This window comes from Bufo gargarizans, chromosome 7 (genome assembly GCF_014858855.1).
Source record: "Bufo gargarizans isolate SCDJY-AF-19 chromosome 7, ASM1485885v1, whole genome shotgun sequence".
Lineage (NCBI taxonomy): Eukaryota > Metazoa > Chordata > Amphibia > Anura > Bufonidae > Bufo > Bufo gargarizans.
This window is the reverse complement of record NC_058086.1, coordinates 16122234-16266412: the sequence shown is the minus strand read 5'-3', so window position 1 is coordinate 16266412 and position 144179 is coordinate 16122234. Positions and strand designations below refer to the sequence as shown.

At 42.4% G+C, this 144179-nt stretch overlaps 1 protein-coding gene across 2 annotated transcripts; it reads left to right on the top strand.

Moving 5' to 3' along the window:
• The first annotated feature begins 35384 nt into the window (after positions 1-35384).
• CYTH4 (cytohesin 4) lies at positions 35385-126624 on the top strand. Of its 2 annotated transcripts, XM_044300685.1 has the most exons (13): positions 35385-36025; positions 64024-64097; positions 65748-65812; positions 69583-69649; positions 72217-72335; positions 77196-77276; positions 79276-79388; positions 96587-96735; positions 103384-103498; positions 121454-121530; positions 121617-121688; positions 125180-125325; positions 125755-126624. In XM_044300685.1, exons 1-13 carry the CDS (start codon positions 35929-35931, stop codon positions 125831-125833), a joined length of 1254 nt encoding a protein of 417 aa, XP_044156620.1. In that variant the 5' UTR covers positions 35385-35928; the 3' UTR covers positions 125834-126624. The 2 variants fall into 2 exon arrangements, with proteins under 2 accessions (XP_044156620.1, XP_044156622.1); XM_044300687.1 differs by lacking the exon at positions 64024-64097.
• Positions 126625-144179: the final 17555 nt, after the last annotated feature.

Below are 144179 nucleotides of genomic sequence, written 5' to 3'. Positions count from 1 at the left end.
TATTTTTTCCTTTTTTTTCCTTATTTCTACACCACAAAAAAGAAATATATCAATCACAATTCACCGCAGAACTGGTGATGGGACGTACATATATTTTCTTTTTCTACATCACGTAAATGACTGTAGTACAATGTAACTTCACTGCTGAATGACACTTATGACATATTTTTTTCTTTTTTTTTTCTATTATTACATCCCCCCCAAAAAGTTAAACAATGTAAAATAGGACGTACTAATCTATCATATTAATACACCCCGTAAATGGCTGTAGTACAATGTAACTTCACCGCTTAACAGCAATTCTGACATATATTTTTCCCTTTTTATTCCCTAATAATAACCCTCCCCCCCAAAAAAGTAAAACAATTTAAAATCAATGCAGAAAGGCTAATAAGATGTACGTATCTTCCCTATAAATACATTCTGTAAATGGCTGTATCACAGAACTTGCACCCCAATCACAAGCAAGGTTTGCTGGAATTAGTGATGTATCATATAGTGCAAACAACCTAAAAGCAATTTGGATCCCCATTAACTGCAGCAAGGTGTAATAGAATCGCTCCTATTGCACCCTGTTCTCCTTTTATAGCATACATAATGCCTCCCTATCCTTTCCCTACACCGTGACTAATCTTTCCTTGCACTTGTAAATAATTTTTTTAACACAATGAAGTCTTTTCTAGCACTGTCCCTAGTGCCTGCTGACATCTCTCCCACACTGGAAAATTACAGAATTCAAAATGGCTGAGGCTTTTTATAGGGCTGTGACATCACATTGGCTGGCTGGCTGCTGATTGGCTGCATGCATGGCATTGTGGGTGATCCCTTGTTCCCAGAGTTCTTTGCTCCATGTCCTAACACATGCTGCAGTTATTTTAGGAAAAAAAGAGATTTGTTACCACAAAGCGTGAGGAAATTTGGATTCGGTGTGAATCAAATTTTTCCTGAAATTCGGATCAAATTCAATTGTCAACTTCGATTTGCTTATCTCTAATTGAGATACTCCAGGATAGCATTTCTTAGAAAACCCTCAAACAGTTTACATGCAAAAGATGTTAGACATATAGTTTCTGGGCTCTTTTAAAATATTGACACCACATTAGCTAAGCACTAGTCCTGTGGAACACCCCGTCAATATAGAGTTCTTAAATATCAGAAATAAGGGTCTGGCTATGACATTACTTAATTCTCTTACAAAACGGGGGTGTATGTGATTTGGTCCCAACGATTCGTCTATTTTATTATTTTTAAGATGCCGCTGCACTTTTTCCTGGGTTAGTAGAAAGAAATCTGTTGAGAAAGGCTACTGAGCCGAAACGCGTCCTATTTATGGACATATTGCTACTTGCAAAATAAACTTCATTAGCATTGAAGACACGTCTGCTGGGATTTTCTTTCTACTACACGTGGTAATTATCCTATCCCGTGCGGCGTGCAACCCTGCGTGTGCCGGCCAAACTTCCTTCCACATTTTTCCTGGGTTAGACAGGGCACTTTTAATGGGGAGTTTACCTTTCGTCTGACAGTTCATTTTCCTCAGTGATCCGCTTTCTCCTCATCGCTCTCTACAACTTCTCCCTCATCACTCTGTAAAAGGACCAACACTATCAGGTTTAAACATTTTACCATTTATATGAAGAACATTTTAAGGTTAGTTTTACTCTCTTTGGCAATAAATCTCCTGCTTTGCTACTTTTATCTATCTTTTACATATTCCATTTTTTCCTTCTAGTTTTTCAATGCTTTCTCACTACTATCCTGTTTTAGGGAATTAAAGTCTTTCTTTTTGTCATGCATTGCTCCCTTTACAATTGTTTTTTTCTTCTTCCTTGCTCTTTTATTTCCAATTAGAGTTTAGGATGCCTTTAAAAATATCCCATTTTGTGACAACATTCCTATTCCTGAGGATGTTGTCCCAGTTAGTGAGGTTAATGGCCTCTCTCAGCTGGTCAAATTCTGCTTTTTGGAAGTTTGATGTTTTTGCGCCTCCCTGAATAAACACTCTTTTGAATGTCAGTTGGAAGGGTATTATGTTTGTGGTCACTATTTCCCAGGTATCAACCAACCTCCATGTCTGTTGATTTGTCAGGTCTATTAGTTAGTACTAAGTCCAGTATGACCGACCCTCTAAGAACCTGTTTCCTTTATGAGATCTGCAGCCTTCAGTTTCCCAGTCTATATCTGGGTAGTTGATGTCCCCCATAATAATAATTTCATTATGATTTGCTGCCTCATCTATTTCCCTTGGTAGTAGGTTATATTAGGTGGTGTTTGACAAACCTCTATCAGTATTTTATTATTGTTTTTGCCTCCATGTATTTCTACCCACAGTGACTCCACATGTTGATTTTCCTCACTCATATCTTCCCGTAGTGTGGGCTTTAGACAGGACTTTACATAAAGGCAGACCCCTCCTCCTCTCTGGATTTTAAGATCCCTTCTAAACAGACTGTAAGCCAGTACAGTAACCGCCCAATCATAGCTATCATTCTGCCATTTCTCAGTTATTCCCATTATGTCATAGTCCTCCTTACATCACTAAATCTAGTTCACCAGTTTTATTAGTCAGGCTTCTAGCCATCTTTTCCCCCCAAAAGAGCTGCACCATTTCCATTGAGGTATAGCTCATCCCTATCATAGAGCCTGTAGTCAACAGAGAAGAAGTCAGCCCGTGATCGGGGATGACGTGATGACGTAGTGGACGTCGCGCTCCCGGCTTTCCCCGCTGCTCAGCTACCCCGCTGCCGCTTCGATTATGCTGGCGTCTTTCTGCCGAATCCTCCATCTACCCTCTCTGCGACCGGGACCGTGTGATCAGCGCTGTTGAACCGTGGCGCTGTTGCCTTTTGCCCAAGCCTGCCACGCTGCTGCTATCGGCTGTCGGGTTCGGATGTGGGGGCTGCCTCCGGCTCTTTGTCGATTCTGCCGTTCCTGATTTTGCCGCTCCTGCGGCTCCTGCCTCCTTTCTTGCCCTCCATGTCGCTGTGAACAGTTTGCTGTCTGGAGGTTTTTTTTCCTTTACCCCCGTGGAACGTGCCTCCGGTTCCTGCCTGATCTGCTACCTCCCTTTCTGGTGTCAGTGAGTAACCTCTGTGTTCCCCCTACCTGTGTTCCCCATACCTGTGTTCCCCTTATCTGATGGTTTGTTGGAGAAGACGATAAGCTTCTCTCCTCTAGTGACTAACCTCCTCATGACTGCTGACTCCAACTAACCTTGAACGGAGTTTGACTAAGTTGCATATGATTACAAGAAAGTGAACTTTAAAGTTTAAAGTATAAGGTGGAGGGGAAAAAAAAAAAATAAGAGGAGAAAGAGTATAAAGAAGAGTGGACACAAAAAAAAAAAAAAAAAGGGGGGGAGCGAAAAAAAAAAAAAAAAAAAAAGAGGAAAAAAAAAGAAAAAAAAAAAAAAGGAGAAGAAAAACAGAACTAAAAAAAAAAGGGAAGGGGGATAAGGAAAAAGGAAAAAAGAAAAAGAAAAAGAATAAAAAAAAAAAAAAAAAAAAAAAAAAAGAGAAAGAAGGAGAGCAAAGAAGAAAAGATATATATTTAAAGGAGAGAAGGAGGCGGAATAAGGGGAAAAAAAACCAAATAAATATTCCAAAAAAAAAAAAAATATTAAAAAAAATAATAATAAAGAGGAATAAGATATGGGCCCAAAAGCCTTTAGGCGTTCGACTGATCTATCAGGTCAGAAACATGGGTCCAGAACTGCTGAACCAACAAAACTGGACCAGTTTCTGAAATCCCCAAGGGTCAATACGAGGGGCGGACAAAAGGAATTTTTTGAAAAAAAAAATTATGAATCAGAGGTAACTGAGCGAGAAATACAAAAAGGCGCTAGATACCCTGAAGAGGAAGATGGAATAATGGGGGAAGCTATCCCTAATGACAACTCTTCCCCGCTGGAAGAAATACTCCTAGCGGTTAAACAGAACGGGGATTTAATACAGGTGGTTACAACCCAACTTGGATCTATTCAAGTTGATGTGGGACTAATAAAAGATGAATTGTCCAAAATGCGAGACAGAGTCAACACCCTTGAAAGTTCCGTCACCCTTATACAGAAGGAATCCAAAAAAATAAATACGGAAGTTTCTATACTTAAAGTGGAAAATAATCTCCTGAAGAAAAAGGTAGTGGACCTGGAGGATAGGTCACGAAGATACAACGTGAGAATAATAGGGATTCCAGAGGGTGAGGAAGGAAAAAATCCAACTGAATTTGTACAGAAATTAATTCTTGAGAACTTTGGTAAAGAGTCATTTTCTCCTCTTTTATGATTGAAAGAGCTCATCGGGTCCCAGGAGGAAAACCAATTCCAGGGAGACAACCTCGGACAATCCTTGCTAAGTCATTGACTACAGGGGACAGAGATGTCCTCCTGAGAAGGGCGAGGGAATCCTCACCGGTTGTGTATAACGGGATTAGACTGGCCTTTTTTCCTGATTTTTCGAAAGAAATACAAGAAAAGAGACGCACATTCATGACTGTTAAAAAGAAGCTGAGAGAAAGGGATATTAAATATTCTCTTATATTCCCGGCCAAATTGCGGATTATTTTTGAAGATAAAACCCTTTTTTTTGATACCTCAGAAGAAGCCGCGGATTGGATTGAGCGAAACAAGAGATGACCCAATTGGGTTACGATCTGGCGGGAATAATTAGTATTATAAGGGGCTCATACCCCTAAATGTAGTTTTCTTTGCTTCATAATGGCGGTGTGGGGGTGGTTGAGTGGGGGGAGGGTCGAGGGTTGGTCATAGGAAAGAAATCTACTACAATATGTGGTGGATTGCCTGTGGGAGGGGGGTGAGGGGGGGGGTTGGGTTGTGGTGCGTCAAAGTGGGTGTGGTTCCCCTTTTTTCAGTTTATTATTTTCTTTTTTTTTCCTCTTGTTTTCTCCTTTTTCCCTCTCTCCTGATCTTCCATTTAACCATTGTTGATGACGATGATTAGAATTTTTTCTTGGAATGTACGTGGTTTGGGGGAGAGAGGTAAGAGACAAGCGGTTTTTGACTTGACTCAGGCCCATCTACCAGCAATAGTATGCCTGCTAGAGACCCATCTTACTGAGGAGACCACTAGAGTGGTCGACAGGGGATGGGCTGCGCACACGTATCATTCTACCCTCTCCAACTACTCGAGAGGTGTTACGGTGTTGATACATAGACTTATTGACTTCGTTTGTGAGGCATCCTCTGTCGACCAACAGGGGAGATTTATTTTTCTATATTGCAGGTTAGGGGGAGAGTTATGTATTTTGGCCTTTGTCTATATCCCTCCGCCATTTTCTCTTCTGGTTCTTAATTCTCTTCTATTATTCATGGATAAATGGCCAGAATGTCCAACATTGATTATTGGTGATTTTAACTGTGTCATCGATCCTCTATGTGACAGGGTCTCTATGAGTGCTAGGAGTGACAGCCCGGTCCAGGGGTCTCCCCTCGCACGGTTTTGTCTGGAGGCTGGATTTGAAGATGCTTGGGAGTCTCTGGGACAGGGGAAAAGGGTTTTTTCATGCTTTAGTAAAGCAGGCAAATCATTGTCCAGAATAGACCTAGTACTGATAAATAGCAAATATGTGAAACTGATAAAACAAATGAAATATGAAACAAGGTCAATATCTGATCACTCCCCGTTAGTACTTGAATTATGCTTCTCTCAGGAAAGATATACACCAAAACCTCCCTTTAGACTAAACCCTTACTGGTTATCAGTTATAAAGACACATGAAATAATTCGAAATGAAATAGGCCGATTCTGGGATATTAACTACGGCTCAGCAAAAATTCAAGTGGTATGGGATACCTTTAAGGCGTACATGAGGGGATTGATGGTTAGTAATATCACGAATCTTAGAAGGGAATATGGAAAAAAACAGAGAAATCTAGAAAAACATGTAATCTCAGCGACAGAATCCTTCCATATAAATAAGACGGAGAATAATAGGGAAAATATGCAAAAAGCCACACAAATATACAGTCATGTGAAAAAATTAGGACACCCTTTGAAAGCATGTGGTTTTTTGTAACATTTTTAATAAAAGGTTATTTCATCTCCGTTTCAACAATACAGAGAGATTAAAGTAATCCGACTAAACAAAGAAAACTGAAGAAAAGTCTTTTCAAGATCTTCTGTAAATGTCATTCTACAAAAATGCCTATTCTAACTGAGGAAAAAGATAGGACACCCTTGCCCCTAATAGCGAGTGTTACCTCCTTTGGCTGAAATAACTGCAGTGAGACGGTTCTTGTAGCCATCTACCAGTCTTCGACATCGGTCTGAGGAAATTTTACCCCACTCCTCAATGCAGAACTTTTTCAGCTGTGAGATGTTTGAGGGGTTTCTTGCATGTACAGCCCTTTTCAAGTCACCCCACAGCATCTCAATGGGATTCAAATCTGGACTTTGACTTGGCCATTCCAGGACTCTCCATTTCTTCTTTTTCAGCCAATCTTTGGTTGATTTACTAGTATGTTTTGGGTCATTGTCATGTTGCATGGTCCAGTTCCGCTTCAGCTTTAATTTTCTAACTGATGGTCTCACATGTTCTTCAAGCACCTTCTGATACACAGTAGAATTCATCGTGGATTCTATGATGGTGAGCTGACCAGGTCCTGCTGCAGCAAAGCAGCCCCAAACCATGACACTTCCACCTCCATGCTTCACAGTTGGTATGAGGTTCTTTTCTTGGAATGCTGTGTTTGGTTTACGCCAAACATGTCCTCTGCTGTTGTGTCCAAATAATTCAATTTTGGACTCATCTGTCCAAAGAACATTATTCCAGAAGTCCTGGTCTTTGTCAACTTTATCTCTGGCAAATGTCAGTCTGGCCTCGATGTTTCTCTTGGAAAGCAAAGGTTTCCTCCTTGCACACCTCCCATGCAAGTTAAACTTGTACAGTCTCTTTCTGATTGTAGAGGCATGTACTTCTACATCAACAGTAGCCAGAGCCTGCTGTAGTTCTCGAGATGACACTTTAGGGTTTTTGGAGACCTCTTTTAGCATCTTGCGGTCTGCTCTTGGGGTGAACTTGCTGGGGCGACCAGTCCTGGGCATGTTGGCAGTTGTTTTGAAAGCCCTCCACTTGTAGACTATCTTCCGGACAGTGGAATGGCTGATTTCAAAATCTTTTGAGATCTTTTTAAATCCCTTCCCAGACTCATAGGCTGCTACAATCTTTTTTCTGAAGTCCTCTGACAGCTCTTTTGCTCTCACCATGGTGCTCACTCTCACTTCAACAGTCAGGAGCACACCAAACTAAATGTCTGAGGTTTAAATAGGGCAAGCCTCATTCAACATGCAGAGTAACGATCTACTAATTATGTGCACCTGGTGTGATATACCTGTGTGAGATCTGAGCCAATTTAAGAGGGAATACATGTGAGGGTGTCCTATCTTTTTCCTCAGTTAGAATAGGCATTTTTGTAGAATGACATTTACAGAAGATCTTGAAAAGACTTTTCTTCAGTTTTCTTTGTTTAGTTGGATTACTTTAATCTCTCTGTATTGTTGAAACGGAGATGAAATAACCTTTTATTAAAAATGTTACAAAAAACCACATGCTTTCAAAGGGTGTCCTAATTTTTTCACATGACTGTATGCTAATTTTTTACTGGATAAAGCTCAACAGAATCTCTTCTTTAAAGGGCAAAAATATTTTACAGAGTCTGGGCGACCCGGTAAGCTCCTCTCCAGAGTAATCTCCAATCAACAACCTAAAAAACATATAGACAAGGTTCGAGTGAGGGATGGTAGAATAGTTACTGGACAGGGTCCGGTGGAGAAGGCCTTTTTTGATTATTTTCTTGATCTGTACAAGGCTGATTCTAATATTACAGATGATAAGATAGATTTCTATCTAGATAGGATCAACTTTTCAACTATCACTGAGATTCAAAAGAAAGCATTAGAATTGGAGGTCTCAATTCAGGAACTTGAGGGAGCTATTAAATTAGGTTCAGCTAATTCTACTCCTGGTTCAGACGGGCTTCCATATGAATTTTATAGTAAATATGGGGACTGTATTTTTCCTAGATTATTGGAGGTCTTTGCTGAATCAATGGAGGATGGGAGGTTGCCAGATTCAATGATGGAGGCTACAGTGATACTAATTCCAAAAAAAGGCAAGGACCCTCTAGATCTAGAATCTTATAGACCAATTTCACTGCTTAATGCAGATGTAAAGCTTTTGGCGAGGGTCCTTGCTACAAGGCTCTCTGGGGTTATCTCCTCCATAGTCCATCCGGATCAGAGCGGTTTTATTAAAAATAAGGGTACACATCATAATTTACACCGGCTCTTTTCTAATATCCAGGCCCCTGGGGGGACCGCCCGCTCCATCCTGTCATTGGATGCCTCTAAGGCCTTTGACAGGGTGGAGTGGCGTTTCCTCTGGAAGGTTCTTGTTAGGATGGGCTTTGGAGAGAGGTTTATACGTACTCTTAGGTTATTGTATGGATCTCCAAGGGCTAAATTGAGTCTTAATGGAATTTTGAGTAGTAGTATCGAGTTAAACAGAGGCACCCGTCAGGGTTGCCCATTATCTCCCTTATTATTTGATATATATATCGAACCCCTTGCGATGGCCATCAGGCAGGACGATCAGGTCAAAGGATTTGGTACGCTAGGAATACAAGATCGCATCTCATTATATGCAGATGATGTTCTGTTTTTTATAGATCACACGGAAACCACTCTCCCTAGGATCATTCAAATGGTTAAATTATTTGGTGAGGTGTCTGGTCTTCTTATAAACTGGGCCAAGACCAGTCTGCTCCCAATAGACCCCCTGCCACAGAAAGAGGCTCCTGTTACACAGTTGGATATTGTTGATACTTTTCAATATTTGGGTTTGACTATATCGTCTCGGGTCGAAAACTTTGTAGAACTTAATTTGATCCCCATAATGGTAAAGATCAGAGCTAAAATAGGAATCTGGCTGAAACTTCCCTTATCTAGAGCTGATCGAGTTTCACTAGTTAAAATGGTGATACTACCACAATTTCTTTATGTGCTCAGGAATACACCTATTTGGATACAAGACAAACATTTTAAACTTATGGAGAGACTAATTAATGATTTAATATGGGGAAGAAAGCGAGTTCGAATTAAGTTGGAGTATTTGTATAAATCAGTGGAGTGCGGGGGTTTAAATCTCCCCTACTTTAAGGGGTACTTTATTGCAGCCCAGCTATTGAGATGCTATGAATCAGAGCATAGCGCACTACTGGGGAAGTTGGTAACTAGTCACGCCCACAATAATATTTTTTCCTTGTTGGAATCTGGCCTATTGAAGAGTTATGAGCAAGGCTATAGAGAGACTATAAAACTACTCCTTAAGGTGTGGGCTATAACTAGGACATGGTTGAAGGTTAAGGGTTCACTCACATTTACGCCTCTTTGGCATAATTTGCATTTACAAAGGCTGGATGAAATTGCAGCTGACACATTTTGGCAGAAGAATAAAATTTTATATATTTCACAGGTAGTTAAAGATAGAGAAATTAAACCCTATATAGAAATGACACAAAATATAAAAAATCTTTCATGGTTTAGGTATTTCCAATTGCGTTCTGTATTATCTAGTTTGGATGATAAGCGGATGTTGGATATAGATAATTTATCCTTTCTGAATGATTGGGTAGGGGGTACACTTTCTAGAATAAAAATTTCAAATATATATAAGTTATTACTTAAGGTACGGTTTAGTGACATACACTCACCAGGACAAAAAGCGTGGGAGGTGGATTGTCCGAATGTACAAATAGAAGGGTGGGAGAATATTTTTGGGAATCTATCGTCACTATCCCAGAACTTTAACCATGTCCTGATACAATTTTATATCTGCCACAGATTATATATTACTCCATTGTGGATGAATAAATGCGGGCTAAGAGACACGTCCAACTGTCCCAAATGTGATACTGTAGGAGCAGACTTTCTCCATATGATATGGACCTGTCCAGAACTTATAAACTACTGGAATGGTATCAATAACTGTATTATGTGTACACTAAAAATTCGAATTCCTTTTGAACCACAAGTATTTGTTCTCAATGATCTCTCCAAATTAAAAAATCATAAGCATCAAAAGATTCTCCTGAGTAGAGTACTGATGTTGGCTAGAGTTTTGATCAGCCGCACCTGGTTTGCCCGATCCACTCCAGACATAAACACATGGATAAATTTAATTGATAAGGTAAAGAACTACGAAAATTTTTTATATAGACGGAGGGAAAATGAATACCAATGGAGTAGGATATGGGGTGGTTGGAGGTCTGGTTAGTTGAGATCAAGTTGTTTCATATATAGGGGTCCTACTTTGACGCACCACAAACTGGGAGGGAGGGAGGGGAGGGTTTTCTAAATACTATGAAAAGATGAGTGGAATATATTTATATATAATTACTCGGGTCACTAAGAATTGAGAGATTGTAAAAACTTTTTTATTGCAAATGTTTTGTAGTTTTCCCAATAAATAAAAAAAAAAAAAAAAAAAAAAAACAGAGAAGTCAGCCCAGTTCTCCATGAACTCAAATTCCTCCTTCCTACACTATTCAGCTACTTATTTACCTCCCTAATGTGGCTCGTGGTACTGGATGTTTTTCAGAAAATACCACCTTTGTGGTCCTTGCCCTAGGCTTGTGATCTGAGTCCACAAAATAATTTTTCAGGATGCTCCACCTATCTCTAACTTTGCCTTTGGTTCCAATGTGGAACATGACCACTGGGTCTTATCGAGCCTCTCACAGTAATCTATCAACCCAATCCACGATATGTCCCCTGGGTGTGTCAGGTCATGGCTAGACTCCCTGGCACTCTTCCATCTACTCTGCTTTCTGTTATCCAGCTACCTACCTCACTTTCCTGATCCTCCATGTTACGACCCTTTCCTGTATCTACTCCAACAGAGTGTCTGATCAGTGAGCAGCAAACTCTTCCATATTGCCAAGGTATCTCAGTGTTGAAATTTACTCATTTAGATACGGGATCTCAGATTACAAACATGCAATTTGCACACATTTTGAACAAAAAAATGCACTCTCTAATAGCTGTGTATAGCTAAGGCTACTTTCACACTTGCGTTCAGAGCAGATCCGTCTGAGACGGAGCCGCTCATATAATGCAGACGGTGGCTCCATTCAGAACGCATCCGTCTGCATTATATTGTTAAAAAAGCAGCGTTCAGGTGTCCGCCTGCTGAGCGGAGCGGAGGCTAAACGCTGCCAGACTGATGCATTCTGAGCGGATCCGCGTCCACTCAGAATGCATTAGTGCTGGACGGATGCGTTCGGGGCCGCTTGTGAGCCCCTTCAAACGGAGCTCACAAGCGGACACCCGAACGCTAGTGTGAAAGTAGCCTTATGCATACATTTCAGTCCTGGAACAGCTATTAGTGACTGCATATTTTTGGACTGCATTGTCAATTATGGAACACATACTTACTAATGGGGATTACACAAGAGACAAAAAACAAAATACAATGTGATGAAATGGTATACAACTGACTCAATGTAGTCTCCTCCTAAAGTCCCTGAATCAAAAAGGCACTTAATATTAAATCACACACTTAATACAAACACACACTTTTGATCAAACACGTGAACTCTCACAAACTCGTTTTTTTGGTCTGCCTATATAGCAGCTGCTCCCAGACAACTTCAAAGGAGACTGCAGATTTTTTTTTACCCTCTGGATTCATATATGATCATCATATTGCATAAGTTATTATGATTACAAGGATATCAAATAGTGTTTGTGGTATTTAATGTTACAAAAATGCATTTATTGTAATGTTTTTGTGCTCTATTATTATTATTATTATTAATATTATTATTAATTTCCGTTTTTGTAACATTAACTTTGCAGAAAAAGATAACTTTAGTTTTTCTTTTGCCATAAAGGAAAAGCTGGAAAGTACCAAAAAGCTATTAAACAGTAATGCTATTTAATATTATGCCTGTGAAGATAACAGTATTACTGTTTATTATCTTTTTATGCACAGAAAATCCGACCCTCAACAATGTGGTTTTATGGTGTAGAGGTAAACTTGTTGCCTGCGTTGCAGCAGGTCTGGTATTCTATTCCTGACAGAGACTTGTAAAATAATTACTTTACTAAAGGTTATGGCAGAGAAATTAAACTTTTGGGGGCGTGGCTGTGCTCCATCTAAGATGGCCGCAGAGTGAAGGAGCTCCTCACCTCACCACAACAGCGACCAGATTATAGCAACCCCAGGTCTCCACTTTCCCCCAAGAATACCTCAGCACTGCGACAGCAACCCAGGCCATCCGACATGGTAAAAAGCAGAAGGAGCAGAGAGCTTTGCTGACTTCTTCCTGGCGGCGGAGAGTGGCGACCTGGCGGGAAGGAGAGGACAGCGCAACAGACATCGTGCACCTCCAGCAGATGGATGCAGCTCCTCGTTGGCAGAGGACATAGAAGGACAGAAGAAACTGTCTCAAACACCAAAAAACTGTAAATCAGCAGCCTGATCAGGAGCCACTGAAGCCCATGAGAATAATAAAAGCACAAGATCAAGCCAAGCAGGCCCTGGATATTATAAGCATATACAGGAAAGTCTGGAGGAAGAAAATGCTGCAATATACTCAGACTCCTAGAAAAGGAGTCTAGCAAAGAAAAAAATAAAGATGGACAATAGACATACTTCTCCATATGAGGTAGGAAAATCTGTCTCTATGTCCCCCCACACTATGGGGGTGTTTACTCAAATACCCACATCTAATGAAGTTATCACTGTCGATTTATTGAAAGAAATGCTTACGGCCTTAAAAGGTTTAATTAAAGCTGATATCATGCAGATGTGTAATGCCCTCTCTACTAATATAGAAGAATTAGGAGACAGAGTAAGCCACATTGAAAACAAAATGGCCGAATATTCAAGTGCATACAGGTCCTTCTAAAAAAATTTGCATATTGTGATAAAGTTCATTATTTTCTGTAATGTACTGATAAACATTAGACTTTCATATATTTTAGATTCATTACACACCAACTGAAGTAGTTCAAGCCTTTTATTGTTTTAATATTGATGATTTTGGCATACAGCTCATGAAAACCCAAATTTCCTATCTCAAAAAAATAGCATATTTCATCCGACCAATAAAAGAAAAGTGTTTTTAATACAAAAAAAGTGAATGACTGCATCAATGCGGCGTGGCATGGAGGCAATCAGCCTGTGGCACTGCTGAGGTGTTATGGAGGCCCAGGATGCTTCGATAGCGGCCTTAAGCTCATCCAGAGTGTTGGGTCTTGCGTCTCTCAACTTTATCTTCCCAATATCCCACAGATTCTCTATGGGGTTCAGGTCAGGAGAGTTGGCAGGCCAATTGAGCACAGTAATACCATGGCCAGTAACCATTTACCAGTGGTTTTGGCACTGTGAGCAGGTTTTCAGCAGATGGAAGCATGAAGTGCTCCAAAATCTCCTGATAGCTAGCTGCATTGACCCTGCCCTTGATAAAACACAGTGGACCAACACCAGCAGCTGACATGGCACCCCAGACCATCACTGACTGTGGGTACTTGACACTGGACTTCAGGCATTTTGGCATTTCCCTCTCCCCAGTCTTCCTCCAGACTCTGGCACCTTGATTTCCGAATGACATGCAAAATTTGCTTTTATCCGAAAAAAGCACTTTGGACCACTGAGCAACAGTCCAGTGCTGCTTCTCTGTAGCCCAGGTCAGGCGCTTCTGCTGCTGTTTCTGGTTCAAAAGTGGCTTGACCTGGGGAATGCGGCACCTGTAGCCCATTTCCTGCACACGCCTGTACACGGTGGCTTCCGCAGGTCCCCCAAGGTCTGGAATCGGTCTTTCTCCACAATCTTCCTCAGGGTCCGGTCACCTCTTCTCGTTGTGAAGCGTTTTCTGCCACACTTTTTCCTTCCCACAGACTTCCCACTGAGGTGCCTTGATACAGCACTCTGGGAACAGCCTATTCGTTCAGAAATTTCTTTCTGTGTCTTACCCTCTTGCTTGAGGGTGTCAATGATGGCCTTCTGGACAGCAGTCAGGTCGGCAGTCTTACCCATGATTGCGGTTTTGAGTAATGAACCAGGCTGGGAGTTTTTAAAAGCCTCAGGAATCTTTTGCAGGTGTTTAGAGTTAATTAGTTGATTCAGATGATTAGGTTAATAGCTTGTTTAGAGAACCTTTTCATGATATGCTAATTTTTTGAGATAGGAATTTGGGGTTTTCATGAGCTGTATGCCAAAATCATCAATATTAAAACAATAAAAGGCTTGAACTACTTCAGTTGGTGTGTAATGAATCTAAAATATATGAAAGTCTAATGTTTATCAGTACATTACAGAAAATAATGAACTTTATCACAATATGCTAATTTTTTTAGAAGGACCTGTATAACTCACTGGTAGATGTACACAACTCTCAGGAAAATGACATCTTAGCCATTAAAGCAAAAATAGCAGACATGGAAGATCGTTCCAGACGGAACAGTGTTAAATTTAGGGGAATCCCCGAATCAGTGCTCCCAGGAGAACTATTCAAATACATACAGAATCTAATGCAATCTGTGCTGCCTGAAGCATCTCCTATAGATCTATATTTCAGAAAACAAACCAAGAGATGTACTTGCTCATACTCATTTCTATCACATCATAGAAATAGTTATGTCTGCGGCAAGAAATCTTCATTCACTACCTGACCCATATGCAGGTCTTATTCACTGATCTTTCACAAGCAACTATACAAGAAAGAAAGAAATTCCAAACAATTACATCCTGTCTAAGAGGAAACAAGATACCCTACAGGTGGGGGTTCCCTACTAAACTAATAATACACATAGAAGGAGCGACTTACATTATACAAACCACAGACCAAGGCCAGAAATGACTCAAGCAATGGACATAGATGATCCAGATACCACAAAGAAAAAGAAAAGTATGCCAACAATACAAGAAGAATGGATCCCGTCTACGCAGGAGACCTGAATCAAAACAGAATTGGAGGTGAAAATAGTCCACAATGACTGTCCCCACACTCATACAGATGGATCTCTGTTTCCCTACAATAAGTAGGGTTTATTTACCCGTTCTACCTTTCGTTGTTGTTCTCTTTTTTGTTATTTTTCTTTTAAGTCCACTCAGGTCCAAGCTCCAGCATATCCACACTACAAACGAGAAGACCCCATCACCCCCCAAATCTCTACGGAAATGTCCAAAACTGGTCGGTCACAGACGCCTAGAATCCACCATATGCCTTCATCTGAAATACCAGAGGAAAGAAAGCTACCGTAAGCTCCACCTAAACACACACGTCATGACTAGAATTGAGCGGACACCTAGATGTTCGGGTTCGAGAAGTTCGGCCGAACTTCCCGGAAATGTTCGGGTTCGGGATCCGAACCCGATCCGAACTTCGTCCTGAGCCCGAACCCCATTGAAGTCAATGAGGACCCGAACTTTTCGCCACTAAAAAGGCTGTAAAACAGCCCAGGAAAGAGCTAGAAGGCTGCAAAAGGCAGCAACATGTAGGTAAATCCCCTGCAAACAAATGTGGATAGGGAAATGAATAAAAATAAAATAAATAAAAATTAACCAATATCAATTGGAGAGAGGTCCCATAGCAGAGAATCAGCCTTCACGTCAGCCACCACTGCAACAGTCCATTGGCATATATTTAGGCCCAGGCACCCAGGCAGAGGAGAGAGGTCCCGTAACAGAGAATCTGGCTTCATGTCAGCAGAGAATCAGTCTTTATATCATAGCAGAGAATCAGGCTTCACGTCAGCCACCACTGCAACAGTCCATTGGCATATATTTAGGCCCAGGCACCCAGGCCGAGGAGAGAGGTCCCGTAACAGAGAATCTGGCTTCATGTCAGCAGAGAATCAGTCTTTATATCATAGCAGAGAATCAGGCTTCACGTCAGCCACCACTGTAACAGTCCATTGTCATATATTTAGGCCCAGCACCCAGGCAGAGGAGAGAGGTCCCGTAACAGAGAATCTGGCTTCATGTCAGCAGAGAATCAGTCTTTATATCATAGCAGAGAATCAGGCTTCACGTCAGCCACCACTGTAACAGTCCATTGTCATATATTTAGGCCCAGCACCCAGGCAGAGGAGAGAGGTCCCGTAACAGAGAATCTGGCTTCATGTCAGCAGAGAATCAGTCTTTATATCATAGCAGAGAATCAGGCTTCACGTCAGCCACCACTGCAACAGTCCATTGGCATATATTTAGGCCCAGGCACCCAGGCCGAGGAGAGAGGTCCCGTAACAGAGAATCTGGCTTCATGTCAGCAGAGAATCAGTCTTTATATCATAGCAGAGAATCAGGCTTCACGTCAGCCACCACTGTAACAGTCCATTGTCATATATTTAGGCCCAGCACCCAGGCAGAGGAGAGAGGTCCCGTAACAGAGAATCTGGCTTCATGTCAGCAGAGAATCAGTCTGCATGTCATAGCAGAGAATCAGGCTTCACGTCAGCCACCACTGTAACAGTCCATTGTCATATATTTAGGCCCAGCACCCAGGCAGAGGAGAGAGGTCCCGTAACAGAGAATCTGGCTTCATGTCAGCAGAGAATCAGTCAGCATGTCATAGCAGAGAATCAGGCTTCACGTCAGCCACCACTGTAATAGTCCATTGTCATATATTTAGGCCCAGCACCCAGGCAGAGGAGAGAGGTCCCGTAACAGAGAATCTGGCTTCATGTCAGCAGAGAATCAGTCTGCATGTCATATCAGAGAATCAGGCTTCACGTCAGCCACCACTGCAACAGTCCATTGTCATATATTTAGGCCCAGCACCCAGGCAGAGGAGAGAGGTCCCGTAACAGAGAATCTGGCTTCATGTCAGCAGAGAATCAGTCTGCATGTCATAGAAGAGAATCAGGCTTCACGTCAGCCACCACTGCAACAGTCCATTGTCATATATTTAGGCCCCGGCACCCAGGCAGAGGAGATGTTCATTCAACTTTGGGTAGCCCCGCAATATAATGGTAAAATGAAAATAAAAAGAGGATTGAATGAGGAAGTGCCCTGGAGTACAATAATATATGGTTAAGGGGAGGTAGTTAATGTCTAATCTGCACAAGGGATGGACAGGTCCTGTGAAATCCATGCCTGGTTCATTTTTATGAACGTCAGCTTGTCCAAATTGGCTGTAGACAGGCGGCTGCGTTTGTCTGTAATGACGCCTCCTGCCGTGCTGAATACACGTTCAGACAAAACGCTGGCCGCCGGGCAGGCCAGCACCTCCAAGGCATAAAAGGCTAGCTCTGGCCACGTGGACAATTTAGAGACCCAGAAGTTGAATGGGGCCGAACCATCAGTCAGTACGTGGAGGGGTGTGCCCACGTACTGTTCCACCATGTTAGTGAAATGTTGCCTCCTGCTAACACGTTGCGTATCAGGTGGTGGTGCAGTTAGCTGTGGCGTGTTGACAAAACTTTTCCACATCTCTGTCATGCTAACCCTGCCCTCAGAGGAGCTGGCCGTGACACAGCTGCCTTGGCGACATCTTGCTCCTCCTCTGCCTTGACCTTGGGATTCCACTTGTTCCCCTGTGACATTTGGGAATGCTCTCAGTAGCGCGTCTACCAACGTGCGCTTGTACTCGCGCATCTTCCTATCACGCTCCAGCGCAGGAAGTAAGGTGGGCACATTGTCTTTGTAGCGTGGATCCAGCAGGGTGGCAACCCAGTAGTCCGCACACGTTAAAATGTGGGCAACTCTGCTGTCGTTGCGCAGGCACTGCAGCATGTAGTCGCTCATGTGTGCCAGGCTGCCCAGAGGTAAGGACAAGCTGTCCTCTGTGGGAGGCGTATCGTCATCGTCCTGCCTTTCCCCCCAGCCACGCACCAGTGATGGGCCCGAGCTGCGTTGGGTGCCACCCCACTGTGACCATGCTTTATCCTCATTCTCCTCCACCTCCTCCTCATCCTCGTCCTCCTCGTCCTCCAGTAGTGGGCCCTGGCTGGCCACATTTGTACCTGGCCTCTGCTGTTGCAAAAAAACTCCCTCTTAGTCACTTCGAAGAGACTGGCTTGAAAGTGCTAAAAATGACCCCTCTTCCTCCTCCTCCTCCTCCTCCTGGGCCCCCTCCTCTTCCGTCATCGCCCTAAGTGTTTTCTCAAGGAGACATAGAAGTGGTATTGTAACGCTGATAACGGCGTCATCGCCACTGGCCATGTTGGTGGAGTACTCGAAACAGCGCAACAGGGCACACAGGTCTCGCATGGAGGCCCAGTCATTGGTGGTGAAGTGGTGCTGTTCCGTAGTACGACTGACCCGTGCGTGCTGCAGCTGAAACTCCACTATGGCCTGCGGCTGCTCGCACAGTCTGTCCAGCATGTGCAAAGTGGAGTACCACCTGGTGGGCACGTCGCATATGAGGCGGTGAGCGGGAAGGCCGAAGTTACGCTGTAGCGCAGACAGGCGAGCAGCGGTAGGATGTGAACGCCGGAAGCGCGAACAGACGGCCCGCACTTTATGCAGCAGCTCTGACATTTTGGGTTAGTTGTGAATGAACTTCTGCACTACCAAATTCAGCACATGCGCCAAGCAAGGAATGTGCGTCAAACCGGCTAGTCCCAGAGCTGCAACAAGATTTCGCCCATTATCACACACCACCAGGCCGGACTTGAGGCTCACCGGCTGCAACCACTCGTCGGTCTGTTGTTCTATACCCCGCCACAACTCCTGTGCGGTGTGGGGCCTGTCCCCCAAACATATGAGTTTCAGAATGGCCTGCTGACGTTTACCCCGGGCTGTGCTGAAGTTGGCGGTGAAGGTGTGTGGCTGACTGGATGAGCAGGTGGAAGAAGAGGAGGAGGAAGACGAGTAGGAGGAGGAGGCAACAGGAGGCAAAGAATGTTGCCCTGCGATCCTTGGCGGCGGAAGGACGTGCGCCAAACAGCTCTCCGCTTGGGGCCCAGCTGCCACTACATTTACCCAGTGTGCAATTAGGGAGATATAGCGTCCCTGGCCGTGCTTACTGGTCCACGTATCTGTGGTTAGGTGGACCTTGCCACAGATGGCGTTGCGCAGTGCACACTTGATTTTATCGGATACTTGGTTGTGCAGGGAAGGCACGGCTCTCTTGGAGAAGTAGTGCCGGCTGGGAACAACATACTGTGGGACAGCAAGCGACATGAGCTGTTTGAAGCTGTCTGTGTCCACCAGCCTAAAGTACAGCATTTCATAGGCCAGTAGTTTAGAAATGCTGGCATTCAGGGCCAGGGATCGAGGATGGCTAGGTGGGAATTTACGCTTTCTCTCAAATGTTTGTCAGATGGAGAGCTGAACGCTGCCGTGTGACATGGTTGAGATGCTTGGTGACGGAGGTGGTGGTGTTGGTGGTACATCCCCTGTTTGCAGGGCGGCAGGTGCCAACGTTCCTTCAGAGGCGGAGGAAGAGGCCGAGGCGGCAGCAGCAGAAGAGGCCGAGGTGGCGGCAGCAGCAGAAGAGGCCGAGGCGGCAGCAGCAGAAGAGGTAGCAGGGGGAGCCTGAGTGACTTCCTTGTTTTTAAGGTGTTTACTCCACTGCAGTTCATGCATTGCATGCAGGTGCCTGGTCATGCAGGTTGTGCTAAGGTTCAGAACGTTAATGCCTCGCTTCAGGCTCTGATGGCACAGCGTGCAAACCACTCGGGTCTTGTCGTCAGCACATTGTTTAAAGAAGTGCCATGCCAGGGAACTCCTTGAAGCTGCCTTTGAGGTGCTCGGTCCCATATGGCAGCGGTCAGTAGCAGGCAGAGTCTCTTGGCGGCGGGTGTTCTGCTTTTGCCCACTGCTCCCTCTTTTGCTACGCTGTTGGCTCGGTCTCACCACTGACTCTTCCACCGAACTGTGAAAGTCAGTGGCACGACCTTCATTCCATGTGGGGTCTAGGACAGTGATGGCGAACCTATTGCACGGTGCCAGAGGCGGCACTCCGAGCCCTCTCTGTGGGCACCTGCACCCTTGAAAAAGTCTATGGTGTGGTGTACCAATATGCCTTTTCCTGCCAATCAGCAGCACAGGGCGCACTATGAACAGCACTGGCAGCGCACTGAATGTAGGCAGGATATTATAGCTAAATGATAAAGTACATGGAAGATATACTACACTAGACTGTAGGATTCAGGTTAAATTGCCGTGTTGGCACTACACGATAACTAAGTGGGTTTTGGGTTACTCGGTCTCTAAAAGGTTCGTCATCACTGATCTAGGACCTCATCGTCCCCTGCATCGTCTTCCACCCAGTCTTGATCCCTGACCTCCTGTTCAGTCTGCACACTGCAGAAAGACGCAGCAGTTGGCACCTGTGTTTCGTCAACATCAGAGACATGCTGAGGTGGTATTCCCATGTCCTCATCATCAGGAAACATAAGTGGTTGTGCGTCGGTGCATTCTATGTCTTCCACCGCTGGGGAAGGGCTAGGTGGATGCCCTTGGGAATCCCTGCCAGCGGAGTCTTCAAACAGCATAAGAGACTGCTGCATAACTTGCGGCTCAGACAGTTTCCCTGGTATGCATGGGGGTGATGTGACAGACTGATGGGGTTGGTTTTCAGGCGCCATCTGTGCGCTTTCTGCAGAAGACTGGGTGGGAGATAATGTGAACGTGCTGGATCCACTGTCGGCCACCCAATTGACTAATGCCTGTACCTGCTCAGGCCTTACCATCCTTAGAACGGCATTGGGCCCCACCAAATATCGCTGTAAATTATGGCGGCTACTGGACCTGAGGTAGTTGGTACACTAGGACGTGTGGCTGTGGCAGAACGGCCACGTCCTCTCCCAGCACCAGAGGGTCCACTAACACCACCACGACCATGTCCGCGTCCGCGTCCTTTACTAGATGTTTTCCTCATTGTTATCGTTCACCACAACAACAAAAATATTATTTGGCCCAATGTATTGAATTCAAATTCAGGCCTTTTTTTTAAAGACACCTAACACTATCTGGCTATCTATTTAGGTACCGTATTACACTAATACAGGCACAGCAGTAACCACAGATTTAGCTGACTATAAATTTTAGGCCTAGTATTTAGGCGCTGGGGACAGGTATAGGTTTACTGACAGAATTAGACTTGGAAATGCACAGTAGCGTGTGTGTGAAGTTATTCAGAATGACCCTATGTGCACCTTGAATCTGATATACCCTTTTATGGATAGATTTAAAATAGCTCTGATACAGCAGAAACCACTAAATTAGGAAATTGCTAAATTGGGAATTGTATTTCAACCCAGAACAAAAACTGTGCTTTGACGGACACTAAATAACTTGACCAGCCACACCAGTAACGACAGATTTAGCTGTATATAAATTTGAGGCCTAGTATTTAGGCGCTGGGTGACAGATATAGGTTTACTGACAGAATTAGACTTGGAAATGCACAGTAGCGTGTGTGTGAAGTTATTCAGAATGACCCTATGTGCACCTTGAATCTGATATACCCTTTTAGGGATAGATTTAAAATAGCTTTGATACAGCAGAAACAACTAAATTAGGAAATTGCTAAATTGGGAATTGTATTTCAACCCAGAACAAAAACTGTGCTTTGACGGACACTAAATAACTTGACCAGCCACACCAGTAACGACAGATTTAGCTGGATATAAATTTGAGGCCTAGTATTTAGGCGCTGGGTGACAGGTATAGGTTTACTGACAGAATTAGACTTGGAAATGCACAGTAGTGTGTGTGTGAAGTTATTCAGAATGACCCTATGTGCACCTTGAATCTGATATACCCTTTTAGGGATAGATTTAAAATAGCTCTGATACAGCAGAAACCACTAAATTAAGAAATTGCTAAATTGGGAATTGTATTTCAAACCAGAACAAAAAATGTGCTTTGACGGACACTAAATAACTTGACCAGCCACAGCAGTAACGACAGATTTAGCTGGATATAAATTTGAGGCCTAGTATTTAGGCGCTGGGTGACAGGTATAGGTTTACTGACAGAAATAGACTTGGAAATGCACAGTAGCGTGTGTGTGAAGTTATTCAGAATGACCCTATGTGCACCCTGAATCTGATATACCCTTTTAGGGATAGATTTAAAATAGCTCTGATACAGCAGAAACCACTAAATTAGGAAATTGCTAAATTCGGAATTGTATTTCAACCCAGAACAAAAAATGTGCTTTGACGGACTCTAAATAACTTGACCAGCCACAGCAGTAACGACAGATTTAGCTGGATATAAATTTGAGGCCTAGTATTTAGGCGCTGGGTGACAGGTATAGGTTTACTGACAGAATTAGACGTGGAAATGCACAGTAGCGTGTGTGTGAAGTTTTTCAGAATGACCCTATTTGCACCTTGAATCTGATATACACTTTTAGGGATAGATTTAAAATAGCTCTGATACAGCAGAAACCACTAAATTAGAAAATTGCTAAATTGGGAATTGTATTTCAACCCAGAACAAAAAATGTGCTTTGACAGACACTAAATAACTTGACCAGCCACAGCAGTAACGACAGATTTAGCTGGATATAAATTTGAGGCCTATTATTTAGGCGCTGGGTGACAGGTATACGTTTACTGACAGAATTAGACTGGGATATGGCCAAAAAATAACCACACTATTGATGGTTAAATGCACTTGGTGTGACAGCTTGACCAACCACACTATTGAGGGTTTAATGCACTTGGTGACAGCTTGCCCCTGATGTAGTATATGGCCAAAAAATAACCAGACTATTGATGGTTAAATGCACTTGGTGTGACAGCTTGACCCTGATGTAGGATTTAGCCAAAAAACAACCACACCATTTAGGGTTAAATGCACTTGGTGACAGGCTCAGCTTGCCCCTGATGTAGTATATGGCCCAAAAATAACCACACTATTGCTGGTTAAATGCACTTGGTGTGACAGCTTGACCCTCATGTAGGATTTAGCCAAAAAATAACCACACCATTGAGGGTTAAATGCACTTGGTGGCAGCTTGTGCTGGCGCACCACAAGACACAAAATGGCCGCTGATCACCCCAGAAAAAAGTGACTGAAAAACGCTCTGGGCAGCCTAAAAACAGTGAGCAATTCAATAGCAGCAGTTCAATCATCCACAGCTGCAGATCGATCTCTGAATGAAGTCTTTTGGAGGAGTTAATCACTGCCTAATCTCGCCCTAACGTCGCGGCTGCAACCTCTCCTTATGCTGATCAGAGCAGAGTGACGTGCGGCGCTACGTGACTCCAGCTTAAATAGAGGCTGGGTCACATGGTGCTCTGGCCAATCACAGCCATGCCAATAGTAGGCATGGCTGTGACGGCCTCTTGGGGCAAGTAGTATGACGCTTGTTGATTGGCTGCTTTGCAGCCTTTCAAAAAGCGCCAAGAAAGCGACGAACACCGAACCCGGACTTTTACGAAAATGTCCGGGTTCGGGTCCGTGTCACGGACACCCCAAAATTCGGTACGAACCCGAACTATACAGTTCGGGTTCGCTCATCCCTACTCTTAGACTATGGAGATACTAAAATGTTTATTTTTTTTATAAAAAGATAATATAGTGTAAAACATAAAAAAAAATATTTTAAAAAGTAGACATGTTAGGTATCGCCGTGTCGTAAGAATCTGCTCTATAAAAATACCCCCCCTAACCCCTTCAGATGAACACGGTAAAAAAATAAAAAATAAATTTAAAAAATGCCAAAAAAGCAATTATTTGGCAAATTTTCCATTTTAATCAGTTTTTTTCCAATAACAAAGTAAAGGTTAACAGCCAAACAAAACGTAATATTTATTACAATCATACTGCAGTTTACAGAAACACCCCGTATGTGGTCGTAAACTGCTGTATGACCAAACGGCAGGGCGCAGAAGGAAAGGAACGCCGTATGGTTTCTGGAAGGCAGATTTTGAGGGCCTTTTTTTTGGGCACCATGTTCCATTTGAAGCACCCCTTATGCACCACTAGAGTACAAACTCCATAAAACCGACCCTATCTAAGAAACCACACCCCCTCATGGTATCCAAAACAGATTTTACAAACGTCGTTAACCCTTTAGGTGTTCCACAAGAGTTATTGGCAAATGGAGATGAAATTTCTGAATTTCTATTTCTGGTAACCTTGCCTCACAAAAATGTAATATAGATAAACCAAAAATCATATGTACCCTAAAAATAGTCCCAACAAAACTGCCACCTTATCCCGTAGTTTCCAAAATGGGGCCACTTTTATGGAGTTTCCACTCTAGGGGTGCATCGGGGGACTTCAAATGGGACATGGTGTAAATAAACCAGTCCCGCAAAATCTGCCTTCCAAAAACCACACGGCGCACCTTTCCCTCTACGCCCTACTGTGTGCCTGTACAGTAGTTTACGGCCACATATGGGGTGTTTCTGCAAATTACAGAATCGGGGCAATAAATATAGCATTTTGTTTGGCTGTTAACCCTTGCTTTGTTACTGGAAAAAATGGATTAAAATTAAATTTGAGAATTTAAATTTTTGGGCAACTTTTCCATCTCCATTTGCCAATAACTCTTGTGCAACACCTAAAGGGTTAACAGAGTTTTTAAAATCCGTTTTGAATACCTTGAGGAGTGTAGTTTCTTAGATTAGGTCACTTTTATGAAGTTTCTACTCTAGGGGTGCTTCAGGGGGAACACCTGAAGGGTTAACAACGTTTGTAAAATCAGTTTTGAATACCTTGAGGGGTGTAGTTTCTAGAATGGGGTCATTTTGGGGTGGTTTCCATTATATAAGCCTCACAAAGTAACTACAGACCTGAACTTGTCCCTAAAAATTGGGTTTTTAAACATTTCTGAAAAATTTCAAGATTTGCTTCTAAACTTCTAAGCCTTGTAACATCCCCAAAAAATAAAATATCATTCCCAAAATGATCCAAACATGAAGTAGAAATATGGGGAATGTAAAGTAATAACTATTTTTGTAGGTATTACTATGTATTATAGATGTAGAGAAATTGAAACTTCGAAATTTGCAAATTTTTATAAATTTTTGGTCAATTTTGTATTTTTTTAATAAATCATTTTTATTTATTTTTTACTTCATTTTACCAGTGTCATGAAGTACAATATGTGATGAAAAAACAGTCTCAGAATGGCCTTTTAGTATCACAACTTAAAGTGACACTGGTCAGATTTGCAAAAAATTTCCTGGTCATTAAGGTGAAATAAGGCTGTGTCCTTAAGGAGTTAAGGTGACCAATTGATAATCGAACTGTTGTAAAAATTACATAGATGTAAAGAGTCCTCTGTATTTATTTTCAATGGTAAGGTGTATAACCGCTTATTTGTTTGATATAGTCACCATATCAATGGCATTTCAGTAAAAGAACGAAAGTCGTATAGCAGGCAAGCATATGAAAAAGAGCAGTCTCTTTACCGTGTCTTCACCACCTGCAGGCGGTTGTTCGGTTGAAAAGACTGCATGCCGAGTCAGCGTAGATTTTCCTTGCCGTGTGAGCACCGATGGTCCAGTGTGGGCTCACTCTCTGTTGGCGTATTGCACTGGGTCGGAGAACTTCCGGGTGTAGGTCACGTGTTCGATGGCATCTCACGTGGCGTCCCACGTGGATTGGTATGTCACCTATTTGAAATTGCAGCGCGCTGTTTCTTCAGTGTTTGGATTGCCCTGAGGAGCTGTGTTCATGGTAGTAGTAGTGGCACATGTAGCTATGGTGGTGGAAGTAGGGGCAGTGGCAGCTACAGTTGCACTTTTAGGAAATACTGAGATAATCAAGAGGATGATTAAAGAGCCCATCATGAGATATCACAGTCTGATAATAGTGGTCGGGAGGGTGTGGACTCCGATGATGATTGTGTGTTGGACAGGACCTTGTAGCCGGATAGTGGTTCTAAGGGGAAGGGGGGGGGGAGACATCAGAGGAGAAGGGTGGTGGCCATGGTGGCAATGAAGATTTGAGGCAACATAAGGCCAAATCCTTTAAAAAGAATGGGCAGGGCCAGATCTGCTGCTATTTTGATCAACTCGAGAACTGGTGATTTTGCTAATACTGTGGGTGCAGGCTAAAAGCATCCCAGACCTAGGCCAAGATCGGCTGCCTGTAGCTCTGTGCGAGCAACTCCTATATGACAGTGTTTCTTCACAAGTCCAGCACACAAAACCACAGCCGTGTGCAAGATCTGCAGGATTAAGATAAGCCATGGATGTTCAAACAAAAACATAAGTACTAGGGCTTTATTGCAGCATGTGAGGTGTCATCATCCGATCTGTGAGAAAAAAGAAGTGGCCAGCATTCAGATTCAGAATAAGTCTGTCCTCCATTTCCTGGTCTTTTTTGGGGCAGCCACCCCAGCCGTCCCCAAACAGTACAGACTCCTTGTCATCATCAGCAGCTGCTTTTACTCATGCTCGGATTCCTCCTCCTTCTTGTCCTTTGTTTCATCGTGGGACATCCGACTCTCGTTGTTTTGCAAATGTGAGCCTTTGCCTAAATTACATTTTTTGGAAGCTCTGACCCAGGCAAGAAAATTACTCTTGTCACCTGCAAATGTGGTGCATTTCCACACCTTCACCCAACTTTTAGTCACTTTTATCTAGCTGTCTCTGCTACAACAAGTAGCAGAAGCTGCAGCAGCCAACTCAGATTGCTAGTTGTTACACAATGGAACTGCCACATCACCAGCCAAAACTTGTTCAATCAATGTGGAAATGTGCCGTATTTACACGCCTTCACCAAAATGTTACTCTGCTGTATCTGTATATTTGTACTTCTGGCCAGCTGTCCATTTTATTTATCAAACAAATTGTTTTGAATTGTCTTGTTCTCTAAATGACTGTAGCCTTTCCCTGGCACATACCATGTTCCCTGACCCCATGGACTTGTGGGCAGGCAGTCTGGGACAGTGGCCTGAACTGGCCCAGTATGCTCTATGTTCTCTTTTGCCCAGCCTCCAGTGTCATCTCAGAGAGGGTTTTTAGTGCCACACCGGGAGTGGTGACACTCAAACGAACCAAGTTGTCCTCCAACAATGTCCAAAACAACACTTTTGTCAAATTGAATGGGCATGGATCCAGGAGGATGTTCACACTCCTCAGGCTGAGGTAGATGAATAGATCTGGCCTAGCAACATCTTGCCACTTGCTGTCTGTCTGTCTGCTTACCATCATGTTGCCTGCCTACCATCATGTTCTGTACTGTATAGCTACTGCTGCTGCCATCATGTCACTACTGCTGTCTGCCTTCCTACCATCATGTTCCATATCATATGGCTAGTTCTGCCACTGCTGCCATCATGCCAATGCCGCTGACTGCCAACATGTTCCATACCATATGGCTGCTGCTGCTACCAGTGACGTATTTGCTGCTACTTGCTGCTAATCCCCTACTGCCACCACTATTTACCCTACATAGCTTTCACTACTACTATCTCTAAACAGCCAATCTACCGCCTTGTATGTTTCATGCTACCAGGTTCGAACTGGCCCAGCGGGGAGCTGGAAAAATCCTTGGTGGGCCCCTGCCTAGTTGAAGCCCTGCCCCTCTCCCAAGAAGCCCCGGCCTTCACGGGCATCTCTCTCACCAGGAGTAGCTCCAGAGACTGGACTAAACACTACTTTGTGGTTACAGGACCCGTGGTGATGTCACAGTCATGTGATCAGCCATGTGTGTGGAAGGAGTTAGGTGAACATATGCTCCATGTAGGACTGTGCTGGTGGAGAATGCAGAGGTACTTTATGTATGGAAGGTGGGTATATAGCATGGCTATGTCAGTGTAACCAGTCTATTCTACAGTTTTCTGTGTGTAATGTACACACTGTAGTTCTATCTGTGTAATGGACATGTAGCAGAGCTGTGTGTGCAATGTGTATATAGTAAACTATCTGTGTAATGGGCATGTGGTAGAGCTGTGTATGTAATATGTATATAATAGTGTCAGGTGGGCACTGTATGGCAGCGTCAGGCGGGCACTGTGTATGGCAGCATCAGGCGGGCACTGTGTATGGCAGCATCATGTGGGCGCTGTGTATGGCAGCACTGGTCTTATGTTTAGTGTATGATGTTGGATAAATGTAAAATTGTAAAATGAAGAAGAATAAAGCTGCACCAATGCGTCAAGGATCACGACGTTGTGCTTACAGTCAAATAGAATCACCCCGTCTACATAAATAAGTTATCTGAAAGCAGAACTGGGCACTCACTGACTATGGAGAGAAATTGAGAGCAATTGTTTTAACACCAAACAAATAACATAAAATACTAATCAAATAGGGTACAATAGATAGCAGCAGTCTTAGATGTCTCAGAAGAGGATCTCTAAAGTGCAAAGATCACTAGCAGCATGCAATACTCCCATAGACCGATGAAATAAATATTCAATACTGAATAAAAAGATCACTACTAAAAACTGTTCGAAAGTCTGTGCAACTTGAAACAGAGGCTTATTGGGGACCGAAGGTTAATTGGATCAGAGACCTGTGTCTCGGTGCATACGAATATTCTGAGTATTCGAATCCTTTTGAACGTTCATAAAAGAATCTCTTCAACGTTCAATAATATTCGTAGGAATAAAAATTTTGTATAGTTGATAAAAGTTTGCACGAGTCAGCGGCGTTCCGCTACTCCTAACATACAAATGGCGACTTGATCTTCAAATACATCTTATTTAAATAAATTCCTTTTGCTGGTTACCCTCTCATATAATATCGAATGGCCAAGAGAGGAGAGAAGGCGCTCATAGGTGAGGGTAAAGCAAATTGATGTCTCTTCCCCCTACCCAGGAGGAGTGAAGTACTCACCTGGTTTGGTTTGCACTGATTGTGGTGCAACCTTAGTGGAGGGAGGTTCGAATGGTGGAGGTTGTCTGGGTTGGTGCTGCCAGTAGGTGTCCGAGACGACCCTGGGTGGGGGGCAAACCGCCGCTTGGGTAGATATGTGGATATATAAAAAAGGTCTCGTCTGCACTGGATTTGTGCGGTGAGCCGATGGACTTAAGGCGCAAATCACAACCCGAGCTTGGATACGAGATTTTTTATTTTGAAAAGACGACGCGTTTCAGGGTACTCAGGACCCCTTTATCAAGTCTGAAAAAACATATAGTTATTACAGTAGTCTGGGCAGTGTAAGTGATCAAAAGTTCGTAGTAGTTGGAAGACAGTAGTTAAAATAGTGTGTATACATATGTGCATACATGTACACATACACACAAGCACGCATTTATATTTCTAAAAGCATGAACATAATGTATATCCATAAGTAGTTGGTTGGTAGCTTTAATATTTTAGCTGGAGGATTGGTTAGACAAATATTTAAATAGAGGGTAAAGTAAAAAAGAGAGATAAAAATGGCTGAAGGATGTAGATAAAAGTTAGTTATATATCTAAAATGGTAAAAACTAAGAGACAACTAAAAAGCCCTGTTGGGCATGTATATAATCGCATCAAACGGTTTCATGATTGTATACAGGTGTGAATGTACAGGTAGGTAAGAGTACGTGGTCTCGGGTGCAAAAAGGGAGTCCCTTATAATACTAATTGTTCTCCCTCATAACGGAACGATTGTTTGAGAAATTATACCCAAAGGGAATGCTACCAATTGGACAGGAGTGCTAGACCTTGCTATTTTTTGGGGTTTTAAAATCTGGAAGTTGTACTATGCATAGTTGTTTTGTATTGAGAGAGTAAGCTTGCAGTACCTGTATTCTCGGCACCGTGAGCCCGCTGGTACACTCTCCTGGAGGGTCCCTTTCAGTAGGAATGCTAGTCAGCGCTGGTGTGGTCAATGAACGGAGTGGCGGGGATAATGATAAGGATTTTTGGTGAGGTTTCGGTTGGTAGAATGAGATAAATGTTTTGGGTCGTGTGTTTTGTTCTGTGTTGTGTGTTTTTGTTGTCTGTTTGTTGGCTGGTGTGTTGAGGGGTGTATGTCTCACGTTATTGGGCAATCAGTCAATACCAGCAGCCTCAACAACGCAAGGTCCCCTGCCACAAACACTACCCAGATGGCCCATTACCACCTTAACTATATTATTCATCATTACAATCGAACCCCAATATACTGCTGACCACCATATATACCTGCAAAGAAGAACACTTCATGTCAACAGGCCAATAATGACGCCATCACAATAGAACATACTGAGACCATTATATGCTATTAAGCGCATATATATATATATTATATACATATATATACTTTTGACTGATTGCCCAATAACGTGAGACATACACCCCTCAACACACCAGCCAACAGACAACAAAAACACGCAACACAGAACAAAACACACGACCCAAAACATTTATCTCATTCTACCAACCGAAACCTCACCAAAAATCCTTATCATTATCCCCGCCACTCCGTTCATTGACCACACCAGCGCTGACTAGCATTCCTACTGAAAGGGACCCTCCAGGAGAGTGTACCAGCGGGCTCACGGTGCCGAGGATACAGGTACTGCAAGCTTACTCTCTCACTACAAAACAACTATGCATAGTACAACTTCCAGATTTTAAAACCCCAAAAAATAGCAAGGTCTAGCACTCCTGTCCAATTGATAGCATTCCCTTTGGGTATAATTTCTCAAACAATCGTTCCGTTATGAGGGAGAACAATTAGTATTATAAGGGACTCCCTTTTTGCACCTACTTTGGCTACTACGGCCCCGCTGCCTACTCACCTCCTTATTGCCTAAACCTTTTATAATAATAACTTTAATTGAAGTTCCGATCCCCAGACCCATCTGTACTACTTACTAAATGTCCTGTAGCAAGCAGAGTAGGGTGGGCAGCCGGCCGTAACTCACTGACGTCACGTGCCTGTGCCGCCTACTTCATTCATAAAGTAGGAGGCGCAGGCACGTGACGTCAGTGAGTTACGGCCGGCCGCCCGCCCTACTCTGCCTGCTACAGGACATTTAGTAAGTACTACAGATGGGGCTGGGGATCGGAACTTCAATTAAAGTTATTATTATAAAATGTTTAGGCAATAAAGCAGTGAGTGAGCGGCGCGGCTGGAGTACAGCGACCGCACCGGCCCCACCGCATTTGCATGTCACCGGCGCCTCCCACAGGTTTAGCTCCGGTATATTAGGGCATCTGTGGATGCCACTATTATGGGGTGGGGGATATGTGGATGGCACTGTTATCGGATGGGGAATCTGTGGGTGACACATATATAGCAGTGCCATTCACAGATCTCCCCCCATAACAGTGCCATCCACAGATCACCCCCCCATAACAGTGCCACCAACAGATCCCCCATAACAGTGCCACACTCAGATCCCCCCATAACAGTGCCACATACAGATCCCCCCATAGCAGTGCCATCCACAGACCCCCCCCCCATAGTAGTGTCATGCACAGACCACCATTAGTTCAAAACCCACCAAAAGCACACCTTTTGGTTACATTTTTTTTCTTATTTTCCTCCTCAAAAACCTGGGTGCATCTTATGGGCCGATGCATCTTATAGGGCGAAAAATACGGTAATGTAATATCCCCATATGTAATTACTTTTATAGTTTATATTTTTAGAAATATGATTACTCCTTTTTATTGAAAGCCTGGCAATGTGTAACTATAAAATATTTTGCATATTTTATTATGAAGAACTTATTATGTATTGTGAAAAACTTATTTTTATTGAAAGAAAGGGTCCGAGGAACCTAATTTTTGAGTTTCTGCAAAAAACGCATCAAAAACGCACAGGAACCGCATGTGGGGTTTGATGTATTTTTTTGCACATTTGGAAACTACATCCTGCATTGTATAGCTGTTTGTACTCCTAATCAATTTGAACATTGCTTTAATATTTTTTGAGGGACTACTGTTGATAAATCAAATCCACACCATGTTTTGAGGATCACTGTATCCCCTATAAATAAGGCATCATGGGTAGGAAATTAACACTGAGGAAGGGACCGTAGTCCCAAACGCGTTTGGTGCATCCCTCATGAAAGACTAAAGAAAATCCACTCTTGAAATAATGCTGGGATCTCTCATCAAGGACTCTTTGCGATTTTAAACCATTGAAAAGAAACCTCACTACTTCTAGGACAAAGATCTACCCGAGTGCAATAAAGCTTTGGTTCTAAGTGAACCGGCACCGGAACAAGAACCAAGGTCAGAGTGCGGTGCTAGCTAAGCGTGGGAAAAGAAGTAGCGAGGACGCCAGATCGTGAGTTTAACAAAGTGCACTTTAACATTTCTCACGAACGTAATATATATCGCATACCACATCATCTAAAAGTGTCTTCGATATTATATGAGAGGGTAACCAGCAAAAGGATTTTTTTTTAAAAAGGATGTATTTGAAGATCAAGTCGCCATTTATATGTTGAGTAGCGGAACGCCGGTGACTCATGCAAACTTTTATCAACTATACGAAATTATTTATTCCTACGAATATTTTTGAACGTTGAAGAGATTCTTTTATGAACTTTCGAAAGGATTCGAATACTCAGAATATTCGTATGCACCGAGACACAGGTCTCTGATGCAATTAACCTTCGGTCCCCAATAAGCCTCTGTTGTTTTAATTTGCACAGACTTTCGAACTGTTTTTAGTAGCGATCTTTTTATTCAGTATCTATCGAATATTTATTTCAGTATTGCATGCTGCTAGTGATCTTTGAACTTTAGAGATCCTCTTCTGAGACATCTAAGACTGCTGCTATCTATTGTACCCTATTTTATATGTATTTTATGTTATTTGTTTGGTGTTAAAAAATTGCTCTCAATTTCTCTCCATAGTCAGTGAGTGCCCAGTTTTGCTTTCAGATTAATGTAAAATTGTCTACATTTATTTCTGCATGGGAAACTAGCAATGGTTTCCTGCAGAAATATAAGCCTCATAACGTTATGTGGGCCGATGCATTACACATGTGAATTACCGCAAAATTTGTACTCCTCCTTGGCTAAAAATACTCCTCAAAGTTGTTGGAAAGAAAAAACTTTTCTGGAAAAAATTGAGTGCAACCTCTGATCTACATATTAATCAGCAGGCAGACCCAGCTTTCTGCTGGCAAGCGAAGCTTCCTGCCCCTTCAATAGGAAAAGCAGAGCTACACAGACATACAGAAGGTGGCGAGATGATCTTAATCATCTCGCCACTTAACTTGCCCTGCAGTGATGCTGGCGGCTGGCACTGCCATCTTTCAGTGGACGGCAGGACCCGCCTCTTGATACATGTGGTGCGGTGCCTGCACTTCCTTCTCACTCCCTGTGCTGCACACACGCTGGGTCCTCACAGAACCCTGCCGCCTGCCCATATCCTAGAGCAGGGATGCCCAACCTGCGGCCCTCCAGCTGTTGCCAAACTACAACTCCCAGAATGCCTGGAAAGCCTACAGCTATTAGGGCATGCTGGGAGTTGTAGTTTTGCAACAGCTGGAGGGCCGCAGATTGAGCATCCCTGTCCTAGAGTCTACAGAGCGCGGCGGCAGGCTTTTACTTTGCTCCTGAGTGTGCAGATGTGCTTGTGGTGCTGCTGTGACATGAAGACATCTCACATCTCACAGGGAATGCTAGGAGTTGTAATTTACAGAGAGGAATGCAGTAAAATGAGAAATTATATTTTTATTAAACTATAGATTTAACTATATTATACTGTCTTGTGTCACAGGCAGCTTTATTTTTGATGGCTCTGTAGAGCACCCGAGCATCGGGAAGTGTTCTACTGGAGCACCAGAGCACACAAGCACTTTGGTGTTCGACCAACATTTCTAGTCAATATGGGGAAGAACATTTACTGTAGACACCACTGCCCCCCATACAATGGAGATCACTGCATGTAAATACAGCATTCTCCTCAATTAAAGAGCAGGCAATTGCTGGGGAGGAACGATTCCTTCCCAACAATCTCCTGCTCTGTTGCCCTGTGTAAAGGGACCTTAACAGATTAGGTTACCAACTACAATGAGCTGCTTAATGAGAAACAATTTGATATAGAGCAGTGCACAATACCATTCTGTTTTGCACAATGTATTGTGTGCTAAACTGCAAATATTCATGTGCATGAGCCCAAAAAATGAACAAGTAATATTTCTTTTTGGTAGCTGTAGGGTGGGCCCCTAGAATGATTTCCACTGGTGTGCCCTAGGCACCCCAGTCAGAGACTCCATGCTACACTGCTACTGCTGCTGCTACTATTGTGGCGACATGGCACAATTACCCTTTCCACATCAACACTGTACTTCTGCTGCTCCCAATTTCAAATAGAAAAAAATACTAGTATTTTTTATATTGTGAATGGGTTGGGGACCTGTCTCCTAGCATCAGAAAGTAGAGTGCCACGAAGTAATTGCGAACATTAAGCTCCCAATTAAAAGGGAGAATTTTTCTAGGCTTGTTCAAAACTAGCCACTCTTGTTTCTAACCATTATCACTTGTGTATGCATTAATATTGGCAAACACCACCTTCCCCCCGATAAAGGACAATTTTTGAAAGCTTTGGAACATGCTGTTTGTTAACACCGCCAATTATGCATTTTCTCATAGCTATTGTAAGGGATCGCTTTCTCACAGGGGGTCACAATCACAGACTTCTCATCTGACAACGGGGTTCAAGTCCAAATGGTGCTTTATTTTGGCACTTAAGCACCAGCACAAACATAAACCAAATAAATACCTGCCCGTCTGGGCTCGACCTAATACATATGTTGTCTGTACCTCACCTATAGAACGTAGTTCGCAAACAGGGTATCAGGTTGCAACACTCGGCAGGTCAGCTCGCCAGGCAAAGTCACACACAGGGGAGAGATCCGGCTTCACAACGCCACGTGGCCCCTCAGCCCTCCTGGCTGAGACCACACAGAGGCGTTCCCCTCTCTAGGGTCACTTCTTCTCCGCTGGACTCCTACACTGAGGCTTGGTTAATCCCTTAGTGATTACAGCCAGCTGGCCTCACCTGTGTTGGAATAGGGGTGTGGACTGCAATATCCACCCCCTCTACACCTCTATCATCTATGAGGCCTGTCACTGCTTCACACTATCAGAAAAGACAGAAAGTCATAAAAATATAACAAACAAAGAGATACCATATTTTCCTAAAAATGCAGAGTCCTAGGAGACCAGAGTGAATTATCTATCAAATTTCAGGGCAATTGGAGGGCTTTGGTTTGGGTAGAATTGATTTGGGTCCGAACCAAACATTTTGAAAAAGTTGACAAACCTGAAATGAACCGAATCTCAAAAGGTTTGCTCATATCTAGCTGACACATTTCTAGCCTCTACCTTCTTCTCACGTTATAGAAGTAACTAGCATACAAAAAGATCTTGCAGGAAGCATAATTAATATACAAAAAGATCTGCTTTTAGAGAACTTGTGGTTGCAGATAGAGGAACTTGCATAGAGGGGTGGGCTTGAAACAGACAAAGAGATAGGTAAGGGTTAAAGGGAGAGGTGGGCAGATTTGGACACAGAAAAGGTATCTTTGCAACATCTCAGAAAGAGAAACAATAGTAAGCTAGTAAGCACCAACTGGACCGGTGTGCAACATATTACTAGTTTGTGAATGAACAATCTGTGTATGTAGCTTAGGTGATGGTGAGGCAGGGTTAGGAAGTGTGACTTCATCAAGCACAGCACTAACCACAACGTGCCTGTCCTCTTCCTGTTATCAGGATCTTACTTTGTCACCAGTTTATGTGTGCATAGACGTTGTGACGAGATTACATTTAAAGTCACTTTAGTATGTTGCAGTGCAGGACATAGGACGAGTGGTGACTTATTGGTACATTGTGCAAGCAGATTACAGAAGGAGTGGAAAGTAAAGGATGCAAGCAATCTTGTAAGCAATGAGATACACAGGAAACATGGATCAGTCGGTATAATGAACAGAAAAGCCATTTAATTATGAAAAGAAAAGATACAGACATACTGGATCAAGAGATCAAAAGAGAAAAAACACAACCGTAGGCAAGACCGAATGGAGAATTAGCAGTAACCAGCAACTCAGAGTCTTGGTACGAAGTGTAAAACAAGTGAAAAACATTATATTAAATGGAGAGCAGAGACACAGCAAGATATGTAATGCTATCATCAGGGTCGCCAACTAAAGAAAGAGGGGTCCAACTTTTAATGGAGGACCATGAAAATGGTAAGTACCTACTTATTTACTACTACGGGTAAGAAGAACATTTTGTTGTTGTTGCTGTGTACTACTTTATAATCTCATATTAGTGTCACAAATGGAACCTTATCCTAACAATGGTCATACCATCTCTCAAATGAGCATCCTTGGAAATTCTAATATTAAGGGTTAGGCACCATATAACATAAAACTCATGGAATAATGCGTAAAGTAAAAAAAAAAAAAAAAACACAAAGTAGAAATCACAGTAAATCTCAAAGCAAGGAACTTGCAACATTTTAGGGTTGGTGATGTGGGTAAAAGCTAAAAGAGAAAATCCACATTGGAGCCATTTTTCAGAATATACCAGATTACTGCTCAGAAAACAATTCCATAAATATAAATCTATTAAAAGCAATGATACAGTCACTGTATATATCTGTGGCAAAAACCCAGTGCCTCACTGGTTATACCCTGGCAGGGTATAAATTATGTTCTGCCTAAAGTCTTCCTCTTATCTCATATGTCAGCTTATAGTCTGTTCATATTGAATCCATGTGGAATTTGACATTTCTATTTTATTCGTCACAATATATTAATGGGTGTGTCATCCCAGACTTTGATATCTTTTCAGTAGGATATGCCATCAAAGTCAGATAGATGAGAGTCCCACCTTTGAGACTCGCACCTATATCCAGAATGGGCCACCAAAAGTGAAGGAGAGTGCACAACACATGCGCGGCATGCTCTCCATTAATTTCTATGGGAATTTTGAAAATAGCTGAGCGAGAGCACTCTGCTATTTTCTGAAGTCCCATGGAAATGATAGAGAGCACATATCACAAGTGTGGCCTTTCACTTATATGGGACTATTGGAGACAGCCGAGACAGCTCTCGGCTATTCTCAGCAGTTCCGCAGAAATAAATGAGGGTGGCTGCGTATCCGTGTTTTCCTTTCACTTTGAGGGGGTCTCGTTGTTCAGATAGATGTAGGTCCCAGATGTGAAACCAGCACCTATCTGACATTGGTGCCATATCCTAGCAATATGCCACCAATGTCTGAGATGAGACAACCCCTTTAAAGGTTCATGTACATAGCCATTACCATTTTGAGGTCCCAAACCATGGATCCACAAATTATGGATACTTTATTAGCCGTGTGCATCCCGCACTTTCAGAGTATAATAGGACCTATTGTATAAATAGGACCTGTTCTATCATTTGTGGAACGGCCCCATAGAAATGATGGTGCTGATGAGTAGGCAAGATAACTTATCTTGGCATACAATGCACAAACATACAGACCTGATGTAGATCAGCTCACTACAGTATATATATAAAGTATATATCAGTAAGCATCTGGTATGGCCAAGATGCTCCAGTAACTGATACACTGGTTTCTGATGGAATGCAAATGTGTTTAACTTCACAGCCAACTTCTAAGTTGCGCCAATGCATTTAAAATGGAAAAAGGGAGCAACTTTAGTGGTATTATTGACTAAAAATATTATGCATACCGCCACAGTGCAGACCTATGTGTCTATATGGTAACAGTCTAGACTACAAAAGAATCACCTACCTGTTGCTATAGATGCACTCTTAAAGGGGAACTTACTTTAGACAGTGCATAATGCCTCTTTTTTGTTTAAAAAAATTGGTATTTAATTGATCCCTTGGGTGTTCACTATACGCACGTTTCTAAATTAACCCATTTCCTTGCATGATTTCCTCCTCTGTGATTTCCTTTGCTTCCGTACAATGCAATACATTGTATACTGCGTGAGGCCAGTGCTTTGTAATTCCCTCTACTCTTTGCAATTCCTTGTAGCTTTTTTAAGATGTCCTGTCATAGATTTTTGTATCTATACTTCCATTTTAATAACATGCTTATGTCATTGCTACTGTCTGCTTTAAAGGGAGTCCGTCAGCAGTTTTGACCACGCTAATGTGCTCACACCACTCAGTAAGTTTCAGGGAGAGTAGGACAAACTTACCATTTGCAAAGCTTTTAATATCAGCAGTAGTGTGAGTATGAACATTTATTCTGCCAGATTCTGCTCCTGCAAGTGCACTAGGGGCAATGCTTCACTGTGAACTGCAATTACACTTTGCATTGAGCTGTTTCACATCCCCTTCCCTCTACACACCTCAAGACCACTACATCTGTTCCTCAGAGCAGAAGGAGGACTGCGAAGCGGCTGAATGCAGACAGCTCTTTACACTAACGTTCTACCTCCAGTGCACTTGCAGGAACAGAATCTGGGAAGTTCATATACACACTACTTCTGATGATAAAAGCTCCATAAAAGTTATGTTTTTACTGCTCTCCTCAAACCCCTACCTAGTGCTGTCAGAAGTTTTACAAAAAAGCTGTCAGACTCCCTTTGATTGCATCAGTGTTGATAAAAAGCACAAAAGCCAGAAAGAAACTTATTCTCTGCAAGCTTTGAACTGACAGTCTGCTACTAGGCCATGAGTAAAATAAAAAAAATAAAAAAAGGCTGCCAAATACAGCATTCTAGTAGTGTATGATTAACTTGCATGTAGAAGCAGTGAATTAATTTTAGACCTTCTCCATATGGTGGAATTGTTGTTCGCTGTTGATCAGTATTGTCCTTGCCATTGTTCTCTGCATGGTTACAAGTCACTTGGGACACATAAAAATGTGGAATGCTTTTAATAGAAAACGGGCCCAGACACTTCCTTATTTTGTAATAAATATCTCAATGCACCACGCATACAACTGAATTTGTACTTTAGATGGTTTTTGTAATAGCATTGCTTGGCCCTGAACAAGGTTCTGAAATCTGCTGTCACCAGCAGTAATATAACGAAATGAAAATAGACTCTCACAGGGAAGCGTGTGCGAGTCTGCTAAGATCGTTTAATTGAAATTAAAGGCAATGGAAACGTTTGGGGCAATTTTCTTTATGATTGCATTTTACTCATTTTTAAGTTGCATACTTTTTTTTAAAGTTGGTTCAGCCATTTTTGAGATACAAGGGTTAAAAAAATCACTTCTCGGTTCTGTCAGCTGACGGCTCATGTTAAGTCTTATCTTTGATCTCCTGACCTCATAAACATTCATTATAATTCAAACTGATAACAAAATAGCTTACATGACTGTTTATGAAGTCAGGAGATCAGAAATGAGGCTTCCCATGAGCTGTCAGCTGACAGGATTTTTTTTAACCCTTGTATATAAAAAGCATTTTTAATAAAGACCAATAGAAAGCATGATATTTAGGGCCGAAATGAGTAAAATGCAATCATAAAAAAACCACAAAGGTATCCATATCCTTTAAGACCTTGGAGTGTACACGTTTTACATGGTTTACTTTAGGCCAAGCTTACATTTTGTGGTGCAGTGTATGATTCTGCACAATATAGTTCCATTCCTTCTGACCTGAACTACAAAGTTTCAGCCAGTTTTTTCAATTAAAAGGGTTGTCCTATCATACGATTTCCATGGTGAGATGGGAGCAAGCGTTGGCCTCACAGGTGTTCGGAATTAAAAAAATGGCTGAGTGGCCCACGGTCTGCTGTTTCCTTCACTCCCGAGTTATGGAAGCAGTGTAGCCTGCCGTGCTAAACTGTTTATGTAGCTCCCATGCACTCCAAGTTATGGAAAGAATTGACAGTGTTATGCCTTTGAACCCTTTTTTGACCTTACACCAGTTTGGGCTACAATACTATAATACAGTAACTTACAATGTCTCTGTAATTTTGTTACTAGAAATACCAGGCATTAGTGTACCTATTAAGTTCTTGGCATCCTCACAAGGTCGGAAATGGGAGACCTCCAGGATACAGTATGTTGCGATACGATGTATGGATGTTATAAAAAAATATATAATACTAGCCCGTGCTGCATTTTGGTTGGAGCTTCTGTCACTGATACTACGAAGGTGCTTAACAAATCACTCTCACACTAGTAATAAGATGCTACTGATTGCTAAAATTTTGTAGCTTCACCTTCCTTCTCCTTATCTTTAAGGGCTGTATTGCACTAGTTGATAAATCAGATGATTGTTAAGAAGGAGACATTCGTTCCCAGCAATCGCCTGCTAGTCACTGGAGGATACTGCTGCTATTAAATACAGATCTCCTCCATAGTATGGGGAGGAGCGATCACTAATGCCATCACTTGTCCCCATACAGAATGATTAGTTGCCAGCAGCAAACTGTGATTAGATGGCACAATCTGCCGTCGGCAAGGAATTTTTTTAAAACTTGCTAAAAGATTGTTATTGCCCGAAGAACAAGCATTTGCTCGTTCACCAGGTAATCTGCGGCAGTATTATACAGGCAGATCATTGATAATGAGCGTTTATATGAATGCTTGTCAGTGATGATTTGCCTGACAATTAGCTGGTGTACTGCAGCCTTAAGCCAGCATACAATTTAACCTGGTGTGTTTATCACCTTAAATCTGTTGTTGGAGCCAGGGCTGATACCAGCCTTTCTGCTGCCTGAAATTGAAATGATAGTATATATATATATACAGTATATATATAATGCCTTCCTCCCTGTAGTCTGCCTGTAGTACAATGCCCCAATATATATTGCTCTCCCCCATGTAGCATAATGGCCTCTTATATGTAATGCTCCCCCAGCCCCTCTAATGTACCCAGTAGTGTCAACATATACATTAAAACGAAATAAATAGATCTCACCTGTGTCCTGTTCTCCGATGCTGTCTGTGATGCCCCATAGGTTTCTACACGCTTGCGCCCTTAGTTGCCGCGTCCAGAGGGCCCGGTCACTGGTGGCCCAATAATTTGTTCAGGAAGGCCTGCTTCAGGATGCAAGTTTTCAAGACCATGTCATTGTGCTGCCTGAGACAAGGCACAGGGGGTTGAGGTGATGTCATCACAATCTCCTACACTATTCTACAGCCTTATAGGCTTCAGGCCTAGGACCGTTCGGCTTATTAAGTTAAATGGTGGAAATGGTAGCCAGGAGATTCTGTACTCCGCCATAAACCACCACACCCCTCAGAGGTAGGTTGGCTGCTGCGTGAGGCAAGATGCTCATCTTGCCTCATGGCAGAAGCGAGCCAAGCTGGAGCTATCTTACAACAGGAGACTGATTTAAGATAATGGAGACCACAGCATCAGCAAGTGTGACATTTCAAGGGGTTGTCCAGCATTTACTAAACAATGAGTTATCCTTAGGATCAGCTGTTTGGTGTTTCTCTGTCACAGGAAGTCTCCGCCAGCACCACAGAGCTCCATCAAACTTGTAGTGAAGGGAACATCTTACTACAGCGCTACTCCTTCTCTCTCTGATCACTCTTCCTGCTCATCCTCCTCCATCCTTTTTTCTCCACCTCCACACAGACTGAAGTAAGAGCTGCAATTACAGTGAATGGAGCTTTCACTTCAATGTCACAACCAGACATCTGAGAAGCTCTGACAGATGCCTTTCAGAACCTCCTCCTTGAGCTATTCTTTGTTTTGGTTTTCAGTTCTTCATCTCGTTAGCCTCTCTCAGCTGTCATGTAGTTGGACTGATTGCATCCCTTTAAATTCCTCCCCATAATGCATTAGTGTGCGGCTTATACAACTTCCTGGAGTGTGTGTGCATGCTGATCCTATTTCCCAGTCTTCTACAAGATAAGTGTTACATTCTTTTGTGATTTCCTGTTTGCTGGATCCCAGGTGACCCTGACTCCCTCCGTGTCTAGTGTAGGGAGCCGGTGGTCGTGTCCCCTCACTATTGTAGGGTGTTCAGGTGTTATACAGTCGAGGTACGAGGATATGCGATCATCTACCATTGGGATTTTCGCATAGGCTGAGCAGTCAGGGAGAGTGCCAAGTCTTATGCAGGGGTCTCCCTTTTGTTCCTTAGTTTTGGATCCAGTGAGTCATACATTCATTTAGCATTGTCTTGTTACCTGTACACCTTCCGTGACATTATAAGCCGCCTAAACCGTCTCAAGCATGGATCCGGTTTCACTTTTGACTGAACGCTTTCAGGGTCTTTCATTGGAGGTAGCTGATCTCCGTAAGACTCTTTCTCAGTTTCTAGTGACCGGTTCAGCTTGCGTTCATGGAGTTTGTTCTGAGCCTAAGATCTCGCTCCCGGATACGTTCTCCGGGGGTAGTGAGAATTTTGTGCGTTTCAGAGAGGCTTGCAAACTCCATTTTCGCCTTCTTCCCCATTCCTCTGGTGATGAGGAACGGAGGGTGGGGATCATTATATGGCTGCTCAGGGGTAACGCTCAGTCGTGGGCCTTTTTGCTGCCGGTGGGGGCACGGCCCCTCCATTCAGTGGATGAATTCTTTTTAGCCCTGGGTCAGATATATGATGATCCGGATCGTGTTGCTTTGGCTGAGTCTAGACTACGTCTGTTATATCAGGGTAAACAATCCGCAGAGATATATTGCCCAGAATTTCGGAGATGGGCAGCTGATACTGGTTGGAATGATGCTGCACTCCGAAGTCAATTTTGCCATGAGAGGTCTATCTCCTTGGACTCTGCTATGTCTCAGGCCGTTCGTATTGACAGGCGTCTTAGAGAGAGAGGAGAGATCTCTCCTTCCTGTCATACTCAGTCCTAGGACAGTGCAGCGGTCTTATTCTGTGCGCAGGGGTCTCAGTCGCTGTCAGCCCCTTCTGAGCAGGAGCCCATGCAGCTGGGGTTGATTGCCTCTGACAATAGAAGATTCAGCCCGCATGGGAAGGTTTGTTTTTGTTGTGGAGGTATAAATCATTTGGGAAATGTTTGTCCCTCTAGGAGATTCAGGCAGTTTTCTGGGAGTAATAAAGAAACAAAAAGGGAAAAATCTTTTAAAAATGTTCCATCTGTTACTATTGGCAGGGTTGAGGCGGAAATTGAAGGTTTTCCGTTTGCTTGTAGTTCCCGTTTTGTCCTGCCTGCCAGGGTGGCGCTAGAGAGCAAGAACATTTTTTGTGAGATTTTTGTAGATAGTGGAGCAGCTGTCAATCTCATTGATAATCAATTTGCGATAACTCATGGTTTCCAGGTATGCACTTTGGGAAAGGATATTCCTGTTTTTGCTATTGATTCCGCTCCACTTTCTCAGAAATCATTAAAGGGCATAGTTCACAATATTCATTTAATTGTGAGTGATGCTCATGTTGAGGATGTGTCATGTTTCGTCCTTAGCGGATTACCTACTCCTCTTGTGTTGGGGCTACCCTGGCTCACTAAACATAACCCCACCATTGATTGGCAAGCGAGGCAAATAAATGGTTGGAGTGACTTTTGCAGAGAGAATTGCCTCACGACATCTGTTTCTGAGGTTTCTACTAAGACTGTACCACCTTTTCTCTCTGAATTTTCGGATGTCTTCTCAGAGTGGAGTTCAGGATTTGCCCCCGCACAGGGAGTACGATTGCCCTATTAATCTCATCCCAGGCGCCAAGCTGCCTAAATCTCGTTTATACAATCTTTCCCAACCTGAAAGGCTCGCTATGCGTGCTTATATCTCTGAGAGTCTGAGAAAAGGACACATACGACCCTCGAAGTCACCTGTTGCCGCTGTTTTTTTCTTTGTTAAGAAAAAAGATGGTTCTTTAAGACCTTGTCTGGATTTCAGGGAGCTGAACAGTATCACAATTCGTGACCCTTATCCGCTTCCTCTGATCCCGGACCTGTTTAACCAGATTGTTGGGGCTAAAGTCTTTTCCAAATTAGATCTAAGAGGGGAATACAACCTGGTCAGGGTCAGAGAAGGAGACGAATGGAAGACGGCCTTCAATACACCTGAGGGCCATTTCGAGAATTTGGTTATGCCTTTTGGTTTGATGAACGCCCCAGCCGTTTTTCAGCATTTCGTGAACAGCATTTTTTATCATTTAATGGGAAAATTTGTATTAGTGTATTTGGATGACATTTTGATTTTTTCTCCTGATTTCAAAACTCATAAGGAACATTTACGTCAGGTCTTGCTCATCCTGCGGGAGAATAAATGGAAAAATGTGTGTTTGCGGTTCCAGAAATTCAATTTCTGGGGTTTCTTCTCTCCGCTTCTGGTTTTCGCATGGACCCCGAGAAGGTCCGCGCTGTGCTTGAGTGGGAGCTTCCTGAGAATCAGAAAGCGCTGATGTGTTTTTTGGGCTTTGCCAATTATTACAGGAAGTTTATTTTGAATTATTCCTCTGTTGTTAAACCACTCACTGATATGACCAGAAAGGGGGTAGATTTTTCTTCCTGGTCGGTAGAGGCGCGTAATGCCTTTTCTAATATCAAGGAGAGTTTTGCTTCCGCTCCCATCTTGGTACAACCTGATATTTCTCTACCCTTCATAGTTGAGGTTGATGCTTCTAAGGTGGGGGTGGGTGCGGTCTTGTCTCAGGGTTCCTCTCCTGCCAAATGGCGACCGTGTGCCTTTTTCTCTAAGAAACTCTCCTCCGCAGAGAGAAATTACGATGTGGGAGATAGGGAGTTGTTGGCCATCAAGTTGGCTTTTGAGGAATAGCGCCATTGGCTAGAGGGAGCCAGACACCCTATTACCGTGTTTAGTAACATAGTAAAATAGTACATAAGGCCGAAAAAAGACATTTGTCCATCCAGTTCGGCCTGTTATCCCGCAAGTTGATCCAGAGGAAGACTCCTCTCTAGTAGCTATAGCCTGTAATATTATTACACTCCAGAAATACGTCCAGGGCCCTCTTGAATTCCTTTATTGTACTCACCATCACCACCTCCTCAGGCAGAGAGTTCCATAGTCTCACTGCTCTTACCGTAAAGAATCCTTTTCTATGTTTGTGTACAAACCTTCTTTCCTCCAGACGCAGAGGATGTCCCCTCGTCACAGTCACAGTCCTGGGGATAAATAGCTGATGGGAGAGATCTCTGTACTGACCCCTGATATATTTATACATATTAATTAGATCTCCCCTCAGTCGTCTTTTTTCTAAAGTGAATAACCCTAATTTTGATAATCTTTCAGGGTACTGTAGTTGCCCCATTCCAGTTATTACTTTAGATGCCCTCCTCTGGACCTTCTCCAGCTCTGCTATGTCTGCCTTGTTTACAGGAGCCCAGAACTGTACACAGTACTCCATGTGCGGTCTGACTAGCGATTTGTAAAGTGGTAGGACTATGTTCTTATCACGGGAATCTATGCCCCTTCTGATGCAACCCATTATCTTGTTGGCCTTGGCAGCAGCTGCCTGACACTGGTTTTTGCAGCTTAGTTTGCTGTTTATTAAAATTCCTAGATCCTTTTCCATGTCAGTGTTACCGAGTGTTTTACCATTTAGTATGTACGGTTGACTTGCATTTTTCCTTCCCATGTGCATAACTTTACATTTATCAGTGTTAAACCCCATCTGCCACTTATCTGCCCAAGCCTCCAGTCTATCCAGATCCCTCTGTAGTAGTATACTGTCCTCATCAGTGTAAATTACTTTACACAGTTTAGTGTCATCTGCGAAAATTGATACTTTACTATGCAAGCCTTCTACAAGATCATTAATAAATATATTGAAGAGAATAGGGCCCAATACTGACCCCTGAGGTACCCCACTAGTGACAGTGACCCAATCTGAGTGTGTACCGTTAATAACCACCCTCTGTTTTCTATCACTGAGCCAGTTACTTACCCACATACAGATGTTTTCTCCCAGTCCGAGCATTCTCATTTTATATACTAACCTTTTATGTGGTACAGTGTCAAATGCTTTGGAGAAGTCCAGATATACGACATCCATTGATTCGCCGCTGTCAAGTCTAGAACTTACTTCCTCATAGAAACTGATTAAATTAGTCTGACATGACCGATCCCTCACGAAGCCATGCTGATATGGCGTTATTTGCTTATTTCTGTTGAGATGCTCTAATATAGCATCTCTCAGAAAACCTTCAAACAGTTTACCCACAACAGATGTTAAACTTACCGGCCTATAGTTTCCAGGCTCTGTTTTTGGCCCCTTTTTGAATATTGGCACCACATATGCCATGCGCCAATCCTGTGGGACATTCCCTGTCAGTATAGAGTCTGCAAATATCAGAAATAAGGGTCTGGCTATGACATTACTTAATTCCTTTAGGGGGTGTATGTCATCCGGTCCTGGCGATTTGTCTATTTTAATCTTTTTAAGTCGCTGATGTACTTCTTCCTGGGTCAGACAGGACACTTTTAATGGGGAATTTATTTTTGCATTCTGCAAGTCATCTGACAATTTATTTTCCTCAGTGAATACATTGGAGAAAAAAATATTTAACAGCTTTGCTTTCTCCTCATCGCTCTCTGCGACTTCCCCCTCATTACTCTTTAGAGGGCCGACACCTTCAGATTTATACTTTTTAAGGCCCCATGCACACTGCCGTGTTTCACAGCCGTGTGCGGGCCGTGGAACCGCGGCCTGGATCCCTCCTGAGAGCAGGAGCGCACGGCGTCACTGGTTGCTATGACGCCGTGCGCTCCCTGCTGCCGTCACAGTACAGTAATACACTGGTATAGATCATACCAGTGTATTACTGTATTGCGGCGGCAGCAGGGAGCGCACGGCGTCATAGCAACCAGTGACGCCGTGCGCTCCTGCTCTCAGGAGGGATCCAGGCCGCGGTTCCACGGCCCGCACACGGCTGTGAAACACGGCAGTGTGCATGGGGCCTAACATTTATATAATTAAAGAACATTTTAGGGTTAGTTTTACTCTCTTTGGCAATTAATCTCTCGGTCTCTAGTTTGGCCGCTTTTATTTGTTTTTTACATGTTCTATTTTTTTCCTTATAGTTTTTCAGTGCTTCCGTGCTCCCCTCCTGTTTCAGTGAATGATATGCTTTCTTTTTGTCATTTATTGCTTTCTTTACAGTTCTATTTATCCACATTGGTTTCTTTTTGTTCCTTAACCTTTTATTACCATACGGTATGTACCTCTCACAATGAGATTTTAGGATGTTTTTAAAGATATCCCATTTTGTGGCTGTATTTTTATTTTTGAGGACTTTGTCCCAGTTAGTTTGGCCTATGGCCTCTCCTAGTTGGCTAAATTTAGCTTTTTTGAAGTTTGGTATTTTTGTTCCTCCCTGTAGAAACGCTCTTTTGAATGATAATTGGAAGGTTATTACTTTGTGGTCACTATTTCCCAGGTGTCCCCCAACCTGCACGTCTGTTGTTCTGTCCGGCCTATTGGTTAATACTAAGTCCAGTATGGCCGTCCCTCTAGTCGGGTCCTGAACCAGTTGGGAGAGGTAATTGTCTTTGGTTATTGCCAAGAACCTGTTTCCTTTATGAGATATACAAGTTTCAGTTTCCCAGTCTATATCTGGGTAGTTGAAGTCCCCCATAATAACCACCTCATTATGATTTGCCGCCTCGTCTATCTCGTTTAGTAATAGATTTTCTGTGGACTCTGGTATATTAGGTGGTTTATAGTAAACTCCTATTAGTAATTTATTGTTGTTTTTAGCTCCATGTATCTCTACCCACACTGACTCCACATGTTCATGTCCCTCACTTATATCTTCGCGGAGTGTGGGCTTTAGACCGGACTTTACATAAAGGCAGACCCCTCCCCTTCTCCGGTTTTGACGATCCTTTCTAAACAGACTGTAACCTTATACATTAACCGCCCAGTCATAGCTATCATCCAGCCATGTCTCAGTTATTCCCACTATGTCATAGTTCTCCTCACACATCACTAATTCCAGTTCACCAGTTTTATTAGTCAGACTTCTGGCATTAGTATACATACATTTGAGAGGTTTATGTATATTTTTTACCCTACACCTTTCCTTCTGAACTGTTCTAGTCCCTCCTTCCATTCCTCCCCCAGTCCCATTACCTTGCCCCCGGTCTCTATCTGCGCTATCTTCCCGTCCTATAACGTAATTACCCTCCCCCCAGTCCCTAGTTTAAACACTCCTCCAACCTTCTAGCCATCTTTCTCCCCAGCACAGCTGCCCCTTCCCCATTGAGGTGCAGCCCGTCCCTACGATAGAGCCTGTAGCCGATAGAAAAATCGGCCCAGTTCTCCAGGAACCCAAACCCCTCCTTCCTACACCAGTTCTTGAGCCACTTGTTAATCTCCATAATCTCCCGTTGCCTTTCTTGTGTGGCTCGTGGTACAGGCAGTATTTCGGAAAATACTACCTTTGAGGTCCTTGCCCTCAGCTTTTGACCTAAATCCCTGAAATCATTTTTAAGGACTCTCCACCTACCTCTAACTTTGTCATTGGTTCCGATATGGACCATGACCGCTGGATCTTCTCCAGCCCCTCCCAGTAATCTGTCAACCCGATCCGCGATGTGTCGAACTCTAGCGCCAGGAAGACAGCACACTGTTCGGCGATCACGGTCTTTGTGACAGATTTCCCTATCTGTTCCCCTAATAATGGAGTCGCCCACTACCAGCACCTGTCTGGCCTGCCCTGCTCTCCTGGTTCCCTGCTTACTGGAGCTGACATTCCCCTGACTGGCAGAGGAAGTGTCCGGCTGCAGCAGTGCCGTCCCCGGACTGACATCCCCCTCATCTGCCAAACGTGCAAACTTGTTGGGGTGTGTCAGATCAGGGCTAGCCTCCCTGGCACTCTTCCCTCTACCCCGCTTTCTAACTGTTACCCAGCTAGCTACCTCACTTTCCTCAGCCTCCTCTCTGTCACCCTCCCCCTCATCTACCCCAAAGAGTGCTTGCTCGGTGAGAAGCAAACTCTTTTGCAAATTATCAATGCCTCTCAGTGTTGCAACTTGCCCGTTCTGAGACTCGATTTGCGATTCCAAACGGGTTATTTGCTCACATCTAGAACAAAGATATGCACCCTTGAACTCCTGTTCCAGGACTGCATACATCATGCAAGATGTGCACTGGACTGCGTTGTAAATTGTGCAACACATACTAAATGGGGATTACAACAGTAAAAAAGTAAAACAGTATATAAGATTCAGACCTAGACCCTGTCTGCTGTAGCCGAAGGGCTACGCAAAACCAAGCCAACAACACACAAGGAAATTATATCCAACCTTAGTTTCCAAACTCCTTTTCTTAAACTCCTTGTTTTTTTTAACTCCACTTAATAAGAAGCCCACTTAGTAGAGCAAGCCCCAGGAAGAGCAGGCTCTAGAGAGTTTTAGTGGGTCAATTTATAGCACCTGGTTGCCCAGGGCACTCCCCTTAATTAAGCAGAGAAAAAAAAAAAAAAAAAGGTTTAAATGGCAGTACTAGAATACAAACACTTAACTTTCAATGATCTCTGCTGCAATCCACACTCAGCCACCTGCAATCACTTCCACAAAACCACACACAGCACTAGAACTCCTTGTTTTTTTAACTCCACTTAATAAGAAGCCCACTTAGTAGAGCAAGCCCCAGGAAGAGCAGGCTCTAGAGAGTTTTAGTGGGTTAATTTATAGCACCTGGTTGCCCAGGGCACTCCCCTTAATTAAGCAGAGAAAAAAAAAAAAAAAAAGGTTTAAATGGCAGTACTAGAATACAAACACTTAACTTTCAATGATCTCTGCTGCAATCCACACTCAGCCACCTGCAATCACTTCCACAAAACCACACACAGCACTAGAACTCCTTGTTTTTTTAACTCCACTTAATAAGAAGCCCACTTAGTAGAGCAAGCCCCAGGAAGAGCAGGCTCTAGAGAGTTTTAGTGGGTCAATTTATAGCACCTGGTTGCCCAGGGCACTCCCCTTAATTAAGCAGAGAAAAAAAAAAAAAAAAAGGTTTAAATGGCAGTACTAGAATACAAACACTTAACTTTCAATGATCTCTGCTGCAATCCACACTCAGCCACCTGCAATCACTCCACATAAACCACACACAGCACTAGAACTCCTTGTTTTTTTAACTCCACTTAATAAGAAGCCCACTTAGTAGAGCAAGCCCCAGGAAGAGCAGGCTCTAGAGAGTTTTAGTGGGTCAATTTATAGCACCTGGTTGCCCAGGGCACTCCCCTTAATTAAGCAGAGAAAAAAAAAAAAAAAGGTTTAAATGGCAGTACTAGAATACAAACACTTAACTTTCAATGATCTCTGCTGCAATCCACACTCAGCCACCTGCAATCACTTCCACAAAACCACACACAGCACTAGAACTCCTTGTTTTTTTAACTCCACTTAATAAGAAGCCCACTTAGTAGAGCAAGCCCCAGGAAGAGCAGGCTCTAGAGAGTTTTAGTGGGTCAATTTATAGCACCTGGTTGCCCAGGGCACTCCCCTTAATTAAGCAGAGAAAAAAAAAAAAAAAAAGGTTTAAATGGCAGTACTAGAATACAAACACTTAACTTTCAATGATCTCTGCTGCAATCCACACTCAGCCACCTGCAATCACTCCCACAAAACCACACACAGCACTAGAACTCCTTGTTTTTTTAACTCCACTTAATAAGAAGCCCACTTAGTAGAGCAAGCCCCAGGAAGAGCAGGCTCTAGAGAGTTTTAGTGGGTCAATTTATAGCACCTGGTTGCCCAGGGCACTCCCCTTAATTAAGCAGAGAAAAAAAAAAAAAAAAAAAAGGTTTAAATGGCAGTACTAGAATACAAACACTTAACTTTCAATGATCTCTGCTGCAATCCACACTCAGCCACCTGCAATCACTTCCACAAAACCACACACAGCACTAGAACTCCTTGTTTTTTTAACTCCACTTAATAAGAAGCCCACTTAGTAGAGCAAGCCCCAGGAAGAGCAGGCTCTAGAGAGTTTTAGTGGGTCAATTTATAGCACCTGGTTGCCCAGGGCACTCCCCTTAATTAAGCAGAGAAAAAAAAAAAAAAAAAAGTTTAAATGGCAGTACTAGAATACAAACACTTAACTTTCAATGATCTCTGCTGCAATCCACACTCAGCCACCTGCAATCACTTCCACAAAACCACACACAGCACTAGAACTCCTTGTTTTTTTAACTCCACTTAATAAGAAGCCCACTTAGTAGAGCAAGCCCCAGGAAGAGCAGGCTCTAGAGAGTTTTAGTGGGTCAATTTATAGCACCTGGTTGCCCAGGGCACTCCCCTTAATTAAGCAGAGAAAAAAAAAAAAAAAAAAGGTTTAAATGGCAGTACTAGAATACAAACACTTAACTTTCAATGATCTCTGCTGCAATCCACACTCAGCCACCTGCAATCACTTCCCACAAAACCACACACAGCACTAGAACTCCTTGTTTTTTAACTCCACTTAATAAGAAGCCCACTTAGTAGAGCAAGCCCCAGGAAGAGCAGGCTCTAGAGAGTTTTAGTGGGTCAATTTATAGCACCTGGTTGCCCAGGGCACTCCCCTTAATTAAGCAGAGAAAAAAATAAAAATAAAAAAGGTTTAAATGGCAGTACTAGAATACAAACACTTAACTTTCAATGATCTCTGCTGCAATCCACACTCAGCCACCTGCAATCACTTCCACAAAACCACACACAGCACTAGAACTCCTTGTTTTTTTAACTCCACTTAATAAGAAGCCCACTTAGTAGAGCAAGCCCCAGGAAGAACAGGCTCTAGAGAGTTTTAGTGGGTCAATTTATAGCACCTGGTTGCCCAGGGCACTCCCCTTAATTAAGCAGAGAAAAAAAAAAAAAAAAGGTTTAAATGGCAGTACTAGAATACAAACACTTAACTTTCAATGATCTCTGCTGCAATCCACACTCAGCCACCTGCAATCACTTCCACAAAACCACACACAGCACTAGAACTCCTTGTTTTTTTAACTCCACTTAATAAGAAGCCCACTTAGTAGAGCAAGCCCCAGGAAGTTTACTGACCATATAAATCTGGCCTACTTGGAGTCAGCCAAGCGTCTGAACCCGAGACAGGCCAGATGGTCTTTGTTCTTTTCAAGGTTTAATTTTGTTGTCACGTTCCGCCCTGGGGTTAAGAATGTGAAGGCAGATGCCCTGTCACGTTGTTTTCCGGGAGGTGGGAATTTTGAAGACCCGGGTCCCATTTTGGCTGAAGGTGTGGTGGTCTCTGCTCTTTTTCCTGAATTGGAGGCAGAGGTGCAGGCAGCCCAGTCAGAGGCTCCTGATCTTTGTCCTCCTGGGAGGTTGTTTGTGCCTCTCGCTTTAAGACACAAGATTTTTAAGGAACACCACGATACGGTCCTTGCTGGGCACCCGGGGGCAAGAGCCACAGTGGATCTCATCACTCGGAGATTATGGTGGCCTGCGCTTCGTAAGTCGGTTGAGGGTTTTGTGGCAGCCTGCGAGACTTGCGCTCGTGCCAAAGTCCCTCATTCACGGACATCAGGTCCTCTCCTTCCCTTACCCATTCCTTCCCGTCCTTGGACACATCTGTCCATGGACTTCATAACGGACCTGCCTCGTTCCTCGGGGAAGACTGTGATTCTGGTGGTGGTGGACCGTTTTAGCAAAATGGTGCATTTCATCCCTTTTCCTGGTTTGCCCAATGCTAAGACGCTGGCGCAGGCATTTATTGATCACATTGTCAAATTGCATGGTATTCCTTCAGACATAGTCTCTGATAGGGGCACGCAGTTTGTTTCCAGATTCTGGAAGGCTTTCTGTTCTCGCTTGGGGGCTCGGTTGTCTTTCTCTTCTGCTTTCCACCCGCAGTCGAATGGCCAGACAGAGCGCGTCAATCAGAATCTGGAGACATATCTGCGCTGTTTTGTGGCGGAGAATCAGGAGCATTGGTGTTCTTTTTTGTCTCTTGCTGAGTTTGCTTTAACCACCTCCGGACCGCCTAACGCGCCGATGCGTCCGGAAGGTGGTTGCTTTTCTCCTCCTGGACGCATCGGCGCGTCATCTCGCGAGACGCGAGATTTCGCCGCAGCCGGCCCGCACATGCGCATCGCGGGCCGGCATTTCATAGAGGAGTATTTCGTCAGGACCTGCCAGCCAGCGATCATTGGCTGGCAGGTTGCTGATTTTCAAAAAAGCCAATCACAGAGCCGTATAGCAGATCATATTTGTAAATATGATCTGTTATATGGCTGCCTGCTCCTCTGCTGGTTCTTTTCGTCGGTTGGATCCAGCAGAGGAGCAGGCTTCACAGTGAGTACACCAACAGTACATACTTAGCCCCAGATCACCCCCCTGAACCCCTATTAACCCTTTGATCACCCCTTCTAGCCCCTGTCAATCACTAGTGAAAGGAAAAAAGTGATCAGTGCAAACTGTCACTTTTTTTTTTTCACTGTTATTGACCGTTAGGTTTTAGGTATAGTTTAGGTCCCTTGGTTAGGTAGTTAGGGATCAGTTAGCGCCCAGCCCACCGCACCGCAGTCCGTTATTCGCTGATTAGCGTATCGCTAATCAGCATTTGTACTTTTATAGTATCTGGAAGTGATCAAAACTGATCACGGTCAGATCTATAACTGTATTAGTGTCACTTTAGGTTCGCCCTCCACCCAAAACGCAGTGTTTGCCCGATCAGGCCTGATCGGTCGCCCACACGTGCGTTCGCCCACACCCGCCCCACCGCAGTGACAAAAAAAATTTTTTTTTGATCGCTGCACATCCACTTTACACGCACTGCGGCGATAAAAAAATCACTTTTGATATTTTTTATCAACCGCAGCGGCCTCCGGTACTTCGCTAGCCTCCCCTTTGTAAGACAGGCTTGCTTTTTTTTACCTGGGTAGTCTCAGGGAATACCCCTAAATTTAGTTGCCCACATGTCTAAACAGGGGGTATTCCTCTGAAGAGGCCTACAGGCTTCTGACCCAGTCGGATGAGGAGTGGGAACCCTCATCTGATGAATCCAGCGGGTCAGAATACGAACCTGTAGAAAGCAGTGGCTCTCTGACCCAAAGTTCGGACGAGGAGGCTGAGGTCCCTGATAGCACCAGGCGTACCCGGCCCCGTGTCGCTAGACCGCAGGTTGCGCAGGATCCGCTTCAAGAGCATCAGAGTGGGGCTGGTGCTGTCGGATTACGTGGTGAGGCATACACCAGCAGCCCAGCCCATCCTGGACCTAGTACCAGCACTGCCGTACAACCTGGTGAAGTAGCGAGCACCAGAAGGGCAGTTGAAGCTGGTACGGTGGCACGTGCAGTAGTGACCCCGTCGCAGCCACCGCAAAGACGTGCCCGTAGAGCTCCTAGAATCCCAGAGGTGCTGGCAAACCCTGATTGGCAGTCCCCAACTTCAGCCGCACCTGTAGTTTCCCCTTTCACTGCCCAGTCTGGAGTTCGTGTTGAGACAGCTCAGATCGGTTCGGCCCTGGGATTTTTTGAGCTGTTCTTGACTGCGGAGCTCTTAGACATAGTTGTGGCAGAAACAAACAGGTATGCCACACAATTTATAACCGCTAACCCGGGAAGCTTTTATGCCCAGCCTTTCCGGTGGAAACCAGTCCAAGTTTCCGAATTAAAACTTTTCTGGGCCTCCTCCTCAACATGGGCCTGACAAAAAAAGCATGAATTGCGGTCATATTGGTCCACGAACCCGATTCATCACATGCCCATGTTCTCTGCTGCCATGTCCAGGGACACGATTTGAGGCCATCCTGCGTTTCTTGCACTTTAGTGACAACACCGCCTCCCGTCCCAGAGGCCACCCTGCTTTTGACCGGCTCCACAAAATTCGGCCCCTCATAGACCATTTCAACCAGAAATTTGCAGATTTGTATACCCCTGAGCAAAACATCTGCGTAGACGAGTCCCTAATACATTTTACCGGGCGCCTTGGCTTCAAGCAATACATCCCAAGCAAGCGCGCCCGGTATGGGGTCAAATTGTATAAGCTCTGTGAAAGGGCCACAGGCTATACCCACAAATTTCGTGTCTATGAGGGAAAAGATCAGACCCTGGAGCCGGTCGGTTGCCCTGACTACCTGGGGAGCAGTGGGAAGACTAGTTTGGGACTTGGTGTCACCCTTATTCGGCAAGGGGTACCATCTTTATGTGGACAATTTTTACACAAGTGTGGCCCTCTTTAGGCATTTGTTTCTAGAACGGATTGGCGCCTGTGGTACCGCGCGAACTAGTCGCGCGGGCTTCCCCCAACGGCTCGTTAGCACCCGTCTTGCAAGGGGGCAGAGGGCCGCACTGTGTAACGAAGAACTGCTCGCGGTGAAATGGAGAGACAAGCGTGACGTTTACATGCTCTCCTCCATTCACGCAGACACGACAATACAAATTGAGCGAGCAACCCGTGTCATTGAAAAGCCCCTCTCAGTCCACGACTATAACCTCCACATGGGAGGGGTCGACTTCAATGACCAGATGTTGTCTCCGTATTTAGTTTCCCGCAGAACCAGACGCTGGTATAAGAAGGTGTCTGTATATTTGATTCAATTGGCGCTGTATAATAGTTTTGTTCTCTACAGTAAGGCTGGGAGAACTGGATCCTTCCTCAAATTTCAGGAAGAGATCATCGAGAACCTCCTGTATCCAGAAGGTTCCGTGGCCCCATCCACCAGTGTAGTTAGCCGTCTACACGAGCGACATTTCCCCAATGTCGTTGCCTGGTACCTCAACCCAACCGTCACCCCGAAAAAGATGTCGTGTCTGTAGCAGGAGTGGAATAAGGCGTGACACCCGCTATTTCTGTCCTGACTGTCCTGACCACCCTGCCCTATGCTTAGGAGAGTGTTTCCGGAAGTACCACTCACAGGTACACTATAGCATAGGGATCACATCTCACCAGGATAGGCACACAGGGCTATTAGGGCCCATTCACTCACACAGCTGCTGCAAACGTCTCCTTTCACATGGGACAAAGTGCATAACGCACTTCGCCACATCTTTGGGCGATTTGCGCTTTGCACATTGACCCATGGGGGAGGAGAGGTTTGTTCTATAAAGGTAAAAAAAAAAAAAAAAAACAGGTAAGCAAACAGGTTAATGTTTAGTTCCAAAAGTTAAAGTTACATGTTCTGTTCCAAAGTTAATAAAATTATTGCGTTGTGGCCTGGTTTTTTCTTTTTTTTTTTTTTTGTCTTTTTACCTTCCAGGTGGACCAACCGATGAACTAGCTGCAGCACCGATGTGCATTCTGACAGAAGCATTGCGCTGCTGTCAGATTACACGCAAGTCGGTGTATGCGGCGCTGCAAGACGGGATTTTCTCCTCTGCAGTGACAGATACGTTTGCCGAAGCATACGAGCTGAGGAGGAGGCGGCGTTCCTATGCTTTGGCAAGCATTTTGTATATATATATATATATAAAAAAAAAAATCCCGGCAATGATTTATTCATCCACATCGATTGATGCGAATGGAGAAATCTGGTTTGCCAGGGCATACGAGCTAAGTGGGTATGGATGTAGGGCGGAGCTCCTATGTCCTGGCAGACGCCTTTCCCCTCCATTTTTTTTTTTTGGCAGAGATTTTTTCATCCACATTGATCGATGCGAATGAAGAAATCTGTGCCGTTCATTTTTTTTCTTTCAGCCCAGAAGCTGAACGGAAAAAAAAATCTCATTACCTGTATGCTCAATATAAGGAGAATAGCAGAAACTCCTAATGCTGGCCATACATGTAATGATTGCGGAGACCCTCAAATGCCAGGGCAGTACAAACACCCCACAACTGACCCCATTTTGGAAAGAAGACACCCCAAGGTATTTGCTGAGGGGCATATTGAGTCCATGAAAGATTGAAATTTTTGTCCTAAGTTAGCGGAAAGTGAGACTTTGTGAGAAAAAACAAAAAAAAATCAATTTCCGCTAACTTATGCGAAAAAAAAAAAATTCTAGGAACTTGCCAGGCCCCTCATTGGATACCTTGGGGTGTCTTCTTTTCCAAAGTGGGGTCACATGTGGGGTATTTATACTGCCCTGGCTTTTTAGGGGCCCTAAAGCGTGAGAAGAAGTCTGGGATCCAAATGTCTAAAAATGCCCTCCTAAAAGGAATTTGGGCCCCTTTGCGCATCTAGGCTGCAAAAAAGTGTGACACATCTGGTATCGCCGTACTCAGGAGAAGTTGGGGAATGTGTTTTGGGGTGTCATTTTACATATACCCATGCTGGGTGAGAGAAATATCTTGGCAAACGACAACTTTTCCCATTTTTTTATACAAAGTTGGCATTTGACCAAGATATTTTTCTCACCCAGCATGGGTATATGTAAAATGACACCCCAAAACACATTCCCCAACTTCTCCTGAGTACGGCGATACCAGATGTGTCACACTTTTTTGCTGCCAAGGTGGGCAAAGGGGCACATATTCCAAAGTGCACCTTTCGGATTTTGCAGGGCATTTTTTACACATTTTGATTGCAAGGTACTTCTCACACATTTGGGCCCCTAAATTGCCAGGGCAGTATAACTACGCCACAAGTGACCCCATTTTGGAAAGAAGACACCCCAAGGTATTCCGTGAGGGGCACGGCGAGTTCCTAGAATTTTTTATTTTTTGTCACAAGTTAGCGGAAAATGATGATTTTTTTTTTTTCTCTTTTTTCATTACAAAGTCTCATATTCCACTAACTTGCGGCAAAAAATAAAAAATTCTAGGAACTCGCCATGCCCCTCACGGAATACCTTGGGGTGTCTTCTTTCCAAAATGGGGTCACTTGTGGCGTAGTTATACTGCCCTGGCAATTTAGGGGCCCAAATGTGTGAGAAGTACCTTGCAATCAAAATGTGTAAAAAATGCCCTGCAAAATCCGAAAGGTGCACTTTGGAATATGTGCCCCTTTGCCCACCTTGGCAGCAAAAAAGTGTGACACATCTGGTATCGCCGTACTCAGGAGAAGTTGGGGAATGTGTTTTGGGGTGTCATTTTACATATACCCATGCTGGGTGAGAAAAATATCTTGGTCAAATGCCAACTTTGTATAAAAAAATGGGAAAAGTTGTCGTTTGCCAAGATATTTCTCTCACCCAGCATGGGTATATGTAAAATGACACCCCAAAACACATTCCCCAACTTCTCCTGAGTACGGCGATACCAGATGTGTGACACTTTTTTGATGCCAAGGTGGGCAAAGGGGCGCATATTCCAAAGTGCACCTTTCGTATTTCACCGGTCATTTTTTACAGATTTTGATTGCAAAGTACTTCTCACACATATGGGCCCCTAAATTGCCAGGGCAGTATAACTACGCCACAAGTGACCCCATTTTGGAAAGAAGACACCCCAAAGTATTCCGTGAGGGGCATGGCGAGTTCCTAGAATTTTTTATTTTTTGTCGCAAGTTAGTGGAATATGAGACTTTGTAAGGAAAAAAGAGAAAAAAAAAAATCATCATTTTCCGCTAACTTGTGACAAAAAATAAAAAATTCTAGGAACTCGCCGTGCCCCTCACGGAATACCTTGGGGTGTCTTCTTTCCAAAATGGGGTCACTTGTGGCGTAGTTATACTGCCCTGGCAATTTAGGGGCCCAAATGTATGAGAAGTACCTTGCAATCAAAATGTGTAAAAAATGCCCTGCAAAATCCGAAAGGTGCACTTTGGAATATGTGCCCCTTTGCCCACCTTGGCAGCAAAAAAGTGTGACACATCTGGTATCGCCGTACTCAGGAGAAGTTGGGGAATGTGTTTTGGGGTGTCATTTTACATATACCCATGCTGGGTGAGAAAAATATCTTGGTCAAATGCCAACTTTGTATAAAAAAATGGGAAAAGTTGTCTTTTGCCAAGATATTTCTCTCACCCAGCATGGGTATATGTAAAATGACACCCCAAAACACATTGCCCAACTTCTCCTGAGTACGGCGATACCACATGTGTGACACTTTTTTGCTGCCAAGGTGGGCAAAGGGGCGCATATTCCAAAGTGCACCTTTCGGATTTCACCGGTCATTTTTTACACATTTTGATTGCAAAGTTCTTCTCACACATTTGGGCCCCTAAATTGCCAGGGCAGTATAACTACCCCACAAGTGACCCCATTTTGGAAAGAAGACACCCCAAGGTATTCTGTGAGGGGCATGGCGAGTTCCTAGAATTTTTTATTTTTTGTCGCAAGTTAGTGGAAAATGAGACTTTGTAAGAAAAAAAAAAAAAATAAAAATCATCATCATTTTCCGCTAACTTGTGACAAAAAATAAAAAGTTCTATGAACTCACTATGCCCATCAGCGAATACCTTAGGGTGTCTACTTTCCGAAATGGGGTCATTTGTGGGGGTTTTCTACTGTCTGGGCATTGTAGAACCTCAGGAAACATGACAGGTGCTCAGAAAATCAGAGCCGTTTCAAAAAGCGGAAATTCACATTTTTGTACCATAGTTTGTAAATGCTATAACTTTTACCCAAACCATTTTTTTTTTGCCCAAACATTTTTTTTTTATCAAAGACATGTAGAACTATAAATTTAGCGAAAAATTTATATATGGATGTCGTTTTTTTTGCAAAATTTCACAGCTGAAAGTGAAAAATGTCATTTTTTTGCAAAAAAATCGTTATATTTTGATTAATAACAAAAAAAGTAAAAATGTCAGCAGCAATAAAATACCACCAAATGAAAGCTCCATTAGTGAGAAGAAAAGGAGGTAAAATTCATTTGGGTGGTAAGTTGCATGACCGAGCGATAAACGGTGAAAGGAGTGTAGTGCCGAAGTGTAAAAAGTGGCCTGGTCATGAAGGGGGTTTCACCTAGCGGGGCTGAAGTGGTTAAATAACCGTCGTCAGGAGTCCTCTGATAAGTCACCATTTTTTGGTGCATATGGGTTTCATCCGCAGTTTCGGACTTTCTCGGGAGAGGGGTCTTCTGGTTTACCTGATGAGGACAGATTCTCCTCGTCTTTGTCATCTATTTGGCAAAAGATTCAGGATAATTTAAAGAGCATGAGTGAGAGATATAAGCGTGTGGCAGATAAGAGACGTGTGCCTGGTCCGAACCTGAATGTTGGTGATCTGGTGTGGTTGTCTACCAAGAATATCAAATTGATGGTTCCTTCCTGGAAGTTGGGTCCTAAGTTTATTGGGCCTTACAAAATCCTGTCTGTCATCAATCCTGTTGCCTACCATCTTGATCTTCCTCAGACTTGGAAGATCCATAATGTTTTTCATAAGTCCTTATTAAAACCTTATGTTCAACCCATTGTACCCTCGCCTTTGCCTCCTCCTCCGATTATGGTTGATGGGAATCTTGAATTTCAGGTCCCCAGGATTGTGGATTCTCGAGTTGTCCACGGTTCTCTCCAGTACCTCGTTCATTGGGAGGGTTATGGTCCTGAGGAGAGGATGTGGGTCCCAGTGACGGACATTAAGGCCACTGGTCTCATCAGGGCTTTTCATAGGTCCCATCCTGAGAAGGTGGGCTCTGAGTGTCCGGAGTTCACTCGTAGAGGGAGGGGTACTGTCACAACCAGACATCTGAGAAGCTCTGACAGATGCCTTTCAGAACCTCCTCCTTGAGCTATTCTTTGTTTTGGTCTTCAGTTCTTCATCTCGTTAGCCTCTCTCAGCTGTCATGTAGTTGGACTGATTGCATCCCTTTAAATTCCTCCCCATAATGCATTAGTGTGCGGCTTATACAACTTCCTGGAGTGTGTGGTTGCATTCTGATCCTATTTCCCAGTCTTCTACAAGATAAGTGTTACATTCTTTTGTAATTTCCTGTTTGCTAAATCCCAGGTGACCCTGACTCCCTCCGTGTCTAGTGTAGGGAGCCGGTGGTCGTGTCCCCTCACTATTGTAGGCAGGGGCGGATTAAGTGCATGATAGGCCCGGGGCTGTCTACCCAACTTGGGCCCCCCCTCCATTTTAGTTTAGTTTTTAGTTTTTTTGTATGAAGAGGCTGCGGTGCTTTATGAGCACCACAGTCTCTTCTTAGGCCATATGACATCTTCAGACAAAAAAAAAAATACCCCAAATTGGGTCCTAAACTGAAAAATTTGGTTGTCAAGTTAAAAAAAATACATATAATTGTAATAAAAAAGACATGGAGGAGAATACAGCACCACATACCTGTTACATCCAGTGACATCTCCTGTCATGTAGACCTTCTCTTTCCTCTTCTCCTCCATTTGACCCAGACCACCATGGCAAATTCTTTTAGCCGCATCTCGTCTCTACAGTTTGTAACACAGACACGTTAGATTTCTAAATTTTTCCATCAACCTCCTCATCTTGGTGTCCCCACAGTGTCATCCTGCCACCCCCAATACTGTGCCCGTTGTGCTCCCCAATGCCCCAGGAACTATACTGCTGAAAAAATAGTGACCCTGATAGATATAATTGGGGTAATTATCAAACTGGTGTAAAGTAGAACTGGATTTCCAAAAGAGCTGTCAAATATGAAAGGTGGAATCTGATTGGCTGCTATGGGCAACTAAGCCAGTTCTGCATTACACCAGTTTGATAAATTACCCCAAATGTTCCTATAGTGTCCACAGCAGCTATAATGTCCCCTAGAGACCCCCAGTAATTATACCACCCTCTATTGTGCTCCAGGCAATAATCCCTGTATAGTGTCCCCAGAAATAATAGAATTGCCCCTATAGTGCCTCCCCAATAGCAACACCCCCATATAGTAATTTCCACCACACTGCCCCCACATATTTTTCCCCTTATAGTAATTTGCCCCCACACAGTAATTTCCCCCAAACTGCCCCCATATAGTAGTTTGCCCCCACACAGTAATTTGCCCCACACTGCCCCATATAGTAGTTTGCCCCCACACAGTAATTTGCCCCACACTGCCCCCACATAGTAATTTGCCCCACACTGCCCCCACATAGTAATTTGCCCCACACTGCCTCCACATAGTAATTTCCTCCACACAGTAATTTTTTCCACACTGCCCCCACATAGTAATTTCCTCCACACTGCCCCCACATAGTAATTTCCTCCACACTGCCCCCACATAGTAATTTCCTCCACACTGCCCCCACATAGTAATTTCCTCCACATTGCCCCCACATAGTAATTTCCTCCACACTGCCCCCACATAGTAATTTCCTCCACACTGCCCCCACATAGTAATTTCCCCCACACTACCCCATATAGTAATTTCCTCCACACTGCCCCCACATAGTAATTTCCTCCACACTGCCCCACATAGTAATTTCCTCCACATTGTCCCCACATAGTAATTTCCTCCACACTGCCCCCACACAGTAATTTCCTCCACACTGCCCCCACATAGTAATTTCCTCCACACTGTCCCCACACAGTAATTTCCTCCACACTGTCCCCACACAGTAATTTCCTCCACACTGCCCCCACATAGTAATTTCCACCACACTGCCCCCACATAGTAATTTCCAACACAATGCCCCCACATAGTATTTTGCCCCCACATAGCAATTACCCCACACTGTCCCCACATAGAAATTACCCCACACTGTCCCCACATTGCAATTTCCCACACACAATAGTTTCCCCCACATAGTAATTTTCCCCCACACTGCCCCATATAGTAATTTGTCCCCACATAGCAATTTCCCCACACTGCCCCCACATAGCAATTTGCCCCCACACTGCCCCATCTAGTAATTTGCCCCACACTGCCCCATCTAGTAATTTGCCCCACACTGCCCCATCTAGTAATTTGCCCCCACACTGCCCCATCTAGTAATTTGCCCCCACATAGTAGTCCCTCTCATAATAATTTTCCCCCACATAGTATTCCCTCTCATAATAATTTGCCCCCACACAATAGTTTTCCCCACACTGCCCCCACATAGTAATTTGCCCCCACATAGTAATTTGCCCCCACATAGCAATTACCCCACACTGTCCCCACATAGAAATTACCCCACACTGTCCCCACATAGAAATTATTCCACACTGTCTCCACATGGCAATTTCCCCCACACTGCCCCCACACAATAGTTTCCCCCACATAGTAATTTGCCCCCACATAGTCCCCACATAGCAATTACCCCCACACAATAGTTTCCCCCACACTGCCCCCAGATAGAAATTTGCCCCCACATAGTAGTCCCTCCCATAATAATTTGCCCCCACACAGCAATTTGCCCCCACACAATAGTTTGCCCCACACTGCCCCATCTAGTAATTTGCCCCCACATAGTAGTCCCTCTCATAATAATTTGCCCCCACATAGTAATTTGCCCCCACATAGTATTCCCTCATAATAATTTGCCCCCACACTGCCCCATCTAGTAATTTGCCCCCACATAGTATTCCCTCCCATAATAATTTGGCCCCATACAGCCCCCACATTCCCCCCCATGTAATCGATTTATCTTCCCTAATAGGTCCTCCTGTGTCCCCCCCCAAGTAGGCAAATGAAATAAAAATAAATAAATGAACAAAAAATGAAAAAATAAATACTCACCTATGTCCAGGGCCAGGCGCTTGCTCACAGAGGAAGGCGGGCGGGATGAGTCAGGCGCGTCACAGTGCTGCGTCCCGGCACAGGCGCGCGATGACGTCATCACGCACGCCTGCGCAGGGATTTCACTACCGCATAGGCCTCAGGCCTATGCGCTGAATGCCGGTGATCGGCGACGGGACAGGGAGCTATGCGCTCCCGTGCCCCGCCGCAGTATGTGGGCGTTCGGGTCAGCGTTGGGCCCCCCAGCGGTGCTGGGCCCGGGGCTGCCGACCCGAACGTCCCTATTGTAATCCGCCACTGATTGTAGGGTGTTCAGGTGTTATACAGTCGAGGTACGAGGATATGCGATCATCTACCATTAGGATTTTCGCATAGGCTGAGCAGTCAGGGAGAGTGCCAGGTCTTATGCAGGGGTCTCCCTTTTGTTCCTTAGTTTTGGATCCAGTGAGTCATACATTCATTTTGCATTGTCTTGTTACCTGTACACCTTCCGTGACATTCAACCAGCCCTTGGTATTGTTTTAAAGTCAATGTTATTCTTCTTGCTGCCTTCTAGCCTGGCAAAGAGCCCAGAGAATTGGACCCCTTTTGTAGCCACACAGTCCTAGCTGTACTCACTCAAAACAGAATTGTCCTATTCTGCTTGAACAAACCCAATTTCTGCCAATCAATAGGTATGATGAATTATATCTGGCATCATGCAGTGCTCCCCCTCTCACCGGTGCTTTAAAGCTGCAGAGTATACAGTACATGCACATACAAGGCAGCTGTCAGTCACTGGTGGTAATACTTATACTCTAATACTGCATATGACCAGTATTAGTAAGCTTCCACCCTTATGTCTTCTATAAGGAAGCATGATAGCATAAAAAGTTTGCTGATCTTTGGGTCATTTCTAAAGTAGTTTCATTATTTCTAAATCCATGATTTGTCTTTTTTTAACAGGAAACACAATGGATCACACAAAGGAGGCTAAGATCACTTCATCCACTAGAGATGAGCTATTGGATCAAATTAAAGTGTGTTGGTAGCCCACTCTAAATCTTTCCTATGCTGCTTAATTCAGATTTCTTTATGCTTTATTTATGATTTTATTTTATGTTTTTTTTGCATTACTGAGATTGAATGGTAGTACTCAGTTTGCAGTATTGAGACTACTGTAAGACTCCACAGAAGCACAGAGTAGACCAAAGCATGTCAGATTTACTATGATGGTACTGAAATGTGTAACAGTTTGCTGTAAACTTTAATTTATTAGTTCATTTTATTAATTTGGTAATACAGGTGAAACTCGAAAAATTTGAATATTGTGCAAAAGTTCATTTATTTCAGTGATGCAAATGAAAAGGAATTGCATTAACGCAGCTTAAAATTAGAATTTTGTGAAAAGGTTTAATATTCTAGGCTCAAATTGTCACACTCTAGTCAGCTAATTAATCCATACCCCCTGAGCAAAGGGTACCTCAAAATTGAGACTTTGGGTTTTCAGAAGCTATAAGCCATAATCATCCAAATTATAACAAATAAGGGCTTGAAATATCTTGCTTCGCATGTAATGAGTATCTCATATATTAGTTTCACCTTTTAAGTTCCATTACTGAAATAAATTAACTTTGCATGATATTCAAATTTTTCGAGTTTCACCTGTACATCTTTATAGCTGTCGTAGTTTCCCATTTCCTATGTAGAGCTCCAAACCCCCTGGATAGATATAGAGTTGAATGACAATATTTGTGCTCCCTGCAGGCACCACTAGGGGGGCTTAGGAGCTTTATTAGACTTTTAATAAAGGAAATACAACACTGTCGCAATCTAGAAAAAGAGAGTCAAATATACTGAAAAAACATCGGTCACAACTCACAATCACATCTACTGAACCAAGCCCAAAATTGGGCAACACATGCCTTCACCACATTACCTTTGCGACTCATTGAGAAAGGTCCAGGATGGACCGAAACATCTGAAAAGTCGCACGTTTTCTCTAAGTAACAGATACATATAAATATCTCTAAGGTTCAATATACTGGAATGTGTTACCTTGATTTCAATTGACACAATTTGTGTGATATAATAAATAATTAATTGCATCTAATAGACTGAGTGTGTGTGGAATTCTCAACTCTACTAAGCCCAAAATTGAGACCTAGGACTATTGTGCAATAGGGGTTCATAAACTAAGGTCCAACAGCAGTTTGGACTGGCAATAGACCAAACAGGGAAATTTCCCTGTGGGATGATACCCAGGGGGCCACCCAAGCCCTCTTCATGGCTGCCAGAAAGGTACAGAAACACCTTCTTCTGTTTTCCCTGCCTAAATGTGTTGGCCCTGCCTTCTGTCAAGTTGGACCCACCTACAATGTGCGATAAATTTTAGGTTTTTTTTCCAGGGCCACTTTTAAGTTCCCAGTCCACCTCTGACCAACAGCAATAGCAATCAAGGGTATCATAAATTACAATTGACATTTGTAATCTGGTTGTAATGAGTTCTACATTATTGCATGTGAGACAGATGCTTTCAATATATACTCAATGTCCTCTCTGTTTCAGCATTTTTGTCCTCATCAGTCTAATTGCATATACTTTATTACATCTCGAATCTGTGTATTCATGTCAGTGATCATTTTGAAACCCTCTGTTTTGTTTTCCTTCTTCTTACCTACTGGGTGCAGAACTTGCAAAATGAGATAACAGATATTGTGGCTGAAATAGATGATTTTGAGCGTCTGCAGTCGAGGTGAGTGGAATTTGCTGTCCGTATGCTGTGCATAGACATACATAACAGTTATAAACTACTCACTGTGCATGCTTTTAGCAAAAATAGTGCAGGCATATATGATAAACATAGTAATATACTTTATTAGAGAAAAATGCCTCTTTAATTGTGTGTCACGGAAGGTGTACAGGAAACTAGAAGACACAAAATGAATATCCGACTCACTGGATCCCAAAACTAAGGAACAAAAGGGAGAGCCCTGCATCAGACCTGGCTCTCTCCCTGACTGCTCAGCCTATGCGAAAATCCCAATGGTAGATGATCGCATATCCTCGTACCTCGACTGTATAACACCTGAACACCCTATAATAGTGAGGGGACATGGCCACCGGCTCCCTACACTTGATAAGGAGGGAGTCAGGGTCACCTGGGATCCAGCAAACAGAAAAACACAAATGAATGAACAAAACTTATCTTGTAGAAGACTCAGAAGTAGGATCAGCATGCACACACTCCAGGAAGGAATATAAACCGCCAAGTGAAGCAGTCTGGGGAGGGATTTAAAGGGATGCAATCAGTAGCAACTACATGACAGCTGAGAGAGGGCTAACGAGATGCGAAAATGAAAGCAAAACAAAAGGAAGCTCAAGGAGGAGCTTCTGAAAGGCACCTGTCAGAGCTTCTCAGATGTCTGGTGGTGACATTATGAGACACTTCTCCACCACCCATGCCCCTGAACTGATCATACACCCTCAATTTGCAGCTAAAAACCCATCTTGAGTAATGAGACGGACTATCAGCTGACTGAGAGATTAAGTTACATGCTGCCCATAGAGGTGTATGGATAAGGAAGGGAGGAGTAAGCTGTTAGAGGGAGACAGAGGCAAAGACACACAGAGATGCTACTGCTGGCTGTAGTAAATTTTCTCACTCCAGTGCTTGATTCACAGCTGCACTGCTCATTACTACTGTATAACATCCTCTATGTTGCTGTTGTTGAGGGCAGTGACAGATTAAGTAGACCATAGGTCCTAGGTTGTTCCCAAAACTTGCCCCCCATCCCCACCACTGCATTGCCACGATTTATACTCAACATCAACTTTTGTGCTTTTTACACTGTGGATTTTGTCATGGATCCATGACCAAATCCACAATCAATCTGTTACAAAGCTGCAACATAAATTGACATGGTGCAGGTTTAAAATTTGCACCGCATGTGGTTTTCATGTGGATTCTGTGCACAAATGTGAAATTTGTTTAAATCTCATCCACTTTGCTGCTTCTGTGTGCAATTTTGCAGCAGAAAATCTGCAGCATATACAGACGTGGACAAAATTGTTGGTACCCTTTGGTCAATGAAAGAAAAAGTCACAATGGTCACAGAAATAACTTTAATCTGACAAAAGTAATAATAAATTAAAATTCTATAAATGTTAACCAATGAAAGTCAGACATTGTTTTTCAACCATGCTTCAACAGAATTATGTAAAAAAATAAACTCATGAAACAGGCATGGACAAAAATGATGGTACCCCTAACTTAATATTTTGTTGCGCAACCTTTTGAGGCAATCACTGCAATCAAACGCTTCCTGTAACTGTCAATGAGACATCTGCACCTCTCAGCAGGTATTTTGGCCCACTCCTCATGAGCAAACTGCTCCAGTTGTGTCCGGTTTGAAGGGTGCCTTTTCCAGACTGCATGTTTCAGCTCCTTCCAAAGATGCTCAATAGGATTGAGGTCAGGGCTCATAGAAGGCCACTTTAGAATAGTCCAATTTTTTCCTCTTAGCCATTCTTGGGTGTTTTTAGCGGTGTGTTTTGGGTCATTGTCCTGTTGCAAGACCCATGACCTGCGACTGAGACCAAGCTTTCTGACACTGGCTAGTACATTTCTCTCTAGAATTCCTTGATAGTCTTGAGATTTCATTGTACCCTGCACAGATTCAAGACACCCTGTGCCAGACGCAGCAAAGCAGCCCCAGAACATAACAGAGCCTCCTCCATGTTTCACAGTAGGGACAGTGTTCTTTTCTTGATATGCTTCATTTTTTCGTCTGTGAACATACAGCTGATGTGCCTTGGCAAAAACTTCGATTTTTGTCTCATCTGTCCACAGGACATTCTCCCAGAAGCTTTGTGGCTTGTCAACATGTAGTTTGGCATATTCCAGTCTTGCTTTTTTATGATTCGTTTTCAACAATGGTGTCCTCCTTGGTCGTCTCCCATGTAGTCCACTTTGGCTCAAACAACGACGGATGGTGCGATCTGACACTGATGTTCCTTGAGCATGAAGTTCACCTTGAATCTCTTTAGAAGTCTTTCTAGGCTCTTTTGTTACCATTCGGATTATCCGTCTCTTAGATTTGTCATCAATTTTCCTCCTGCGGCCACGTCCAGGGAGGTTGGCTACAGTCCCATGGATCTTAAACTTATGAATAATATGTGCAACTGTACTCACAGGAACATCTAGTTGCTTGGAGATGGTCTTATAGCCTTTACCTTTAACATGCTTGTCTATAATTTTCTTTCTGATCTCTTGAGACAGCTCTTTCCTTTGCTTCCTCTGGTCCATGTCGAGTGTGGTACACACCATATCACCAAACAACACAGTGATTACCTGGAGCCATATATATAGGCCCAATGGCTGATTACAAGGTTGTAGACACCTGTGATGCTAATTAGTGGACACACCTTGAATTAACATGTCCCTTTGGTCACATTATGTTCTGTGTTTTCTAGGGGTACCATCATTTTTGTCCATGCCTGTTTCATGAGTTTATTTTTTTACATAATTCTGTTGAAGCATGGTTGAAAAACAATGTCTGACTTTCATTGGTTAACATTTATAGAATTTTAATTTATTATTACTTTTGTCAGATTAAAGTTATTTCTGTGACCATTGTGACTTTTTCTTTCATTGACCAAAGGGTACCAACAATTTTGTCCACGTCTGTATACTCCCCAGATTGGACCCCCTGAATATTAACTACAGATTCAATAACAGAACCTGACAAAGTCCCAAAATAAATAGGCTCCCGAGCCAGATCCTCTAAATACAGATCCAAACCAGACTCCCTAATGACAGACCAAAACAAGAATTGAATAAATAAATGCAGTCTCCCAAACCAGACCTCATAAATATAGACCCAGGAAGACTCTATTATCAGTGGTCCTGGGGTCCCCTAAATTTGGCCCCCAGGCCCCCAGATAATAGACACCAGATGCCACACACTTACTCGGCAGCTTCTCCTCTACCTCCATGCTGCTCTCTCCTGTAGCTTGAAGCCCTTCATAGGTCGTCTGACCATCTGAAAGCCTCTCTGCGAGTCCTGCAGAAAGTTAAACAAAACAGTTTTTCCGGCACTGTTTTGGGTCAATTTGCAGGAAAAAACACAATAAAACTGCAATATGCCCAGTTTTTTCAATAAAACTGACATTTTCTTAAAGTGTTTGTGCGGGCGTGGGGCCCTGGCAGCCTCTGCCCCAAGGTGGCCACCCAAATCAACAATATTATGATATGCTGTTGTATCAGGGTGTGCCACAGACAGAGAATGGAGCAGGATTCCCTCTTTTCTGTGTTTACAGTGTATGGAAGACATCATAGCAGCTAGCCTCCACTCACTACCTCTGGGAAAACTAACAATTAGAAATGAATAAATGTGGAATACAAGTCATGTAATGGTTATATATAGAGCTACTTCTCACAGACAAACAGACACAGGACAGCTTATACTGGAAAGTCACCTGAAATGACAAGTACATATTAAGTTTTGATCTGTTTTCTCATAGTCGAAAAATACAGCGGGACAATGAACTGCTTAGTGCAAGCAGGAAATTTAACATGGATCCAGAAAAGGTGAGTTTTAGAGGACAACAAAATGATGAGGAAATGCATAGCATGTTAATAACATATCTAGACTTTAAACTTTCTTTAATACACTAGACCAGTGGCAGGGGCTTATCTGCAGGGGGTGCAGAAGTAGAAGTTAGACCAAGGCAGCGGTGCTTGAATGGGAGGCCCTTCTCTCACAAAGGAAGATATGAGTAATCTGAATGGCACATGTCTGGAGTGGGTCCAATTACAGATTTTCCATTAAGGCCTTAGGGTATGACCACACAATATGATCGTGATCCTTTTAGGTCATGGGCATCTGCGGTCAATAACCATGTAGCCATTAGGTCACAGCTGCCTGATATTTAACTTATAAAGACGGCACTGATTAGGCGGTCTGTGATCATAATGGCTGCTTGGTATTGAAGGGGCCGCATGACCATTAAGAATTCAGACTGCCTATACAGTGTGGTTTTCATTAGTTAGATATCATGCAGCTGTGGCTTAAATGGCTGTGCTGTTCTTGACCGCGGTTGGCCGTGACTCAAAAGGATCACGACCGCGCCGTGTGGTTGTACCCTTAATACTTCAAGTTGCGCCCTTGGTGTGACACCTGCATCCATATAGTTGTACATTCACTAGAGCTAAAGGACCACAGATTGCACACCACCACTCCTGACCACGTGTTTTCTTTTGTGAGTGAACAAGGTCTGTTGGTGGTCCGAATTATCTTCAACTGTACAGTTGAACTCCACAATGTATTCTGTAGTATGGCATAAATTATTGCTAGTCTATGTACACAGAATTGTAATAATTTTTACAAGACATGGGTAAAGGTAGAGTGCCCACAGAGAGGCTTCAGTGTAGTTTACAAGCAGGATTTTATGCAAGATTTGTAACATCAAGGAAGGATGTAGCAACTCTTAATGAAGGGCTGCCAAGAGCTGGACATAGTATCTATTTTATGTGCATAATTTAAGTTTTACATTGAAATGGAAAAAAGTAGTAAAAAAAAGTAGTAAAGTTGCAAATGTCAGTGTATAGTGTGTACATGCAATAAAAGAACCCTTATCAAAAGGTGTATTATCATAGGTGCTTATCATAGCTTTCATATATGCTGCACATGAAAGGAAACATGTTACGGGGATCAGGTAACTACAAATAGGATTGTTTTAAAAAGCTTTGTGCACTTTTATAAATTTCACTCCTAGCCTTTTCTACCGGTTGAAAAAGCCATTCTCACCTGCTTCCTGCCTCTCCGTTCTTGCTCTCTGGCTCCCTTTTGAAGTTTTCCAGTCTCCATCATTGAAGCGACTGGATGGACAGTTTCACATAGACCACAGCAGCCAATGACTGGCCTCAGTTGTGGCATGTACGGAAGTAGCACTTTGCCACTGGGTCATGTGCCATTTGGAGGACCACGTCACCACTGATGCCAGTCATTGCCTGCAGCAGTGCATGTGACCCCCATCCATCCTTCCAGAAGTTTCCAGGATAAGGAAGACCACAGAAGGAAGCCAGGGACCCAGGGAGTTGCAACACAGTGGCAGGGAGCAAGTCAGTGTGATTTTTCAACAGGTGGCAAGGCTTGAATTTTTTTTTTAAGTGCACTAAAACCTCCTTTAAGAACATAGAAACCAAAGTACATATTAGAATAGAATGTGTAACAAACTGGATATTATTGCATCCTCTTAAAGGGGAATGCCAGGTTCAGTGCAGCAGCTTGAGCCTCTAGTAAGGACTGGATAACAAATGCAGAACAATGGGTAGGCATATTAGGCAGTCGTCTAAGGCACTATTAAGAAGGGGGATTTAATTTAAGGATTAAACTGTATCGAACTAGCTGATAATGCTTTAGGTGCTGAGGTTCAGTGATTGATTCCCTTCTTCTAAGGAGATGTGTTCTCTGGTGAAGAAACAGTACCTACCACAGAGAGTGAGCGCCAAAGGTGGGGTTGCAGAGGTGCATTCTGAATCCCCTGCCGTGAGCACCAAGAGAGCTTGTTCCATTATCCCTATGGCTTATGGGCCCTGGTGCAAGACTTCAGTTTGGGCCCCCCTTACCTCAGTGCTTTGTGGCCAGGGGCCGGGAAGCAGATAGCCTTCGTGCAGCCTGAGGAAAAAATTGAAATGGCACCCCCCCTTCCATGCCAAATTCTTGACCTATTCCCTTCCCTCCAGCCAGAAGTGTAACTTGACCAGCATGTATTTTCTATAATACCGATGTCTTCTTATGCACCACAAGGGTCTTTGGGCCCCCTCAGGCTCCTGGGCCTGGTAGTAACTGCCCCCCCTCCCCTATAGCTACGTCCCTGCATACAATACCAAAATGCAATACAGCTAAGCTAGTGTCTCTGATCATAGAGGGGTTGCCCAATGGGGCACAGCTACATCCAAGTAGCCAACACTCACACTGAATACATTAAGCAGGAGGTAATTGCCATGGAAAGATGGTTTTACCCATTTAGATGCTTTTGTTAAATTATATTTGTAATACTTCCGCTTACAATGGCCTTAGCGGTTAGTAGATGCCTTATTTCTATGCAATGCAAATGGCATTAAATGTATTATTTGTAATGTATGGCCTCCAGGGAATTCAATTGCTAATTACAAAGAAGTTTGTGGAAAAAGAGCCAGAACAAATAGCCAGCTTCTTATACAATGGTGCAGGACTCAGCAAGGCTGCCATCGGGGAGTACCTCGGACAAAGGTTAGTACGTGTCCATGCACAGGCACAGCAGTAGTCGGTCATCCGTATAGCTAGCATGTGGGACAAATCATATTTAAAGGGAACCTGTCACCTGGGTTTTGGGTATAGAGCTGAGGACATGGGTTGCTAGATGGCCGCTAGCACATTCGCAATACCCAGTCCCCATAGCTCTGTGTGCTTTTATTGTGTAAAAAAAACTATTTGATACATATGCAAATTAACCTGAGATGAGTCCTGTCCCTGACTCATCTCACTTATAGGACTTATATCAGGTTAATTTGCATATGTATCAAATTGGTTTTTTTTACACAATAAAAGCACACAGAGCTATCGGGACTGGGTATTGCGGATGTGCTAGCTGCCATCTAGCAACCCATGTTCTCAGCTCTATACACAAAATCCCGGTGACAGGTTCCCTTTAAGTCAGCATTATATTGCAGCCATAGAGCAGTCCTTGGGATCATTACCCTAATGACAACGCTGCTAATTGTCTCTTAATTGCAATTAGATCTTGCAATGCATTACAAGAGTAAAAACAACTACAAATTATAGTGCACATAACAAATAGCATGACTACCGACACACGCTTATCTCCTAGCTCTGCGCCGCGTGGACCTTCAAGCTGCAGAACAAATTGGTTTACAATATTTGCAGAAATAGTAACAGTCTGCTCATCCGCTTTCATTACTGACCTTTTACGGCTGCCATTTCCTTTATACCAGAACAATCATCAGGAGAACGCTGCAAACATGGATGTCAGTGTGAGACCACACCTGCTAGACCATGCACAAAAATGCACACTACACAATAACCATTCATTTAATGTGATATACAAATGCAGTTGATAAATAAGTGAAACACTTGGAATTACACTGATTTTTGCAGCAATTACTAATAGACTGTGATCTGAGTGTTACCTAAATGACAATTATAGACAGGCACAATTTTATGAAATAACACACTAATAGTTGTAACATTCTTTTACTTAGCACATTGGGGGTCATTTGCTAAAGACTAGCATTACACAGGCCAGTCTTAGGCTACTTTCACACTTGCGTTGTTGTTTTCTGGTATTGTCGAGATCCGGCAGATGATCTCGATGCCAAATAAAATAACATTTCCTTTTAGTCCTCATGTATTCTGAATGGAAAGAGATCCGTTCAGGATGTATAAAGACGTCTTCCGTTCAGGCAGCATTCCGTTTTATGACCGGACACAAAACTGTTGCAAGATGCAGTTTTGTGTACGGTCATAAAAATGGGGGGGGGGGGGGAAATCCGGTACTGAAAACAATGTGAGTCAATGGTGACGTATCCCTTTTTTTAGGAGCCTAAAAAAACGGATCCGTCACCTATTGACCTTCAATGTATTTAGTGACAGATCCGTTTTTTATCTGTTTTGATTTCACACATCCGCATCCTAACGGAACCGATGCATCCCTATGTGCAAAATCAAAACTGATCCGTTTAATTCTGGTATTGAGATCCTCTGCCAGATCTCAATACTGGAATTAACAACGCAAGCATGAAAGCAGCCTTAGTACAAAAAAAAAAAAGCCTGCTAAGGGAAGATGTAACCATTTTATTAAGCAGTACAGGCCTCCTAACAAATATGCTGCCTCTTTACTAGTTCATGTGCCTGAAACTAAAATCCACACGAGCCAGGATCGGGCATACAGTTCAGTTATAAATGATGCCAGTTTTATGGAGTAATTGACAGTACATGTTTTGGGCTACAGTGGTTTTGCCCACTTTCGCTAATCCCTGCCCACTTTTTAAGAAGGTGTAAAGAGCAGTGTGGATGCTCGAAAAGGCATCTACATTTTGTAAATGACCTCTATTGAGTACATTTCTATAATACATGGAGAAAAAGTAAGTGAACTTCTGTGTTACTGACTTCTGCAAGCATTAATTGACAAAATATAAGAAGACATTTGAAGTGTGGGTTTTACATGTAATTTGCCTATTAAATAAAGGCATACAAAACCTGGTAACTGGCAAACCTGTTCTTTTCACCAACTTTCAGAAGACCTTGAAATGTGAGTAATACTGCCACAGTCACTCCTGTGAGAGAGGTGAGAAGATCGGATAGACTTGCTACACATGAGGCTATCTGACAGGTCTCTCTGTTTTCCTCTTAGCATGTTGTTGTTTGGCAGGATCTCACCTCTCCTCAGGTGCCGCTCATTATCAGTGATGAGGCTCTATTTAGATCCGCCCCACAATTCTGACTATGCGGTTGATAGTTTCTGCTTGGAGTTGCTAATGCTGGTTTGTCTTGGATCTTCTGCTTCTCCATACATCTCTAAGCTAAGTACTTGTTGCCTTCGCTGTTTCTTATTATCTGGTGTGTGTTGTTTCTAGGCCTCAGGGAGACGCAGGTTCCTTCATTCTGGAAGGAACCAGCTGTCTCATCCCCTGCTACCTATCCTAGGGCTCGTCAGTTTTAGCAGGGCTTTAGGTATCCGGTGTATGAGTATTTCCACCATCAGAATCTGCTCATACTGGCAAGAGTTAGGGAAAGGCCTAGGGATTACTAGGAGGTCACCATCCCTCTTCCTTAGCTTTTGAGGCCTAGATTGTTGTCTACACATTGTGGTGTGTATTTGGTGTTTTCCCTTCCCCTTAACCTGTGACAGATACATGAAGCTGGAAAAGAATACAAAATAATTGCTAAAGACCTGGATACACATCTATATGTAAATAAAGAAAGTTTGGGACTATTATTACCCTCTCAAGGAGTGAGTGTCCTGTTAAGACCACTCTAAGTAAATCAATGGAAAAAAAATGAAGACGAGTTGTGTTTTGGAATGGTCAAGTCAAAGTCTTCACCTTAACCCTATTGAGATGCTGTGACATGACCTGAGAAGGACTGTGCACGCAAGGCATCCCAGAAATATTGATGAACTGGAACACATTTGCAGGGAGGAGTATTCTCTCATTTGCAGCTACAGTAAACATTTGGTGGAGGTGATTGCTGTTGATGGGATATACCAGTTTTTAAATTCAAGACTTTACTTACTTTTTTCCCCCTCTTTACTCAGTGTGCTAAATAAAAAACATGAACAGTAAAACTGTTTGTGTGTTATCATTAAGTTACATTGTGTTTGTCTATAATTGTAATACAATAAAGGACAAGCGCGCTTCCCATGGGTGAACCCTGTGGAGAAATGGTGAAGACACAGTGAATAATGAGGGGTACCAGAGGGAATTGTGTATCCTCTGCATTGGACGTCGGGCTTAGAGAGGCTACAATGCATGTCCCAAGTTGAGGAAGAGGGATGCTTGGGCTCCGGGAACCATTTATCATGGCCACTAGGTACTTTGAATATCATTAGTATAACTAAGAAATTTCATTTTTGGGTGTTTGTCTACATGGATAAACCTCACAAAGGTATTGTTTTAATTCTGGTATACACTGCTACATTGCATTTTTTTTAGTTATATACAGTGGATGTAGCTGACAGATTCCCTTCACGTTTTGGGGATCCTAGACACCAAAGAATAAAAAGAAAAAACTCAAGAATATAAATGGAAAATATAACTTTAATTCAAAGTTTATTTATCATTTTCTTCTTCTCATTAAAACAAAAAAAAACATAGATAAGAAAATAGCCATTACAAAAAGCACAGATATACATCCTCATATTTAACAAGAGCATACCCTAACAGCTTTTCCCCCTTCTTATTAATTATACCGTAATCCTAAAAAAAAGAAGAAAGAAAGCTTTCCCCCTCCCCTCCCATCCCCACACCCGCCCTCCCCTCCCTCCTCCCCCCTACCCACTTGGTTGTCTTGGGAGTGTCCTCAAGGTATTTAGTTTCAATGACCTCTTTTCTAATAACTTATATCTATATTTCCCCCTCCTTACTCCTCATTTAATTACCCATCAGTTTCACCTGCCTGGCTTTCTCATAGCTCGTCACTCTTTCATATAGATTTTTCCATTCTACCACTCTTGGCGGGCGGTCCGCTCCTAGGAAAATATAACTTTAAATTTAGATTTTATGCATTTCGAAGAAACCCCCATAAGTTGTACTTCCTGTTTTATGCATATAAATACCATTGAGATTCTGTGGTCTCCCTACGTGCCTCCTGAAGAAAGTAATCCCCCTCAAAATGCATTGCATGGATTTTATTTTGTTGTTTTTTTACTTTTATCTTGTTTGGTTTTTATTGCAGCACTTTTTTTATCTCTATTTTTTTCCTCATCCTGTGGCGTCTATAATTGTGACATAGATAAGGCCGAATAGTGGCTCAGTGGTTAGCTCTGGTGCCCTGCAGAACTGGCATCCTGGGTTAAGGGCAACACCTTCATGGAGTTTGTCCTCCCCATGTTTGTGTGGTTTTCCTCCTAAAGACATTTTGCTATGGAATCTAAATTGTGAACCCCACTGGGGACAGTGTGCAGTGTCTGTAAACCGCTGCAGAATGTGTTGGCGCTACAGCAAAAGAAATAACTTGGTAACAATCAGAACACTTTTTATTAGTAATCGATGAAGAATCCAGTTAATTCACCAAGGGTTCACTACTCTTACTTGCAGCCACAAAAATGGCAATGAATGCATAGTTTCACAACAAACAGACGTACCAGAGCTAAGCCTATTTGGCCTCCTGTTATCTGCTGACTTCCATAATAAATGTAGTGCATTATTGTACCGCATCTAGTTTTAGTTGTGCCTAAAAGAAGCAGCTAAATGATATGATTACCTCTGTTTCATGAATGCAATGGTAATATCTGAATGACTTATTAACTTTTCAATTTTTTTCTCCATCTTCCCTTTGCTGTTATTTTCCTCTCTTGTCCCCGTCCCATTTCCTTCCTCTTCTTTTCCTATCTCTTTTGTTCTATCTCTCCAGAGAGTCTGTGAATATTCAAGTTCTGAAGGCTTTTGTGAAATGTCACAACTTCAACAAACTCAGTCTTGTAGATGCTTTGAGGTGAGAATTTTTTGCACTAGTAACAGAACTGTTCATCAACACCCAACACTACAAAAGGATGGAAGCTTTTAAGATGATACCTAGAATTAATGGGGTTCCATTCGTATGTGTAAAAAAAAAAATTGGCCTAGTGCCAGGGAGCTCCCCTAGCCCCTTTCATCTCACTCCTTTCTCTGACATAAGACACCACAACTACTTAAAAGAGTGAATATTTATTGTTCACATTACCGGTAGTTTTAAAATCACCTATTCTTCAAATAGCAGCAAAGGGTTTACTTGGTTAATGGTTTAGAAAATAGATCCTAATAGAGAATTCTGAGTTTAAACAAGGAGACACTCTGTTCAGGATCCTTATCTTCTAGCCAGAGTGGAAACCAGCCATGTTAAGAGTGAAGCTCCCAGAAACAGATTAGCGGCACTGCATGTACCGTAAATATGACTTAGTCTTATTAAATCATCCGACACTGGCGCAGATTGTTTAATAATGCTTACTACCATCTGCATTTGTGTGCAGTTCCTAGCACATGCCCCGCTAGTAATATAAACTGACCATGTTCTTTAAAGGGGTATTCTAGTTGTAGTGCGTTATCTCCTATCCACGGGATAGATGCTAACTATTAGATCAGTGGTAGACCTACCACTGGGCCCACCACAATCACTAGAAGGGGGATCCCATACCCAGTAGGCGCCCTCGAAATGAAAGGAGTGACTGGTTGAACATACTTACTGCCAGTCCATTCATCTCTTGGACTGCTGGAGATAGCTGGGTACATCACTTTTTCAGAAATTCCTATAGAGATGAATGGAGCAACAGTGTGCATTTATTGTGAGGGGCCTTGTGGATTACTAGGTCCCTGTTTTTGTGATTTTGGGAGTCCCAGGATTAGGAACCCCGCCAATCTAATAGTTATTCCCTATCCTGTGGATTAGGATAAGTACATCGTGCTCCTAACAATCAAAGAGCTCCCCGCCCTGACTCCCTTTATCTCCTCTCTCTCTCACTATGTCTCGCTTCTGCCATGACCACTGACTTTTCAAGGCATGCTCTTATTGTTTTGTGGGATTTCATTTTTCAGATACATTTTAGTGCTTGAATTTTGGAATGCCATTTGTTACAATTTATTCCTAAAACTTTGTGAAGCCATGGTTACATGGACGAGGCAGAGTTTACATCCACCTCCTTACATAGGCTGCAATGTGATGGACATAGTTTATAATGTGATCATATAGTAGCCTTATGCTCTTCAGTAAGAACTTGGGAACAAAATTAAAATAGACACTATTGGGGTAATTTATTAAAGTAATCTAAGGTAGAACTGGCTTAATTCGACCTTTCATTTTAGACAGCTCCTTTGGAAAATAAAAGGAGGAATCTGACTGTAGTCAGTTCTCCTTTACACCGGCTTGATAAATTACCCCATATATCACTAACTGCAGCCAGTCATATACACTGAATTTGGAAAAACATACTGAGCCACTTTAGAGGGCATTTGTTGGGTCAGTCATGTTTTCTAAAAGTGTTGCAGAAAACTATTATTCAGTAGCAGGTTTTAATCAATACATTTCTCTTAGCTTAGATTTCAAGAACTTTTCTATTCTCATAGACCAGGGGTGCAAAAGTCATCTGAATCAGTCCACAAGGATATTCTGTGCAGCCCTAAAAAAAGTTTGAGTCCCTATAGTTCAGAATGACATGGGTGTGAAAAGATAGCCTGATCCTTCTGATTTACAGAACAGAGTTGTCCTTAGTCATGTGCTACACTTGGTAACCATGGTAACAGGGGAACCCCATTCTCCTGAAAGATAGGAGTCCTAAAAATGAAAACCCTATTACTTAGCGTTATGCCATAAATGTCTCAAATGGGAATACTCTTTCATGTTTTCTTGTGATCTTTAGAGAGGTATAATCTGACATTGTGGTCCTCAGGTCAGAAAAGGTTGTCTATCACTGCCAGTTAAAAAAATTGCAACTAAATGTAAATGATCTATTTTCTTCCAGACATTTTCTGGGTAATTTTCGGCTACCAGGAGAAGCACAGAAGATTGACCGTATTATGGAATCTTTCTCAACTCATTATTGCAAATGTAACCCAAGCACCTTCAAGTCCACAGGTGAAAAAAAAAAACACAATTAATTATAATTTTTTTTTTTCACTATAGAAATAATTACATAATCAGAATGGTTAATATAGTTATCGATAACTGATCGCAAAATAATTGACAAATTGTAGGTATTAGAGATGAGAGAATTTTAAAAAAATTGGCCGGTTCACTGAATTTTTTTAAATAATTTGGTTCTACACAAATTTATTAGTGGCAAATTGTGTTAAAACCAGATTTTTTCCTGGCTGCAGAGAGCCTCTCTGTTTTTTTCCTTGCAGTGTTGTGTTTGGTAATGACCACACCTCTTGTCAGGTGCAGCTTGTTGTCATAACTGAGGCCCTATTTAGTTCTGAATCTCACTGCTTACCATGCAGTTGATATTTCCTCCTGGAGTTGGTTGAGCTGGTGTGTTGTTCCTTTGGATCTCCTGCTCCTCCATTCTGCTTTAAGCTAAGTGCATTTTGTCTTGCTTTTTGTTGTTCGCTTGTGTGCGTTGTTGTCTAGGTCTCAGGGAGATGCTGGTTCCTTCATCTGGGAAGGAACCAGTAGTCTCATTCCCTGACACCATTCCTAGGGACTTCCAGGGTCTTCAGGGCCTAGGTTCCGGTGTATGAGTATTTCCACCTTCAGGGTCAACTCATACTGGCAGGAGTCAGGGAGAGGTCTAGGGATTCCTAGGAGGTCACCATCCCTCTCCCTTAGCTTTGAGGCCTAGACTACGGTCTATTCCTTCTGTGTGTCATTTGGTGTTATCCCCTCCCCATTTCCTGTGACAAATACACACCACAAAAGGCTTTAGAACATATAACTGCACTGCTGAACGGCAAATAATATATATTTTTTTGCACTAATACACAACAAAAAGAGCTGTAATTTTCTCACTTCATCACACAATGGCTAATAAGCCCTTTTTTCCCACTAATCACAGAAAACCAAAAAATGCTTTGGAACATATAACTGCACCGCACAAGGGCAAATAAGACATAGAAATATTTCCTTGTAATAAAACCCATTAATGGCTGTAACGCCCAAATAACAAGAACGGTTTGCTGGAATTACAGAGCTGTATAATGGCAATTTGGGTGCCCAGTCAGTGCTGCAAGGCGTAATAGGATTGTTCCTATTACCCCGGCTGTAACCTCCCCTACTGAACCCTGTTCAACATAAATGCTGTTGAATAATTCCTCCCTTTCCTTTCCCTACACCTTGAATAATCTTTCCCTGCACTTGTAAATTGTTTGTTTAGCACAATGAAGTTTTTTCTAGCACCGACCCTAGTGCCTGCTGACGTCTCTCCCTGCACTAAATACACTGGAAAATGGCAGAATCCAAGATGGCTGAGGCTATTTATATGGCTGTGACATCACAGGTCTGGCTGCTGATTGGCTACATGCATGGCATTATGGGTGATCCCGCCTTCCCTAGAGTTCCTTGCTCCATGTCCTCACACGTGCAGCAGCCATTTTAGGAACAAATGTGATTCGTTACCACGAAGCGTGAGGAAATTCAGATTCGGTGCGAATCAAATTTTTCCTGAAATTTGGATCGAATTCCACTTTGTCAACTTCAATTCGCTCATCTCTAGTTATGATGTTACAAACTTTGTGTAGATGGTAGATGAGCTCCATAAATCCAGGCAGTCTAGGTTCTAGACAGCTAACCTTCATACTGATGTAGAACTATTAGTTGACTTAAATGAAGATCTTAAACTTGCAAATTACATGTAACTAACACAGTGATAATATGGACCCATGGGTACATTGTGCATTCCCGCATGGTGTCTCTGTGTAGAAGCTTTTCTCTCTTAGATCTTGGAGCTCCTTGGCCAGTGCACAACATACAGTAATATCGCTTCAGTTTGAATAAAAGAGAAACAAATTACTATATGCCACTATCATATCAATTGTTCAATATGTGTCTAGTATCCTTGTCATAACTCAATAGGAATCCTTATTATTTACTTTCAGTGGAGAAAAATATATCCATGAACATACAGGTGCATGGCTCTTTCCAAGACACAAATTACCTAAAGGGGTTTTCCAGGACTTTAATATCGATGGATGGCCTATCCTCAGTTTCCAGTTTTTCACACTAGGCGTTTAGTTGTTCTGCAGTAGCTCCGGAGCTGGCTTTATTTCAGTGGGAGCAGATCTGCAGTTATCAGCTCTTTCCACTACACAGTGAAATAGGCTGTGTAGTCCCAGAGCAGACAGTACAGCATAATAGCGGATCGGTAGTGGTGTAGGGTGTCGACAACCCGCTGATCAGATATTGATCCCTGATCCTAATGATAGGCCATCACTTTTAAAATCCCAGAAAACTAATTTAACTGTACTACAAGGTTGGATTTACACACTGCAGCTGTATTTGCGGAAAACCACAGCGATAACACATTGGATCTTTTTTCCTATCAACACTTGTCCACTCGTTGTATTCTGGCTTCTGTTGGTTTGTGGACTGTAAACTTCACACACAACAAGCTCCTTGTACATGCTCTCTTCCAAGCAAAGTAGTAGAATAGACTGCCTACTTATTACCGCTATCCATGGTTGCCATGATTCCCTCCCCCTCCCACACACATACTATGTCGTACCACCTTTTCGCTTGCCTACTGAATGCACCCCATTACTATGTCCCACTTAAGCTGGCGATACACATTATATAAACATTAGTTGAACCTGCCGATTTCAGTGGGAAAAGATGATCATCTACAGCGTATGGGACCTACCTACATCAATGGCAGCTGTCAGAGGAGACAAGATAAGTCCCTTCAGCAATAAAGCTTACATGCCACAGTAACTAATGATCTTCATGCGTGTTTGGAAGCGAAAATCAGAAATGGATCATAAAAGGAGAGAAAGAATTAAGGATACTACTTCTCTTCTTTTTTGAATATTTTTTTTTTTAAATAAATATTCTTTATTATATATTTTCTTACATTATACACAACATTGTATCATCTTTAAAATTACAGTAATATATATATATATATATATATATATATTGTGGGGATGTGCTCGTGGTAGGCTACGGTAGCGGCGGCAGTATTGAGGCAATCACAGACAGTCTTTGTGATACACCGTGACTTTATTCACACCAAAGGCATAACAGGCAATGTGCAGACCACACACTTCCTTAGAAAATAAACAGCAGGTTTGAGTCACCTTGTTTTGGACAGACCACAGCAGTTCTGCAGGCTTGTAAGCTACCTGCCTTTGTCTCCCTCAGGCCAGAGCCCCTTTGGCTCGTAGCACCACAGGTCCCAGGGCTATCCTTCAATGTGTGCTGCTCCCAGACTCTCCTTCACCAGCACTGACTCTGTCTGTGGAAATCTCAAGCACAGCAAGACACACCCCACACCCATCTTCAGCAGGCTGGGTTCTTTAAAGGCCCAGCTCCACCAAAAACCTGGGCTGGCCGTGGGGAACAGGCACCCCCCCAGCTCTTTACCTGTTCCCAGTAAGAACCGGCCCGGACAGGCTGTGCCAGCAGCATTTGCCGCTGTAACCGCAATGATCCGGTTCTTACTCCACCGAGGCCAGGACCTCTGGTGGCACATATAGTCCGTCCATTATTATTCCGGGGACTATCCTACAAAATATATATCTCATCCCATCATCACCCCCCTCCCCTTTTTATTATTTGCTGTGCCAGACAAAAAAAAAAAGACAAAAAAAAAAAAGTAGGAGTCTCTCCGCTATCTGCCTGCGTTCTCCCTCCCACTGCCCCACCACTCAGATGAGAACTGTAACAAAAAAAAAAACTGAGAGTATCAGAAAAAAGGCTTACATTAACCATACCTTCCATAGCTTTGCAAATCAATTTTTCTTTTGGATGTTTATCAGATGGAATTCTTCTCTAGTAAGTGCGCCTCTCCCATTCTTTAATCGAGGGGGTAGCCTTACCTCCCCAATGTCCCATGATACATTTCCTTGCCTGAAAAAGGAGTTTGGATACAATTTCTTGATGTTGAGGGGTATCCATTTTATCCATCACTCCCAGTACACAAACCTCAAATTTATTTGGTATTATAAGCTGATGATACTGCTCTATTTTATCCTTGACCTGTCCCCAGAATTCCTGGGTCGTTCTACATGTCCAGAGTATATAGACATCATACACCCCTATTTCCCCACATTTTAAGCAACTAAATTCTTTAGGTTTTTCATAAGTTTCTCAGGGGAGTAATAGCGGCGGTTTAGTATATAAAATTGGGTAATCCTATGTGAAAAGTTCTTTGAGACCCTATTTTTTTGCTGTATTGCTGATACCCAGAACTCTTCTTGCTGGGGATTTATAGCCTCTCTCCATTTATGCATTAGACTAGAAGTTGCTCTTCCCTTAGTCTTTTTTTTTTTTTTTTTTTCATTTTCAAAGAGCTTTATTGCAAATAATTGTCAATTACAGAGTACTTTTGAAAGGGAGGTGCGAGCTCCCGTTATGCATAAATTGTCTTACACAAATTGATTAGTGGTCATTAATGAACAACAATCAACACAACAACTAGAAAAAGGATGTATGTAAGCAGAGCAATATCATTTGTAGTACATATCCGCAGGTTAAGGGAGGGTCATAATTTAAGAGCTTGCTGTAAAGCTGGGTGGTGGGGGAGGATTTATCCTTGGAAAAACTCTATAGGATCTCCAATTTTTCCATAGAGTTGTAAATTCATGATGTGACCTATTCTCCCAAGCTGCTATTTCCTCGAATCTATATAAGGATTCAAACTTGTTGAGCCAGTGGTCCAAAGATGGGACATTTGAAGATAACCAATGTGTAAGGATTAGGAGTCGAGCGGCTATAATCAATATCTTGAACAGGGGGGAGATGATTGTCTTGTGGTTGCGACGCAATCCTAGTAGAGCTAAGAGCGGTGACGGGTTAACATTAGTTTTGCAAATTTCGTTGCATTTTAAAAAAAATAATATTCCACCAATCAAAGATCAGGGGACAGGTCCACCAAATATGGAGCATTGTTCCTCGCTCTTCTCCACACCTCCAACATGCGTCAGAACCACTACTGCTAAAATGGTGAGTGACATCAGGTGTTTTGTACCATCTAGTCAGTACCTTATAACCATTTTCTTGGATCCTGGTACATTTAGAGGACGAGTGTGGTATTCTAAACATAAGGTGTTGCTCCTCATCCGTGAAATGGGTGTTTAGATCTCTTTCCCATAGGGTTATACAGCTAGGTTTGGGTGGCATGATCGATGTATTTAGATATCTATAGAGTAGGGATATAACTTTCCTCGGAGGAGAAGGGCTGTGTATGAGACTCTCAAACCACGTGAGGGGTCTAATTAGGGAGCTCAATGGGATGTGTCTATTAATGTACGTCACCAGGAACTGTAGCATATGTGGATGGGATTCAATCTCGGGTAGGGAAGAGATCAGGGTTGCTCGGTTCATTGGTCCCTCCTCATTCCTCAACAGAATACTGATTATAGGTAGGTCAGAGGATCGCAGTTTCTTGGGGACGCTTTGTCTAAGCTCTAAAGGAGCTAAGCCCATCACATCTCTGATTTGAACCAGGGGGGATGGCGATGGGAACCCCCATTTCGAGTCTTGGAGCCATTTCCACGCCTCAAGAGTAGATACAACCAGTAGGTTGTGTTTAGTTGTTGGTGACAAATTATGGTGAGGGTCTACCAGCAAGGACCTTAGTGACGGTAGGTAAACAGGGGTTTCCATACCAACCCAGGACTTCTGCTCAGGGTTCCTAAACCAATCTAGGGCCCTAGAGAGGAGTATAGCTTTGTTGTATAGTTGAGGATTGGGAAGACCTATGCCTCCTTGATCTCTGGATCTCTGGAGGGTGTTAACATTGATCCTAGCTTTTTTACCGTTCCATATGAAGGAGCGTATTGATTGTCCCAGGGATTGAAAGAAGGAGTTAGGGATAGGTATGGGAAGAGCTTGGAGGAGGTATGTTAATCTAGGTAGTATGAGGGACATGACCATGTTTTTGCGTCCAAACCAAGAAAGTAGAGGAGGGTTCAAAGCTTCTAATTGACATTTAATAGAGTTCAGCAGGGGGATATAATTTAGTTTATATAAGGAAGTAATATTAGGGTGTATCTTGACTCCTAGATATGTTATGAAGGGCGAGTCCCAATTAAAAGGGGAGGAGAAAGCTAATTCAGTTTTGATTTTCTGGCTGAGCCCTATACTCAAAATGTGGAATTTTTTCATAATTATTTTGAAGTTGGAGAGGTAGCTAAATTTATCCAAAATGGCGTATATACTATGCAAGGATTTGTCCGGGTTGGATGACATTATCAGGAGGTCATCGGCGAAGGCCGCAATTTTATGTTCTTGATCTCCCAATCTTGGGCCTCTTATAGTTTCATCACTACGTATGAGAGTAAGAAGGGGTTCTAAAATTAGAAAAAAAATCAAGGGGGACAGGGGGCACCCCTGCCTAGTACCATTTTTTATGGGAAAGGGATGGGATATAGTATTGTTGATCAGCACAGACGCCGAGGCATTAGTATACATGGCCTGAACAGAGTTTATAAAGGCATTAGGAATTCCGAAATGTTCCATGGTGCGGTACATATAATTCCAGTGTACTCGGTCAAATGCTTTTTCGGCTTTTTTTAAGTAAGTGTGATGACAAGACGGATTTAAAAGAGCGGTAGTATATAGCCGGGAACCCGTCAGGGCCAGGGGCCTTACCTTTTGGGAGTTGATTTAAAGCCAACTGGAGTTCCTCATTAGTAAATGGGGAATTTAAGATATTGATATGGGCGTCGTTCACTCGGGGGGTGACTAGAGAACGGAGGAAGAGATTAATTGAGTCCTGATGTGTGGTTTTGGCAATAGAATCATCCTGGATCGGAAGGTTATAAAGGGATCGGTAGAACTCAGAGAACCTACTGGCTATGGCTTCAGTATTGGAGAGTACATCTCCTTCCTTATTGCGAATTTTGCAAATGAAATTTTGGGCCTTTCTTTTCTTAATTCTGGACATCATGAATTTGGAGACTTTGTCCCCGTGGGCAAAATATTTGTATTGTGCATGGTGGAAAAATTTGGCCGATTGGGCGTTAAGGAGGTTTTTTAGTTCGGTCCTGAGGAGCGCAAGTTCTGCCATGTGGGAGTCTAATAGGGACCTTTTGTGGATGATCTCAATATCTCTGATGCTCTTTAGCAGAGAGTCAATGCGGGCCAGTTTTAGTTTTTTAGTAAATGAGCCTAGACTTATAAGTTGACCTCGGATATAAGCCTTATGGGAGTTCCACAGGGTATAGGGGTGAATACCGGGGGTATTGTTAGTTGAGAAGAAGTTAGTTGAGAAGAAGGACTTTTTCTTTATTTTCTGGGGATTGGATCAACATCTCATTGAGTCTCCACCTGTAAGAGATGATGGGCCTGTCAGGTGTGAGGATATTAATCCATATAGGGGCATGGTCGGAAATACTAATAGAACCAATCTGGGCCTTGGGACACAGTTGGATATGTTCCGCTGATACCATAAGGTAGTCTAGACGTTGATATGAACTGTGTGGGTTTGAGTAAAATGTGAAGTCCCTAGTTGCGAATTTAGGGATCTCCAAACGTCAACCAGGCGACGTTTATGGAGAGCATTCCTCAGTTTGCTTAAGGCTTTGTTTGAAAGAGCAGATTTTTTTGAAGATGAGTCTTCTGAGGGAATCAGAGTGAGATTGAGGTCACCTCCCAAAATGGTCACACCTTCCCTGAAATGATCAATTGCTTGGAGAATATTTTGTATCCATGTTACCTGGTTGACATTTGGAGCGTACACATTAATAAATGTGTATGTCTGATTGGCTATACGACCTTTTAAAAAGATAAATCTACCCTCAGGGTCTAATATTTGATCCAAATAGGTGAATGGGATATTTCTACTAAAGCCTACGCTAACACCTCTGGAGGCAGACGAGTTCGTGCCACAATGGTACCAAGTGGGGAAGCAAGAATAAGACAGATTCGGAAAGTGGTTTACCCTGAAGTGCGTCTCCTGGAGGAGGACCATGGAGCAGCCCATTTTCCTTAATTCTGAGAGAATTTGGCAGCGCTTGGAAGGAGCGTTAAAGCCTTTAACATTGTAAGAGGTAATTTGTATGTCTGCCATATTACCTTATAATCCAAATAAGACCGCTCCGCCGTCTCCCACCCCAAGAGGCTCCAAACCTGGGCCTGCAAGAAGTTGGACAAATACATAGCATTATACTTTTCTGCGGAATATTCAAAGGGACCGCAGGTCATTATACATCCTGGAACAAGAGGGTCAACAACATAACAATAAGGTATTATACCTAGTCAAAACAATAAAGTGTCAGGCATGGTAAAGCCTAAGAAGCAATAGGGGGGGAGAAACAAGAAAACATGTTCGAAATCACCATTCTGTTAAAGATCTGGCTGATCCGATTGGACTTGAGCGGATATGTTCAATTGTCCATAGGAAGTCTTCTGGACGAGGATCTTCTCGGGTTCTTGGGGCTTCTGTGGCGCTTTGGGGTACGTTGGCGCTCCCAGATGCCTGGCTGTGGGATGTCAGGGAGGTTGGAAAAGTCCTGGACGGGGTCCCAGTTTTCCCAGAGGCTCAATCTGTAGGTGATTAAAAATCGCGTCCAGATCTGCGTGGTTGGAGACTGAGAGTCTGCGGCCTTCATAAGCAAATGTAAGGCCGAAAGGAAATGTCCATCTGTATGGACTCTTACGATCTCTCAACCATCTTGTCAGAGGGCCCAGAGCCCTTCTTTTATCCAGGGTTGATTGGGCCAGGTCCTGGAAAATTTGCAATTCGTGGCCGTCCCAGATCACTTTACCAGATTGGCGGGCTTTAATGATGACTGCCTCTTTGACTGGGAAACTAAGGAATTTACATATGATGTCTCTCGGTGGGGCCGTGGCAGGGGGTTTAGGCCTTAGAGCACGGTGGGCCCTCTCAAGGATAACTTCATGGGCTGTATCTGGTCCAAGAAGTGACATGCAGATTTGCACCACAGTATTCGGCACGTCTCCTGCTTCCACCGTTTCAGGGACCCCTCGGAACCGTAAATTGTTCCGCCTACCTCTATTTTCCTGGTCTTCCAGGGAGCTGCAGAGGTTATTCATCTTTTGCTGGATACACAGGAACCGCTGCGATACTTCGGTCTGATGCCTGATGATGGCCTCTTGTGTGCTTTCTAGCGATTCCACACGGCCGCCCACCTGTGTTATTTCCTGTTTGATGGCCGCAAGATCGGAGTTCAGAGGTTCCAAGGCTGATGCCAAGGAGGAGGACAGGAGCTCCTTTAAGAAGGAGCGCGAGATAGGGAGGTCGTCTGTGTCGTCTTCTCCCCCTGCAGCCTGATCTAGCAAGTCGGATTGTTTAAAGCTCGGGGCGCGGGTAGGAGTCGGCGCCATCTTGGGCTCTTTAGACACATGCAGCGTCGCTGCCTTTTTTATAAATTTGTCCATCCCCCCGGAGGTAGGATTTCTCCTGTCTGATGCGGCTTGTTCTCCGGTCCTTGGGCCTCCGATTCTCACCATGATCGGTGCGCCAGCTTATGAAAAAAGAGCTTCTTTGGTGATCTCTGTAACGGAGCTGCAGCCTCAGGCGTCCATACTGTTTCGGCGCTAGCTCCGCCCCCCTTTCCCTTAGTCTTTTGATGTAACAAACATTCATACATTTTAGACACTAGCTTCCTCCCTGCCGTTAATCTAGATATATTAAGCAATGGCTGCGAAAGTGTCTCTATTTGCGTTGTTTTCCCTATCAACCTTCGTAATGCACATTTTAACTGTAAGTAAAAAAATCTCACTTCTAGTTTCCCCAATTTATACTCCTTTTTAATATCTTCATCTGTTATTATGTCACCTTGCTTCCATATCTGGCCCAGTTTATAGACAGTTTATTGAATATAATCCTTGGGGTTATTTGAATGCCTAGATATTTAACTGGTTCATTATTCTTCATTATTTGTGGTGGACCTGGTATAAAATCATTTAAGGGATCAATCGGGATGCATGCTGACTTAGACCAATTTATCTTAAGCCCGGAATATTCTCCATATTAGTCAAAGACCTGAAAGATCCTTGTCAAAGATCTACTGTACGTGAACCAACAAACAGCATAATGTTGTCCGCATATAAAGAAATGTTTTCCTCGTGTTCACCAAACCTGAAGCCCTCAATTGCTGCATCTTGCCTAATCATATCCGCTAACGGCTCCATGGCTATAGCAAAGAGCATTCACCATTTAATATTACTTTTGCTGAAATTTCCGTATATAACAGATTTACCCAGGATATAAATTATATAAATGTATCTCCAAGTTCCTTCTTTTTCAGTGTAGCCATCAAGAAGGGCCATTCTACAGTATCAAATTCCCTTGAGGCATCCAATGTAACAATCAGTCGTTCACCACAGTTTTCAGGCTCAAGCTAGGTGTTCACAAAATAACGCATGACATTATCCGTTGTGGTCTTGCCCAACATGAAGCCCGTCTGGTCCTCATGTACCAAATCCGACACCACACATCTAAGTCTAGTTGCCAAAATTTTTGCTAATATCTTATTGCCAGTATTTATTAATGAAATGTGGCCATATGAGTCCAGAAAAGTTGGATCTTTCCCAGGTTTTAGAATCAGTGTAATTAATGCCTCTCTCAATGAGTCTGGCAATTTCCCTATCTTTCTTGAATCGTTCCACATAGTCAACAGTTTCGGAGCCAGCACTTCTTTATATTGAGCAAAGACCTCAAACGGGATGGCTTCTGTTCCTGGGGATTTATTTTACATAATACTAGAAGGCAGGGAAATAGAAGAAAGGAAAGAAGAAAAAAAAACTAAAAAAACTTTACCCAACACAGCAAATACCCTCCCCCATTCCCTCCTGAATGAGCCAGGTTGATTTCTCTCCTGGTTCTCTCTCTTGGCATTTCCCCCTCCCCGCCGACCTCCAGCCCAATTGCCCCTCAACTCCTTATATTTTCTTTAATCCAGCTTTGGACCGCATCTGCTTTATCAAAAACCCAGTTTTTATTTTTCCACTCAATCCTGAGTTTCGCCAGGAACATCATCGAGTCTCTAACATTATTAGAACGCAAGATTTTTTTCAGCTCAATAAAAGAGCTTCTTTCCTGCATTGTTTCTTTTGCATAATCTGAAAAGATCATTACTGTTGCGTCCAGATATTCTAATTTCCCTTTTTTCCTTGATCTACGCAATATCTCCTCCTTATCCCTGATCGATAATAGACTAAAAAGTATGGGTCTCGGTCTCATTCCGGATACCGGTTAGCTTGGATGGTATCCTATAATCTCGTTCCACAAAGTTTTTATAATCTGAGATGTCCTGGCCCAGCTGTTCCATGAGCCATGTTTGCAGAAAAGCACCTGAATCCTGCCCCTCCACACCCAAGACATCTCAGATTGGACCTTCTATTCCTATTTTCCAGCTCCAGTACTCTATTTTTTAGTTCCCTATTTTCCTCTTTTAGGGAGTTTTTTCTTTAACTATTGTCTGCAGGAGGTCCTCAGAGTCAGACATCCTTTTCTCGACTTCTATCAGCCTTTATATTTTTGGACATCCGCTCTGAGGAGCCCCACAGACTCTCTAATGTTTCCAGTCTGGAGAGAGAGATCCTGAATTGCCATATTAATTTTTTTTATTTCTTGAAATATATCCTGCAGACTGGGAGCCTGCTCCTCCTTTGTTACGGCAAATTCTTCCATTGCTTTCCCTTGTTTATCGACTCTCTCCCCAGACTGGAAACTTGCCTCTAATGTTTTCAACCCGAAACTTCCATCTATACTAGCCTCTCCCTCTTGTACTAGAGACCCATCATCTTTCTTCTTTTTTGGCGGGCTAGTCTGTCCTCGCATATTGGTCAGGAGTAACTGTTTTGATTTTTCAGATTTTTTTTATCATTGGGGAAATTAAGCTCCACCTCTGCCCTTTTTCCCAGCTCCCCGTCTAGCCATCTCTGGATTTTCTTTCTACCTACCCCTTACCCGTCACCTCCTCTCGCCTTACATAACAATCCACAATATCAGTAGATAAATCAGTAACTCTGGAGCATCAGCTTACAGACCCATTAAACAGCAGTAAATCCGTCAATTTCTTTTACATACGTATTTTGTTACCCCAATTAATTCATATAACCATGTTCTAACAATTTTCGTTCTCCCTCCTAAAAGCATACACATACAATTGTGAAGTTGTAAAACAGAAGAAAAAAAAAATGGGGTAATTAAATGGGGTAATTAATAAACGTTTTATAGCAGCCTATAGTTGCTCAGTTCCATTAGCCAGTCTCTTCATGCAAATTTATATCTCAGAAGACAGTGATGAAATCTCAGCTAGTAGGCGTTAATTATCCAGTTAGTTCATAGTCTCCATGATAGCAAGTTATTTAATTAGTAAAGTTTACTAGGACTACTCCATACCATGATACTATTTCAGTCCTGCTTTCCACATCAGGGTATCAGACGACAAACTCTTAGGCTTTCCCAGATTTTCCGCCTTGCTCCCTTCAGTTACAGTCAGACCAATAGTAGACCAATTTTTAAGCCACGCAACTCAGTAACTCTTCGGTGGTGCCCTCTTGGATCCCCGACCCCTAGTCCAACCAGCAACACTGTATCAAACTTTATATTTTCCACCGCTAGTAGCCTTCCTCCTTTACTATATTTTTCCAATTTACACAGGCCCTTCAGGGGTAGGGGTGCCACCCAGATTCCACATATACATTTTTAGGACCAGCACACATGGAGCCCCTTTCATTCCCCATAAGCCCGTGCCCTTTTCCAAGTGTTACCTCAGGTTATCTGTAGCGGTGTTCTAGGGAGCGTAGTTTCGTCTCCCCACATCCTCGGGGTGGGGGGGCAGGGGGGGAGATAGAGACACTAGCGGTCACGCCACCCAGTCCTCAGTACTTCAGTTCACCTGCTCTCCCAGCAATGCAGGCAGCGCCGACTCCTCTCACCCCGACTTCAGAGACTCGGACCTCCAGATATCAGCACCCAAGCCGCAGATCGATGGTGCAGCAGCAGCCTCGGCACATCCGTCCAGATCCTCAGCAGGATAGTGGTGGAGCAAGCAGCGGTACGCCCAGCATGGTCTCGGCGTCCCCGCTTGTCAGGGCAGGAGCTCAGCAGCCGGGAGGGAGGTGGGGCGTCACCTACGTACGCCCGCCCACATGCCTACACCTTTTTGAATTCGTTCTTAGTTTTGGCTTCCAAAACTGCATCAAGAAACCTGAACGTATGGCTATACTCATTGTACAAGCTTGCATAGGCTTGCTCCAGCTTGTGGCCGGATATGTTCATGTTTTCAACATCCTGTTTAAAAGGCTTGTCTGTCCTCTGGATAGGTCATCAATATTAGATTGGTGGGGGTCCGACATCCGGCACCCCAAGCAATCAGCTGTTTAGGATATAAGTGGAATTGGAAATTATGATATGAAGGGAAAACAACTCTGTACATGGTGTAGTGGCTGTACCAGAGTCCTCCAGCTCATCTCCTGTTCAAGTGAATGAGAGCTAAGCTGTAGTATGACTGCACCTGAATCTACATAGTGTACAGAGCCTTTTGCTTCTGCTCAACATAATGTTAGTTTACAGCACCACAGCTGTCCAAAAGAGCTGATTGTGGGTTATTGAATGATGGACCCACATCCAAATCTGATATTGATAACTTACCCTGAGGTTTAACCCCCTGACTATATGTGCCGTACATGTATGGCGGATGCTGTCTCTTTAAAGATGCCTGAACGATTAAAATATAAACATATTTTTCCCGACCGGTGAATGCCATAAGGGGGAAAAAAAATCTAAATGGCTGATTTGCATTTTTTTGTCACTTCACTTGCCCCAATTTTTTTTCATAATTAGTGATCAAACAGTCATACACACTCCAATATGGTATCAATAAAAGCTACAGATATGGGGATGTAAAGAAAAAAGTTGTTTTTTTCAATTTTTACTATACAAATATGGTATTGCTGTAATTGTACTGACAGGGAGAATGAAGGGAGCAGTTCAGTTTTACCGCATAGGGAATGCTGTAAAAATAAAATCCAATTCCATCCCATTCTGTATTTTTTTTTTTTTACAGCTTCCCACTACATTATGTGCAATATTAAATAGGGCCATTAGAAAATGCATCTTGCCCCGAAGAAAAAAAGCCCTCATATGGCTATGTGAACTGAAAAATAAAACAGTTATGGCTCCAGGAAGGCAGGGAGTGAAAACCAAATACTATACTCAACTATCTCCAGAACTTCTATAGAAATGAATGGAGAGGCAGAGTGCATGCCCAACCAGCTGCTCCATTCCATGGGTTATGGGGCCCCCATTATTGTGATAAGTGGAGTCCCAGTGGTAGGACTCCCACTGATCGAATAGTTATTCTCTATCCTGTGGATAGGGGATAACAATATAACTGGAATTCACCTCTAAATTAAGTTTCCAAAAATGAGCACTTACAGGGAGATTTATCAAACTGGTGTAAAGTAGAACTGGCTTATTTGCCTATAGTAACCAATTAGATTCCAAAGCAATTGTGAAAAATGGAAGGTGGAATCTGTGTGCATGCATGACTACTACTTTATTCATTTCTATGAGACTGACAAAGATCGTGCTCAGCTCTGTCTTTGACAGTCCTATAGAAGTGAATGGACCAGAGGGGTCCACGCAGTCAAAGTCCCAGCGATCACACACTTGTCGTCTATCCTATCCAGGCAATAGGTTATCTTATGTTGGAAAAGCCCTTTAAGCTTGTTGAGAAATTATTCAAAGAGAAGTCAGGCAATAGCAATAGAACTTCCCTTTTTCATTATTCTCAAGAGCCAGAAATACATGATTTCCCAGTAGACGAAACTACAAGATATTAACAAAGAAACTTCCAGGTTCAATTTTTTTTTTTTGTGTAGCCCAATGTTCTCACATCATATTTTTATACCCCACTGACTTACAGTAGACATTCTGGAGAAATGGATTAACATTTCGGTTTCTTATGCAGGTTCAGCGTCCTGCTGGCGTACAACGTGCCATAGTTATTAAGAGGTAATAATTCTGGCACATCTACGGCAGGTTCATGCACCAGAAAATGAAATCTACGACATTAAGGATGCTGCTGTAGATTTCAGGTGTAATGCATGTCAGTTTTCGGGCACACAGATTGGTACTGTATATGTTGGGCAGCAGAGGTCCCGTCCGCAGTCCGTGTACTCCTTCCCATGCTCTCCCATTTTGGGGCAAACAAGGGGGAAAATGGCACATTTTGTCACAGAACGGGACATGCAATAAAATTTGCTACTTTTGTGAACCTGTTCTTTTAAGTCCCCCATAGGTAATGTATTGATGGATTTCCCCTTGTTAGGGGAGAGGGCCCAGCTTATTTACATACAACTTGATATTCAGACTGTCTTGTGTTGTACAGTTTAATGGATGTGACCAGATCCTATAAACCTCTATAAGAGGGATGAAATTATGTTTTAGTATTGGACATTTGTAATGACTGAAATACAAGTAATATCCATTTCTAATTTGCTTGTATTACAATTCTGTACTCTTTATAATATATCAGACCCCACTGCTTCGCTTGCTACACCTTTGTCTATACATCTCCCCCCATATTATGGAGTCCAGCTCCACAGAGGTGAGGGAAAATGTCATGAAAGGTAGAGAACAGTGTCAACTGTCCCTACCTTCATGCACAATCTGCCCTAACTGGGGGCCCACCACTTGGCGATGGTCTCAGACTTGACTAAGTGCAGTGGCCTAAACCTAAATTAGTGAAAAAGAGGTCAAAACCAGATCAGAATCCACAAGCTAAGTCAAATACACAACAGAATGAAACCAGGACAGAATGTCAGCCGGGGCTGGTTGCCGTAGCAAAAGAGCAACGTCGGTGGCACCACCATAGTCTCGCTGGAATCGCCATGGGAGGGCAGATGGGTAAGTACAGGACAGAAAGGCAGTGAGAGAAATTTATCAAACTGATGTAAAGAGAAAGTCGCTTAGTTGGCCACAGCAACCAATCAGATTCCACCTTTCATTTTCCAAAGGAGCTGTCAAAAATGAAAGGTGGAATCTGATTGGTTGCTATGGGCAACTAAGACAGTTCTTAGCCATACGCAGGAGAGAATCATAGTTGGGCCATGGACATCTATACATGGAGGACTAAGTATCTGCTGAAAGCAATTTAATACTGCCATTTTCGGTTCGGTTGTTCTAGTGAACTGTTAAGCGACCTGAACTGTTTGGCTATTGTGATTACCTATGGATTTATCGGTCCCCTGATGATTTGGCTTATGACTTGGCCATTGAAACGCGTCGGGTCATGTGTTTTTGGTATTTATGTGTGTGCACCCCCGTTGTGTGTTTTTCCCTGACGAAGCTGGGCAGTCATCGTCGCAATTTAAAAGGGACACCCAGGGACATACAGAGAGGGTTTGAATGAGAGTTAGAACATAGGGAGATATAGGGGAAGAGACCCAGCATCTGTCTCCCTCTTGATTTATATCCCTATTCTTCTAACTTGCCCTCATAGCATTTGTGAACATCCTACATTTGCCTATACTTTCACCATCTGGTGTTGCATGGTCACTGATGCATGCATGTTTTTAACTTGATTATTGTTTATGGGCCTATCATATTAGGTTTAAATATTAAAAGTTAAGTTTTAAGGTAACCTCAGTACTTCATGTGATTTTCATAGTTTTTGATTGGGTGGCTATAATACGACACATTTTTGACTGGTAAACATCCCAGTTGTGTGAATACTTATTAGCAAAATATTCACAAATCCCAATGTATTATTTTTAGCCAACATAATTATCCTTTTAAAATGGACCTTAGTGTCTTTCCCCACCTTGTTAGGGTCTGTGTGTTTAGCCTATAGTCCGTGAAATACTTGTTGAACAGGTGCATATTCACCTATAGACCTGACAGATGGAGGAAAAGCCATAAAAAAAGATGTATACAACATAGTATTGTTTTTGTTTTTTTAACACGGGGTCTATGTTCTGTATGATGCATATGGTATACAGTTGCATACATCAAGGGTTTATGTTTGCTATTTTACTGATGCATGCACAAACATTTACCATAGTTTGATAGACCCTTATATTATATCCTACAGTAACTGCGCAGTAAACATATTCACCAGTCAAGAGCTGATATGGAGAACAAAAGTGCTATCCCTCCCCTCAATTCCTCCATCTAATTTATACTTTTATGTGTTCAGACAGCTGCTATATTGTTTCCTTCTCGCTGATCATTTTAAATACAAGTCTACACAACCCAAGCGTAAAGGAAAAGCCGGACCTGCTACACTTCATTTCTTTACATAGAGGTGCACATCCAGGTGGCGATCTGCCCACAGAACTGCTGACCGTAAGTAAGCTCAAAATGTTAACTATGAGTAATTAGTGCATTGCCCATAGTGGATACTTTTTTAGTGTAGTATTTAGGTTTATGATCTAAGGACCCATTAGTGTGTCATAGAGTGGCCCTATAGGAGGATCCTCTGGTGGACCATTTGCTAAATTTATATTTCCTTTTTTAAAGGGGTTATCTGGGCTATCTTTAGGATAGAATATCAGATTGTTTCTGGGGAGTCCTCTCCTGCATAACGGAAATGGGACGGATAGGTTATGCAGGCCCTAGACTTCTATTATGACAGAATAAATAACGGAATGCCTCTAAAGGCATTCCATTATGCATTCCATCATAGAATTGCATTATGGTCCGTGATAACGGAATCTATAACGCAATTCTGCTTTTACCACCAAACGAAGTGCAAACGAGTTTCAAAATATGAAATTTGCTCATCCCTACCGCTAATCAGAGGGGGTGCTATGTTTTGGATCCCCACTGATGTAATATTGATGACCTATCCTAAGGATAGGTCATCAATATCTGTAGCTCAGAGAACCACTTTTAAAAAGTAAACCGGAGTGCCAGAAGATCCTCCGATAGGGACAGTCCATGACACACTATTGGGCCTTTAGCTCATAAACCGAAATACTACACAAAAATACTTTCCTGAGGATAGATCATCAGTATTTGTAGCCCAGAGGACCTTTTTAGTCCACAACTAATTTTTGGTATATGAATATACAGTATAGATCTGGTTTGTGGCTTAAATGTCTTGTGCATGTATTCAAAAAGTATATTTTTAAAGACCTGGTAAAAATATATTCAGGACTGCACTTTGCAACCAGTTTAAGTGAAATGAATAAATTATTGATTAGCGAATTTCTCAGAAATTCGATTTGGCCTGTTAGCCAAATTTTTCAACTTAATTTGCGGTGAATCATTTAAAAAACGGCTATTTCCTGGCTGCAGAGAGCCTTCATAGTGGTGTAGAACACTGTGCCTTGCAGTACCACACATAGGGAGTCTGGTGTGGTAGTGAAACAATACTGTGATTCCACATAGATTTCTACACAACCTGTTCTATTAAACGCTTATACAAGTAGAGCCCCCCCGACAGAGTGGAGTGGGTGTCAGTAGTAAGTTTGTGTTGACGTCACTGATTATTTTGCCCTTCCTCTGATCCATTAGAACAATAACTCCCAAAAAATGGATCCTGTCTGTGGAGCATCCTCCTTCACTCGGTCAGCATTTGGTCAGTAATCCATCAGTATTGCTAAAGCAAAAAAAAAAAAAAAAACAGGAGTGGATCCAAAACAGAGATGACACGTGAATGGAATATTTGCATGTCTTCTGTGTTTTGTACCCACTCCTGCTTTTGGCTACCAAATCATAAGCCAATTCTGCTGCAAAATAGGGACCATGTAATGCAGACCTTACAGCTGTTACATAGACAGAATCAGTTATACATCTCATTTCCCCTTCCTTCTGACAGATCAGAAGAAGGGTCAAATAAATTATGATGTCAGCCAGGTCAAAAGGCAAAATAGTGGCCCAGTCATGAAGTGGGCAGGGTGGGAACAGCATGAGAAGTCCACAGAGTGGCCTTGTGTCATAGTGGTGAGGTGGAAGCAGCATAAGGAGACCACAGAGTGGCCCAATGACAGAGCGTGGAGGTGGCAGCAACAGCATCAGGAGGAGGCCACAGAGTGGCACAATGACAGTGTGGAGGTGGCAACAGCCGCATTAGAAGGCCACAGAGTGTGGATGTTGCGTCAGCAGCAGCATCAGGAAGAGGCCACAGGGTGTGGAGGTGGCAAAAGCTGCATGAGGAGACCAAAGAGTAGCAAAATGACAGAGTGTGGAGGTGGCAGCAGCATCAACAGGAGGCCACAGAGTGGCACAATGACAGAGTGCAGAGGTGACGGCAGCATCAGCATCATGAGGAGGCCACAGGGTGGCACAATGACAGTGTGGCAGTGGCAGCAGCATCAGGACGCCACAGAGTGGAACAATGACAGAGCGTGGAGGTGGCAGCAGCAGCATCATAAGGAGGCCACAGAGTGGCACAATGACAGTGTGGAGGTGGCAGCAGCATCAGGAGGCCACAGACTGGCACAATGACAGAGTGTTGAGTGGGAGCAGCAGCATCAGGAGACCACAGAGTGGCAAGGTGACATAGTGTTGAGGTAGCAGCAGCATGAGGAGTCCACAGAGTGGCAAGGTGACATAGTGTGGAGGTGACAGCAGCATCAAGAGACCACAGAGTGGCAAGGTGACATGGTGTGGAGGTGGCAGCAGCATCATGAGACCACAGAGTGGCAAGGTGACCTAGTGTGGAGGTGTCAGCAGCATGAGGAGACCACAGTGTGGCAAGGTGACATAGTGAGGAGGTGGCAGCAGCAACAGAAGACCACAGTGTGGCAAGGTGACATAGTGTAGAGGTGGCAGCAGCATCAGGAGACCACAGAGTGACCCAGTGACAGAGTCTGGAGGTGGGTGGCAATATAAGTACCAGCTAAAGATGGTGGGTGAAAGAAAGAGCACTTGGCATCAGATGTGTGGCATCAGACAGGTGGCAGCATCAGAATAGTAGCTGAGGTGGGTAGCCAGAAGAAACCGGTCTCTTTTGTCAAGTGTTGGTGTGGCACCATGGATGATCTAGTCTGATGCATCAGGCATTGGTGGTTGGAAGTCCTGGCTGATCCACGCCTGATTCATCTTGACAAAGGTCAGTCTCTCCACATTTTGGGTGGACAGGCGAGTTCTTCTTGGGGTAACTATGGCCCCCGCCGCACTAAACATCCGCTCTGATGCCACACTAACTGGCCGGGCAGGACAAAGTTTCCTGGCCAAGTGCATGGAAAGTTTCCTGGCCATTTTTAGGATGTCTTGCAGATGGGTGGAAGATTTCAGGAACCGCTTGACAACCAGATTGAACACGTGTGCCATGCAGTTCAGCAGTGCAAGACAAATAAATTCTTTAAAAATCAAACAATGTGATTTCCTGATTTTATTCTGTCTCCCAGAGTGGGAATGCACCTACAATGTGAATTTCAGACCACTCCATGATTTCTAAGTGGGAGAACTTGCAAAATCGCAGGGTGTTCAAATACTTCTGTTCCCTTACTGTGTAACTGCACCGCTGAACGGAAAATAGGCCGTTATTTTTTTTACACTTATACACTCCATAAAAGGCTTTGGAACATATAACTGCACCGCTAAACGGCAAATATATATATATATATTTTTTGCCACTAATAGACGCCAAAAAGGGCAGTCATTTTTTCAATTCACCACACAATGGCAAATAAAAAATTTTGTGCCACAAATACATCCAAAAAAGGGCTTTAAAACATATAACTGCACCACTAAACTGCAAATAATATATTTTTTTTACACTAATACATGCTAAAAAGGGCTTTAGAACATATAAGTGCACTGCTGAACGGCAAATAGGCCCTTATTTTTTTCCACTTATACACGCTACAAAAGGCTTTAGAACATATAACTTCACCGCTGAACGGCACATAATATATATTTTTTTCCACTTATACACGCCACAAAAGGCTTTAGAACATATAACTACACTGCTGAACAACAAATAATATATATTTTTTTGCCACTAATACACGCCAAAAAGGGCTTTAGAACATATAACTGCACCGCTGAATTGCAAATAATATATATTTTTTGCCACTAATACACGCCAAAAAGGGCTGTAATTTTCTCACTTCACCACACAATGGCAAATACTTTTTTTGTGCCACTAATACACACAAAAAAAGGCTTTAGAACATATAACTGCACTGTTAAACGGCAAATATATTTTTTTTGCCACTAATACACGCCAAAAAAGGCTTTAGAACATTTAACTGCACAGCTGAACGGCAAATATATTTTTGTTTGCCACTAATACATGCCAAAAAGGCTGTCATTTTTGCACTTCACCACACAATGGCTAATAAGCCTTTTTTCTCACTAATACAAGGCAAAAAATGCTTTAGAACATATAACTGCACCGCACAAGGGCAAATAAGACGTTGAAATATTTATATGTAATAAAACCTGTTAATGGCTGTAATCAAACAGCACTTGCACCCCAATAACAAGAACTGTTTGCTGGAATTACAGAGCTGTATAATGGCAATTTGGATCCGCAGGCTGTAAACTCCCTTACTGAACCCTGTTCTGCTTCAATACTGTGGAATGATTCCTCCCTATCCTTTCCCTGAACTTCTATACAGCAAAATAAAAGTTTTAAAGTATTTTCTACCACTGTCCCTAGCGTCTGCTGACATCTCTCCCTGCACTAAGTACACTGAAAAATGGCTAAATCCAAGATGGCTGAGGTTATTTATAGGGCTGTGACATCACAGGGCTGGCTGGCTGCTGATTGGCTGAATGCATGGCATTGTGAGTGATCCCTCATTCCCAGAGTTCCTTGCTCCATATCCTAACACGTGCAGCAGCCATTTTAGGAAAAAATGTGATTCGTTACCACGAAATGTCAGGAAATTCAGATTCGGTATGAATCGATTTTTTCCTGAAATTCAGATCGAATTCCACTTTGTCAACTTCGATTCGCTCATCTCTAAATAGGATCCATTGATGGATCTGACATAATCACTTGCTTTAATACAATATACATAAAAAGTAAAGAAGTAAAAAGTGGGAACCTAAAGATCTTCCATATGTCTGCAGGATTTCAAGGCATACCTCTCCTGCATGGTGTATAGTACAGTAATAGAAGCCATATATCCAGAATATCCAGTACTGATGTATTCCAGCCAGTTGGATGACAAAAAGGCACTCTTTTGCCACTCATAAGGTGACTAAGGCCTTAGACAGTGGATTTAACTGAAAATATAGCTGTGCTATATTCTGATATGTTATTATTTAACAGAAGGGTTAGGAGAGAGGAATATTCTGTATCTGCATGTACAGACATACAGGTCCTTCTAAAAAAAATTGCATATTGTGATAAAGTTCATTATTTTCTGTAATGTACTGATAAACATTAGACTTTTATATATTTTAGATTCATTACACACCAACTGAAGTAGTTCAAGCCTTTTATTGTTTTAATATTGATGATTTTGGCATACAGCTCATGAAAACCCAAATTTCCTATCTAAAAAAATTAGCATATTTCATCCGACCAATAAAAGAAAAGTGTTTTTAATACAAAAAAAGTCAACCTTTCAAATAATTATGTTCAGTTATGCACTCAATACTTGGTCGGGAATCCTTTTGCAGAAATGACTGCTTCAATGCGGCGTGGCATGGAGGCAATCAGCCTGTGGCACTGCTGAGGTGTTATGGAGGCCCAGGATGCTTCGATAGCGGCCTTAAGCTCATCCAGAGTGTTGGGTCTTGTGTCTCTCAACTTTCTCTTCCCAATATCCCACAGATTCTCTATGGGGTTCAGGTCAGGAGAGTTGGCAGGCCAATTGAGCACAGTAATACCATGGTCAGTAAACCATTTACCAGTGGTTTTGGCACTGTGAGCAGGTGCCAGGTCGTGCTGAAAAATGAAATCTTCATCTCCATAAAGCTTTTCAGCAGATGGAAGCATGAAGTGCTCCAAAATCTCCTGATAGCTAGCTGCATTGACCCTGCCCTTGATAAAACACAGTGGACCAACACCAGCAGCTGACATGGCACCCCAGACCATCACTGACTGTGGGTACTTGACACTGGACTTCAGGCATTTTGGCATTTCCCTCTCCCCAGTCTTCCTCCAGACTCTGGCACCTTGATTTCCGAAAGACATGCAAAATTTGCTTTCATCCGAAAAAAGTACTTTGGACCACTGAGCAACAGTCCAGTGCTGCTTCTCTGTAGCCCAGGTCAGGCGCTTCTGCCGCTGTTTCTGGTTTAAAAGTGGCTTGACCTGGGAAATGCGGCACCTGTAGCCCATTTGCTGCACACGCATGTACACGGTGGCTCTGGATGTTTCTACTCCAGACTCAGTCCACTGCTTCCGCAGGTCCCCCAAGGTCTGGAATCGGTCCTTCTCCACAATCTTCCTCAGGGTCCGGTCACCTCTTCTCGTTGTGCAGCGTTTTCTGCCACACTTTTTTCTTCCTACAGACTTCCCACTGAGGTGCCTTGATACAGCACTCTGGGAACAGCCTATTCGTTCAGAAATTTCTTTCTGTGTCTTACCCTCTTGCTTGAGGGTGTCAATGATGGCCTTCTGGACAGAAGTCAGGTCGGCAGTCTTACCCATGATTGCGGTTTTGAGTAATGAACCAGACTGGGAGTTTTTAAAAGCCTAAGGAATCTTTTGCGGGTGTTTAGAGTTAATTAGTTGATTCAGATGATTAGGTTAATAGCTCGTTTAGAGAACCTTTTCATGATATGCTAATTTTTATATATAGGAATTTGGGGTTTTCATGAGCTGTATGCCAAAATCATCAATATAAACAATACAAGGCTTGAACTACTTCAGTTGTGAGTAATGAATCTAAAATATATGAAAGTCTAATGTTTATCAGTACATTACAGAAAATAATGAACTTCATCACAATATGCTAATTTTTTTAGAAGGACCTGTATATAAGATTTTCTTCTTTTTGCCGTGCACATTTATACATGTATCTTAATTTACACTGTCATTCACTCTACCAAACATGCATTCTTATTTGCTCTTTATGGCAGGACATGTATGAGAGCCTGAAAAAGGAGCCATTTCAGCTTCCTGAGGAAGAAGATGCCTGGGAGCTCACACTTGCCTTTCAAAAACCACAGCGAGAGGGCTGGCTTCTCAAAATGGGTAAGCTGTTTCACCAATTTCTTTAATTGAGTCTTCTTGGTGCATCTGACTGAAGTAAAGAACTTGGGTGTTTTAAGGACTTCTACTTAGATATCGATGGTCTATACTCAGGATCGGTCATCAATATGAGATCATTGAGGATTTGACACCGCTCACTTGCTTCAGGCAGCTGCTGGTGCCGGAAACTAGGCTTTGTTCACTGCTAGGATCTACATGAGCCAGCAGTTGAGTCCTGTGAGGAGGATAAGAGTGGTAATGATAGGTGTAAACACAGGTCACAGTGGTAATCCTCGGACCGATTACCCCTAGGGCTATACAATAACAAGAGGGTGCACCCTTTTCTTGCCTTGGGGCATACCCTGGTGTTGGGGCTCCTGCCTGATGGTAATTGGGGTGTGTAAGTACAATGGCCGGCATATGGCGGAGTCAGGAACTAGGCCAGTTGTAGTAAATAAATAAGTCTGTCTTTACTAAAGTGCAGAATAGGAGTAGTAGTACATCCAACAGTATCAAGACACAGTTCCATTTAGTACATAGAGCAATTACTCCTCAATGTATGGATAGCAGCAATGATGGAGATTATGGTACTCTTCTCTGTCTTTCTAAAGTCTCTCTCTCTCAGCAAAACTTTAGGAATGCAATGGAAGTTCCTGGTATATGATGTGTAATCCCAAGGCTGAGGGGTACAGAATTAAGATATGGTTGGCCAAACCATTTCAAAGTGTGGAAGGGTGACATAAACATGCACAATACCTTGCTTTCTGACTCCAATGCATGGCCTTGTAGATTCTGGAATTTCTGGTTTCCATTCCTTCTCTGGAGTCATTTTGTAGTAGAGTAACCTTCTTGGGTATGGATGGTATTGGTATGGGTATGGTATGGTATTGGGATGATGGTATGGGTATGGTATTGGGATGATGATTTTCTAAGAAGGCACATGTAAATCCTCTTTCTTCCTCAGCTTAACAAAGTCTCTCAAGCAACTGACTAACCAGGAGGTGGACCCAGGTCCACATCCTTGCAACCTAAAGCGATTGGGCCAAGGTGTTATCTCTGAGTTATCAATACAATGCTGTTGGTTACACAAACACAGTGAATCAGAACATTTTCCATTTTTGATTTTTCCATCTATTAGTTTAACATAGTAATATAGTTTAGAAGGCTGAAAAAAGACATATGTCCATCCAGTTCAGTCTGTTATCCTGCAAGTTGATCAAGAGGAAGGCAAAAAAAAAAAAAAAACCTGCGAAGTAGAAGCTAATTTTTCTCACTTTAGGAGGAAAAAAAACCTTCCCAACTCCAATCAGGCAATCAGACTAACTCCCTGGATCAATGACCCATCTCTAGTAACTATAACCTGTAATATTATTACACCTCCAGAAATACATCTAGTCCGTTCTTGAACTCTTTTAGTGAACTCACCATCACCACCTCCTCAGGCAGAGAGTTCCATAGTCTCACTGCTCTTACTGTAAAGAATCCTCTTCTATGTTTGTGTACAAACCTTCTTTCCTCCAGATGCAGAAGATGTCCTCTTGTCAGAGTCACAGTCCTGGGAATAAATAGATGATGGGAGAGATCTCTGTACTGACCCCTGATATATTTATACATAGTAATTAGATCTCCCCTCAGTCGTCTTTTTTCTAAAGTGAATAACCCTAATTTTGATATTTCTGTACTGTAGTCCACCCATTCCAGTTTGTACTTTAGTTGCCCTCCTCTGAACCCTCTCCAGCTCTGCTATGTCTCCCTTGTTCATGGGAGCCCAGAACTGTACACAGTACTCCATGTGTGGTCTGACTAGTGATTTTTAAAGTGGTAGGACTATGTTCTCATCATGGCATCTATGCCCCTTTTGATGCAACCTATTATCTTATTGGCCTTAGCAGCAGCTGCCTGACACTGGTTTCTACAGTTTAGTTTGCTGTCCACTAAAGTTTCTAAGTTATTTTCCATGTCAGTGTTACCCAGTGTTTTACCATTTAGTATGTATGGGTGACTTGCATTATTCCTTCCCATGTGCATAACCTCACATTTGTCAGCTTAAACCTCATCTGCCACTTCTCTGCCCAAGCCTCCAATATATCCAGATCCCTCTATAGCTGTATACTGTCCTCTTCCATGTTAATAACTTAAATTTATATTTTACTGTGCAAGCCTTCTACAAGATCATTAATAAATATATTGAAGAGAATATGGCCTAATACTGACCCCTGTGGTACCCCACTAGTGACAGTGACCCAATCTGAGTGTGTACCATTAATAACCACCAGTTTTCTATTACTGAGCCAGTTACTTACCCACATACAGACATTTTCTCCCAGTCCGAGCATTCTCACCTTATGTACTAACCTTTTATGTGGCACAGTACCAAATGCTTTGGAGAAGTCCAGATATACATCTGGACATCCATTGATTCGCCGCTGTCAAGTCTAGAACTTACCTCCTCATAAAAACTGATTAAATTAGTTTGACATGTCCGATCCCTCATGAAGCCATGCTGATATGATGTTATTTGCTTATTTTCATTGAGGTACTCCAAGATAGCATCTCTAAGAAAACCTTAAAACAGTTTACTCACGACAGATGTTAACCCCTTCCCGACCGCAATCCGTATATATACGTGATAGCTGCACATACCCCGTGCAGCTACCACGTGTATCTGCAAAGCGCTAGGATTAAAGTTTCTGCCCCTGCCCTGCTGCTGTTACGGACAGCATACAGTCTAGTAATGCCAGCAAGGGACCAATCAGAGTGGCCCCTTGCCGGCAATCGATCCGATTGGTTAGTCTGTGCAGACTAACCAATCGGATCGCGGCAGTGTTAAAATGCCGGTTTCAGGCTCTGATCTGCGCTCTGCAGATTAGAGCCTGAAATCAGGTAATGTCTAATGAAGCACCCCATCTGTGCCCCCGATCTTTGCCCCCTTACTGTGCGCTTCCAACCTCCCCACCCCTCCTGTGAGCCCGACCTCCGATGCAATCCCCACCCCCTATCCATTTTTTGTACCCCCCATGCAAGCATGATCAGACCCCCAAATGTGCCCCCTCCTGCTGGCCAGCGCTGCCCCCTATCTGAGCCTCCTGCCCCCGATGCGGTCCCCCTGCTTTATTTGATGTCGGCGGCTCCATTCCTGAGCCGCCATCAGCAGCGAGTGTCAGTTGTATGCTGACACTCTGCTGTAATCCCTTAGATGCCACGGTAGCGGCATCCATGGGGTTTATAGAGGGAGGGGGCTCCCTCTCTCAACCATCGGGGCTGCTGCGCTGTGATTGCAGCGCCCGATGGTTGCAATCGACAGGGCATTTGATAGTATTGTACTTTGCAATGCAAAAGCATTGCAAAGTATAGTACAGCCATTAGCCCCACTGGATCTTCAAGATCCAAGTGGGACTTGATTAAAAAAAAGTAAAAATAATAAAAGTAAAAATAAAAAAATAAATAGAAATGTAATTTAAAAAAATAAATTGACTTTTCCTATAAAAAATGAAAAAGAAAAAAAAAACTAGACATATTAGGTATCACCACGTCCGTAACGTCAGTCTTTATAAATATATCACATGATCGACCCCGTACGATAAACACCATAAAAAATAAAAAATTAAAACTGTCAAAAAAGCCATTTTAGTCACCTTACACCACAAAAAGTGCAACACCGAGCGATCAAAAAGGCATATGTCCTACAAAATGGTACCAATAAAACCGTCACCTCATCCCGCAAAAAATGAGACCCTAGATAAATTAAAAAAACTATAGCTCTCAGAACACGGAGACACTAAAACATAATTTATTTATTTTAAATATGCCATTATTGTGTTAAAGTGAATTTTTTTTAAAAAAGTGTACATATTAGGTATTGGCGCATCCGTAACAACATTCTCGATAAAAATATCACATGACCTAACCCTTCAGGTGAACACCGTAAAAAATAAAAAATAAAAACAGTGCCAAAAAGCAATTTTTTTCACCTTACATCACAAAAAGTGCAACACCAAGCGATCAAAAAAGCATATGCACCCAAAAATAGTACCAATAAATCTGGCACTTTATCCCCCAGTTTCCAAAATAGGGTCACTTTTTGGGAGTTTCTACTGAATGGGTGCATCAGGGGGGCTTTAAATGGGACATGGCATCTAAAAATCAGTCCAGCAAAATCTGCCTTCCAAAAACCATACATTGTTCCTTTTCTTCTGTGCCCTGCCGTGTGCCCGTACAGCAGTTTACGATCACATGTGGGGTGTTTCTGTAAACCGCAGAATCAGGGTAATAAATATTGAGTTTTGTTTGGCTGTTAACCCTCTGTGTTAAAGAAAAAAAATGTAATAAAATGGAAAATCTGCCAAAAAAGTGAAATTTCGAAATGTATCCTCCATTTTCCTTTAATTCTTGTGGAACACCTAAAGGGTTAATAAAGTTTTTAAAATCAGTTTTGAGTAACTTGAGGGGTGTAGTTTCTACAATGGGGTCGTTTATGGGGGGTTTACACTATGCAAGCCCCACAAAGTGACTTTAGACCTGGAACTGGTCCTTAAAAAGTGGGTTTTAGAAATTTTCTTAAAAATTTTAAGAATTGCTTCTAAACTTCTAAGCCTTGTAACATCCCCAAAAAATAAAATGACATTTCCAAAATGATGCCAACATAAAGTAGACATATGGGAAATGTTAAGTAATAAATATTTAATGAGGAATCACTTTCTGTTTTAAAAGCAGAGAAAATAAAATTTTGAAAATTGCTAATTTTTCTAACTTTTTGGTAAATTTGGGATTTTTTCATAAATAAAGGTGAAATATATTGACTTCAAATTTATGACTATCATGAAGTACAATGTGTCATGAGAAAACAATCTCAGAATGGCTTGGATAAATAAAAGTGTTCCAAAGTCATTACCACATAAAAGTGACACATTTTATAAAATTTGACCTGGACACTGGGGCATCAATGACCCTTGGTCCGTGAAAGGGTTAAACTTACCGACCTATAGTTCCCGGGCTCTGTTTTCGGACCCTTTTTGAATATTGCCACCACATTTGCTATGCACCAATCCTGTGGAACACTCCCTGTCAGTATAGAGTCCGCAAATATCTGAAATAAGGGTCTGGCTATGACATTACTTAGTGTACTGATCTTACATTTATCAATGTAGTGACATGTAACAGCTGGGAATACAAATAGCTCTTAGAGGATTGTCTGTAGTGTAGAATATTATCTGTTGTGCATAGTTGTAGGTACTCATTTTCTGAATATCAGCTAATTGCGAAACTATGGACAAAGAATTGTGAAGAAACCACAAAAGTAACTATATCAAAATGTATGGGACTTAGTTCCCTGATTTCATATGTATACGTCTGCATTCCAGCAATGTGTACATATTGTCTCACTTCCCATTTCTTCATAGAAATGTAAACGTACCCTATTTGCAAAATTGCAGACTTTTCTAACATCTCTGACTATGTAATATGTGTCACATCCGCATATTACTAACTTTCATGTTTGTTGTATTCACTGATTGTTACCAGGTTTAGACATTTCACCGGCTGCTGGTAAAATGGCTTTAACTCATGTATCTTGTTTTTGGTGAGAGGATTTTCCTCCTGCTTTGTGCCTCAATTTGGATTTGGATAGAATAACAAAGAATAATGTGAAGGTTGCCAGTTTGGGGAAATAGGACTGCTCTCTGCACACTGAAGACAGATTACTGGGAAATTAAGGAAATCAAAGATGGGTCATGAAAACAAAAATGTCCCTATTAAATTGATAGTCTTACTGTAACGGGGTTCCGAAGGTGCACTCAGTCCCCCATTAGCCGCAGACCTGCTGCTTAGCTTCGTTCCCAGGGCGGTTTTACTAGCTGGGTGTCTCCCTGATCCTAAGTCTGCCTTGAGCGCCGAGCTGATCACTCGGTGCTCGACTGGTTGGTCTGTCGGTCATGTGACGCTGGCCACGTCACATGACCCTCACTCCCCACTATAAATACAGGCAGCCTGCTGGCCACAGGTTGCCTGTTAATTTAGGTTCCACCTGTAATTTTGTCTTCCTGGCGTACTTACCTCCTGCTGAATTCCTGACCATCCTCTGCCTGCTCCTTGTGTACTTTGCTGCTCCCCTGGTATTCTGACCCCGGCTTTCTCCTGACAATCCTCTGCTGACTCCTTTGGTACTTCACGTCTCTCCTGGTATTTACGACTACGGCTTCTCCTGACTATTCTCTGCTTGCTCCATTTGTACTTTGTAGCTTTCCTGGTATTGACTCGGTCCATTCACGTTCTGTTGTTTGTCTGTCTGTCATCCCTGCACTTATTCTAAGCTAGGGATTGCCGTCCAGTTGTCCCCTGTCATTAGGACTTGCGAGGTAAGTAGGAAGGGCCAGGGGTAAGGGTGGAGCGCAGTGGTCACTTCCCGCAGTGGTCACTTGTACGCGACCGTTACACTTACTGTAGGGTATTCTCTTGCTGTGACCTCCAGGGTACAGATCTGATCTGTGGGCGAACCCCACTGATTACAGCTTCACTGGAAAGATGAAACATTTGATAAATCCCACTGAAATCAATGGGATGCCCTTGTAATAAATGGACATGTAGGGTCCTCCAGAGGGAGGGACACTCTTTGTAGCCGATCTTCACTATGTATGATAGATGATGGTAATAATGTGGACCCTTACTCGTTATTTTAGAATTCTCTCCTAAAGTATTTGAAAAATGGGTTTTCTATACCAGTCAAGTGCATTATATATTTAAACTTGCTTGCTACTAGGAGTATTTACTGTATATTTCTAGTAGGGCCTCAATAGCAGTTTCGGCTATGGTAGCTCAATGTTATTAGGTTCCACTCTGCTCTTTTCCCAGTGACAAATGGCACATTGCCCAGAAACAGTCGGGATTATGGTCTAGCTTTTCTTTTGTGATTGATATGTTTTTGTGTAATTTTTAAACACATTTTTACTTTTTAGCATTAAAATGTGAAAACATAAAAAAGTGCACATTATGGGGCTCATTTATGAACTATGGTGCGTCATTAGACCAGGATTATGGTACATTTACTATATGCGACTTTTCAAAATGATGCATCTCACGCCAGCCAAACACATGGTCTACTTTTACACATTATGCTTATGCCACATATATTAAGGTGCACCAGTTCATAACATTGGTGCAGACACACAAAGCAAAGCCAGACTTAAAACTGACATAAAAACAACCTTAAATGTTAAATGAGCCCCTATATGTTTTACTAAGGCTACTTTCACACTTGCGTTGTTTTCCGGTATTAAGATCGGGCAGAGGATTTTAATACAATTTTTTTTTATTTTATTATAGTTTTATCTCTATGCATGAATGGAAGGAGATCCGTTCAGTATCCATCAGGACATTTTCCATTCCGGCAACATTGCGTTTTGTGACTAGACACAAAACTGCTGCAAGTTGCGGTTTTGTGTCCGGTCATAAAATTGGAAAAAAAAGCGTATCTGGGACTGAAAACAATGTAAGTCAATGGTGATGGATTCTGTTTTTTAGGAGCCTAAAAAACTGATCCGTCACCCATTGACTTTCAGTGACGGATCTGATTTTTGCATTTTGATTTCACAAAACCGTATTCTAATGGAATGAATGCCATACTGTTGTGTAAAATCAAAACTGATCCGTTTAATTGTGGTATTGAGATCCTCTGCCGGATCTCAATACCGTAATTACAAATGCAAGTGTGAAAGTAGCCTAATTTCATTTAACTCCTTTGCACATTCTGATGTACATGAACGTGATGATGATCAGGGCACAGAAGCTATGCTTACATTACCTTCTCCAACATTAACAGTTGAGATCAGAGAAATGCTGATCCAGACTATTCCACCCTTTATGTACTATGATCAGTGTAGAAAATGGTTCTGAAAAAGGGTAGGGTGGTTGCAGGGACTAACTAGAAAGTCCTGGGCCTATTAAAAGCCAAAATGGGAGAAAGTAGGGTACATCAAATAGATACCGGTAAGACTTTTTAAATCATAATAATAATATTAACCAAATGAGTTGTATACAGAAGGAAAAAACAACACCATGGGGGACCATTATAAGGTAACTAACACGATAAGGCATTCCCTAAAAATATGAAAAAAAAGCAACTAGACCAATATATAACACACATTCACAAGCTTGTACAAAATGAATCATATTAGATAATATAGCAATATTCTCCCAATGAAAGGGAAAGTACTGCACAATATAAAAACAGAACTACAGATAATACATTATTGAATTTTAAGCACAAGCAATGAGGAAGTCTATTTCGCAGAAGTAATGTGTAACATGATCTCACACACATAAGGAGCATTTACATATGCCAGGCTGACTGAGCAGGCAATTATTTGGAAGGAGCAGTGACTACTCTCTACTAATTCTCTTTGATCAGTCTGCTGCATTGGACATTGTAGACCATCATGTACTCCTCACCATGCTCCAATCTATCGACATTACGGACACCATTCTTTCTTGGTTCTTTCTTGGTTTTATTCCTATCTCTATGGCCACTCAATGATACCCAACTATATACTTCTTCACGTGACCTGTACTACAGAACAGCAGTGAATGTCTGTCTGCTGTCTCTAGCATCATGTCCTCTCTCTATCTGAAACTGAATCTTTCAAAAACTGAACTACTGGTGTTTTTTCCTTCTACTAACTTACCTGTTTATATGACTTCTCCCGAGCGGCACCATTTCTCTGGAATGCCCTATCCCAAGCAATTAGGTTAATCCAATACATCCATAGTTTTAGACGCTCATTAAAAACAAATCTTTTTAGGTTAGCCTATTGCATCCCCTCATCAAACTCTCCTCCATTCACTGCTCCCCCCTTCAGAATTATTTATCTGAACATGATCTATTAGAATCCACCCATGCACTCAGTAGGACTACAGATATTTGCTGGTGACTGGCTCATGCAGCTTTATATCTACTCCCCCATTGTGTTAACCCCTTTGGGACACAGCCTTATTTCACCTTAAGGACCAGGACATTTTTTGCAAATCTGACCAGTGTCACTTTAAGAAGGTGATAACTTTAAAATGCTTTGACTTATCCAGGCCATTCTGAGAAAGTTTTTTCATTACATATTGTACTTCATGACACTGGTAAAATGAAGTAAAAAAAATCCAAATTTACCAAAAATTTGTAAAAAATTGCAAATTTCCAAGTTTACATTTCTCTATTTCTATAATACATAGTAATACCTCCAAAAAATAGTTATTACTTTACATTCCCTATATGTCTACTTCATGTTTGGATCATTTTGGGAATGATATTTTATTTTTTGGGGATGTTACAAGGCTTAGAAGTTTAGAAGCAAATCTTGAAATTTTTCAGAAATTTTCAAAAACCCAATTTTTAGAGACCAGTTCAGGTCTGAAGTCCCTTTGCGAGGCTTACATAATATAAACCACCCAAAAATGACCCCATTCTAGAAACTACACCCTCAAGGTATTCAAAACTGATTTTTACAAACTTTGTTAACCCTTTAGGTGTTCCACAAGAATTAATGGAAAATAGAGATGTAATTGAAAAATTTCACTTTTTTGGCAGATTTTCCATTTTAATAATTTTTTTCCAGTTACAAAGCAAGGGTTAACAGCCAAACCAAACACAGTATTTATGGCCCTGATTCTGTAGTTTACAGAAACACCCCATATGTGGTTGTAAACCACTGTATGGGCACATGGCAAGGCGCAAAAGGAAAGGAATCCCATACGGTTTTTGGAAGGCAGGTTTTTGCCCCCCTGATGCACCCCTAGAGTAGAAACTCCACAAAAGTTACCCCATCTAAGAAACTACACCCCTCAAGGTATTCCAAACTGTCCGCATCCGTAGATCCGTTCCGCGGCCCCGCAAAAAAGATAGAGCATGTCCTATCCTTGTCCGCAATCGCGGTCAAGAATAGACATTTCTATCAAGGGGCCGGCTACATTCACACGGCCGGTATCCGTGTTTTGCGGATCTGCAATTTGCGGACCGCAAAACGCATATGGTCATGTGAATGTAGCCTCAGTCTGCATGATGAAACATAGAAAGAAGGCTATCAATCACTGAGTAGGACAGCCCGTATGACTCTTAAGGATAGAAAGAGCAGAGATACATGTATACATTACAAGTTTTACCTGAATCTTTTTCCTTAAAACTATATATGAATCTGCTCAGTGTCTGCTTCTGACTACAGATTGGATTGCATTTTCATACTGACAGGTTCATTTTAAAAGTGATGAGGAACTAAAGCTTAAATGTAGATTATAAAGATGTCTTTTATATAATAGCCTTGTCACTTTTCATTGTAGAATAATGTCATACATAATATACTACCAGGGGTACAAATAGGAGTTTCAAGTTCCCCCAAGTATACAGCATTAACCCTTCAATTGCCCTGACCCAGTACTCTTAAAATTAATCCCTCATTTCCCTAGACCACCAGAGATCTTTAAATAAAACAGTTGGAGAGTAAAGCCTCTTTCACACGGGTGAGATTTCTGCGCGGGTGCAATACGTGAGGTGAACGCATTGCACCCGCACTGAATCCGGACCCATTCATTTCTATTGGGCTGTGCACATAAATGTATCACTTGTGCGTTGAGTGAAAATCGCAGCATGCTCTATTTTGCGTGTTTTTCACGCAACGCAGGCCCCGTAGAAGTTAATGGGGTTACGTGAAAATCGCAAGCAAGAGCGGATGTGGTGCGATTTTTACGCCTGGTTGCTAGGAGACGATCGGGATGGGGACCCGATCATTATTATTTTCGCTTATAACATGGTGTTGGATCATGTGACGGACCATGTGATGAGCACAGTGACGTCACCACAGGTCCTTTTCCTCAAAGAAGAATAAAGAAGAGAAGCCAGGCTGCGCGAACAAGTGGATTAAGGTGAGTTAAATATTTATTTATTTATTTTAACCCCTCCATCACTATTTTACTAAGCATTCTGTATTAAGAATACTATTATTTTCCCTTATAACCATGTTAATAAAATCTACAGAACACCTAACCCAAACCCGAACTTCTGTGAAGAAGTCTGGGTTCTGGTCTGGGTACCAACATGCCAATTTTTCTCACACGCGTGCAAAACGCATTAAAATGTTTTGCACTCACGCAAAAAAAAATCGTGCATCTTATCAGGCACAAATACGTGACGTCCCTGTGAAAGAGGCCAAAGAATGTCAGTCACTCTACCGGTGAGAAAATTACCTTCACTACGAATTTACCCATGTACCTTACTAACAGGCCAGAGAATAAAAGTTTTTGTGGGAGTGCTCCTTTTACCCTTTCACTGCTTAAAATCACTAGTATTATTCAGTTGACTTTTGTAGACCACCAGGTATTGTGGGTTTTCGCTCTGGTAGACAGGCATTAGCGGACACAGTATAAAGGCAACAACAAGTTCTTTGGATCAAACAGTTCAGTGTTTTATTCACACTTTAGGCAAGTGACAAAACAAGCAGTCATAATCAAACAAAAAGTCACCTTGTGGAATTGGTGTTAATTCACACCATGCGCCAATTCTGCCTCAAAGAGTGCTTGCTGATAGCAGCACCAACCTGTTTTCATGCCAAACGAGTATCAAGCCTTCATCCAGACACAAGGATCCCAGATCCCAACACAGAGACCTCGCTTCTTAGCCCAGCTGCCTATTGAAGGATAGCCAGGTGCTGCCAAAACGCGGACCAGCACTTAAAATCTGGTCCGGTATTTGACCTCACCTGGCTGTAAATCAGCCCAGCAGCACATGCTGGGAGGAAAATACTTGCCTTGTCAGATAAAACCTTTCACTGTGTCACAGTATACTAACACAAACCCCATCACTGCCCTAGACCAGCAGGAACACTCACAATAACCAATAATGCCCTTGCTCACGAGGGATACTGACATGAACACTTTTACTGCCATAGACCATCAGACATACAGACATTAACCACTTGACTACCAATGCTGGGCCAGTAAAACCGCTGTAGTTTACGATCCTCAGTTTTCTGCAGCCCCAGGTGACCCCGAGATTGTGTTGGTGGGCTAGATCTAACACAATCTTGCGACAAGCCTTGGGGACCACGAACTGTTCAATAGGCTCACCCCGTAGTTGGTAATCCTGATACAACATATCCTGATGAGCCATAAAACGAGGAAACACTGGCATGGTCCCAGGTTGTTGTGGTTCACCATCTACTATTAACAAATTTTTCCAGGCGCGGGATAGGGTTGGGTCCCTGAGTTGGGCGGTACCAAAATATCCCCAGAGACATTGAGGTCTGCCAATTCATGACCTGGCGGTAAGTCCTTCACGTTTCCCTCCATCACACTTAGCGGGGTTGTCCCCCCCTCTTCCACCGAAGTGGCGATTATCCCTACAGGTGGCCCTTCGGTCTCAGGTTCCTAGGGTTCTGGTCTCCCCCCTGGGCCACTCTGCTAGGGTTACCCCTGTCTCATGGGTATTAGTCACTCTCATAGCAGGCCACAGTGCCGGGAAACCCGGGAAGTCTCTCCCTATTATTAGTTCATAATGTAGATTTGTGGCGACAGCCAACTCATGGGTCCATCTACCGGCCACCGTAGTTAGAGACACCAGAACGGTGGGGTAGTCTTTTAAGTCTCTGTGGATGCACATCACCCCGACTTTCTGGCCAGTATACTCAGGGGACTGCACCAGGTTAGCCATGACTAGGGTCACCAGACTCTTTGAGTCCAGCAGAGCCTCCGCTGGAGTGTTTCCCACTTCAACCTGGCACAAGTGATCTAGAGACTCTGGGGTACCTGTTGCACACAGCCTCCTGGCATATAGCGACTGACAGTAGCCATAGTTAGTGTCCATGGGCTTAACCCGATGGGGAGAGTCAGCATGGCCAGGCTCCTGAAACCGCCAGCAGACTATCAGAGCCAGGTCTGCCGTGGGTACATCCTGGATAGGTTTTATCGGCTCAAATCTCCGGGCCTGGGTTGGAGACTTCCGGAGTTTGCCGACCCCCCCCCCCCCTCCCGACAGAACCCTCCTTTAGATTCCTGGTAGCTTCATAACGTTCCACAGGTCCACCATCTCAAGGGCATTGCCAGGAGACACCTGACCGATCCAGTGCTGGAGAGGGTATGACAAAGCCTTCCAGAACATATCGGCTAATTATCTATCCAGCATAGCAGTGGAACTAAGCAAGTCAGGCTGTAGCCATTTTTGCAAGATGTGAAGTAATTTATAATACTGGGGTCTTGCAGGCTCAGCCGGGTTGAACCCCCACTGATGCACTCACTGGGCCTGGACCAACACATTCACCCCCAGTCTTGCCAGAATCTCACCCTTGACTTTCTGGTATTCGGCCGCTTGATCGTTTAGCAAGTCAAAATACACCCGCTGGGAATCGGATGCCAGGAACAGAGCGACGACCTCAGCCCACTGGTCACAGGGTAGCTTTTCCCTGATGGCTACTCTCTCGTACATTGCCAGGTAGTTTTCAATGTTGTCTGTGGGGGTCATCTTAGGAATTGCAGCACGGACTGCTTTCCAGGCATCGTGGACGCTTGGTGTTGCTCCTGCTGTCTGCAAAGCCATCATGTGTTGTAGCAGCAACTGGTTAGTCTCCTGCGGCTGCTTATTAGCCTTGCGTTGCTGCAGGTTTGTCTCTCGCTGCTGCAGATTAGCCTCCATGAGGGCCTTCACAACAGCCTCCATTTTGTCTTGGGACACTGGTTGTAATACAGCTGGTTTAATGTACGACATACAACCGCGCCTCAAAAATACAGAGAAAAAAAAAAACTGCGTTCACGCCAGCCTCACCGCTCATGTCCGCATCCTTCACCAATTGTGGAGTTTCACTATGGTAGACAGAATTAGCGGACGCAGTGTAGCGGCAACAATAAGATTCTTTGGATCAAACAGTTCAGTGTTTTTTTTTACACTTTAGGCAAGTGACAAAAGAAGCAGTCATAATCAAACAAAAACACTTTGCAGTGTTGGTGTTAATTCACACCATTCGGCAATTCTGCCTCAAAGAGTCCTTGCTGGTAGCAGAACCAACCTGTTTTCACGCCAAACCGGTAGCAAGCCTTCATCCAGACACAAGGTTCCCAGATGCCAACACAGAGACCTCAGCTTCTGAGCCCAGCTGCCTATTTAAGGATAGCCAGACGCTGCCAAAACCAGGACCAGCACTTAAAATCTGGTCCGGTATTTGACCTCACCTGGCTGTAAATCAGCCCAGAAGCACATGCTGGGAGGAAAATACTTGCCTTGCCAGATAAAACCTTTTTACTGTGTAACAGTATACTAACACAAACCCCATCACTGCCCTAGACCAGCAGGAACACTCAAAATAACCAATAATGCCCTTGCTCACGAGGGATACTGACATGAACACCTTTACTGCCATAGACTATCAGACATACAGACATTAACCACTTGACTACCATAGACCACCTGGGATGCAATCACGTTTACCACATTTGACCGGGATGCTCTTTATGTGCCTTGTTGGTGTGTGACACTGCACTCAGTCTACTTTCTATCTAATTATTATGACACTCTACATTATATTTATTATTCTGGTTCAGAGGAAACTAGCTGCAAAGGCTTAAAGGGAACAATGACTTATGTTGTAATAAATGGACTTATAGGTACATTTAAATGATATAATCCATGGGGTTACCAGTCATTCCAAAATTACTAGACAGTTTGTTTGTGTGTTATATGTAAAAATGTATAAGATATATATATATATATATATATATATATACACACAGGTGAAACTCGAAAAATTAGAATATCGTGCAAAGTTCATTTATCTCAGTAATACAACTTAAAAGGTGAAACTAATATATGAGATATAACAAAATAATAGCAAAGACAGGTGCACTCTGCGGTCTTACAAAACCCTCAAACTGATTTTAAAATTGAGAGATTAGCCAACATGTCCTACGGTGTAGGACATGTCTGAGCCCGAGCACCGCGCCAAGGTTTCTCAAGTAGCTTGGGGACCTAACACTCACCTACCTGTGCCATATGGGCAATACCAGGAGCCAGTGGGCAAATTACAGGAGCATGAGGCCGACTCACAAACAACTCACCAGTTACCTTCAGCATGTAACCATGCTAGCAATAGGAGGACATGTCTGAGCCCGAGCACCGCGCCAAGGTTTCTCAAGTAGCTTGGGGACCTAACACTCACCTACCTGTGCCGTATGGGCAATACCAGGAGCCAGTGGGCAAATTACAGGAGCATGAGGCCGACTCACAAACAACTCACCAGTTACCTCCAGCATGTAACCATGCTAGCAATGGGAGGAGGGAGGAGTCTGCGAGTCCCACTCAAGACTGGCTGATAAGGCCCAGGCCTCACAGGTGCACCTAAATGTGGCCTGTAGATGGAAAACAGGCACATTTAAATCGGAGTTTATACACCTCCGGGAATCTCTATATATACAAACTGAAAAGAATTGCGTGGTATTAGCAGGAAGTGCTCAAACCCTCATGCACTTGTGCATATATATGGGGGCGCAAATCCTGCACTTGTGGCCCGTTGCTAATGACGATCCCTAGCAAAAATGCATACAGTGTAGGATACCCGCCCATAGGACATGTTGGCTAATCTCTCAATTTTAAAATCAGTTTGAGGGTTTAGTAAGACCGCAGAGTGCACCTGTTTTTGCTATTATTTTGTTATATTGCTATATTGATTATCACATCCACATAATTGCTATCTTGTGTAGGATGTCGATTGTGGTACTTGTGGTTCGCTGCGGGCATTCCTCCACTGTATGCATTTTTGCTGGGGATTGTCATTAGCAACGGGCCACAAGTGCAGGATTTGCTCCCCTATACACTCACCTAAAGAATTATTATGAACACCTGTTCTATTTCTCATTAATGCGATTATCTAGTCAACCAATCACATGGCAGTTGCTTCAATGCATGTAGGGTTGTGGTCCTGGTCAAGACAATCTCCTGAACTCCAAACTGAATGTCAGAATGAGAAAGAAAGGTGATTTAAGCAATTTTGAGCGTGGCATGGTTGTTGGTGCCAGACGGGCCGGTCTGAGTATTTCACAATCTGCTCAGTTACTGGGATTTTCACGCACAACCATTTCTAGGGTTTACAAAGAATGGTGGGAAAAGGGAAACGCATCCAGTATGCGTCAGTCCTGTGGGCGAAAATGCCTTGTTGATGCTAGAGGTCAGAGGAGAATGGATTCAAGCTGATAGAAGAGCAACGTTGACTGAAATAACCACTCGGTACAACCAAGGTATGCAGCAAAGCATTTGTGAAGCCACAACACGCACAACCTTGAGGCGAATGGGCTAAAACAGCAGAAGACCCCACTGGGTACAACTCATCTCCACTACAAATAGGAAAAAGAGGCTACAATTTGCACGAGCTCACCAAAATTGGACTGTTGAAGACCGGAAAAATGTTGCCTGGTCTGATGAGTCTCGATTTCTGTTGAGACATTCAAATGGTAGAGTCTGAATTTGGCGTAAACAGAATGAGAACATGTATCCATCATGCCTTGTTACCACTGTGCAGGCTGGTGGTGGTGGTGTAATGGTGTGGGGGATGTTTTCTGGGCACACTTTAGGTCCCTTAGTGCCAATTGGCCATCGTTTAAATGCCACGGGCTACCTGAGCATTGTTTCTGACCATGTCCATCCCTTCATGACCACCATGTACCCATCCTCTGATGGCTACTTCCAGCAGGATAATGCACCATGTCACAAAGCTCGAATCATTTCAAATTGGTTTCTTGAACATGACAATGAGTTCACTGTACTAAAATGGCCCCCACAGTCACCAGATATCAACCCAATAGAGCATCTTTGGGATGTGGTGGAACGGGAGCTTCGTGCCCTGGATGTGCAGCCCTCAAATATCCATCAACTGCAAGATGCTATCCTATCAATATGGGCCAACATTTCTAAAGAATGCTATCAGCAACTTGTTAAATCAATGCCACGTAGAATTAAGGCAGTTCTGAAGGCAAAAGGGGGTCCAACACCGTATTAGTATGGTGTTCCTAATAATTCTTTAGGTGAGTGTATATATATGCACAACTGCATGTGGGTTTGAGCACTTCCTGCTTGTTTAATACCACGCCATTCTTTTCAGTTTGTAATATATAAGATAGACTCATTACATACAAAGTGAGATATTTCAAGCCTTTATTTGTTATAATTTCGATGATTATGGCTTATAGCTTATGAAACCCCAAAATCACAATTTTGAGGTACCCTTTGCTTAGGGGGTATGGATTAATTGGCTGACTAGAGTGTGACACTTTGAGCCTAGAATATTGAACCTTTTCACAAAATTCAAATTTTAAAGGGAACCTGTCACCTGGATTTTAAGTATAGAGCTGAGGACATGGGTTGCTAGATGGCCGTTAGCACATCCTCAATACCCAGTCCCCATAGCTCTGTGTGCTTTTATTGTGTAAAAAAAAACGATTTGATACATATGCAAATGAACCTGGGATAAGTCCTGTCCCTGACTCATCTCAGGGACAGGACTCATCTCAGGTTAATTTGCATATGTATCAAATTGGCTTTTTTACACTATAAAAGCACACAGAGCTATGGGGACTGGGTATTGCGGATGTGCTAGCGTCCATCTAGCAACCCATGTTCTCAGCTCTATACACAAAATCCCGGTGACAGGTTCACTTTAAGCTGCATTAATGCAATTCCTTTTAATTAGCATTGCTGAAATAAATGGACTTTTGCACGATATTCTAATTTTTTGAGTTTCACCTGTGTATATAGTTTCAACTTACAATGGTCATTCCAGAAGCAATTTATATTGTAACTTCAGTGAAAACTGGATAGAGATAGACATTGCTTCTATACATGCCAATTCATTTACATTTAAAAAGGCATTTTATCAGTAAGGCATCTGCGAAGTAAATGCTCAATTTACTCTTTATTATGAGGTTGATAGCAGCTGACCTTACTTGTTACAGGAGGTCGTGTGAAGACTTGGAAAAAACGATGGTTCATCCTCAAGGACAACTGTCTTTATTACTTTGAATATACAACGGTGAGAATGACACTCACATGAAAGTACAACACAGGGAGTAGGTTAAAATGGAGACGTATTAACCTCCAATATTTATGTTCTTACAGGATAAAGACCCACTTGGAATAATTCCTTTGGAAAATCTATGTGTTGAGTTAGCAGAAGACCCTAAAAAGCCGGTAACTATGAAATGGATATGGCTGTTTTATTTTTTATTTTATTTTATGCACTTATATAGCGCTGCTATATTCCACAGCGATTTACAGATATTAACATCAAGCTGTCCCTAATCGGGCTCACAATCTAAGTTCCCTATCAGCATGTCTTTGGAGTATGGGAGAAACCCAGAGTACACGGAGGAAACCCACACAAACACGGGGAGAACATACCAATTCCATGCAGATACTGTCCATGGTCAGATTTGAACCTAGGACCCCAGCGTTGCAAGGGCACCAGTGTTAACCACTGAGACTCCATGCTGCCCTACTTTTTAGTCGTCAATGGAATACATAGAAGAGTGGAAGCCTCATAGCAAAATTATATCTTGCCCCCTCCCCATCATGGTGCCTGGTTTTGCCAACCAAGAAGACTTTTCTTCTTCTTAATAAAGTTTACTTTCTAAAAATGTAGAACTGTTCAGCTGATCCCTAAGTGCCTGTAAAAAACAATTACGGTTATAGCTAGTATTGCGTGAAACAAGCTTCCGATCATAGATACAGCATTCAAACAAAGTTTTGAACAAAGTTATTTCGGATCTATGATAATACAACACTACTTATAGCATACATAACCTTTCAAACTCTGCATTAATCAATAGTACAATGTGTGTACATGAGAAATAACACAATTTTGGCCTTTATTTTACTTGCAAGTTTTCCTTTGTGCATCTGTAACTGTAGTTTGTAGTTTTCTCAGGTGGGTGGATGGAGACTACTTGCAATCTACTGCACACACAGAAAGTAAAGGAAAATCGTCTTCCTAATCATCTCAAAATGACTCAGAACTAGCCACAGGATAAGGCAGGATATTACAGAGAAATGATGACCTGTATTTTTGTAAATTAAACACTTGTGCTGAGCTACAACCTTCCTATATAGCTGTGCAGTCTCTCTTTGTCTGTGCTTGTCTCCCCTGTCTCATGGTGCTCCTGCTCACTTTCCCCCAATAGACTTGTATTGACATCTTCCTGTGGAGATGGTCCATTTTGATTGAAAACATTTTCAAGGTGAAATGCAGTTAACAAGCAGTTAACTGCATAAGGGGGGGGGGGGGTGTAGACTGGAAAACTAGATATTTCTTGAAGAGTAACTAAACTTTTATTTAACTTTTTAAAAATGACCCTAACTGTCCTAAAAATCATTTTTATAATATACTTAACAGATTTTGACTAAAGAAATTGGCACTCAAAGTCTTGATTTCTACTCTGCTTTAAATTCACTATATTCGCACATTACTGACTTCTCAGCGGTGTATGGAGTATGGATTCCTTCCATTAGTAGCAATGTGGCCCACAGTGAACGATGTATGGACAGGAGCACAAATAGCTGCTCCTGCCTGTGCCCACTCCGCTCAGCTAAACCTGGGTAACGATGTGCCTTGCCAGGATTAGCTGAGCGGGCACAAGGAGGAGCAGTTATGTAGACCATTCACTGCAGGCCCCATTGCTACAGTGCAAGGAATCCGTACTCCGTACACCGCTGAGAAGTCAGCTTATGCAAATATAGTAAATTTAAAGTGCAGTAGAAATCAGGACTTCAGTGGCAAGGTTTTTGGGTAAAAAGGCAAAATCTGCTAATAAAGTATATTAGAAAAATTATTTATGGGGCATTTAGGACATTTAAAAAAGTTGAATAAAAGTTTAGTTACTTTTTAATGATAAAGTACTGCACAATATAAAAACATAAATACAGATAATACATAAATGTATTTTAAGCACAGGCATTAGGAAGTCTATTTCACAGAAGTAATGTGGAACATGATCTCACACACATAAGGAACATTTACATATGCCAAGCTGACTGAGCAGGCAATTATTGGGAAGGAATGGTGACTACTCTCTACTAATTCTCCTTGATCAATCTGCTGCATTTGACATTGTAGACCATCATCTACTCCTCACCATGCTCCAATCTATCAACCTTAGGGACACCTTCTTTCTTGTTTCTTTCTTGGTTTTCTTCTTATCTCTATGGCCGCTCTTTTATCAGAAGAGTTGGTTTCCAGTACCATCTTTATGTCGATGATACCCAACGATATACTTCTTCCCGTGATATCACCCCTGCTGTACTACAGAACAGCAGTGACTGTCTGTCTGCTGTCTCTAGCATCATGTCCTCTCTATCTGAAACTGAATCTTTCAAAAACTGAACTACTGGTGTTTTCTCCTTCCACTAACCTACCTTACCATCTCCAAGACTTCTCCCGAGCTGCAACATTCTTCTGGAATGCCCTATCCTATCCCAAGCATAATTGCTATGGATGTTAATACATAACATCAATAGTTTTAGAGGTTAGCCTATTGCATCCCCTCATCAAACCCTTCTCCATTCACTGCTCCCCCCTTCAGAATTATTTCTCTGAACCTGATCTATTAGCACCCACCACAATCAGAAGCACTACAGATATTGGCTGTTGTCTGGCTCATGCAGCTTTATATCTAATCCCCAATTGCTTTAAGATGGCCAGACCATTCTATAAAAGAAGCACTTTTTTTACCTACAGGCAGGACAGTACAGAAAGGAGCACAAATAGCTGCTCCTGCTTGTGCCCACTCCGCTCAGTTAAACCTGGGTACCGATGTGCCTTGCCAGGATTAGCTGAGTGGTGCGGGCACAGGCACGAGCATTTTTGTGTTATACACCATTCACTGCAGTCCCCATTGCTACAGTGCAAGGAATCCATACTCTGTACATCGCTGAGAAGTCAGCAATGTGTGAATATAGTGAATTTAAAGCGCAGTAGAAATCAGGACTTTGGTGCCATGTTTTTTGGTAAAAAGGCACAATCTGATAATAAAGTATATTAGAAAATTTATTTATGGGGCATTTAGGACATTTAAAAAAGTTGAATAAAAGTTTAGTTACTTTTTAATGATAAAACATATTTCAAAGTTTCTTGTGGTCACTTGTACTAATGCTTTTTGTAAAGTTGTGTGAGAGTACAGTGACTCTTTAAGTCTCGACATGTCCCTCCTTCTTCTATACATACACATAAAGTTTTGTAAGGAGTCTTCCTACAGCAGTCACATGGCCAATATTTGTAATAAATCTGGTGCTCTACTAGTACAGCTCCAGCTCCACTAAAGGAATAATTTATACAGTGCTTTCAGCATGTTTATGGTTTAGAGGGTGGGAATCCAAGGGACCAGAGAGGGCCCAGGTAATTTGTTCTGTATTTCATATTTATTCATTATCCAATGTAATCCTAAAAAAAATCCTTTACTAATCATTATAGGAAATTATACAGATTTTTTTAAACTATTTTCCAACTGCTTTGCACCAGTTTCTAAATGTTAGAATTTTTGAGCAGTATATGATCCGCCAAGTGGTAGCTTAAAAATTGCAAGCAAATTTGACCAAGTAAAGCTCCACACATAACATCACTGCTTTTCAATGTTAGTTGTTGCATTAAGATTTTGCATAAAGGATGTATTTTACTGTACTTTATTTAGCACTGCTTTGACCTGCACGCCAGGGGCCAAACTGTTAAAGCATGCAAGACCCAAGCAGATGGGAAAAAAGTACAAGGAAACCACCAATCCTATCGTTTATCTGCAACAAGTCATGAAGAAAGAGAAAGCTGGGTACAAAGTCTTAGGTTGGTCTTTACAGAATACTTAAAATATCTTGTTGTATGTATAAATGTTTACATTTTTCATTTTGAACAGAAATAAATAGGAGAGCTTAGGCAACAAGTACTAAGGTAGACTATTAGTAGATGTTGTCCAAATTTGTAAAGAAAATTCTTGATTTCAAGCACTTGTCACCTTGCTATCTGGTTATGCGCCAGATCACAAAGTTTGCTTTATTTACATTATTTGACAGTAGAATTATCATGAACCATCAACCATGGGTAGGGCCAAAGGAGTCTATGGGCTCTATGGAGTGCTTTTATTCTGGTGATTATGGCCACTCTGATCTCAGAGCTTTTGACACTGGATTTGTCATTTATTCTCACTTTTTGTCTATGACTCCAGTCTGTATGCATTGTTTGCAAGGGAATATGACCAGGTTTATCATCTTTCAGATCCAGCATTTCTTGGGACCCTTTTTATGACACTCTCACCCTCCAGAAGAAGATTTCAGCAATCAAAAATGGTCACTAATGAAGACAACAGAAAGCTGTATATAAATAAACCTCCCGTGAACTCTGCAGACCAAGTTTCACAAATTATAATAGGTGGTTCAATATTTGGGCCTGTTTGCGATGACTTACCTATAATTAAGGTCATCATTCCAGTTTGGTATGACCATGGACCATCTAAGCTTTCATATTTTGCAGGTGAAATGTCATCAATCTAAAAATGAAAATAATTTAAATGTTATGCTATAACCTCATGCTCTAGAAAGTCTACCTGAAAGCTCACAGTCCAGATATGGCTCTCCAAGTCTTTAGTATCACCTGCATCAACTCTGCAGAGCTTAAGCGAAGCATATGCCTAACCATAATTAACATGGACAAAGCAGAATAGGCAGTAGCAGGACAAGAGAAGCAATAGCAGGGCTGGATTATCGTCAGTGGAGGCCCTTGGCCAAAAGAACCTAAGAAAACAGAGACTGTATGTATAAATGTGTAATGAATAATAATACAGTTGTGTTTGAAAGGGGTACGGAGGAGGTCACCAGGTGGTGTAGACCTCTCTGTAATCCAGCCCTGGGCAATATTATTTTATGAAGGTCATTTGTGTTTAAATCTATAAAACAGATTGCATTTATCTGTAAATTCTGAAGTTCTGCATACACAGGAAATGTATAAAGGAAGTTTCTATACTTGCCCTATGTGTAATACTTTACTGTACTAACCTTCTATCAAGCTGAATCACCCAGGATATGTTTTTGTAATGATGCCTGCTGTCACGTAACATCTTAAATATTAAAGGAAACCTGTCATTTTGAACACAGTGTCTGATCCGCAGGTAGAACAAGAGGAGCCAAGAAGAGTGATATATAATTTTGTAGGAAACGATTTAGTATAACTTGTCCTATCTTCATTTATATCTTTGCCCTACGCTAGGAGTCCAGTTGGTAGTCCTAACTACTGACCAGACCAGCCCACTGGACTTCTAAGGATAGAGTAAGCAAACATTTAAACAAATGGTTTACAAGTTATCCAGAGTTTTTCAAAACTATATATCAATCTGCTCAGCTCCTCTTGCTGCTTTTTCTGCTGTTTCAGAAAGGACTACAAGGACAAGGGTCCCGTTAAATATTTTACAGCATTGAATGAGTAAACACTAAAAAAAAGAAAGAAACTTCCTTGAACAGCTGTATCCCATGTAGCCAGCAGAGGTCATCTGACACCATGATACCAGCAGAAAATATAATTACTGTGAGTCTTTTGCTCGGCAATTATATCCGCGTTGCTCATAAAGTCTACTGGCATATTTCACAGCTAAAAAAGACAACTTAGCAGGATTACACGTTGGTGTCACTTCAATTTGCAAGGAACTAGAACCTATTACAGTGCTACTGATGTATGGGTTAGCCATTAAAATGTGCATATTATGCTGAATATTCCAAATTCAGAGTCACTTTCATCATATTTTCTGGGTGAAAAAGAGACAGAGCTCTCGTAGAGCTGGTGCATGGTTGCATGTGCGTCTCGTGGAGTATTGCAGCTGAAGATGAGCGTTATCCCCTCTGGCAATGATACACTTTGAAAATATGATACATGTCTCTTACACAGAGCGTGCATACGTTCAATACCAGCTACAGATCTGTCCTCATTAAAACTGATGTATGTAAATGAGGCACCAAATATCTTTTCTTTGAAGTCCCCGCTAACAACCAAGATAAAAGGGATGCAGTTTAACCCTCTCGCTTCAAGCAGACACGAGTGAAGCTGTTACTCATATCTGCTTCCTGACGGCTGCATTTTCATCTCAGACGCCCCAAAGCCCATACAGAATCTGAGAAGGGGGGAATAAAGGACCTTTCATGTTAATCCCTCATCGCTCCCTATCACGTCACCCTCTAGTCAGATTTTCCTCCAGAGGGACATTGCTGTCAGAAGATAATTTGCAGAGGGGATTTTTAAATATGTCTGCCCACTGGGAATTTTCAAAGCAAATGCTTTATAATTGAGTCTAGGCTATTGCTTGGTATATTTAACCCACTAGTTCCACTGGATTTATGTAAGGAGACATAGAACATCTGTGAATAAGTAACCCCAAATACTGTAAACTGTTTTTGGTGAGCTCTTTAGGTTGTATTTCAATGTGCACAATTCTTGTTACAAAGTATTTCATGCATGTCGACGAGATGACGGTGCTTGTGGTGCACGGTGTGATGTGTGTGGTCTATGGATCACTGGACTTGCAGCAATGAAGCATCAGGTTTAATTGGTGCTGAGGATAGGAGGTTTCCATGGTAACAACACATCCCATCTCTGCAGTGCGCTACTGTGGGGTAGGACACACCCCAGAGAGGGATGGGGAGAAGGAGAGAAGAGAAAAGGAGGAGAGCATTGGAGGAGTGAGGGAAATCTCTAAGTACAAGACTGGCTGGTGGAAGGAAACGACCTAAATGGGCAATGCATATCATATACTGAAATGAGCAAAGTAATAGCAAAAGGTGTGGGTGGGGTGAGGATAAATGTTTAATGTGTTATTTAGAAACAAACAGTGGATAATAAAAGGGAGGAACAACAGGGAAGATTGATAGAATAGTAAATGAGAACCTCCTTCAATCCTCCTGCAAGACCTGTAAGGGAGAATGGACAGCCCATGTTGCCTAAGTAGTACTTTCAGGAAATATTCAGCTCCGATGTTTCACTTGACTTGTTAAAATAAAAGTTTCATATATTGTTAGAGAACAAATACACATATAGAACCTGTAACCTTGTTGCATTAACTCCTTCTCCACCATATACTGGAAATGCTTGCATGTACAGGTGGTATGATTGTGTAGATAAATCTATCAATGGGGCTGTAAGTTTTGCCGTCTGTCACTGATCTGTATACATGAAGATGGATTCAGCCTTGCTGTTTGCAATAGGGAGGACAGGAGACCTGCCACTATGATAGATACGTGGGTGGTAAGAGGTGAGAGAGGAGATTGTAAATCACAGGCTGAATAAGTCAGTTCCTGCTGCCTCTCTTCGTTGACCAAGACTGGAGAAAAGTCCAAGGATATGGATTTGTGGATCCAAGACAACCGTAAGCAATTTCTGGACCCAGGTGTGAATATAAACTGTGAAACGGAAGCATAATCTTTGTACCCATTGTAAAGAATACAGTATATAGAGGTAGCTACAAGAATTGCAATTCCATAGTATAATGTTGGTGTCTGCATTGCTGCTTCAGAAGATCTGGCCTTTTAAATTTACCTTCACATCATGCAAGGTATTTTTGGTAAGAGTCCATGTTCCATGTTGGATTTGCAATTTGATTGAATGACCCACCTCGGTGCATAGAGAAGTGAGTTAACTGAGAAAGAGGCCTTTGTTGGAGATCTGTGGGGGTGTTACTTCTTCCTAGTAGGTGTAAGGAGAAGTCTTATAGGTTATGCAATGCTCCTCTGTTAAAAAGGTATGCCAAATACATGTAGCTCCTTGCATACCTTTTGCCAGAGGAGCATTGCACTGACTATAACACTCCTTATGCCTACTAGGCACTCTCAACAAAGAAATATGTTGACTCTTGATTGTGTACATTGTATTGAGTGGCCTCCAGCACTTGGCTTGCACTAGAGCTGCTCAGTACTGATTATAACAAAACTACTGGATCAGTTCAAGTAAGCAACCCATTGATTTGCTAAGGGTATCTGTAACCAGTTTATGCTTCCCTTGAACTGAACATTATAAAACTGGTGGCAGATTCCATTTAAATGCTTGTTGTGACATCAACACATACCAATTTCCCTTTGCAAGATCCTGGCGCAAAGCAAAAATCCGAACCTTAGTCCAGAACCCTAACTATGCTGTCCTGGATATCAAGCACCAAATATGATATCCAATTCCATTTAGATGCAACCCATCCAGTTCATGCAGTACAATTTCTTTTTAACATATGATGCAAAAACTTTGACTGTAGCCTTATGTGGAACCTCTCCTATTTCCACTATAATTGTGTAACCAATTGACTAGACCCATTAAGAAATTGGAAATAAAGTCCTTCTTTAAAAGAAATAAAACTTGATCATGTTGATTAGCGTGTCGCTTGGTTTGAATCCTATATTAAATATTTCTTTGTTTAAAATCTTGCATCACAAACTACTATTTCCCAACCCATGACTCTTTACCCCATCTTATCATAAATGTTACAAGGAATTTCCTATTTTCTCCTGTTTATTAATATTGTTTGGAGCACTTGTTATGCAAATGTCTTACACCTGAATCTGGGTCATATGAACAACTTGCTTAGCCTGGTTAATTTAGGGAGGGGTTTTTGATTGGTTTTCCTTCTCTTAAATATTAATAACTTATGCAGTCCTAGTTACTGGGTATAGCATATGCTCTGTACTTTTTTCAGATTCCTTGTATATCTTTGTATCATAATCTGTCTTATTTGTGTCATGTCAGTGTAGCCTGGGACCTGTAGTCCTTGTGCCATTCATTGTGTCCATCATTGAAGTTTGCTGTTTCATTGTGGATTATGTTGTTTATCGTCTGTTTGCTGAGTATGTTTTTTTATTTTTTCAAAATTTGTACAGAATTTACCATAACTATCTCTATATCTGTTCCCCATCAAGATTCAGTTCCTTTTATCTATTGGTGATTTGCTTCTGTATATTTGTTTCTAGCAAGTCTTGATACGTTCTTCATAATATTATTCTTGTGACCATCTGGTTGTTAAATATTTTGGCCCTACTTTAAGTTCTCAGTACCAGGAGACATGCTAGTACTTGGGAAAGGAGCCTGCTATAAGTGAAGTCCAGTTCTGCAGTCTTGTGAACAAACAGCATTGATACAACAATCATATCCTCCTGAAAACCAAGTTCATGGACAAGAAATAAGAATGCCAGCCAGCTTAATGTGAGCTCGGTGTTAAATCTTGTCCTAACCCTACTAGGAACATAGGAAGATGAAAAATAGTTTATTGCTACAAGCATTGTCTGCCTGTTGCCTCAAATTTGCTTAGCTACTAACTTTGGGCAGTTGCTATGCAACTGTCTTACATCCGAATCTGTATGTGGTTACCATCTAGCCTTGCTTGATTTATTAGTGTGGAGTGCCATGGTTGAGCCTATTTATATCCAAGCCTCACTTCAGGTCTGGGCAAGGTATAGGATTTGCCATGTGCTTTTCCTCACAGGTTCTGTTTGGTCTTTTTCACATGGGTTTTCCGCACAGGTGCAATGCATGAGCACCCGCACTGAATCTGGACCCATTTATTTCTATGGGGCTGTGCACATGAGCGTTGATTTTTACGCATCACTTGTGCATTGCGTGAAAATCGCAGCATTCTCTATATTGTGTGTTTTTCACGCAACACAGGCCCCACAGAAGTGAATGGGGCTGCATGAAAATTTCAAGCATCCGCAAGCAAGTGCGGATGCGGTGTGATTTTCACGCATGGTTGCTAGGAGATGATCAGGATGGGGACCCGATCATTATTATTTTCCCTTATAGCATGGTTATAAGGGAAAATAATAGCATTCTTATTACAGAATGCTTAGTAAAATAGGGATGGAGGGGTTAAAAAAAAATAAAAAATAATTAAACTCACCTCATCCACTTGTTCGCGCAGCCCGGCTTCTCTTCTTTCTTCTTCTTTGATGACCTGGGAAGAAAAGGACCTTTGGTGACGTCACTGCACTCATCACATGGTCCATCACATGATGCATCACTTCTTAACCGCTTTAAGTCCGCCCATAGGATATAAACGTCCTATGGGTGGACCTCTATTTCTGAAAGCACGTTTTAAAACGTCCTTTCAGAAATAGCAGCTGCACGCTAATCGTGCAGCTGCTGATCGGGTTGCCCGCTGTCAGTGACCGCTGCAGACACAGCGGGACCGTAGCGTGCAGGAGCTGTGAGGTCTTACAGAGACCTCGATCAGCCCTGCTCTGAGGCTGTACAGCGCAGAATCACGCTGTACAGCCTCTCTGGGGGGTGCATTTCTTCTGTAACTGGGGCTACTATGTCAGCCCCAGTTACAGGAGAAATCAACAGTGAAAAAAAAAAGAAAAAGTGAAGCAAATTTCCCCCAGAGGTCTTGTATGACCTTATGGGGGACGAAAAGTGTAAAATAAAATAAAAATAAATAAAGGGTTGAAAAAAATAAAATAAAAAAAAGTTGCACATGTAAAAAAAAAAAGGTCCCCAAGTAAGGAATAAAAAATAAATAAATTAAAAATAGAAAAAATAAAATAAAATAGACATATTTGGTATTGCCACGTCCGTAATAACCAGCTCTATAAAAATATCACATGAGCTAACCCTTCAGATGAACACCGTAAAAAAATAAAAATAAAAACTGTGTCAAAACAAGCAATTTTTGTCACCTTGCATCACAAAAGGTGCAACACCAAGTGATCAAAAACGCATATGTCCCACAAAATGGTACCAATAAAACCGTCACCTCATCCCGCAAAAAATGAGCCCCTATATAAGAAAATCTCTCAAAAAATAAAAAAAACTATAGCTCTTAGAACATGGAGACACTAAAACATCATTTTTGGGTTTCAAAAATGCTATTATTGTGTTAAAGTGAAACAAATAAAAAAAGTATACATATTAGGTATTGCCACGTCCGTAAAAACCAGCTCTATAAAAATATCACATGAGCTAACCCCTCAGATGAACACCGTAAAAAAAAACTAAAAAAAAACGGTGTCAAAACAAGCAATTTTTGTCACCTTGCATCACAAAAGGTGCAACACCAAGTGATCAAAAACGCGTATGTCCCACAAAATGGTACCAATAAAACCGTCACCTCATCCCGCAAAAAATGAGCCTCTACATAAGAAAATCTCTCAAAAAATAAAAAAACTATAGCTATCAGAACATGGACACATTAAAACATAATTTTTTTGTTTCAAAAATGCTATTATTGTGTAAAACTTTAATAAATGAGAAAAAGTATACATATTAGGTATCGCCACGTCCGTAACAATCTGCTCTATAAAAATGTCACTTGACTGAACCCCTCAGGTGAACGCTGTAAAAATAAATAAATAGAAACTGTGCTAAAACAACCAATTTTTTGGTCACCTTGCCCCATAAAGTGTTATAATGAATGATCAAAAAATCATATGTACCCAAAAATAGTACTAATAAAACTGGCACCTTATCCCCTAATTTCCAAAATGGGGTCACTTCTTGGGAGTTTCTACTGTAAGGGTGCATCAGGGGGCTTCAAATGGGACATGGCATCTAAAAACCATGTGGAGTTCCTTTTCTTCTGCGCCCTGCCGTGTGCCCATACAGCAGTTTATGACCACATGTGGGGTGTTTCTGTAAACCGCAGAATCTGGGTAATAAATATTGAGTTTTGTTTGGCTGTTAACCATCGATGTGTTAAAGAAAAAATTGGATTAAAATGGAAAATCTGCCCAAAAAGTGAAATTTAAAAATTTGATCTCCATTTTCCTTTAATTCTTGTGGAACGCATAAAGGGTTAACAAAGTTTGTAAAATCAGTTTTGAGTAACTTGAGGGGTGTAGTTTCTACAATGGGGTCTTTTATGGGGGTATCCACTATGTAGGCCCCACAAAGTGACTTCAGACCTGAACTGGTCCTTATAAAGTGGGTTTTGGCAATTTTCTTAAAAATTTGAAGAATTTCTTCTAAACTTCTAAGCCTTCTAATGTCCTAAAAAAATAAAATGACATTTCCAAAATGATGCCAACATAAAGTAGACATATGGGGAATGTTAAATAATAAATATTTTATGAGGTATCACTTTCTGTTTTAAAAGCAGAGAAATAGAAATTTAGAAAATTGCGAATTTTTCAAATTTTTGGGTAAATTTGGGATGTTTTCATAAATAAAGGTGAAATATTTTGACTCAAATTTATGACTATCATGAAGTACAATGTGTCACGAGAAAACAATCTCTGGATGACTTGGATAAATAAAGGCGTTCCAAAGTTATTACCACATGAAGTGAAATATGTCAGTTTTGCTAAATTAGGCCTGGTCAGGAAGGGGGCAAATGGCCCAGATGGGAAGTGGTTAAGTTTACCCTAAACCATAAACACAAGAAGGTTAGATGGAAATTGTGCCATAGTGTATGATGGTGAATAGCCTGCTTATAGTCCGCATGTTATTTCAATAATTGATCCTCTGAGATTTACCCTCTTCCCGTATAAGTACATTTAGATTAAAATATACTGAGTCTACGTATCTACTGGTCACAATTTTGGTCCCCAATTATTATTATGATTTTTTTAAGCCTTTAGTAAAAGATCAGAATTAAGTTATGTGGAACTCATCTAATAATTCACAGACAATATAGGTAATAAAGGTATTACGTCTCTAGGATAGAAAAAAATCATGGATAGAAAAATAGAGATACTAAAACTAAAACGTTTATTGGTATGCACTAAAAACAGAGAGAAGGGAATTCATGAATCCTTTAAAAATTCCCATGTGTGGTGAACACACAGAAACCACATTCAGAGGACTTTAATATATAGGTCTTTAGGGTATCAGGAAAACTATGTGTGCCTATTACGTCACCACCCTCCTGTTGGTATCACAGGGGGAATATATATTTGTGGCTATTAACGTTTCCAACCACTGAGCCCGGAGTGCATCATAAACTTAAAGCACTCCACATACTGGTCCAGTGAGTAAAATAATAGGCAGCCAAATGCCTCACTTTGCTGAAACCAGAGCCAATTACAACCCCTTAGATACAGGGGAGGATAGGCAAACAGATTTGTGTCAATAAAAACACAGACCTATGGTTTCAATGCAAAGAAAGACACAAGCTTATTAGTCTGGATCCACAGGGTTATCCACTAGGGAATTCAAACAGACCCCATACGTGGAGTTTGCGACGGAGACCCTACTTAGGCTTCTTTCACACTGGCGATCCATTCAGGGCTCTCACAAGCGGTCCAAAACGGATCAGTTTGCATTCTAATGCATTCTGAATGGAAAAGAATCCCCTCAGAATGCATCAGTTCAGTCTCCATTCCGCTTTGGAGACGGACACTAAAACACTGCTTGCAGAGTTTTGGTGTCCGTCTGATGAAACTGAGCCAAACAGATCCGTCCTGGCACACAATGTAAGTTAATGGGGACGGATCCGTTTTCTCTGACACAATAGAAAACGGGTCTGTCCTCTATTTACTTTCAATGGTGTTCAAGACGGATCCATCTTAGCTATGTTAAACATGATACAAACAGATCCTTTCTGAACGGATGCAAACAGTTGTATTATCTAAACGGATCCGTCTGTGCAGATGCATGACGGATCAGCACCAAACGCGAGTGTGAAAGTAGCCTTAATCTGTATGGTATCTGATTGATATGACAGATGAAGGGAATACTCCGCTATGCTAATAGGGCTAACAACAACTTCATAAGCTCTGCCTCTACTGACTACAGCATCGCATCCTGGCTTGACGCATTTCCTCTAAACAAGATTCTTCAGGAGCTATCTTAGCTGCTTAAAATTACAGAGGGTATCCGCTTTCCCACCAGCGTGGTGACAGCTTCTGCGCTAGTATGGCCGTCAAGCTGCGGCCGAACGCGCCTCTTTTAAAGGAAGAGGCCCCTCCCACCCTGTGATGCAGGGATCCCATGCGGACGAATAGCGGGCCAGGTAGCGGCACACACCGCCTGTCAACTCCCAACACTGCAATCGTGCGCATACAATAAGGGATGCCCACTGTCAGGTATGTAAAAAATAATAGAGGTAGAACAGAGACAGGGATAACTCCAATATAGGATAGGAAAATCGAATGCATGATGACCGGGAAAGGCAGGCTGGCGACAATCAGCCTACCATTGGAACATCCAAATAGATCGAAGTATAGAATATCACCCATGACACATGTAAATATACATATGTGTCATCGAAGTATCAGATATCACCCATAACACACTTAAACTTACATATGTGTCATACAAGCGATATATTCTATTAAATGTGTGGGATGCGACTATTCAAATAGATAAGATCCATGATCATTCAATAAAGCTGACGTATGAGATGTGATCATTGAGTCCATGGGGCCGCAAGGTACCCAGTTTAAAGGTCCATTGGGCCTCCTTTTGCAACACTTGATCCAAATCGCCCCAACAAGGGGAGGGTAGTACCACCTCAATCCCCTGAAAACATATTGCCCATATGTCACCTAGATGGTGAGTATTAACATGACGGGCAACCGGGGTGTCAGCATGTTTACAAATGTCATTAAGGTGTTCTCCTATACGGAGTCGGAATTCACGAATTGCCTTCCCCGCGTATTGAACGCCGCAAGTACAAGTAATTAGATAGATCAGTCCTGAAGATCTGCAGTTGATAAAGGTACGAATGGTATATGATTTTGTCGTAACCGTACTGCAGAATGTGGATCCAGATTTTATGGAGTCGCATGCTATGCACCCGCTAAAGAGACATGTCCCTTTTAAGGGATTAACCAGCCAAGTGGATGGAGCCGATTCCTGGAAAAAACTGTGGCAAAGACGATCCTTCAAATTGCAATCATCTCATCTCGCCACCTGCCCCTTTCCGAAAATCAAAAATACATGTTATACAAACAGTATAGGGGTGGAAGGAGGTCCAGATACTGAGGAGATCACCATTCCACTCAAAAAAGTGGAATGGTGATCTCCTCAGTATCTGGACCTCCTTCCACCCCTATACTGTTTGTATAACATGTATTTTTGATTTTCAGAAAGGGGCAGGTGGCGACCCCATTTATTTGAACCACCTTCCACTCCCGATCTATCTTCATTACTGTTATCGTATACCATTTATTTTTCCCTGGTTAGGGTCAATCTAGGGATTTGATAGTCTTAGGTTCGGAGACAGGGAACCCCCACCATTAGGGGGTCACCCTGGGCTGAGCAGCTTTTTAGGGCTTTTTAGGGTAAGCATTGTGTCTGCCCTGCCCTTTCCTCAGACCCTGTCTTATTTTTGAATTGATCCTCGAACTGTCTAAGTCTATTGACATTGTGTATCACTAGTAAATGTTCTGTTTAGGGGTCACTACTCCTCTGTCAAAAGAAATTTATATATAATCCTTTTGAAATTGTAGCACACTCTGTCGGTATATACATACCTATACCCACATTATCACTAATAAAGGTATTTTTTAAAGTCACTAATTCTAAAAAGCAATTTATATAAAACCCACGTGATAATAAAATCCAACAAAAATCTAATTATTAGGCAATTGAACACCTTAATGACATTCGTAAACATGCTGACACCCAGGTTGCCCGTCATGTCAATACTCACCATCTAGGTAACATACGGGCAATGTGTTTTCAGTGGATTGAGGTGGTACGACCCTCCCCTCGTGGGGGCAATTTGGATCAATGAGTGTTGCAAAAGGAGGCCCAATGGACCTTTAAACTGAGTACCTTGCGGCCCCATGGACTCAATGATTACATCTCATACGTCAGCTTTATTGAATGATCATGGCTGTTATCCATTTGAATAGTCGCATCCCACACATTTAATAGAATACATCGCTTGTATGACACATATGTACGTTTAAGTGTGTTATGGGTGATATCTGATACTCCGATGACACATATGTATATTTACATGTGTCATGGGTGATATTCTATACTTCGATCTATTTGGATGTTCCAATGGTAGGCTGATTGTCGCCAGCCTGCCTTTCCCTGTCATCATGCATCCGATTTTCCCGTCCTATATTGGAGTTATCCCTGTCTCTGTTCTACCTCTATTATTTTTTACATACCTGACAGTGGGCATCCCTTATTGTATGCGCACGATTGCGGCAACGGGAGTTGACAGGCGGTGTGTGCCGCCCCCTGGCCTGCTATTCGTCCGCATTGGAATCTCCGCATCACAGGGTGGGAGGAGCCTCTTCCTTAAAAAGAGGCGTGTTCGGCCGCCGCTTCACGGCCGAACTAGCGCCGAAGCTGTCACCACGCTGGTAATTATGGTATTACAAATATCTCTGTAAAATGACAACTTTGTATAAAAAAATGGGAAAAGTTGTCTTTACAGAGATATTTATCTCACCCAGCATGGGTATATGTAAAAATACACCCCAAAACACATTTCCCTACTTCTTATGAGTACAGCGATACCACATGTGTGACACTTTTTTTGCAGCCTAGGTGTGCAAAGAGGCCCAAATTCTAAAGAGCGCCTTTAGGATTTCACAGGGCATTTTTTACGCATTTGGATTCCAAACTACTTCTCACGCTTTAGGTCCCCTAAAATGCCAGGGCAGTATAAATACCCCATAAGTGACCCCATTTTGGAAAGAAGACACCCCAAGGTATTCCGTGAGGGGTATGGTGAGTTCATGTAAAATTTAATTTTTTGTCACAAGTTAGTGGAATATGAGACTTTGTAAGAAAAATAAATAAATAAATCATTTTCCGCTAACTTGTGACAAAAAATAGAAACTTCCATGAACTCACTATGCCCATCAGTGAATACCTTAGGGTGTCTACTTTCCGAAATGGGGTCATTTGTGGGGTGTTTCTACTGTCTGGGCATTGTAGAACCTCAGGAAACATGAGAGGTGCTCAGAAAGTCAAAGTGCATAAATTCACATTTTTGCACCATAGTTTGCAAACGCTATAACTTTTACCCAAACCAATAAATATACACTTATTGCATTTTTTTTTATCAAAGACATGTAGAACAATAAATTTAGAGAAAAATTTATATAGAAATGTAGTTTTAATTGAAACATTTTACAACAGAAAGTGAAAAATGTTGTTTGTTTGCAAAAATTTCAGTCAATTTTGATTAATATCAAAAAAAGTTAAAATGTCAGCAGCAATGAAATACCACCAAATGAAAGCTCTATTAGTGAGAAGAAAAGGAGGTAAAATTCATTTGGGTGGTAAGTTGTATGACCGAGCAATAAACCGTGAAATTAGTGTAGTGCAGAATTGTAAAAAGTGGTCTGGTCATTAAGGGTGTTTAAGCTAGGGGAGCTGAGCTGGTTAATTTATTTTAATTGCCTGGTGTAAGTAGGATTAGAATCCCCATTAAAGTAACCTATAAGGTTATTTCTGCTCTGATTTGTACCCTGAGAGCAAGATACACTAGATAGAGAGAAGCTAAGCTCTATGATATACAGTATAGGTTGATATAACTTATATCAGGATTTCTGGGTAAAAATCTGAGTAAATCTTGACAGGACTCTTAGGAGAGACAATAAGAGTACTGATAATTCTGCCTTCTCAGGATTATTGACCGCCTTCTGTGTACACACTGATACAGAGAGAGTTATCCTATGTTTTGGCCAAGTTATATATGTATAGGACAGGGATGCTCAACCTGCGGTCCTCCAGCTGTTGTAAAACTACAACTCCCACAATGCCCTGCTGTAGGTTGATAGCTGTAGGCTGTCCAAGAATGCTGGGAGTTGTAGTTTTGCAACAGCTGGAGGGACGCAGGTTGAGCATGCATGGTATAGGATATAGGACTTATAGGATAGCTGCCTTACATCTGGTAGCATTAGAGGTAGAGTTTGCCAAGAGCTAATTTTCATATCCTCTTCCCAGAGTTCCAGAGGAGTGTTGCCTGGCTCTTCACGCTGCTTAAAGTGCTATCCCAAAGAGGATATTGTATTTTCCAAATTCTAACCTAGGCTTCTCACCTAGTTAAGCCTGTAATCTCTGCTCTGCACTGATGAGGGCAACCACCCCAAAATAGCTGTCTGCAAATGACATGCTGGCTTAATTACTATTCAAGTCATGTCTCAAGGCCCTTTAAAAGGTTGAACATTGACTTATAGGATAGCTGGTGGCATCAGAGGCAGAGCTTGTTAAGAACTCATTTGCATATCTTCTTCCCAGGTAAATCAAGACACTCACTGTCTCTTCTAAAAGTCCTGTCAGGATTTACTCAGATTTTTTCAAACTCTGGAATCCAAATTATATAAACCTATATATCATTGAACTCTGCTTCACTCCCTCTGTCATATCCTGCTCTCAGATAGAACATCAGAAATCGCCTGACAGGTTCACTTTAAGTATAATTTTAATTTTAATTTTCCTGAACATTGGCAATATAGATCAATCCGAAGAGAAAGATAGTGTATGGTCGCCATCTATCCTATGGAGATGCGCAGATTCGTTCGCGTTCGGATCACACAGAAACTTTGCATATTGGTTTGGTCGTCCCGACCTGTAGCTGATTTGTGCCCGGCCTAGTATTACTGCATGATACCAGTGTCATGGCGCCGGCTGAGGTATGAGGGATGGGGACCGTCGAACAAAGGTTTCTTCATTCGCGAGGATAAGTGCGGCAACGAAAAGGGCGCGAATAAGTGTGCAAACGCGCGAACATAAGTTTGCGTGATCATTCACATCTTCGTCAGCCAATCACTTCATACTGTAACCTGTCTCCCTATTGGTCATGATTGCAAGACCGGCTTCCATCTTCTGGTATAAATAAACCTCGCCTAGCTGTTGGAAGCAGGCACATTATTGGATCCCACTTGAGAACGTCTCTGTGATGTTATTTTGGAGGAATTGCGCACACATCGACGCACACTGCACCAAGGATTTCCCGATTGTACTTCTGGCGGTTGTTTTCGGTTGTGAGAACGAGACAAAGAAGCAAACGGCAATATCAGTTGGCGAGCTCAGTTAGGGAGCTAATTTTTTCCCCGTTATCAGCAGAACTTAAAGGAGACACAGCTTAATTTTCAAAAAGCAAAAAAGGCCGGCATAAGGTAAGAAAATCTCTTTCCTTACTCTCATTTTTTAGAAAGTTTTTCTCTTTGTGAATTGAAATCTGTGTACTCCAATCTGCTGATATCAGGAAAAAAATCTACTGAAAGAACCTTTTGGTGTATGTGGTTGATGTTTTTCCAATAATAGCTGCCCAGATACTTGGTGTGAGGGTTTCTCAACTGTAAAGGGCTGGTCAGTGCTCTGTTGGGACAAAGGATCTATGGTGAGAGATCCAACAGAGGGCTTTGTGTGTGAGGTCGGGTGGTTATAGTTTTACATCACAGCAGGCAGATATTGCCATCAGTATCTAAACAGGGGGTTTGTTAAACTGTAATTTTATCTGCTGTGTCAAAAGGAAATTTCTGCTTGGTAAAATAATTTTTTTAATCTATTTGTGTAAGGACGAGGTAAGTGCTTTTCCGTTGTGTAGTTTTTGGTGGATCTGAGTTGATTGTACAGAGATTATATGGTGAGATTGTGATGTGTTTTCTGAGCGGTACAGAGAATTGTGTTTTTTGCTGTAACTTCTTAACTTTTATATCACTGTGATTTTGTAGAGGCGGCAATTTGTTTTAGTGTTTGTACATTAGAGACAGCATTTGGAGAGTATTTTTATATTGTTAGCCTGTAAATCACCCACAGAGTGGAGGTTTGCTCTGGTTCCGGGGGGTGGGGCACAAGGAATATAGTTTGGTTTTTCTATTGCTGGATATTGTAGATACTATCTCGTCTTCCTTTGTGTGTCAAGCCATGTGGTTTTGTCGGCCATTTTATCTTCCTTTGTGTGTGTGAAGGCCATGTGGTTTTGTCGGCCATCTTTGAAATCCTTGGTGTAGTGTGACTGATATCGCCGTTTGCTTCTCTGTCTCATTCTCACAACCGAAAACAACCGCCAGAAGTACAATCGGGAAATCCTTGGTGTAGTGTGCGTCGATGTGTGCGCAATTCCTCCAAAATAACGTCACAGAGACGTTCTCAAGTAGGATCCAATAATGTGCCTGCTTCCAACAGCTAGGCAAGGTTTATTTATACCAGAAGATGGGAGGCGGTCTTACAATCATGACCAATAGGGAGACAGGTTATGATATGTAGTCATTGGCTGGTGAAGATGTGAATGATCGTGCAAACTTATGTTTGCGCGTTTGCACACTTATTTGCGCCCTTTCCGTTGCAGCGCTTATCCTCGTGGATGAAGAAACCTTTGTTCGACGGTCCCCATCCCTCCCGCCTCAGCCGGCGCCATGACACTGGTATCCTGCGGTATTACCAAGCCGGGCACAAATCAGCTACAGGACGGGACGACCAGACCATCGTGCAAAAGTTTCTGCGAGATACGAACGTGAACAAATCTGCGCATCTCCATAGGATAGATGGCGACCATACGGCGAACAGTAATTTTTCCACAACAGTAAGTTGAATGTGCAACACAAAACCATTTTTTAAAGGAGGACTTTTAATAAAAACATGCATTCAATGTGTGAATGTGAGTAGTTGCCACCCTTAGCATGAGATCACAGTTCACAGAACATTTTCAGGAATCTGATTTTTATTCATGGTCCCAATTATTTATTTTCCCCCAAATATGTGCTTGTTTAGAAAGAAGCTTTTGAAATATTGTTATGCATAGCTGAGAGCAATTTAATAAGAGGTTTGAAATTGAGAAACATGAAACATTCAAAAGGAACATGGCTTGCGTGGATTCTTTGATAATACGGTGAATACTGAACATGTATTTAAGAGAGATCCTTTGGAACCTTTTAGAAACTATTATACTGTATGAAAGCTGCAAGGTATGGCTTTTGTTATAAAGTGCATTGCGTGTACAATATGGTACAAAGAGGTCACAGTACCAAGCACGCCGGGGTAATTTACTAGTCCTCTAGTGGTACTAAAACAAAAAATAATATTCAAAGAGTACCTCTAATAATCCTCAGTATGTAATAAATTCACGTTTTTAATCTAAAATAATAAAAAAAAAGGGTGCTCTATAATGTTTGGTAGATAAATTCACTTGCAGAATGACACTTCACACCATTTGAATTGCCAAACAAGAAATAACATGCTGTTTGTATATCTGTAGAGTGAACTTGCTATTTAATTAAAGACCTGTGATTACAGCAGCATTGGCTGTATTCAAACAGTGTACTAATGGGGTACAGGTCATGATAGGCAAGAGAAAAGCCATTCATGAACATAAGATACAGTAGCTGTCAGCTGACTCCTATCTCTAACAATCTCCTCAATAACATACCACATGCCTCAGGATGGGTCATCTATATTAGATCGGCGAGGTCCAACACTCGGTACCTACGCTAATCAGCTGGTTGAAGAGAAGGACATGTGCCATGCCTGTGCAGCCTTCTTTTTATTGTTTACATGCTCGCCATCTGAACATCTGAGGTGAGCAGGTATAATTAAGAAAAGCCACCCCATTCTCTTCTATGAGACGTCTCTTTCCAATACACTTGAATAGGAATGAGCCGTCCCATAGAAGTGAATGGGGCGGCTTCTTCTAATTACACCTGCTCACCGCTGCTGTTGCAACGACGAGCAGGTAAACTATGAAGAGAAGGCTGCGCTGGCATGGCGTGCACATTTTCATCAACCAGCTGATCGGCAGAGATACCGGGAGTTGGACCTCCACCTATCTGATATTGATGACCTATCCTGAGGATAGCTCATCAATAAAAATAACTTGCACAAAATGTAGAAGAAAATATGGAAAAAGAGGGCGGCACTCACCACTGCTGAAATAAAATGTAATCCTTTATTTGTCATGGATAAAAGCGGTTGGCAGGAGCATAATCGCAAGATACACGGTCATGAGAGCGGCGCCGTTTCGCGCAAATTTGCGCTTCTTCTGGCCTATGACCCTAAAAATAACTTGGACAACCCCATTAACACGGCTGAGTAAGCATCTGCTCTAAGTAAGATGAGGAGGAAGCCAGCTGCTGCCAGACTCCTCTGGCAGGGACATATCCCTGAAAAACCAAAGGATCAGGCAATTGAAATTCATCTGTCTGATTCTTATCTCACCAAACATCTGCCAGAGTCAAGAGGTCCCCATACACATTAAATGGTTGAGGGTTCCTGCTGAAACCAGCAAGTTGAGCTAACATACACCTAAGATGTATGGTCACCTTAATGTCAATTTACAGGCTTGTAGAAGTGGTGGCTATGAACAGCCTTGCAGCTTTACTGTATGTGTAACATGGTGGACAATAAAAAACCTCCAGTTATTTCATTAGGAGGAAGTGGCAGTCTGCAACGCAAACAGCTGAACTTTGAAAAGAAAGTCTCCCCAAAAGTACTGGACATTAAGTGGTAAGAAGATATAGTTTAAAATGGTTGTCCGCTTTTTGCATATTGATGACCTATCCTCAAGATCGGTCATCAATATCAAATTGGCAAGGGGGTGACTCCTGGCATCCCTGCTAATCAGCTGTTTGAAGACTGCTGCCTTTTCTTCGATGTTTACCTGCTTGCCGTCACAACTGCAGTGGCAAGCAAGTGTATTTACAACTGTGCTGTCCCATTCACTTCAATGGGATAGCAGAGTTGGAATTACACCTATTCACAGCTGCAATTCCGTCGGGAAGCAGATAAACTGTGAAGAGAAGGCAGCACTCATAAGAGCACTGTGGTCTCTT

What these genes read in the sequence shown, in the direction of transcription:
- CYTH4 (XM_044300685.1), top strand. Translation starts at nt 35,929, where the DNA reads ATGGAGAGCAGAGACACAGCAAGATATGTAATGCTATCATCAGGGTCG. An exon ending in AATGGAGGACCATGAAAATG is followed by an intron (nt 36,026 to 64,023) that starts GTAAGTACCTAC and finishes TTTTTTTAACAG; the next exon opens with GAAACACAATGGATCACACA. An exon ending in AGTCTTGTAGATGCTTTGAG is followed by an intron (nt 77,277 to 79,275) that starts GTGAGAATTTTT and finishes ATTTTCTTCCAG; the next exon opens with ACATTTTCTGGGTAATTTTC.